At 33.6% G+C, this 144,179-nt stretch overlaps 1 protein-coding gene and 1 long non-coding RNA gene across 2 annotated transcripts; both read left to right on the forward strand.

Moving 5' to 3' along the window:
- The first annotated feature begins 9,154 nt into the window (after nucleotides 1–9,154).
- On the forward strand, nucleotides 9,155–87,385 carry LOC123654927 (lachesin-like). The gene is made up of 10 exons (XM_045590784.1): nucleotides 9,155–9,227; nucleotides 62,366–62,463; nucleotides 63,789–63,993; nucleotides 69,441–69,599; nucleotides 79,777–79,905; nucleotides 80,369–80,506; nucleotides 81,931–82,080; nucleotides 83,425–83,520; nucleotides 86,718–86,822; nucleotides 87,366–87,385. The coding sequence occupies exons 1-10, from the start codon at nucleotides 9,155–9,157 to the stop codon at nucleotides 87,383–87,385; spliced, it is 1,173 nt and encodes a 390-aa protein (XP_045446740.1).
- Nucleotides 32,658–46,534, forward strand: LOC123654848. Its single transcript, XR_006743278.1, has 3 exons — nucleotides 32,658–32,746; nucleotides 33,292–33,295; nucleotides 46,523–46,534. It is a non-coding gene; the product is annotated as an uncharacterized LOC123654848 (long non-coding RNA).
- Nucleotides 87,386–144,179: the final 56,794 nt, after the last annotated feature.

The following is a 144,179-nucleotide window of genomic DNA, read 5'->3' on the forward strand; positions in this document are numbered from 1 at the left end:
GAGTATTTATTATTATTATTATTTTTAAAAGAGAAGCTACCACCGATTCGGAATGTAGACCCTGCAGAGAAAAACCGGCAACAAACTCCGCAGTTAATTTAAAAAAAAATTACCTGTTTTTTTACAGAAAATTTGATATAATCTTATACGAAATGAAATGATATCAAAATAATATATTAACGCTGATAATAGGAATATAACTAAACATGTCAGCTTTTGGGCATGCGATGTCTAGATACAAACTATGGAAATACAAATGCTTATAATCCCCAAGGGTTCTTTTTGTGAGATAAAATATTTACAAAAAGAGAAAAAAATAATAGTAACCCTTGTCGACTATCATTTTAATACATCTTCTGGCTTCCATGACACGATAATGTAGATATGTTAGGCTTATTTATATTTTAAACATTTTTTATTTTGTCTGGATATACACTCATAAAGAAACTGAACGATTATTACTTTTTAAAGTCTTTTCGAAAAATACGTCGCTTTATTTAAAAAACCCTATCTATATAATTAATATTCTCATAATCAGTAAAACTGACAAGCAGCACATATATGTATACCATCATCATCATCACAGCAGCCTTTCGCAGTCCACTACTGGACATAGGCCTCCACAAGTTCAAGCCAAAAATGGCGTGAACTCATGTGTTTTGCCCATAGTCACCACTCTGGGCAGGCGGGTTGATGACCGCAGGGCTTGCTTTGTCGCACCGAAGAGGCTGCCCGTATTCGGCCTGTGTATTTCAAAGCCATCAGTTGGACGGTTATCCCGCCATCGGTCGGCTTTTTAAGTTCCAAGATAGTAGTGGAACTGTGTTATCCCTTAGTCGCCTCTTAGCCCCCATGAGAAGAGAGGGGGTATACGGTATATGTATATGTATGTATTCATATTATTGAGATTTATAAAAACGTAGAATTTAAAACTTTTAATATTTATTTTCTAAGTAGATATTTTTATTTAAAAAGATGATTAAAAACGGTAAGGAGCAGCTTATAAAAAATAAACCTTGAATAACCAAGCAAGTTTTAATCAACTTCGTTTTGTTCTTATAAAACTTAAATTTACAGTCACCCGACAGAAACAAAGCATCAATAAGATTAAACTAAATTGTACTTAGTAGTTTTTCGAGCGTCGTGGAGTATTACAAAGTATCTTTGCCAAGTTTGTTTAATGCGAAGCGATGGTCGAAGTTTAAACCTCAACCTAATTAGCAACAGAGACGGTCAGCTGGGCTTATAATAATTTATAATTTTAAAAAGGATTATGAACTCGTTGAGATACACTTTCTCAATGATACAAAAGGGAAAGGTTTCTGAGTAATCTTACGAGCGACCGGATTTTTCAACCGACCTCAAAAAGAGGAGAAGGTTCTCGATTCGATTATATTTTTTAAAATTCTTTTAGAGTGACAAATAAGTGTATGGTCTACTTGATGGTAATTGGTTACTGTAATCTTCGGAAACATGCGACAATAGGTCATAACAGTATGACACTCGCACCAAATCACAAGTGTGATAGTGACCTTTCCCCTGTTGCCAACACCACGTTTCCCGAGGAGCTTTGCTCCCTTACCCACTATAGAAATATAACACACTCGAAAACAGTATTAACGAGAACATCATACAGGCCAGCGTACAACCACAAACTCTCAGACCATGAAAAACTTATACAAAGCCTATAACACATTTTTCATAAGCGTGGATAAACCCTTGACCACCATTTACTGTTACCATCGCTCTATATTGTCTTAACTAGCGTTAATCAAACGTAGCTTGACATGTTTGCCATTCCTAAATTAAAAACACATTTCATTAAACATCAGACCTGAGCAGTTTAATGAAAAAAAAATCCGCCTCACCCATAAATAAGCGGTACAATACAGGACATTTCAAATGGAGCGTTCAATGAACATTAAACATTTTTACGCGTATTGTTAGACTTTTATTTATGAAACAGCGCGGCGTTGGTGTGTGAAATAATAAAACAAATTGTACGGCCTTGATGGCAATTCGGACACTACAATAGTGGCGACGTGTAAGCGCAGTCCATCATTCGACAATCGTAAACGTGATACAAGTGTAGTTGACGGTGGGTTTGAGTGATAAAAATTTTATATGCAAATTTCTTTTCCGCTAGAAATTGGATGTACAATGGCTTTTGGGTTTGGCATAGTTGGTTGCATATTTACAGCAATTTAGTTGAACTAGAGAAGCTGATCTTCCGATGTAACGCATTTTCTAAAAAGTATTTTTTCATTAAATAAAACTGAACTATAAGACCCTGAAGACTCATTATTTAAAAATCATTTGACAAATTTAACTGTAGATGAACAAAATTTTATTTAAACTAAAGTCAATGAAGCTTCTTCCAATATATCGCATTTTCCAGATAAAATGTTTACATAAAATAGTTGTGTTTGCTCGTAAGGAAAAAAATAGCTTCAATTACACCGACAACTAATACAACGTAGGTTGACGAAAACATAAAAAAAAAATTCAGTCGAATAGAGAGCCTCCTCCTTTTTTGAAGTCGGTTGGTAAATTAATGAAAGTTTTAAGCTCATTATTGAAAGTTTTAAGCGGTCTTAGAATATGTAAATGTAACGACCTCTCTGGTGTACAAACACCGACGGTATACGAGTTGAATTCCCGCTCGAGGTGGATATTTGTTCTTCTTCTTCTTAAAATGGCTTTCAATAGTGCCAAATGAGCACAGATGTGGATATTTGTATTTGTACAAATATTTCTTCCCGGTTTGGATGTCTGCCATTGTGGGTCTCCCCACTGTGCCTCGGAGTGCACGTTACGCTGTCGGTCCCGGTTGTTATCAATAATACCTGATAACCATCGTTACACATAGTTGGGAATAAATCCGACAAACCGCAGTGGAGCAGCGTAGTAGATTAAGCTCTAATCTTTCTCTTAAATCGAGAAAGATACCTATGCCCAGCAGTGGGATGTTACAGGCTGAATCAAAAATGTTACCATCTATTTACATATAATAAAAATGTAATAGTTCGCTGTCTGTACATGGAAGATATATGAGAATTATATATTATTGGGACCTTTATCAACGCAAACAGAACCCAAAACAATGATTGTTAGAAAATTTGTCTATTTATCAGTGCGTTTGTGCACCTCAGAAACGGCTTATCCGATTTAGATGTGGTTTTCACTAATATATTGGGGTAAGCTTCACTCAACATTTTGAGTTTGTTTTTATATCAATCGATCCATAAATATAAAATTTATGCCAATTTAAAGAATCGCATTGAACATATAAGTACCTAAAGCGCGGACGAAGTCACAGACACAGTTAGTCAATAATAAGAGTCGATAAGTCAGGGTTAGAATTTAACAAATACCGTTGATAGTCTTACTTTCGAAACAAATCCTTTATTTAATACGCTAAACGACCCAAAATCGTCATTTCAGAATACGTTATAGCACAAGTATACCGCGATGTGATTTACTCGCTCCTCGCCCCAGATTTATGGTAATTGTTAGAAAAGTTATGATTTAAACGGCACGCACCTCACACGAAAACATCTTTAACGATGTTTTTTTGCGACCGCAGTTGATCTCGTACTTCGTACTTTTATATGGAATATCGTGTTCTTTCAAGTGCTGATCTTGTTCGGTCTTTATCTATTCGTTTCTTATTAGTGAGGTTAGTTTTTTTTTTCTTTTTATATTTTTATTCTGATATATTTATATTTTTTTATTTTTCTTTTTTGGATCGAACTTCCTTACGGCAGGCTTGACATTTGGCTGGGCGACCGAACTGAAAAAAATGTGATACTAAAACCATAAGAAAAATATATAACGGAAGTGACGTAATATCAGTCACACGACTCTATAATATGACGTTTGTAAAACTACAATATTACTAGTAAACTTTTTTAAAATTATTTATGTAATTTTATACTGTTGACAAAAATAAATAAAGACATATGTTTTTTTATTTCACTTAATAGTTTGAATTATTATTATTATTTCTATTTTGTTTGATTTATTTTATTTTACTATATTTTTTATTTCCTAAAATACTAAATTTCTTAAATACTTTTAAGTACTTAATTAAAAACCATTCAACAAAATAAAAAAAAAAATCAAGAACTAGAAAATATATATAAAATTCAACATTTTTTTTCAAATTGTGTTGCTTCTATACTATCCGAAGGAACTTCGTTCCTACCTGGTGTCTCATGACCCACATAATTAATTTAATTTTTTCATACCATTTGAAGAACCACTCTGGTGTATTGGTGTGTGTACCACTCGGGATGGACATTTGTTTATGTACAAATATTTCTCTCCGGCTTAGATATCTGTCCTTGTGGGTCATATAAAGTGTATACAATAAGGGAATGCCAATAATAAGCTGTGTGGTTACGGCAATGAAGAATATAGCTACCCCCTCTCTTCCCGTGGGTGTCATAAGAGGGGATTAAGGGATAACACAATTCCACTACCAACTTGGAACTTAAAAAGCCGACCGATGGCGGGATAACCATCCAACTGCTGGCAATGAAATATACACGCCGTAGACGGGCAGCTGTGTGGCTACGGCACTAAAGAATTTAGCCACCCCCTCTCTTCCTGTGGGTGTCGTAAAAGGCGACTAAGGGATAACAAGGTTCCACAACCACCTTGGAACTTAAGAAGCCGACCGATGGCGGGATAACCATCCAACTGCTGGCTTTGAAATACACAGGCCGAAGACGGGCAGCAGCGTCTTCGGTGCGACAAAGCCAGTACTGCGGTCAAAACCCGCCTGCCCAGCGTGGTGACTATGGGCAAAACACATGAGTTCACGTTATTTTTGGCGTAAACTTGTGGAGGCCTATGTCCAGCAGTGGATTGTATAGGCTGTAATGATGAGACGGGCAGCAGCGTCTTCGGTGCGATAAAGCCAGCCCTGCCGTTACCAACCCGCCTGCCCATCGTGGTGACTATGGGCAAAACACATCAGTTCACACCATTTTTGGCGTGAACCAGCAGTGGACTGTGATAAGCTGAAATGATGATGACGATGATGAATAAGAAATGTCAACCGAACAGACCAAATAATTAACGAAACAAAAAGTAAACAAATATTTGCATTACTTTAAAAATATTTTTATGTCATAATCCGTCAGTTTTATTTGATACATAAAAGGTACTGAAAACCGTAATTGTTAGTTCAAATTTAATGTAATCCACGACCGCTCAATCAATTCGCAGACCTTTTCAAATAATGGTAATAGCCATTAGTACTGGATTGGAAATTATGTCCGCATTTGTCCAACCTCCCTGTTTATTTTGTATAAAATTTACCTAAATCGTTAGTTCAATTTAAAATCAGGCGCATTTCCAGTAAAACATACCCATGACCCTGCGTTGTTCCAATATTGAATTGTTAATGGCATACTTTGGTCATTACGATGTTGAGTTAGATAGTTCCTGTTATTGTTTAGTCCTACATTAATTTTCAATTTAACTTACATTCAGCGGTGTTCAGCAAAACTGAAATCTTATTACCGCCATTGTTATAGTCATTACTATGATTATAGTTTCGAATCATATTAAACAATAGAATTATTTAATTATTCAGTCAGGAGCATATAAATACATATTCAAAAGGTGAACGCAGCTTTGAAATCTATCTATACCTAATATTAATCAAGTAACAATATAGACATATCATATACATGAAAGGATCTCTATGGACCAGTGACTATCCTTACATTTAAATGTATTATTTAGTAAGCTTTAGACAAAATATGCCTATGTGATTTACCCCAAGGTGAAACAAATAGGCATAAACTCGATAAAAATCTTACCAATGTATGAAATAGATCTCCCAGTGGTAAATAAAATGACATTCCAGAACATAGATAGATCGCTACCGGTGGCTGAACAAACAGAAGTGATGGAAATCACGGGTCGTGACGGTCACATTTGAACACGAAATTGCGAGACAAACAAACCGCAAATAGCAAACGCAAGCAAGTTAATGGATAACCACTATCATTTCTGTGGGGTGGGCGAAAAATGGACATCACTTATCAATATTGTTGATAAAATAATAACTGTGGCCATCGAACAAACATATTTCCTGTTTGACGGACACAGTACCCTCAAGGTCACTTCAATTTATGGCAAATTCCAGTAATAATATAACCTTAGCAACTTGTCCTATGACAGGGATAGTTTACCAGTTGGAATGCCTTTCAAAAATTTCCAGCCACTGATTCGTAATGAGCAACCCTTTCAACTATATTCTAAACTACATACCTCTCTTACTTTAACCCGCTCTCTTGCGATTATTGAAAATATTTCATCTAATGAAATTATTTTTGCCCCCCTTTTTAGACGTTTCCTCTTTTTTTAACACATTATTTAAATTATAATAATAAGTTTATAAATTTATATGAAGTATTTTTTCCGTTATATAAGTAATTATTAAGGTTCCACGTGTATAACCTTAACTTAACGCATTCGAGCTATAGTGAATAAGGGATTATATGCCTACGTAAAAAGAATATTGCTATTAAAGAAATCTGATCTCGAACATTGCTGAATCCATTTTTGCGATAGTTAAAGGCTCAAAGATCCCCCACGCAAATGTCCGGTAAATATTTATATTTAAATTACCAAGCCGATATGACCCTTACGTGTTCGTAATTATAATTATATTGGCTTAATCTAGATAGGGAGAAAGGTTTGGTCCTAGCTATGTACACACATTAGCAGTAGCCTGAATAGTAAGCTAAATATCATCAATCACTTCTATCGTTGTACAGTCAGCAGCATTGTTAAAATTTTATCAGATATGGTCTCTAATGCTTTTGCAATAAGATTCATTACCAGTTGTCTATGTTGCATGGTGTATACAAACAGTTGCATCTCGATTTTGCCGGTTTAGAGCGTATTTGAAGTTTGACGTCGTTAACGTTACTTAATGAATTTAAGTCATGTATATTATTTGTCAGATGTAGATCCTTACATCATATATATTAACACCCTAAGGTTTAAAATATTTGCCTTCCTTTTTAGAACAAGTGATAATTATTGTAAATAAATCTATAATATAAAAATGAGTCGCTGAATGTGTTGCTAAGCGCAAAACTCGCGAACGGTTGGACCGATTTCGCTAATTCTTTTTTTAAAATATTCCTTGAAGTACGAGGATGGTTCTTACGGAGAGAAAAATTCTAAAAAAAAAAATTAAAATTTCCTGAAAAAGTCTAAAAACAACACTTTTCTATACTCCCATACAAAAGATTTGTGATAATACTTAAAAGTCAATTTGAATTTTAATACCATACGATAAAGTTTGTGTTAGACGATACGAAGTTCGCCGGGTCAGCTAGTAAATAAATAAATTATAATACTTATTTATTGCGAATTATTCACACGGGTATAGATAGCAGAGATTCATCAAACATAACAAATTGTTTCTGAACGTTATTAATGCAATGGAACTAATTAATATTTTTTAAATGTCTAATTAGTTATGATATTTTATATATTGTTTATTCTTTGAAAGCTAACTAGTTATTTGAATAATATTGTTTTATTTGTATTGTAATATTGTTAATTGTTAAATCGTACTTTACCTCATTACTAGCTGTGTCCGCGACTTCATCCGCCTGGAATTTATAATCAACAATTTCAGTTTATAGAGTTACAAAATAAATAAATTTCTAAAATAAAAGTGGCCTAAGTTACTCCGTATTCATCAGCTCTCTGCCAGTGAAAGTCCTGTCAAAATCGGTTCAGCTGTTTCAGAGATTAGCTGGAACAAACAGACAGACAGACAAAAATTGAAAAAAATTATTTTGGTATATGTACCGTGTACACACATCCATATGCATTTAGTAAAAAGCTGTAAGCGGTAGTGTAAGCTATGTGGCTAAGGCAGTAAAGAATATAGCCATTCCCTCTCTTCCGTAGGTATCTTAAGATAACACAGTAGCACTATCACCTTGAAACTTAAAAAACCCGACCGATGGCGGGATAACCATCCAACGGCTGGCTTTGAAATACACAGGTCGAAGACGGGCAGCAGCGTCTTCGGTATGACAAAGCCAGATCTGCGGTCACCAACCCGCCTGTCCACCGTGGTGACTATGAGCAACACACATGAGCTCACGTCATTTTTGGCGCGAACTTGTGGAGACCTATGTCCAGCAGTGGACTGCGATAGACTAAAGTGACGATGATGATGATGATGATGATGTATTGTTTTACTTCAAGACTTAATTTCTTCTTTTAACATTATTTAGTTTGATGAAAAGTTCACTTCACAAAAACAATACAATGATTTGAATTTTGTATTAATATCCATGAAACCGTTGAAAATACACGAATTATATTAAACAACACCAAAAAAGGGTTCTAAAGACGACTGTATTTTAATTTTTTTACCTTTAATAATGCGTATTTCATTGACGATTTACAATTTCCTGCGTTGTTGTTGTTGTTTTTTTTTTTATATCACTAGTTCGGCAAACATGCGTACGGCTCACCTGATGGTAAGAGATTACCGTAGCTTATAGACGCCTGCAACACCAGAAGCATCGCAAGCGCGTTGCCGACCCTATACCCAATCCCCCCCAGGAGCTCTGGTCACCTTACTCACCAACGGGAACACAATACTGCTTGAAAACAGTATTATTTAGCTGTGGTCTTCTGTAAGGTCGAAGTACTACCCCAGTCGGGCTGCTCCATATTTTGAGCAGGAAATTCCTGCTGTGCCCTACCTCAGTTATGTTGTATTACTTGCTTATTTAAACTGTAGCCTTTTTTTTCGTATCCGATTCACGATTCTTTTTAATTCCAAACACGTTTTTTTTTTTATTCCCTATAACTTTAATTTCTGAACGTATAATATTTCAAACAGAAACAGATCTCACTATCTCAAAGGAAACGCATACAACTTTATAGACAAGAGCGCATGCGCGGAGGATCAGCTCCTAGGAACCAAAGTTGCCTCGAACAGTTGCAAATAGGACGCGGCTGGAACATATTACCACCATCTTGATTATACGTACGCTAAACGCGGGACTCACAAACTATTTAAAATTTATTAACAATTGTTTGAATTGAATATGATTATATTAGTGACTTATTAAATGTGATACGTGAATTTGTGATGATGTGGCCATCTTTTCATGTAGTTATAACACTTTTGGGAATTTCAGTGTTGTTTCGGTGTACGGATTCAGTCGGTGAGTTTATTATTATTTATTTAATGAAAATTAAACACGAAAGAAATACACAACGTCGGAGTTTTGCTACGGAAATTAATCAGTTTCAAATTGCGGGAACTTAGTTTAAAGTTTTAAGTTGTTTTATTCAATGATTAAAATTAATTCAAGTAAATAATTATTTTAAAATATCTTTGTATACTTAACAATAAACATTTTCTTATATTTATAATGTATGGAATGATTATAAATATGGTACCGTTTATAAGCCGTGGTTTTACTAGCTTTAGTAATTATTCCCTGAGAATTTTAGGACTAAATCCGCTACCAAAGTTTCCTAGCGAGATGTTTCGCAGTTGTAACACAAAACAAAACAAAAAATATATGGATGTATCCATTGTCATATAGTTTTACGTTTTTTTATATCTGTACTTATCTATATATATATAAAAATTGGGTCTTAAAAACCCTAAAGTGAGAGTATCAAGGCACTCGCCTTATATTATGCGGGTTCCGCACAAATAAGTTTCTTTTTGTCGATTTATTCGATTCGATTTTTTTTCTCAGATACTAGGATACTAGTAGCGTGGAGGACGTTGGAATTATATTCACATTAGGATAAATGAGTGAAAAGATTTCCTCTAGAAACGACTTTTAAAGCATTTCTGTGTTCGTCTGTTGGAAATTTCTCTTTGGATGTTCATCGATATCTTTATCGAGTTTAAAAATCTTTTGTTTCAATGAACTCGTTCAAACGATGGTTCAAATCAGAATGTATGGATATAAAATTTTCAAAGAACGAGAAAATATCGTGTGCCTAAAATTTTACGATGATTTAAAAACCTGAATATAGCGGTTTAATCTACGTTTTTTCATTTTATATTTAGAATAATGCGTCGATTACGATAAACTAACTTTTTCACAAATAAATTACGCTTCAGATAAGATTACGCTTCAGCCTGTAATTTCCCACTACTGGGCATAGGCCTCTTACCCCATGTAGGAGAAGGATCAGAGCTTAATCCACCACGCTGCTCCAATGCGGGTTGGCGGATATATACCCTACTATGAGTAAGATCGCTATCAGGTGTACATGATAACAACCGGGACCGACGGCTTAACGTGCTCTCCGAGGCACGGTGGGGAGACCCACTAACACTGCACAAACACCCAGACCACGGCAAACACCTGTATAGTCAATACAAATGTTTAAAAATTATTGATTAGTATTTTATTTATTTTTTATTTGATTTTTACGTGAATACGTCTTTAAAATTGCTTTTATGCAGTTTCGTGTTGCAGCTACGTATGTATTATATCCATCTGGATAGCTAAAGGAACTAAAAAATATATTACGCTAAGTAAGTACTGTGATACAACCTGCGCGGTGGAAGGGAAGGGCTGCCATCCTGAGATTTTTTTTACGTATCGACATTCTTTCGAGTATCAGTCATCAGCTCTTATCAAAATCTACCGATAATAAAATACTAGTGTAAAATTGAGACCGTAAATATAATATAACAAGTCAAGTCATTGCAAAATGTTAAAAATATTGCACGTACAACACACAGCCGTGTCAACGACACAGCAACGTCCCATTTTGTTATTACATTATTTGTCATTACTCTACTAGTTGACTTTCATTTTTTGTTATTACTATAGTGCTATCGATCGTCTAAGGATGTTTTCCAGCTAACCTTAATTAATTAACGAAATTTATGAAATATGATCTCAAATCATTGTACAAAATATTAAAGTAAACTTTAATATTTTGTGCAATGTTTTAACTGAGGTAGGGCACAGCAGGAATTTCCTGCTTAAAATATGGAGCAGCCCGACTGGAATAGTACCTCGACCTTACAGAAGATCACAGTAAAATAATACTGTTTTCAAGCAGTATTGTGTTCCTGTTGGTGAGTAAGGTTACCAGAGCTCCTGGGGGGGATTGGGGATTGGGTCAGCAACGCGCTTGCGATGCTTCTGGTGTTGCAGGCGTCTATAAGCTACGGTAATCGCTTACCACTTACACTGTATACAGATTTTTCAATAGTTTTTGAGACACACTCCTGAATCTTTAATTCTCAAATCATTTATAGTTCTCATCGAATCTATCAACTAAGAATGCATTAGCGAGGCTTCTAACATATATTTTAAATCCTTTGTTTATGTCATTTAATAAACTAGAAAAGTCTTTAATTCAAATATTCTTATGAGACTTACAGGGACGTTAGCTGCACTTAGTTATTCAGAGGACTTTCGTCGTTATCTAAGGACTTTCGTCTACCAGTGGCATCCTTCAAACCTAATACCTCGTCCAAGTCCTTTTAAATTATTCTATTCAGCGTTTTATTTTCATATGTAGTTAATCTATCTATTTAATATGACAAGCAAGATTATAAATATTATAATTTGAGAGTTTTCTTTTATAAAATATGCAATGAATTTTCAAACGCTTTGAACTTTGACCTGGCCTTTTGAGCGGATAAGGATGTATTAAAAGTTAATGCGCATAAGAGTATGGTCGGGTTAAGTGCAATCTTAAATAATATTAGTAGTAGCGATAAAATTTCTTAAAAGGTGAAGTTATTCTGAAGAACTAGTACTAAGAATCAATTTTTATTATGTTGTTAAGCTTATTTTTTTACAATTTACGTATACAGATATATTATACATTTACAGATTACGTAATATTTCAATCAAAATTACAGAATACCTGATACAATTACAGATTACCTAATATTTAAAACACAATTACAGATTACCTAATATTTAAAGCACAATTGTAGATTACCTAATACAATTACAGATTACCTAATATTTAAAACATTTATTTAATATTAATGACAATTTTAGACATACAATAGTTTTTCTCTTAGGGATATTAAGCTTTTAGTAGATATTACTAAGTCATTAAACACGTTACATACAATTGACACGGGGTTTTTTCACATGTAACTCTTACGCTTACATGTGGAAATATCCTTCCTCGTTTATGCTGTGTGGTTACGGCACTAAGAATATAGCCACCCACTCTTTTCCCGTGGGTTTCGTAAGAGGCGACTAAGGGATAGCACAGTTCCACTACCACATTGGAACTTAATAATTGTGTTTGCTCGCAAACGAAAAAAAAACCGACTTCAATTACATCGACGAGTAAAACAACGTAGATCGACGAAAAAATAGTCTAGTAACTACGCGTTATCAAAGATTACTCAAAAAGTAGTTATCAGATCTCGATAAAATTTATATGCGACCACATGATAAACATCAGCTTTCGATTAAATAAAAAATTATCAAAATCGGTATACCCAGTAAAAAGTTATTGCGGATTTTCGAAAGTTTCCCTCGATTTCTCTGGGATCCCATCATCAGATCCTGGTTTCCTTATCATGGTACCAAACTAGGAATATCCTTTTTCCAACAAAAAAAGAATTATCAAAATCGGTACATCTAGTAGAAAGTTATGTGGTATAATACAACGTAGGTCGACGAAAAAAGCGTCAAGTAAAAACGCATTATTAGATATAACTCGAAAAGTAGTTGTTAGATCTCAAATAAATAAAAATGGGACCAATTGGCACACACCACCTTTCGATTAAAACAAAATTTGTCGAAATCGGTCCACCCGGTCAAAAGTTCTGATGTAACATACATAAAAAAAAAAAAAAAAAAAAAAAAAAAAATACAGTCGAATTGAGAACCTCCTCCTTTTTTGGAAGTCGGTTAAAAAGCCGACCGATGGCGGGATAACCATCCAACTGCTTTGAAATACACAGGCCGAAGACGGGCAGCAGCGTCTTCGATGTGACAAAGCCAGCCTTGTGGTCACCAACCCGCCTGCCCAGCGTGATAACTATGAGCAAAACACATGAGTTCACGCCATTTTTGGCGTAAACTTGTAGAGGCCTATGTTCATCAGTGGACTGCAATAGGCTGGAATGATGATGATGATTAAACACGTTACTGGACAAAGCTTTCTATTATTGCTAAGGAGAAGCCTCAATCATACTGTTTCTGTGGGATGCTTACATGTCAACTGTGCACTGTATCAATAATTATTTTCTCATAGTAGTTCTGTTTATCTAAATGGACATTTTGGAGATGAATTTAGAGGACAAAAAATATTACTACTATATCTGAAAACTAAGTGATATGACGCCGCGTTGGCGAAACTTCTTCGCAAATCTGTTCGCTTTGGGCAGTCTTGGCCATACAGATGTTTACCATGGTCTGGCTGTTTGTGCAATCCTTGTGGGTCTCCCCACCGTGCCTCGGAGAGCACGTTAAGCCGTCGGTCCCGGTTGTTATCATGTACATCCGATAGTGATCGTTACTCATAGTAGCGAATATATGAAGCTGGCAGCGGGCGCTGTTTTAGAAAAATGAATGTGGCCGTCGACAATGCGGTAAATTAACATTGTACGTGTTGTTATTCACACATGTAATGCATAGAGCACGTAGCATGAAAAAAAAAGATAGAAAAAAAAACATAGTTGTAAATAATTATCTTAATTATTAACCTACATAAATATATATGTATATATAGGTATATATATCTCTCACGGTCAGTTTTGGACTCACCATCGAATTAGAGAAAATAAGCTTTAGTTCGCAATTTGAAGCATGCAGTGTTGAAAATAATACGCCTCAACGCTTTGAAAATAAAAAAGGCATGGGCACTCAAGAGCCTATGGATGTTAAAACTTATATTAAAAAAATATATATCTGCTAAGCCGCATTGGAGCAGCGAAATTAGTGGATTAAACTCTAATCCTTCTCCTACTGTAGACCTCCTGCAGTAGGATGCTGTGAGGTGGACATGCAGAAACGAAGTGATGTTAGTTAGGATAAGATTTTGTAACAATCTGTATCAAGTAGGCAATAAGTTCTGTTCTCAAAGGCACCGGATATAAAATATCAGTATTGAGTTACTATAACATAAATGTGATTTTTTTATTGCTTATTATTTTAAATTTATTTAAATAATAAAAACATTTATCTTCATGTAATAATATTATACTTTTAAAATAAAACGTAATTTATAGTTCAAAGGTTGATAAAAGAGACTCAATTTGGCAACTTCAATCCATTTCAATATTTTTGTCGATTTTGTTAGATTTTCCCGTCTTTCTGATCGACTCGATTTTAAAGGGTAAGATTTTAGAATTAAGGGTAGCAATATTTTTTTAATTATGTATATTTAGGAGTACTTTGAAGTTCTTTAAAATTATATTGATTACATTTAAAATAAAAAATGAATCGAAGGGTGGAAACCTTATTCCAAAAGTATTTGCGTAATTGTTTTGTTGAGACAAAAAAAAGTTATGCCACAGATTACTAAATAGTTACTACGTAATTTTTTTTAGACCACACGACTGAAGTAAAACTTCCGCAAAATGCACTGCCTGCACTGTGTCTTAGATATACGACACGTAACTGACTATGAAAGAACGAGAGAAAGAAAAATGTGTGCTCGCACCTCTCTCTCTTGCTCCGTTCGCCTCGCCCGATCACACTTTTCGTAACGCTCTCGTCACACATTTACCACCTTACTCCTTAAGTCAAGCGTGCGTAAAAAAGTTTTCTTCAAAAATTAAGAACCAACAAAATAAATTCGTATTATTTATTTTTGTGTTGCCCACACATGGGAATTGGAATACGGAGGATTTGAGGATTACGGTTCTGTAAAGAACTCACTATAATAAAATTATCATATCAAAAATTTCGATCTAGCGGGTACATCGTTCCATAGCTTAATTTGCTAGAGCACCGACACGGTGAGTCGGAGATGCAGGTTCCCGCCTGGATCAGTCGATTTTTGATTAAAATAAAGTTATATATTTCTCGTAAAGAATATCTTTATAGATTACTAGCTGACCTGGCGAACTTCGTATCACCTTATTTTTTTCTGAAATATAATAATAACATAATATATCAAAATAAAATATAGCCTATCTTTTAAGTTGGATCAAACTGCACACGGTGTGCAAATTTGACTAAAATCGGTTAAGTAGTTTAGGAGTCCATTGAGGACAAACATTGTGACACGTGATTTATATATATTAAGATTTGAAATTATTCTAATCAACATACATCAAGTTAGTCCTTTGAGACTCGCGAAAACTTTAATTCAACTAGATCCTCAAATAGGTGTACCTTTCGTCTGAGGAGGTCTGAGGAGTACTCCAGTACTCAAAACACACGTCAGTTAGTGAAGGAGTTTTCAATTTACTCTAAAACTTTTACACATGGTTAACCTTTATGAGGTAAGATATAATTTAGTATATCAGTTCTCAAATTTTAATCGAGCATTAAAATTCCAATCGATTTAATTTTCAGATCGTTTTTACCGACTTCAAAAAATGAAGAGGTTACTCAATTCGACCGAATATATATATGACGGATTATTACTATTGTTTAAGTTTTTAGAAAGTGTGACGTCAGCATTGCTGACGTCACCATTATTCACGTCACTCATAATCAGCAGACAATGAAATGAAACAACTATACACTTACGATACACTCTGTTTTTTAACTTTCGTTTTATAATTATCACTTTACTTAATTTATAAATTTAACAAAAATCTTAAGTCTACCCTTAATTTAACTTTTAAACAAAAGCAACAATAATTCCAATAGCACAGTAAAATAATTCAGATAGCAATTATTTAAAAAGCACTCACCAAACTACCGTTCTCAGCAGACGTCGCGTGAAAAGTGTGTCAACAACATGGTGGCCTCCCACCATGTTGCTTCTTTACAATAGTTTTTAATTAATGGTTTTAATACGAATATTTCGTTACAGTAATTCGTGAAATAATTTTAAAAGATTATTTAAACACTTATAAACGCAAATCATTTCATAAAATTACACGTGGTTTTTATCACTCATCGTTCAAAACAATCTCCAATGAACATTCAAAAAGCAACTATTAAAAATCAACTTAAAGAATTATTAATGATTAAATTTTGAATGTATTTTGCAAATTAAAGATTTGATTTATAATTAATTTTCAACCTAACTTTGTAATTTAAAGTTAACTTTTTGAATGTTCGAAACTTCTTAGGAAGTAATAACAAATGTTGACAAACTCAATTCATAAATTATTCGATTTAGGTTTAAAAATGAAGCTTACCTATTTCATTGGTAATAACATAGGTTATAATCAATTATCATTATTAAGTAGACATAAGTAATAAACCTTAAAATCTAATATAAAAGATAATCTTGAGTGTTTTTGCGTCGACATATATATATATGTATTATGTTATACAAGTGATAACTGAGGTAGGGCACAGCAAGAAATTTTCTGCTCCTGCTGTTATAAAGCAGCCCGACTGGGGTAGTACCTCGACCTTACAGAAGGTCACAGCTAAATAATACAGCTTTCAAGCAGTGCTGTTTTCCTCTGTTGAGTAAGATAGCTCGAGCTCCTGGGGTGTATTAGGGTAAGATCGGCGACGGGTTTGGGATGCTTCTGGTGTTGCAGGCGTGTATACGCTATGGTAATTGCTTACCATCAGGTGTCGTTATCATTTTTTGCCGAAATTTTTACTGGGTGTACTGATTTTGATGATTTTTAATTTAATCGAAAGCCGATGTTTATCATGTGGTCACATTTAAATTTCATCGAGATCTGATTACAACATTTTTAGTAACCTTTGATAGTGCGTATTTACTTGACTATTTTTTCATCTACATATGTTATATTACTTGTGAATATAATTGAAGTTGGTTTTTTTCGTTTGCCTGCAAACACAATTATTAACAAATGAGAAACAATGAAAATTATTAACAATATATTTCCTTGAACACGATGTACGATTATACAATTTTTTTTCATACTATCAAAAGAGACTACATTATTCGTACAAAAATAGTTTTTTTTTTCTTGTTGCTTAAAATGATAATGTTAATTAAGAATTGAAACGATCATTTAATTTAGCTATTTACAGACGATGCCACGCGTCGCGTCTTGTCATTTGAGAATAGAAAGATTTTTTAAGCTATTTAATTTTCTTTAACTTGCTGGATTTCATGAATGATAATTATTTATTTCGATAACGAATTGTCTCTAACACAAGTCTAATCATTAAACGACAAACGTTTTCACAAATGAATAAACCTCAAGGCACACGAGTCCTTCTTAGATGATTTTTATTCATATAAAATAAAGTATTCAATATTAAAGGAATAGGAAAAGGATTTTTCAATTAAATATCGTCACCGTTGCTTGAAGTTTAACAAGAGGTATTTCTTTTTTCTTTTCTTTTTTTTATGTCATTAGGTCGGCAAACAAGCGTACGGCTCACCTGATGGTAAGCGATTACCGTAGCTTATAGACGCCTGCAACACCAGAAGCATCGCAAGCGCGTTGCCGACCCAATCCCCAATCCCCCCAGGAGCTCCGGTCACCTTACTCACCAACAGGAACACAATACTGCTTGAAAACAGTATTATTTAGCTGTGATCTTCTGTAAGGTCGAGGTACTACCCCAGTCGGGCTGCTCCATATTTCGAGCAGGAAATTCCTGCTGTGCCCTACCTCAGTTAAATACTCAGTTTTTTTGGAGTTTACCCCTTAAAAATCGATTTTCATATAAAAAAATTATTAGGAGTAAAATCTACTGAACGAATGACCTCATTACGTTTCTCGTAACGCCATCTATCGTGTATAGTCGTGTATAGTGTAAGGTGTAACGATGTTTTCTAATAACGCCATCTCGTCGTAACGTATCATCGATAGATGGCGCTATTGATTCGTTTATTTACCATTTGTTATTAATCTTTTCTTAGACTAGTAAGCCTTTTTTGTGCCTATTTAAACAGTCGATCTGAATGAGTAAACTCCCGTCGGGCGTCGTAGCTGACACACATACTTTTTTATCCTACTACAAGTTGGTTCCCTACGATTATTGCACACTCGCAGAAGGTCATCTTTTACACTTATTTTCTAAATAGGCTTTTAGGATAACTATTAAAACTTACGGATCGGTTAAAAACGGTTACGGCACTGGCTGGTTGCGCCAGCGGTCGCGTTTTTGTTCCCCGCTCATGTGTAATATTTGTATAGTTTATACAAGTATTTTTCGTGGTCTTAGCGTATGTGCTCGTATCTTTTGTGTTTTCAGACCCCTAATACAGGACTTAATTTTAATTTTATCGTATGTAACCGCAATGGCCGTTGAGTGTGAAGTTTTTTTTTTTTTTTTGAATCTCCCGATATTCCGGTCACGGTTAATTAATATTTTTTTTAACGAAATGTTCAATAACAGCAAAATTTTCAATAACATATTTACTGTACTTCACCGCCAAAGAAAACTTTTACGTACACGAAAAGATAAAATTATCATTTGAAACAAAAAATCTAAGCATTTGCGTTTTTAATGTTTAATTAACCTCGTGAGTGAGCGCCCATAAGAAACATCTACCCCCAATTTCACTCCTATAAGAAAAGGCCAAGAACAAAGACTCAAAAAGGTTTTTCTTCAACGTCATCTTGTATATAGAAGCTATATCTCCATTGTATAAGAAAAAAATGTTTCTTAAACATCTTCGTTCGTACGATTTTCAATAAATCCCCAATCTTTTGAAATGGCCAACTTTTCTAATCACAAATTACTTAACCCAAATAACTCCTATTCCTAAGAAAGTTATTTCAAACGCTTTATTACTTTCCTCTCAAATGAGTCATTAATGTTTTATGGAATTTTATAGAAGTGAATTAGAATTTGCCTTTTAAACATTTATTTTTAAATGAAATTTGAAATCACAGTCGGTTCTTAGAATTATTGTTAAATTTATTTTATTGAATGGACACTTAATTAACTAACTTTGTACTGAGCTATGGCGACCGATGGCGTGATAACCATCTAACTGCTGGGTTTGAAATACACAGGCCGAAGACGGGCAGCAGCGTTTTCGGTGCGATAAATCCAGCCTTGCGGTCACTCATCCGACTGCCTAGCGTGGTGACTATAGGCAAAACACATGAGTTCACTCCATTTTTGGCGCGAACTTGTGGAGGTCTGGAATGCGTAACGAGAGCGTTACAAAAAGTGTGAACGGGTGAAGTGAACGGAAGTCGGGGGAGATATAAGTTAGTGAAGATAGAATGACAGAGAGTTACGTTTCGTATATTACTGTAAGGGCAAAAGAGAGAGGTGCGAGCATAAAGAAGTTTTACTTCAGCCGTGTGGTCTAAAGCACACTCGTTTTTTTTCTATGCAAGAGGTATAAGAAATTATTAAAAATTATGTGTATCATTCTCAATATATATATATTTTAAAAGTGCACTTCAAATACAAAAAAAAAACTACTAATTCAGAGCTTTTGTTTGAGGATTTAAAGCAAATGTCTCTTGAGGCGAATTAAGCTTACGAGTAAATCCTTGTACATAGTAGAAGAGGAAATTAACAGTCCGTTAGTAGAAAATTCAGTGCTATTAGTAATGAAGCTTAGTGCTGAAAATTTAAATACGCAAAAAATCTATTCAGAATAAAAATTGCATACATTGTAAAATAACTACCTCTTTCATAATCAGACATATTTTAATTACTTTTGTTTTTTCATTTTGATATGCAAAAAATTTTTTTTGTGATTTTTACGCGTCACTTTTTTGTATATTTTGCTATACTAAATTTCATGTAACACAATAATTGTGTTTGCTCGCTAACCAAAAAAAGCCGACTTCAATTGCATCAACAAGTAAAGCAACATAGGTAGACGAAAAAATAGTCGAGTAAATACGCGTTATCAAAGATTACTCAAAAAGTTATAATTAGATCTCGATGAAATTTAAACGTGACCACATGATAAACATCAGTTTTCTATTAAATTAAAAATCATCAAAATCGACACACCCAGTAAAAAGGTATGCGGTATAATAAAACGTAGGTCGACGAAAAAATAGTCGAGTAAAAACGCATTATTAGATATAACTCGAAAAGTAAATCTCAATAAAATTTCAATGGGACCAAATGACACGCACCACCTTTCGATTACTTTTTTTTTATCGAAATCAGTCTACCCAGTCAAAAGTTTCGAAATAACATACATAAAAAAACAATCAATCGAATTGAGAACCTCCTCCTTTTTTGAAATTCGGTTATAAATAAAATAATAATAAAATAATTTTTAACAAAAAAAAAACCGACTTCAAAAAGGAAACTAAAAAGTGAAAAATAAATTTACTTAGTACAAAGTAATTCGTATTTTGATTTAGTTAATCAGAAATGATTAAATAAATATTTTTTAATTTTATAAATATTTTATGCGCTAACGCGTCGACATACTATGAGTAAAGTTCGCTATCAGGTGTACGTAATAACAACCGGGACTGACAGCCTAGCGTGTTCTCCGAGGCTAGGTTGGGAGAACCACAAGGATTAACAACTAGACCAAAAATAAATATTTATATAAACATAAATATCCACTCCGAGCTGGAATAGAACCCGCGACCGTCGGTGTTTAGGCGTCGCCGAAACGGCACATGCACCATTATATCAAAGCGGTCGTCAAACAGCAAAAGGTAACTGCTGTAAATTGTTGAGAAATTCCCTCGAGTGTTTATGGGCTCTATCATCAAACCTGATCCTGCGACACAGATGATCACACAGCAGGTAATTGCTATAAATCGTTGAAAAGTTTCCTTGACTATCTTTCGTCTCCATCATCAGACTTTAATGGCACTTGTAACTTATATAGGTGCAAAGTTCTCATCAATAGAAACGAATTAAGTTCAAACAGCAGGTAATTGCTATAAGTCATTGAAGAGTACCCTCGACTAACTTTTGTCTCCATCATCAGACTGTAATGGCACTTATAACTCATACAGGTGCAAAGTTCTCATCAATAGAAACGAATTAAGTTCAAAAAGCAGGTAATTGCTATAAATTGTTGAAGAGTTCCCTCGACTATCTTTCTTCTCCATCATCAGATCGACTCCAGACCTTTATTAAATAGTAGTGCTTTATAGTACTTAATGAAAACATGATTAAATTTACTAGTCACCCATACGATTTTTGAAAGTTTCCCTCGATTTCTCTGGGATCCCATCATCAGATCCTGGTTTCCTTATCATGGTACCAAACTATGAATATCTCCTTTCCAACAAAAAAAGAATTATCAAAATCGGTTCATAAACGAAGAAGTTATCTCCGAACATACATAAAAAAAAAAAATATATATATATATATACGGTCGAATTGAGTAACCTCCTTCTTTTTTTGAAGTCGGTTAAAAAAGAGTAAGAAAATTGCAGAGTAATCGGTAATATAAAAAATAACGGACAATAATAATAAAAATATTCTTTATTATCCACCTAAAAAATACAAACAAACAGAGTAATAAATAAAAACAAAATGTACAAAGGCGAACTTATCGCTGAAGAGCGAATTCTTTCAGATAATCTTTGGGCACAGTACACGATATACTCGTAGTAATCACGAATAGAAAGCATTTAATATGGAGATTCAATGCATGAAAAACAATGACGTTTAATAACTTTAATATAATTATACATAAAAAATACATACCTACAGACACCCATTCATAAATAAACAAGATAATATATTCGTTTATAAGTGTAAAATATATACTTATATAAAATATAATTATATATATTTATATTACGATAATTATAATTTGTTAAGTGATTAACAAACATACTAACAAATATTAAAATTATTAACAAATATAGAAAAAAAGTGCAACTAATATATATCCGAAACGGTATACACTCTTTACATTTTTCTATTTAGTTATTTGTGTCTAAAAATACGTTTGATAATTTACGCCCTTTCCGCCATTCCCTTATAGAATTACGATCGTGTTTCTAGAAAAGTCGATCGTTTGCTGAAGTAAGTTATCGTTCACTCCGGAAACTACATTCTAAAACCAAGAAAAGATAAAGATTATATGTTCAGAGGAAACATATCTTATATGCTTTGTAAATAATACGTACAAGTTTAATAATGCTCTACAAAAACGGGCATTATTTTTATGGATAAATTTTTGTATCCAACTAAGTCGCTAAACAAGCGTTCGGGTCATCTGATAGTAAGCTATTGACGTAGCATATAGACGCCTGCAAGACCAGGTGCATCCCAAACGCGTCATTGATCGTATCCCAATCCACCGCAGCAGCTCTGGTCACCTGAAATATCCTGCTAAAAACCTGGAGCAGCCCGACTGAGGTAGTACCCCGACCTTATAGAAGATCACAGTTAAATAATACTGCTTTCAAGCAGTGTTGTGTTCTTTTTGTTGATTAAGGTGACCAGAGCACCTGGGGAGAAAAGGGTCAGCAACGCGCTTGTGATGCTTCTGGTGTTGCAGACGTCTTTAAGCTACGGTAATTAATCGCTTACCATCGGGTGAGCCGTACGCTTGTTTGCTGATCTAGTTATATATAAAAAAATGTGCCATCTCTGAAGTTAAGTGAAGTGTCCTCAAAGTAAACTTAGAATAAGAACTGAGCCCGAACTTCAAGATAGACCGCTCATAACAAGAGCCATTGTCCTTTGTGCTACCAATTAAACTAATAAATTTAAACTTAGAACTAGTTCATATTGTTTGGTCAGTAGATTAGATAGGTATAATGGACTTTGCACAGAACAGTCGTAGTTTGCGACGTAGTTTACAGTAAAATCTACAGCGGAAACTCACACCAGTTTTTCATTTAATCGTGTTAATATTTTATGAAAATTATGTATCTAATTAGTATTACGTTTGTATGTAACAAATTTTTATTTCTATTACTCGATAGTTTAGTGAAATGGCGAATCTATTCGGTCAGGGTTTGTGATCTGGGGGTTTCCCCGCTGTGACTCAGATAGTACATAAAGCTGTCGTTCTCGATTTTTATCATAGATATAGGGGTAGGGAAATTATAGATATATTATCCGCACAACGCAAAGGGTGCTTAGTGTATTAAGCCCCGACCCTTCAAAAAGGGTATGAATGACTTCAGTCCTCGGTTATTTCTTACCCGGGTAAAAGTGTACACTATTAACTCACTACGCAAACGCAAAACTAATTGTGAAAGTCTTTAACCCATAAGTAAGGGTTAACCCATGTTAAATATTAATTACAATCCACCCGCCTCTGTTTCACACGCTCAAGGTTTTTCAGCGAGGTACTTATTTGAAATGAAATTGAAATGTTATTTAGTTATACTAAAATGACCGTAATTTTTAGTACAATTAAATACAATCAATAAAATTTTCGTATATCTGATTGTATCTTCGCCTCAATAAGTCTAAAAGTCGTTGTATTAATTTATTTTATTGACATAAGTCCTCTCCTATCTAGCTAACGTTATGTTCAAGAAGTTGCCTTAGTTATGCCATAATTTTAACCGACTTCAAAAAAGGAGGAGGTTACTCAATTCGACCGTATATATTTCTTTTTTAGTTGGAAAGTAGATAACCCAGGTGTGGTACCACGATAAGGAAATCGGGATCTGATGATGGGATCCTAGAGAAATCGAGGGGAAACCCTTGAAAATTCGCATAACTTTTAACTGGGTGTACCGATTTTGATATTTTTTAATTTAATCAAAAGCCGATGTTTATCATGTGGTCACATTAAAATTTCATCGAGATCTGATTATAACTTTTGGAGTAATCTTTGATAATACGTTTTTGCTTGACTATTTTTTCGTCTACCTACGTTGTATTACTTGTCGATGTAATTGAAGACGGGTTTTTTCGTTTGTCAGCAAACATAATTATTATTTATGATAATGTATAATAAATATGAAATAATATTTTATTTATGATATAGAATAAGAAATAGACCCGTCCTAGACGTAGACCCGTCAAAACCTAACTGATTAATATACGACGATTATGGGTTCGGTTCCCGCCCAGGATGGATATTTGTATTTGTAAAAAAAATCTTTCCGGTTTGAGTGTCCTTGGGTCCTTGTGAGTGACCCCTTCGTGCCGGAAAAAGCACGTTAAAGTGTCGGTCCCGGTTGTTGTTATAAGCACTTGATATCGACCGTTACTCGCAGTAAGGAATATATCTATATTCCCTATTGCGAGTGTTTCATTGAGCTCCGACACTCCGAGAAAGAGGCTCAGCAGTGGGATTATACATGCGAATCAAGCAATCAGTACTATCTGAAACTGTCAAACCTATTCTAACGTTCAGTCTCCATTTATTAGCTACATCATCTAAGCATTACCTAGGCTATTGCATGCATTCAGCCTGTATTTCCCCACTGTTGGTCTTAGGCCTCTTTCTCCACGTTGAAGACGACTTCATCGTGAAAAGCGGTACACGTACGAGACCGTTCTCCTTAATTCACCGTTTATCTAGGCTATAATACATATCATTGTCTCTCACCATTGTAAAACTGAAGTGATAAATGTTAACAGATTGAAAATACGAGGAACGCTTAAATCTAACTGTTGTAATCGATTTTCCTCCCAAATCTTTATACATTAATTCGGTTTATCGCCGTAGCATATCACACGTTCAAGCGTTTTTTTTTCCAGTATTCATTCTTTTGTATGTACATTTTCATATTATCTTTTGTTTAATGTATTATTTGTAACTTTTTTTTCTATTTCCTTTCCTCTATTTATTTTATTGTTTTTTTTCCTCATTTATAAATATTGTATCAGTGTTTTGCGATATCCCAAATAAATATTTTATTCGTTTAAATAGTCCATCTAGGAAAGTTGACGATAAATAATCTTATTTACTTGTGAAGCTTAAACATACTGATAATAAGAATATTATTCTATAGATATCACAGTAAGATAAATAATGTTGTCACGAATCGTCACAAATAAGATTAATTTTTCATCTTTTTAGTAATCTAAAACCTGGTTGCATATTATTCAAATTAAGTGATGATAATTATTTCAATTATCCAAAACGAAAAAAATAAAATAAATCAAGTGACACAGTATGACAACTGATTTGATTAAAAATACCTAAGAAATCATCATCATCATCATTACAGCCTATACAGTCCACTGCTGGACATAGGTCTCCACAAGTTTACGCCAAAAATAACATGAACTCATGTGTTTTGCCTATAGTCACCACGCTGGGCAGGCGGGTTGGTGACCACAGGGATGGCTTTGTCGCACCGAAGACGCTGCTGCCCGTCTTCGGCCTTGTGTATTTCAAAGCCAGCAATTTGATGATAATTCCGCCACCGGTCGGCTTTTTAAGTTCCAAGGTGGTAGCGGAACTTTGTTATCCCTTAGTCGCCTCTTACGACACCCACGGGAAGAGAGGGGGTGGCTATATTCTTTAGTACCGTAGCCACACAGTACTCGAGAAATACTATCAATAAAAACATAACAATTTTAGTAACATTAAAAATTTTACGAGGATCGTACCGATATTATATAGTAAAAATACAAAGAGGAAGATTACAGTTTATCTTACCCCTTTACGATTTTAGTGTTTGAAAATCGAACAAGCAAATTTGTGATGTCATCAAAGATTTACCTTCACAATACGGATTCGTCTCAATCCAATAAGTATATTAGATATCAAAAAAGAGTAATGAAATTTAGCAGATTTTGTCATTCATTTCAAATATACATTATCAAATGTAGATTAAATTTTCAATGGAAGCAACTGCTTCCAAGGAATAATGAGTTTCGTAATGAGATTTTAGAGAGATAATTTCATTTTGTTGTGTTTAGTATTAGAATATTATATTATCTGAATTTTAACATTAAATCAATATTTATTTCATTTTCCCGATAAATAATTATTAAATTGCTTTGAAAATATTTCGACGAATTGAAATATTTTAAATATAAAGACAAAATAAAAGTTGCAACTGGCACAATTTAAAATCATGTCGACTCTAAAGTACTCTGTCAATTAAGTTAGAAGCCCGAGCGACGTTTTTAATTCGTTGCATTCAAGCTTGAAAGAGATGATTAAAAATTAAAAAGCGAGATCAATTCTATTAATAATTTGAAATCTTGACCTTAAATATGATTACCTACCAACACCAGTGACGTAAAACCTGCTTTTTATTTGTAAAACTTGTTATTTTCTTTTTATAAATTTTAAAATTTACAATTAAAATAATTTGCGCATCCAGATCTTTTCTGAAAGCATCCGTATCCTTCGTATCTTCAATTACCGTGTACTTACATTGGAATGCTTTATATTACTGCGTTTGTGCGACCAGAGAACAAGCAATAATAGGGACATGGACAATAGCATGGTTTTGCTTTGCATTGGTTACGTTAAGAATGCCCAATATCTTTCATAGTTAGGTACAACTAATATTCTACTGAGTTATTTGATAAGAAATTCTAATCAGAAATCTTTTTAGCGCAATTATTAGCTGGAATAAATCACTTTATTATTTTTATAAATATATAAACTGCTAATTAAAAGGTCCAAAGCATATTGATTATTTCATCATTAGTACACTTTCTTTGTGCCTCATTCTCTTCATGTCATTTGTCCAAAGGTTGTCTGTTAAAAATCCCTGTCTTAGCAATAATGCCACCTTTTGTACATCTGTATTTTTGTCATTGTTTTATTCTTTCTTTGTTTATTTTTGTTTACTATACAATATAAATTGTTTAAAACATTTAAAGCTATATGCAAAATTTTAATCTTCGTAAAAGTCTTACACATATACTCATAAAATACCAAGATAACACGACAAGAAACCATAAATTTTTGAAAAGATTTCCTCCCGTTTAACGGTAAGACGATAAATTTTGAACATAAGGGCCCTTTACAAAGGTAAGACTACTCGATCAAGTAAGGGATGAGATGGGAGAACGGGCAATTAGGTATTAATTTGTTTAACGAACCGCAGGAGTGAACAATTGATGCGGTCAGGCGTAGGTAGAGAATATTGGATGCGGTTTTCAAGGATATAATTAAGGATCTGTCGAATAAAATGGCGTATCGGCAAAATGTTTTGATCACTATTTTTAGAAGGATATATTTTTCCACTTTCAAAAATTATATTTCTAAATATGTTCATATTTTGCTATTAATTGAAAAGAAATCCGAATTAATTTGAATTCATAGTCCAAAAAAAAAAACGAATGTGCTTTAGACCACACAACTCAAGTAAAACTCATTTAGCCCCATTTATATGTATGTATATATAAATTTTATTATATAAATTTGTATTGTATAAATTAAAAAATATGAGAAAGAGAGAAAGAAAATGTGTGCTCGCACCTCTCTCTTTTTCCCGATATACGAATTTCCGAATATACGAAACATAACTCTCTCTCATCCAGTTTTAAGTAACTTATATCTCCCTCCCAACTTCCATTCGACTCACCCGATCACACTTTTCATAACACTCTCGTCACGCATTCACCAGCTTACTCCTCAAGTCAAGCGTGCGTTTACTTGCTTGCGTGCGAATGTTTACTTCAAAAAGAAAATCGAACTAGCTGAGACTTTTGTAAAGTTGAATAATCTAGAGTTACCTCTCTTTATTCGTAAGATTCTTCACTGCGTTCCTGTTCATTATAGAAAGTAGAAAGAAGCATCTTCTAATTACTTTCGTTACAAGCGGATATTAGTAGTTGGAGGGTTGTCGTGTTTGTTGATATATTAAGTGACTCTAGTGACTTCATTTCTTTGTTTTATCCAGAAATTGATAGGATTGATCTAGTTCTATGCGCGTTGTCTATATAAATAGGAAGTTTGAAAGTAGCACCCGTGACGGAAAAAATGAGAAGCATTATGGTATGGGCATGTAATGAGGAGGAATGAACTTTATGTCTGTAAAATTATGCTAGGGATGAATATCGAAGGTGAAGAGCGATCGGCAGACCAAAAAAGCGATGGATGGATAGTGTGAGTGAGGATATGAGGAAGAAAGGAATAAGCGCTGAAGTGACGAATGATAGAGAGGAATTTAAGAGGAAAATATGTTGTGCTGACCCTACATAAGTGGGATAAGGGAAGGAAAATGATGATGATGTAGATAAAGAAAAACAAGATATACACTACTAACTAATGAGTTAAAGAATTGGTTACAATTTGTGAAGGAATTGGGAATCACACGATTAACGCATTCAGCCTGTACCATCCCACTGCTGGGCATAGACCTCTTTCTCTATGGAGAGGAATGCACCACGCTGCTCCACTGCAGGTTGGTGATTATGTTCGCTACTATGAGTAACGATCGCTATTAGGTATTTATGATAACAGCGGGGACCGACAGCTTAGCGTGATATCCGGGCACGGTGGGGAGACCAACAAGGACAGACATCCAAACTGGAAAGAAATATTATTACAAATTAAATATCAATCCCGAGCGGGAATCAAACCCGCAAACCGTCGGTGTTTTAGGCGACTACTGGAACCACTACACCAAAGCGTTTGTTCAATCACATGATTATAATTTGTTAAACTATACTTATATCAATGAAAATCAAGCACATGTATCAAAAAAAAAAAATCCAATTTTAGTTTTTCAAAATCAGTAATGCTATCACTTTGTTTAGATACTAATGAAAATTGTAGTTTAAATGAATTTGTATGTAGATACTAACATCTATCAAAACTTATAACATATATCGTTATATCAGACGATCTTGTGTGTGTAAATAAAAATAAATTCGAAACCGATACCCTCCTCCTGCGAAACAGTAAAAAAGTCACATTTCAACTTAATCCAGATAAATAAATTCCTCGAACGCGTTATCCTTCGCTGAGTTTAAGGAAGTAAAATGAATCTTTCAATATTGAATTCGCCATGTGTGATAAAAATTTACATCCTCGAATTATTCTTAAAGCCGTGTCCAGATACCCTATTTATTTTCTATAAGAAACGTTTACACAAATAAGATTTTGAAATGTCCCTTATGGGTCAAGAAGAAGGGACAATTTGTTCCATTGTCCACGTATTCAATAACGCTGGTCACGCGACTGTGTGATTACATCACGGTCCCTTCTTCTTTTGCCCTTATTGCTCCCAATTTTTCCTTACCCGTAACCGGTTATGATTATTGTGACTTTATTGTTTTATACATATGTGTATTTTTTTTTTGTTAATTTTATATTCTTGTATCAAATTTAGTTACACAAAGAAAATCTTACTAATTTTTTTCATAAGTAGGCTTTAGAAGATCGTCATTTTACATATTTAATATTATTAGTTTTAACTTAATTAACAGATTAATTATGGTTATTGAGAAAGTACTTTAAACCCAATGGTACTTTTTGTGATCTCAATTTGCGTTTACGCTTTCGCCTGTAATATCCTTCTGCTGGGCATAGGCCACTTTTCTCATGTAGGACAAGGATCAAAGCTTAATCCACCATGCTGCTCCAATGCGGCTTGGCAGATATATTCCCTACTATGAGAAAGAGTTGCTATCAGGTGTAAATGATAACAACCGGGACTGACGACTTAACATGACCTCCGAGACACGGTGGGGAGATCCACAAGGACTGCACAAACATCCAGACCACGGCAAACATCTGTATGGCCCAAGTATGGCCATTACAAATTTTTGTCATGTGCGGGGATCGAATCCGCAACCGCCAGCGCAACAATCACAAGCCACAAACCAGTGCATCGACCGTTGCGCCAACGCGTTGTCAATTTTCGTTCAAATGATAACAATTCAATTACTTAATCCCTTTAAATAATATATTTTTAATCAACCAATCAATGATTATTGCGCAGTCATAACTATTACTATATATACATCTTTAACTTAGATAATTTTACTAGACCTGCGTAGGTATATATTGTATTGTTAAGTAAGGTCCAATAAACGGCTGGAGAGAATTTTCGTTAAACTTAAGGATACCTAGCTTAATCCGTCACGCTATTCAATCGTAGATTGGTTTTCCTACAATGGATCGCAGGAAATGAATTGTAAGCACAAATTTAGAACTTGAGAAATTCAGTGTTTGTCTGAATTGAGCTTCAGTTTCTGTTAAAATTTATTTTGTTTTATCAATAGAATAAATTAAGTCATATTATAAAATGAAGGTATAAGTAATTACTTATAGTTTTTTTTTTAAATATAGTTTTGATAAATGTATTATTCGACAGCGTTTTAAATAAATATGAATTAATCTCTATCTTAGTTTCAGTTTGGGATTGCAATGCGATTACATGCGCATTAAGTTTGATATCCAAAACATCTGCAAGTCTACAGTGTTCAATTTTATTAATCACATGACGTTGAATGACGTTACAGAGATTAACCTTTTTAAACATTGTGCCTTCTAGTAATGACTTATTTAAATTGGCATGGGTATACTTGTTGTTATTGTTTTGTTGTTGTTGTGTTGTTGTGGTTGTGCTGTTGTTGTTGTGTTGTTGTTGTTGATTATCAATATATTTTTTTATTATTTTGCCGTAATATCGAAATCCAACAAAATTATCAGAATTGTGAATAGTTCGATAAAGAATCAAATAAAGGTACCTTTCAAAAATTAAAGGTCACCATTTATATTTATTAAAATTCTATAAAATTGAGTATAACAAGCAACCTCCTTTCAATATTTCTTGAAAAGGTCGATACAAAACGAATCATATTCATGAATATTGATGCTCATTTCGGATAAGCTAAGGAAATATTCATTCAAAAAATACAACAGTGATTTATTATGAAGTTACGTTTAATTTAGCTGCCGGATATCTTTCATTTCTTACTTCATTTATAAAGTTATAATGTTAATTTCATTGTAGCCTTCGCGAGGAAGCAAGTTGTTTTAATCAATCATCCTTCTTAATCAAGTTAGTAAACGTAAATTTTTCTGACTCATATTTTTTTTGATCTTCGCGCTAGATAAGTTAACAACCGCTTTGGTGTATTGGTGCGTGTAGTCGCCTAAAACGCCGTCGGTTTGCGGGTTCGATTCCAAAAGCAAAGCAAAGCGCTTACAATACTTGTGGTTTTGCAGGCATTTATGGCTTACAACAACCGCTTGCCATCACGTGAGTCGTGCGTTTGTTTGTCACTCTGGTTGTACAAAACTGTATATATTTAGTCCAAGTAAAAAAAAAACTCGACTATACATTAGACACTGCAGCCATCATAAATAATAATATTGCGCTTTTTTTAACGTTACAGGCGTTTTTTGCCGGCTAGGGATCCCCTCCGCAGCGCGCCTTAAGGAACTTTGGTCCAAGTATAACGTTGCTTACAAAAACAAATAATTTTAAAAACAATGTCGCACAAGCATTTATGTACATGAATAGTCTATGTTAACGTTGATATCATTATTTATGGACTGAGTAAAAGCTGGGAAATTGTGTTTATTTATTTTGTTAAATAACCACTTGATAAGGGTTTGGCAGATATAATTTTTAACTCTCTCAAAGTCTAATATTTATTTTGTAAATGTGTATTTCTTGTAATACATAAAATGTTATATCCAATAACATAAAATAACTTTTAATATCACATTTTTATTGTATTGAAGTCTGTATTATAATTTACGACAGTGCGTATCATTGTTTAGGTATTTAATTTGGTTTTTATATTTTGGATAAACGAACAATCGGTGGAAATAATATCTTTAAATTCAAGTATTTTTGAAACGAATAGTTTTGGTTGGGCGTAAGTCTCTTTCTACGTGTAGGAGAAAATTAAATAAATATATGGCGGTTCACGACTAGCTGCGCCACTGTCTTCTTTCTACTTATTTTAATAAAGTATATATTGATATGAACTTTAATTTTATACTAAAAAAGATAATTTAAGTTTAATTAATTGTCAATTATAATACAATTAAATACAGTAAATGCTTCACACTCAACGGATTTTCTCCTGAGTCGGGGGCCCGGAAACACACACAATACACAATTGCAGATACAAACGCCCAGACCACGACAAACATCCATATGATTATATACATATATCGCCTAAAAGTACTTACCATAATCTCTCTAAAATATGTATTCGTTACAGAGTTCAATAACTTGTAGATGTTTATGTATATATTTGAACAAGTTTATTCGATCTAGAGGATTATATCATAAGCACATCATAAAATTTATAAAACATTTTATGCTTATAAGGCAAATACAATGGAAATTTTATTACTTAATTGTGCAAAAATTCTATCGAAGATCTAGTTAGCAATTTTTCTTAATCTGTCACAAAGACCTGGCTTAGTGGAGGTATTATAGTCGTTTGTATTATTGCTCACACTGAAATGATAATAGGTTCGATTATTGTTGATAATAATCCAATGAAGAAAGTATAAAAATTTTATTTGATCACTAGCTGTGACCGCGACTTCGTCTGCGTGGATTGTTACAAAAAAGTTATTGTTTAGTTCGCAGAGTTATAAAATAAATACATTTCTAAAATAGAAGTAGCCAAGTTACTCCTTACTACATCAGCTACACCAGTCAGTGAAAATCCCGTCCAAATCGGTCCAGCCATTTCAGAGATTAGCCGGAATAAATAGACAGACAGACAGCCGGACAAAAATTGTAAAGAGGTATATGAACAGTGTAAACATTCAAATGAATTTAGTAAACAGCGGCTATTTTAATATTACAAACAGACACACCAATTCTATTTAGTTGTATAGAGTATAGATCAGGGGTTCCTAAACTTATTTTGTCTACTGCCCACTAAGAGAATAAATTATTTTATAGTGCCCTCTTTGAGCAATCTTTTAATGAATATTAGTTGATGTTCACAAGTTGTAGTCGAGAATCTTTATAGATTAAATGACAAATCGCCCCCCAAGCCTCCAGACAACGGCACCATTTTTTTTTCTAGGTTTCTTACCGCCCCCTTTTAGTATTGCAGCGCCCACAAGGGAGCGTTATCACCCACTTTGGGAAACACTGGTATAGAAGTATAGATGAATAATAAGTGACAATAAAATCTTTTATTTAATTTATTACAAATTAAAATTTCTCTGTTGAACTATGGATTAGCATATTTTATTATCGTTTAGATAAAAGATAATTACATATGTATCTGCATAAGGTCAATGTAATGTATATACATATGTTCATATGTGTAAGGAAGTACGTCTTCCACAGAGATACGGCAAGGCTGCAAAAATATCGTGTTGCCGCCGACTGTTAAATAACATTGGTCTCAAATGGTGATTTTATTCCTGTAGTAATGTAGCCAGAGCTCTTGGAAAGAGTCGAGGATATGGTCGACAACGAGCTGGCAATGCTACTAGTACTGCTTGCGACCATAAGGTAGGGCATTCGTATACCTTTAGGTGGACCTTACGCTTGTAATAAAAACAGAGAATCCGATAGCCTTTGGTTGATGTTAAAAAATCTAAGTGGTCGATTGTAACTTCAACGACTGTGTAATAGATCTTATTCTAAATCTTAAGCATTTAAGACTTTACAAGCATATCGAAAAAGTTGTTCGAATTCAAGAAACCAAAGGATCAAATATATATGCACTTATAGAATATTTATACAACAATGCTATATATTAAAATAACTCCTATTGATAATAAATTAACTAAACCAAAGTTAGCTTTAAATTTTGTGATTCTTAAAATAACACAAATTTTTAAGACTTTTTATAAATTTGAATTAAACTGTATTTACGGATTGTATCGCTCTCGAATACTTGTGAATATACCATTGACCTATCAAAGAGCTAGTTCAATGGAAAACTTTAAGAGACACTAAATTACGTAGATTATCACATTAATTACCCAAAACGTTATTGACACGTGATAACCCTTTGGTGATCCTCTTTCAGAAACACGTAAATCACATCTAAAATTAGATACTATCAGCAAATAAAATGGAACTGATTCGAATTTCTAATCTGACATGCTTACGCAAATGGCCATTAATTGCGTAGGACTGAATTTCGATCCACAATAGCTATTAATTCGGTAGACACGGTTCACGTATCTGATACACGATGGCTTATATTTAACTTATCAGTGGACGCTGGAACACGTACAAAGCTAGAATCGGCGCAAGTATTCAAAGGACCAATTTAATTAAAATTGTTTGGATTGCTTCGCCTTTGAAAACATTTATTTATGAAGAAATTTATCTGATCTACATACTTAAGGCATGATTTATCCTCAATATTTGATCGTGTACACAATTAAAATGTCGAGATGACGTATAAGATTCAGCCCGCAGATAATTAAAAACGTAAAAATTAATTTATTTTTTATTTTTGTTTGTATAAGCGTATCTCTGTTTCATTTATTTTTAACTTCGATATTTTTAGAAAAACATTTATGGGCTTTTCAGCTTTTACAAGATGGACTAACTTCGGCTTTAATAATACAATGTCTATTAAAATAATATTTCCTTATTTACTAATTTATATCTGATTTAATTTCTAAGTTAGTACAAAATGTACGAAGACGTTAAATTTAAAATACTTTACATGTTTCAATTTGATATAGATGATATTTTCTCTCAAGTTCCCTTAACATTTGGACCAGCAGTCGAGACTGATTGCCTGTCGTAGTAACCGGCTAACGGACCGTTCGTTCTGATGGAATTGATTGCTGCCATTTTGAAATTGATGCCTACTCAGTTCACCACTGCTTTATAATGTCACATGATTCAAAATTAATTTTGTCCGAGGAATATGATATTGATTGAAACTCCGTGTTATATTCAAAGATATATTAACTGCAAGAGAGAGTAGTGCGATCACACATTTTCTTTCTCTGTTTCTCTCATAGTCAGTTACGTTTAGCATATCTAAGACACAGTGCAGGCCTATTGTGTAAAAGTTTTATTTCAATCGTGTGGTCTAAAGCACACTAATTTTTTTTTTCGTTTTAAATCATTTACATACTAAATATTTTTTATCAGAAAATGCTTGAGTTACCATATTATATACAGGGTGTGGCGTAAATAGTGGTCCACCGTTAAGGATTCCATAAACCAGGTAATTTACTATTACATATTACAATTTTATCCATTTTTACCCAAAGGTTCCGGAAATATTTTTATTTTTTATTTTTTTACGATATTTGTACCCCTTGTTACAAATTTGGTTGTAGTTTTAACAAATACCGTTATTTTTTCATTTTGATTACTGGTAATTACCGCTGAACACTAGAGCTATCGTTAAATAACATGTTTTTAATGTAAATTTAAGGCTTTTGAAGAAAAAAATTGGTTTTACTCTACATTAAACCCAAATTTTTAACATATCATGCTAATTCAAGAGCGATTTTTGTAAAAAAAATGTACTAAGCTGTCAGTGCCCATTCATTTAAAAATATGCCTACTAAATACCAATTTCAAAATGGTATCACAATAGCAGATCCTTTTGTTTAACAGAAAGATATCCAATTTTAATTGAAGAAAGGAAGATTTTCATTAAAATACATTTTAAAATTTAGTTGCGTTAATACTTATGATTTTTGTAAAAAAGTAACTACACTGTCAGTGCCTATTCATTTTAAAATATTCCTACTAAACACAGATTTTAAAACGATTTGCCATCCCATTAATAAAAAAAATTATTGCAATTTAAATTGAAAAAGACTTAAAATAAAAATAAAAAATTACTACTGTTACAGAGTGATCTTGACCTAACTTGTAAATCAGAACAAGGCATTAAAAAAAACAAGTCATACTGTCATCGTTTATTATTATTCTTTGACATGATTACAAACACTGTAAAAATTACACCAAATGCTCAAAATGGCCCCCATTCGCAGCTATACATGCTCTGCAACGTCGAATATACAGTGTTTGTAATCATGTCAAAGAATAATAATAAACGATGACAGTATGACTTGTTTTTAACCGACTTCCAAAAAAGGGGGAGGTTCTCAATTCGACTGTATTTTTTTTATGTATGTTACATCAGAACTTTTGACCGTGTGGACCGATTTCGAGAATTTTTTTTAAATCGAAAGGTGGTGTGTGTCAATTGGGCCCATTTAAATTTATTTGAGATCTAACAACTACTTTTCGAGCTATATCTAATAATGCGTTTTTACTTGACGCTTTTTTCGTCGACCTACGGTGTATTATACCGCATAACTTTCTACTGGATGTACCGATTTTGATAATTATTTTTTTGTTGGAAAGGGGATATCCCTAGTTTGGTACCATGATAAGAAAACTAGGATCTGATGATAGGATCCCAGAGAAATCAAGGGAAACTCGAAAATCCGTAATAACTTTTTACTGGGGGTACCGATTTTGATAATTTTTAATTTAATCGAAAGCTAATGTTTATCATGTGGTCATGTATCATATAAATTTTATTGAGATCTGATAACTACTTTTTGAGTAATCTTTGATAACGCATAGTTACTTGACTATTTTTTTGTCGATCTACGTTGTATTACTCGTCGATGTAATTGAAGTCGGTTTTTTTTTCGTTTGTGAGCAAATACAATTATTTTTTAATGCCTAGGTCGAGATCACTCTGTAACAGTAGTATTTTTTTTTTTTTAAGTCTTTTTCAATTTAAATTGCAATAATTTTTTTTATTAATGGGATGGCAAATCGTTTTAAAATCTGTGTTTAGTAGGAATATTTTAAAATGAATAGGCACTGACAGTGTAGTTACTTTTTTACAAAAATCATAAGTATTAACGCAACTAAATTTTAAAATGTATTTTAATGAAAATCTTCCTTTCTTCAATTAAAATTGGATATCTTTCTGTTAAACAAAAGGATCTGCTATTGTGATACCATTTTGAAATTGGTATTTAGTAGGCATATTTTTAAATGAATGGGCACTGACAGCTTAGTACATTTTTTTTACAAAAATCGCTCTTGAATTAGCATGATATGTTAAAAATTTGGGTTTAATGTAGAGTAAAACCAATTTTTTTCTTCAAAAGCCTTAAATTTACATTAAAAACATGTTATTTAACGATAGCTCTAGTGTTCAGCGGTAATTACCAGTAATCAAAATGAAAAAATAACGGTATTTGTTAAAACTACAACCAAATTTGTAACAAGGGGTACAAATATCGTAAAAAAATAAAAAATAAAAATATTTCCGGAACCTTTGGGTAAAAATGGATAAAATTGTAATATGTAATAGTAAATTACCTGGTTTATGGAATCCTTAACGGTGGACCACTATTTACGCCACACCCTGTATTTAACGAACCAACTGTTATTTGGGAGCCCTTATTGCTGAAATAATAAACTTAGATCACGAAGATATCTTATTAAGAAGTCAAGGATGGCTGCAGCTGTGGTTCTTGGGGGCTTAAGAAAAACAAAACTTGGAGATTTAAAGATGTATACTTATGATTTATATACAGCTCAGAAGATGACCCTTTAAGATCGGAGAAATACTAATTATGTAAACATAAAAAATATACGAATGAAATATTGATCAAATCTTCGATATCTCCACCGACTTTTTAGAAAAGAATAATAAAGTCAAAAATAACGTATTCGTAACAAAATATATGTAAGGATGATTGAAATTTAAAATATAAATTATAAATAAGAATTTAAAATTTTAAAAAGCGTCATTAAAAGTTACGTATGTTTTTTTTTTATGTCACTAGTTCGGCAAACAAGCGTACGGCTCACCTGATGGTAAGCGATTACCGTAGCTTATAGACGCCTGCAGCACCAGAAGCATCGCAAGCGCGTTGCCGACCCAATCCCCAATCCCCCCAGGAGCTCTGGTCACCTTACTCACCAACAGGAACACAATACTGCTTGAAAACAGTATTATTTTGCTGTGATCTTCTGTAAATCTTACCGATTTCCCATAAGCGATCTATAAGACTCTATAAATAAGATACTGAGTGGGAAAAGGATATATATGTATAGTACAGCTGATACTAAATGTGCATAAAACAGCGAGTATTTATTATGGTAGTACTAAAACAAAAAGAAGATTAAACATTGTAAATGAAACACGTATTGCTAAAATTAAATTTGCTTGTCAACAAAACGCTAAAAAATCGACTCATGTATAAAAGAAAAAAATAAACAATTTGTTAAAAACATATTCTTTAAATTCTTACAAACTTAGAAAATTACTTAACTTAATGGCTTACAAAACTAAATTATGAAGAGACTGAGGCTTTACTGGAAGTAATTACCTAAAAATATACTAAACACAACACTCACAAACATATACACACACGCACTCAAACACAATCATACACACACACGTGCACACACAGAAATATACATAAATAAACTCTTCTTTGTCTCTTGTAATTGAATTAATACAGACAGAATAGAGATACAGATAATCATCATTACAGCCTGTACAATCCACTGTTGGACATAGGCCTCCACAAGTTTACGCCAAGAATAACGTGTACTCATGTGTTTTGCCCATAGTCACCACGCTGAGCAGGCGGGTTGGTGACCGCAGGGCTGGCTTTGTCGCACCGAAGACGCTGCTGCCCGTCTTCGGCCTGTGTATTTCAAAGCTAGCAGTTGGATGGTTATCCCGCCATCGGTCGGCTTTTTAAGTTCCAAGGTGGTAGCGGAACTATGTTATCCCTTAGTCGCCTCTTACGACACCCACGGGAAGAGAGGGGGTGGCTATATTCTTTAGTACCGTAGCCACACAGTACAGAATTATGATAATGCTAAGTTTTAATTTTATAAGTATGAATATGGAAGAGCGGGACATCCTTTACAAGTAAAACACCTACCTACTTAAAAGGATGCCCCAACAATGGTTTCATATTATGTAAACGTTTTTCCAAATAAATATATATATTTTTTTAAATATAAATAAAAATTAAAATATTAAAATTAAAACACTAAGTTCCATTTTTTTTTACTCCATAAACTTTACTTCTCCAAAACTCAAGGAATGTCTTGGTGAAACGGACAATTTTTTACACAAATACACCTATTTGTCATCCGTCAGTCCCAGAGGGTTTGCCCACTGACTTCATCCAGAGGATGAAGTCAGTGGCCAAATAAACACCCGCAATATTTATCAAAAAACTCGCCCATTGTTACAGTACAAGAAACATTCCTAAAGTCGAGAGCCATTTACGAAATCACACAATAATAATATGGTTTTATTTACATTCACAGTAGCTTAAATTGAAAACAATAAAAGTTGTTCTGAAAACTTACTACATAAGTGGTAAGTTTTCCAATAAAATGCTGAATGTAGCAGTAAAAACCTGTAAGTAAATATATAAGAATGCAACTATTGCCAGGCAAGAAATTATTTTTAACTGTCTAAAAGACAAATTAATAAAATGGTCAAAATTGTTCTTTCGATATACTTTAAACATAAGGTAAATAAATAACTGCTGAAGACGGCCAGCAGCAGCTTCAGTGCGACAAAGCCAGCTCTGCGGTCACCAACCCGACTGCCTAGCGTGGTGACTATGGGCAAAACGCCATTTTTGGTGCGAACTAGTGGAAGCCTATGTCCAGCAGTGGATTGTATTAGGCTGAAGTGATGAAGTTATGAAATAAATAACGGTTCAGAAGTGATTTTTCTATGATAATAAAAATATATATGTCAGATGGAGGTAGATCTTTCTCGCTCATCGTCTCTGAGTACTCGGTCTACTGTAGGCTTCAGTGGTCAATATAGGCACAAGTAAACACAATTTATGATATCAACAATTTCTTATAACACAGGAATCAGTTAGCAGAGAGGTATTGTATAGTTATCTTGGTAGAAAGGTACGCATCACGGAACGCGGATAGTTATTAGTTAACGGGGCGGAGACAAACTTCTTAGCATTCGATGGATTCACCGTGCGGGTGTCGAGTCCATCGTGTGGTAGAGGAAGTAACTCAAAGCAGTGCCTAGGACTTGCAACCCAGCTGTAGGTTTAAGGAGGCCCTCTTTAAGATGCGCATCAACGCTCACCTTCACTGCTTGAGTTGTCATTATTAAAAGAGTCTAAGTTAAGCTACTAGCAGGATACAACAAGTATACCGTGCCGAGCCAGAGCCAAGACTGTCTTAGCCGCGATTACTTTTGACGTTTTATACACGTCAGAATAACTCGAGTAACATAATGAGTGAGGGTAGGTGACTATTGAACGATGTGCTAGGTAGCGTGCTCGGTCCATCTGTTGTTTATAAATTCCTTGCTAATTGCGTACGACAGTGCAAGTGCCGACATTTATTAATTTTAATTTATAATAAAAAAAAATATATATATATATATATATATCAATTATTATGGTAAGATGGAAATTCTTACTCTTACCTTTGAAAATAAGTAGCATTAAAACAGTAGGTCTATAAATGAAATATTATTGAAGATACCCACGCATTTTTCTTATAAACGTCAAGTAAATATACAAGACAGTGTCTTCAGAATTTCAGAGTATAAACCTATAGAATTTTCAGAATATTATTAGCTCTCTTAAAAACTTTATCGTGTATTCGTTACGAATCAGGGTTTTACAAATCAAAAAGTTGAAACAAATTGCACGCTTAATTAACTACCGAGTAACCCGACCACTACTGATGGAGGGTTATAACTGAATTAAAAATATAGCCCACAAAACCCTCGAGTTAGTCCCGTTACTTTTGTTCAAAGATAAAAACTCTAGAGACATGAAATTATTCTCCGTGATGCCTTGTATTTTTTTCGCTCAACCCAAATGGGCCTCAATCAAATAGTCCAAACCGACCCTTTCCCTGTTCTCTAAATAACCAGACATTTGGCGGTTTATGGAAAAAAATTCGTCGTCTTTCGAATGTTGAACAGTGTTTGGGACGTGACGATTTGAATCGAACTATTACGATTCCAAAGAACATCCGCCGTTTGAATCGGAATTCCTGTAGGGATTTAGCAATTTTCACGTTGACGACTTCGTAGCCTATGTTTGAACATTTTATTGCATATATTTACATTACTATTTGTTTTATCAAATGTCAATTTCCTATTCTATTTGCTTTAATGGACAACTTTATTTTTACAAAAGGTCCGTGCACAAACTTTTATTTTTCCATTAAAATAAAGCTTTCATCTCGTGAGACTTTGGGAGTTTTACAGAAGTTTTATTATCGAAATATATTTGTTTTTATTTCTATTCACTTAGAAAACATTTTATTAAAATTAACTTTGGGAAAAAAATAGTTGTTTGAATATTTTTTTTTCTCCTTAATATTTTTACACTTCTAATCTAACCTCTGCTACTGTATCCTGTCCAAAGCTTGGAGCATTATTCTTGTTTTAGCAACCAGATTGCCTTATCATGAATCTTTTTTTCTTATTTTACCATATAAGTTTGTATTTAGAAGTTAAATGTCGAATAAATAGGTACATAAAGAAATAGAACATCACATTTCGTAACATGTGATTTATCCATTGAATGAGAATTGTTAAGAAGTTCACAAGTAAATTTGCGTTCTGTAGTGCAATGAGTCGGAATAAAACGCGAAGGACGGCGTTACGAGTCCTGACACGGTCGCTTATCGCTAATGTTTCTACGCGAATGCTTACAGATCTTCGTAGGCATATTCACTGAATAACATTTTATTTTTATTAAGCCTTTTGTTACATTATTTTGTTAAGTATATTCTCCTGTGAATCTCTGTGTTTATTTTTCAAAAGCTATAAAAATAATAGAAGTTAAATCATATAATTCTAATATAATATAAACATTTTTATATCATGTGTTTTAATTACCATGTATTTATATTTATCTAGTTATGTATCCGTTATAATTTTATATGGGAAAAATAAAATAGGTAATAAAGCTTTAAAATTATCTCATATTTCATCCCCCATATCTTCTCAACGGGGGTCTCGCTTCTTCCATATTCTTCCAATATATTAGCCGTTCATTTTCTAATAAATGTGTTGTTCTATTGAAAGATTCTAGATCTATCGGCCTTGCCCACAAACCAAGTATTCCGAATACGCATGTACAGACGTAAAGTATTTTTATTGTGACAAGATGTAATAAATATTTAAATACTATCGTACATAAAAAAATACAATCGAATTTAGACACTCTTTCTTTTTTTTTGAAGTCAGTGACTACACTAAACTACACTTTAAACTTTAATACAACATTTAAGTGTTACAAATAACAAAAGTATATATTAATTCGTCATAAAGTAATAAAAACTGTGAAAACCTTATATTTTCTGAAAACGCTACATTGTTACAATGTACAAAATACGACTGCATGACTACATCACGTTTCAGGAATATAGCAACAACTCGGCTTTAGGGGCTCAAGACTGGAACATAAATACGATAAAATGCAGCAAAGACGCTCTGGAACAATTTCAAGTACTTCTAAAGCGTGCCGCGTTGGTCTTGAACAGCTATCTTTATAGTAATTTAGTTTTTGATTAAACTGTGTACAGTTGGTTGACTTTTATATACTCAAACCGATGTCTGTTAAAATAACTTTAAAAGCAGAGCGTCAAATTTTATGAAGATCGCGCGATCTTAAAAAAATGAGGATACTAGATTTTAGCAAACTTATTATACACGTATTAAGTTACCTCGTATACTAGTATTTTGTTATACTTGATGTTTCCCGCTAAAATTTCCAACTATTTACCAATATAATATACGTTTAAACAATATTTTCAGCAAAATCTCATGCACCATAAGACGTGACAGCGAAAGATAGGTAAGTAATATAAATGAAGATACTCATAAATAGGCAGGAACGTAAGTTCTTATCTCATCGAGATTAAGACTGTATCTTTAAACGTTGCAAAATGTGGAGACGGATTGTAATCTCTTTGCTAAAGCGACATTATTTCTGAAACTAATAGACTACGAGTCCATTATGGTAATTTATACTTAAATAACGAATATTTACAGCGATGCTCGGTTCACTAATTGAGATTTAATTTTAAGGGCGTTGATGAATATTTATGTTTCTAAATTCGTGAAAGATGAGCCAAGATAGTGGATAAAAACTTATTTCCAAATTATTATTCAGCCTGTTACATCCCACTACTAGGCATAGGCCTCTTTCTTCACGTAGGAGAAGGATCGAAGCTTATTCCACCATGCTACTCCACTGCGGGTTGGCGGTCTCTTTATCTACTCTTAACTTAATTAATTTTAAAAACATCCATTTTGATTGCTAGTTTAGACGTAGGATTAGTAAGATTCGAAATGCAAATTTCCACACATCTAAAAACAATATTAAGCTCTTCTTCCTAATCTCTGCGTTTAGCTCCGATCCGAGTACACTCCACAAAAGCGTGGTATAAATTTTCTCCATGTTTGATTAATATTAATGAGAAATACCTTAGATAAATTACTTCAGTTTATAGGAATGCGGAAGTTGCCATGTTGATTAAATTAAAGGTAATCATAATAAGGAATTTATACTGATTTTATAAGGACGCGTTGGTGCAGTGTTCATAGCACTGGCTGTTGCGCTGGTGGTCGCGGGTGCGATTCCCGCTCACGACAGACATTTGTATCGGCCATATAGATGTTTGTCGTGGTCTGGGCGCTGTGCTTGTGTGTTGGGTGAGTTTCCGGGCCCCCGATACAGGAGAAAATCTTACTGAGGATCGTTGAGTGTGAAGTGTTTATTAATTATTTATTTATTTTTTATTATTTATTTAAAGCTGAAGACTTTTTTTTGTTTGTTAAGCGCACTAGTTTTAGGGATTACTGGCTCAATTTAAAAAATTCTTTTTGTATCGGATAGTCCATTTCTTGAGGAAGGCTATAGGCTATAATATTATAACAACGCTAGTGAAACCACGCGGCACAGCTAGTTAAAAAAAATAAGCGCCTCACAGTCTACGGAACCCAGTAGGATGAAAATCTTTTGTGTAGAGTCCGGACACACTTAACATAACCATAAACACCGAGACCTCGATAAATATTTGTATGGACTGTATAAATATTTCTCATAAGTGGATATCGAATTCGAGACCAATAGAGTATTACAACACGATATATACAAACAACCTAACCCGTTGCTACGATTACAGCGCCAAAGCTTAGTGGAAAAAATATTAGTATTATGTATTTTTATATATTACAATGATGGCATAGAAATGGTCTTAGGAGCTTTTGCTACCTTAAATTTCACAGGCACACCACATAAGAGTATTGAAGTATTGCTGTGATCTTGTGTAAGGCTGAGGTAATACTCACAAATATTGAACATGATACATCCTGCTATGCCCTACCTAGTAAAAAAGTATAAGTTACTTATCCGCTTTTATTACACAACAAATACTAATCAGAGCACCGGTAGCCCAAAAATCCAATAAAAATTCCGAATACGAGGAATCAAAGTACATAGAAAATTGGTCTAAAAAATCAGCCACGTACAAACGTTTGGTCACGTACGTCAGCTAACGTTACATTCGTAAAATTCTCACTCTAACTGAATTGAAATAACTAGTTGCCGGTACGTGGATGCGTGGAGTTCGAAACAACGGTAAAATAGAATAGAAAAATTTGTTTCCTGGAAAAATACAGCTGCCTCATGGATAGTAGCGGAGTTAGGCCTGAAATTTTTATGTGATGAATTTGTTTCTAGGTAAGCTTAACGGTATTGGTAACATTTTATTATGGTTGAGTGTAAACTCTTAACTAAAAGTATCGAAACAAAGTGTGTGTGTGTGTGTGTGTGTGTCAGCTCCAACACAACTGTAGTTAAAAAGATTAATACCATATCACATGGTAAAGAAACGATTGAAATAAGGTCTAATTGAGACGAATCAAATAAGTTATTAGGAAACGTCGTAACGCCATCTATCGGAACCCTATTCGATGCCGATAGATGGCGTTAACAAAAACCTAACGAGGTCATTCATTCAATAGGTTTTACTACTCATATTTTTTCATACCGGGGGCCTTTTATGAAAATCGATTTATAAGGAGTAAAATCCAAAAAGAACAAAAGTTTCACAATCAAACTCACGCTCACGCAGACACAAACTGAAAAAAATTAAAATTTTTAAAAAATAAAAAAAATAAATAAAAATAAAAAAATAAAATTTTTATGACACATAGAATCGAAAATCGCACGAAAAATGACTAAGCTAAAAATTGAAATGTTAAAAATAAGCTTTGATTTTTTACATTCAATAAATTTACCTTGACGCATGGTAAATGGGGTGATAATAAAAAAAACCCTCTTTTAAAAGAATTTCATACATGTTTCACCGTCGACTGCGGGTAACAAGCTGTGAAATCGGGCCTGAATGCACGCCCACTTGACCGGCTTACTTACTGGCAATGAAGCCGGTGATTAAATTTTGGTTTTACGATTTTGAAAACATTCAAAATTAATTTGAAATTAAATAGAAAATGAATTTTAATTTTCGCTTGTTCGATGTATTCGCTTGTTCTTTTTGATTAATGGGATCAAAATGGTTTTAGAAAATTTTGTGAATATGATTTAAATATAGCCTTCAAAAGTGTGATTAAAAATCTTTTGATGCTACGGTAATCGTTTATCAGCAGGTGAGCCGTACGCTTGTTTAGCGACCCAGTTGTATACAAAAAAGTAATAGATACATAATTTTTTTTTCGTTAATTTTTAATATTTGTCTAATTAGCCATTAATGTTTAAAGTTGGCACCGCTTAGTATTCGATGTTAATGTTCACCGGTTCAATTGATTTTGTGCAGTGGTAAAAAATATGGTCAGATAATCATCATGTTTCTAAAAAATATGCAAAAGTTAAAAAAAAATAATATTGCCGAAAAGAAGTTCTCTTTGACTAAAGTACTATTGTAAATTGAAAATGAATTTAATATTTTATAAAAAATTGACCAAAAAACGTGTGTTGTAATTGGTACGGAATACCCTTTCATATTCACACAAACGAGTCAGTTTTTGCAACACGTACGCGTAATTGGTTAAATTTGGTGAACCAGACAAACCGAAGGCTCCGCTCAAACTGTCAAAGGACTTGATGAATGCGTCCGCTTTAATTAATCGAACTTTATGGAGACAATTCACGCTACACCTAATGATGACGAGGTTTTTGAAGATAACGTTTCGAGTTCTGTGTGGAAAAGTTTGAAAAATTTACCTTACTAAAGAATCTATAAAATAGTAATATTATAAAGCTAAAGTTTTAAAAAAAAAAAAGCGCCACACTCAACGGCTCGGTGATTTTCTCCTGTGTCGGGGGTCCGGAAACACAATACACAAGCACAACGCCCAGACCACGATAAACATCTAAATGGGCATTACAAATGTCTGTCGTGAGCGGCGATTGAAACCGCAACCGCGCAATAGCTGCGACCGCTGTGCCAACGTATCGTCGAAAAAAAAACGTATCGTATCTTTTGTATGTTTGAACGCGCTAATGTCAGGAAATCTAGTTCGAAATGGAAAAGTTATTTTTGGTTGCGTCGCTCATTTATCGAGTAACGCTAAAGGTTATAAAATATTTTAGTGGATATATTTTTGCCTCAAACTACGCGGGTGGAACCACGCGGCACAGCTAGTATTTGATAATTCGACTTATACTCTTTAACCGACTCCTAAAAAAGGAAGAGGTTCTCAATTCATGAATTTTAGTGTATTTTTTTTTTTAATGTATGATACTCAGAACATTTGATTTCGATGATGGACAGATTTCGATGATTTTTGTTTTAATCGAAAGGTGGTGTGTGTCATGTGGTCCCATTTAAATTTAACTGCGACATATCAAGTAATTTTTCAGTTAGATAATTTATAAATAAGAATTTCTAAAGATGTCATTATGAGACTGTTATTCTCGCAGAAATATCAAAATTATACTCTACATGTATTTGTATTATATATATTAATTCAGCCTGTAACAACCCACTGCTGGCCTAAAATAAGCCTCTTTCTCCGTGTAGAAGAAGAATAATAATATTTATTTATATAAAAAAGTATTATATACAAAATGTAGATTTTTAATATTACTGCGCATTATCTGTAAGACGATTAATTTAAATGAAATCTTGATTTTTATGAGAAATCACAATAGTGATCGAGCGGTGCAGTCAGAATAGACTGAAGCACTTTATTTATTTAAATTCCGTATTGTACAGTAAATACACTAATACAAGTGTGTACAAAAGACTGGCCTAATCCCAATGCTTTTGCTACCAGCCAACCTTAGTTGTGTTTGGTACTTTTGGTTTCAGAGCGTTTTGAAAAACAATTTATAATAATTAACTATCTTAATTTAATTAAAAAAAAATTGAAGACATGTCAAGACATGACATTGAAGACATGATTTGGAGGCTTTAATATCTCTAACTTAACTATTACAGTCTCGGCCCAGCGGATGTCGGGGGGGGACGGGACAGGCGACAGACGCTGACTTTGCGTCTCTTACTTATTCTACGAATCTTATTTTATATATCTTATTTTATGTATCTTATTCTATGTATCTTAATGATGATGATGGACAAATCGTAATTATAACTATGTGTACAATAAAAAAATAATAATATGACATTACATATCATAACATCATACTAATAATATAATGTAATTTAATAAAATAATACAATATAACGTTACATAATATAATGAATTATTATAATCTTATTTCACAATTAATATCAAGCAGAAGTTAATTTTAATAAATGTTTTAAAATAAAGTAATCTCATTTTAATATATATAAAGCAAGGGAGAATAAAACAAAGTTGATAACAAAGTTTTTAGTTATGAAATTTCGGAGTTTAAAAAAAGCAAAAGCAGACATATTCTTTGAAACTTTCAAGTTGCCCGGAAATTCTTTGATGATTTCTTTAATAAATCTGCAGCACGAAGAGTTATTATGCAGAGAATATTTTATTAGATTTATATTGTTTGTATACTAACTACGTCTTGTGATTTCACTTGATTCGTTTCGTATTCCGTAGATTAGCGATATGGAAATAGAAAAAGTCGGTCTTATTCAAGATTTCCAGATATTATACGCATGTCGATCATAATCACAGTAGGTTCACCTTGCTTAGCTATTCTTTCCTAAGTCAGTCCCCCCCTCTCTCCTAAAGTTGGCATACAGGACCACACACAGCTGTGTGACTCTGTTACTACGTATTTTCAATGATCTGCTATTATAAATATCCATGCGTTTGTTGTTCAATTATGATGCTGAACATCACAGCAAAATAACACAGTTCCCAAGCAGTGTTGTGATCCTGTTGTGAGTTAGATCATCAGAGCTTCTGGGGGGAGGATATCCTACCCCCAGGTCGACAACACATTTGCGATGTTTTTGATACTGCAGGCGTCTTAAGCTAATCGCTTACCAGTAGGCGAGCCGTACGCTTGTTTGCCGACCTAGTCGAAAAAATGTTTACTAAAAAACTTCAAAGCTGAGTAACCATTTATCTTCAATATGTATGAGGTGTTGAGTTAAACTCGCCACTTTTATGCGTGTTAGCAAAGCTTGGTACCAATGTGTATTTTTTTGTTGTTGTAATTACTGTGTATATAATTTCACTTCCAAATTGAGCAGTGCTACCAGTGAACTAGCGATCCATAGGTTAGGGTTAACGATATCTATCTAACAATAATTGTGTTTGCTCGCAAACGAAAAAAAACCGACTTAAATTACATCGACGAGTAATACAACGTAGATCGACAAAAAAATAGTCAAGTAACTACGCGTTATCAAAGATTACTCAAAAAGCAGTTATCAGATCTCAATAAAATTTATATGTGACCACATGACAAACATCAGCTTTCGATTGAATTAAAAATTATTAAAATCGGTACACCCAGTAAAAAGTTATTGTGGATTTTCAAGAGTTTCCTCGATTTCTCTGGGATCCCATCATCAGATCCTAGTTTCCTTATCATGGTACTAAACTAGAGATATCTTCTTTCCAACAAAAAAAGAATTATCAAAATCGGTACACCCAATAAAAAGTTATTGCGGATTTTCAAGAGTTTCCCTCGATTTCTCTGAGATCCCTTTATCAGATCCTGGTTTTCTTATCATGGTACTAAACTAAGGATATCTCCTTTCTAACAAAAAAAGAATTATCAAAATCAGTACATCCAGTAGAAAGTTATGCGGTATAAACGTAGGTCGACGAAAAAAGCGTCAAGTAAAAACGCATTATTAGATATAACTTGAAAAGTAGTTGTTAGATCTCAAATAAATTTAAATGGGACCAATTGACACACACCACCTTTCGATTAAAAAAACTTGTCGAAATCGGTCCACACGGTCAAAAGTTCTGATGTAACATACATAAAAAAAATACAGTCGAATTGAAAACCTCGTCCTTTTTAGGAAGTCGGTTAAAAATATATAAAATTGAAATTAGCTCTTTATTTATCTTTAATCTATCTATCGTAACTAAATTCAAGTTTACGTGATTTGTTAATTCCAACCTTAGGTAAACAAAATAATATAGCAAAATAACAAATTTAGCTTAATAAATAAAAATGTAGTAAGCCATGAATAATAGTGAAGAATACAAGATGAAATAAGGTCTAATAAATTAGTCTACATAATGTGTGGAAAATATTAAACAGCACACAAGATCAGCCAGCATTAATATCATACACACGAAGACAGGTTATATATAGCCGGCATAAGCCTTAGAAAATTTTACTAACTCCACTCAGTTATGAAATATTACAGCAAATATATTCCAACGCTGATGACGTATGGTCTCATTACCGGAGCTGATGTTTCTACGTAATTATTATAAGGAAAGAGAGACAATAAGAGTTTCACGTTAAACCTTTTAGGGCATTGTTCAAAGCGCTCTCGAGTGCTCTACGTAAGTAACCCTTTATTTAAGTGAAGCGAACTGAGAGTCCCTTAGTGTCATCACTCTAAATTATATCAAGGAAACTACATGTGAGTATTGTTTCGTGAAATAAAACTATAGATTTGTTAATATGTACGTGAATTATTTTTTGGGTCCCATCATCACTTTTATTTTTAGCCGACTTCCAAAAAAGGAGGAGGTTCTCAATTCCAATGCATTTTTTTTTATTTATGTTACCTCAGAACTTTTGACTGGGTGGACCGATTTCGATGTTTTTTAATCGAAAGGTGGTGCGTGTCAAATTTAATTGAGATCTGAAAAGTACTTTTAGAGTTATATCGTACGTATACGTATTTACTTGACTATTTTTTCGTCGACCAACGTTGTATTATAACTTTATAGCGTATAACTTTTCACTGAGTGTACAGATTTTTATGATCCTTCGCTTCAGCCTGTAATATCCCACTACTGGGCATAGGCCTCTTTCCCCATGTAGGAGAAGGATCAGAGCTTAATCTAGCAAGCTTGATAAATGATTCTTATTTTAATCGAAAGCAGATACTTGTCATGTAGTATCGTTTTAATTTGATTGAGATATAATTACTTATTGAGGAATCTTTGATAACGCGTATTTACTTGACTGTTTTTTCGAGTACCAACGTTGTATTACTTATTAATTTAAGTCGGTTTTTTCCATTTGCGAGCAAACACAATTAATGTTTTAATATTTGCAGAAGTAGTGAATAATGTAGTTATAGGATATAATTAATATAGTCTGCTTCTAGCGGGAATCAAAGTTAAATCACCCGTGTTAAGGTCATAACCACATGAGATCGAAGTATGAACACCATTCCAACCTTCACATTGCATCCACCTTTTTAACCGACTTCCAAAAAAGGAGGAGGTTCTCAATTCGACTGTATTTTTTTTATGTATGTTACATCAGAACTTTTGACTGGGTGGACCGATTTCGACAAATTTTCTTTTAATCGAAAGGTGGCGTGTGCCAATTGGTCCCATTTAAATTTATTTGAGATCTAACACCTACTTTTCGAGCTATATCTAATAATGCGTTTTTACTTGACGCTTTTTTCGTCGACCTACGTTGTATTATACTGCATAACTTTCTACTGGATGTACCGATTTTGATAATTCTTTTTTTGTTGGAAAGAAGATATCCCAAGCTTAGTACCAAGATAAGAAAACCAAGATCTGATGATGGGATCCTAGAGAAATCGAGGGAAATTCTTGAAAATCCGCAATAACTTTTTACTGGGTGTACCGATTTTGATAATTCTTTTTTTGTTGGAAAGAAAATATCCCTAGTTTAGTACCATGATAAGGAAACCAGCATCTGATGATGGGATCTCAGAGAAATCGAGGGAACTTCTTGAAAATCCGTTATAACTTTTTATTAGGTGTATCGATTTTAATGATTTTTAATTTAATCGAAAGCCGATGATTATCATGTAGTCACATTTAAATTTCATCGAGATCTGATAACTACTTTTTGAGTAAACTTTGATAACGCGTAGTTACTTGAATATTTTTTTGTCGATCTATGTTGTATTACTCGTCGATGTAATTGAAGTCGGTTTTTTTTTCGTTTGCGAGCAAACACAATTATTTTGTATGCTAACGATATAATTCGTACCTTTATTATTTAAACTTCTTTAATTAAATAAATGTCCCGAATTCGACAGTGATTTCATATATATTAGGTATATTTGAATTCCCGTTAAAATTTAATTACCATTAGGCGTTATTTGCTTTTCTAACGCAATAACGGACCAATTATGTTATTTATTTCATAAGTCTATTACTATGGATTAATATTTGTATACGTTTTATATTAACAGACTGTGAATTAATAACTGATTAATTAATTATATGAATTATTATAATTTTATGAGTATATTTTCCTTCAAATATTCTTAAATTATTAATACTTTAAATTACACCCGATGCTACTGAAATTTTTAACTATATTTATAAATATAACTAGTTTTATCACCTATATTTTTTTTGTTGACCAAGGGGAATTCTGCCATACCTCTAGCCTGAGGGAGCTGGAAGGTATGTCAGAATCACACCGACTAAAACCCCTAGGGTGTTCCTTCTTTTTGCCTAGGGCGGGATCATGTAAACCCTATGCACTTCCGCGATGCTATCGGCGTTTACCCAAACTAGGACTCATCGCAATAAACAACTCCGCAACTCCAACGCCGATCCAGCGTTACGGTGGCTGAAACGGCAGGTAGGACCAGCGTTGCCAACCGCACCTTCCACGACAAATCGGGAGTGACTTCAAATCTTGTCCGTGCAGGAGCAATGATGTCAATGCATCCATCCGCAACCTGACGTCACTGCAGAATGTGACCTCTGCATTTCAAGATACTCCAGTGCCGCCCATGGCCCTAATTAAAGCTACCACTCAATTTGGTTGTGTATTTACATTAAAAAAAAAAAAAACTATTACGAAAATTCTTCCACTTATGCATTAAATAAAAAAAATACACACACGGTCGTCTCTTTCTACGGTAAGCAATTTAATGATGGGTGTTATAGGTAACAGCCAGCTGGTATAACAGAATATTTTTTTTTAATAAATATACATGGAAATTATACAAACATTACACCCGCAATCAGGCGGGATCTCCAACCAACAACCTCACAACCCTCGGATCAGAAAGCACTACAAACTGCGCCAACGGACTAGGCATTTAAGTGACCATTAAAAAACGAATAAAACATGTGAACCATATTTTACAAAAGCCAACAGTTAATTATACGCCAGTCACGCTTAATTAATAAAACGTTTTCAAATTAATTTGCCATTTAATATTATTATCAAATTATATCAAAACAGTAGCAGTGACAAATTACTGCTGCGACAATTCTAAGCGATAATAATGATAATTGTTTTGGTCAGTAAATAATTCAACAATTTTCGAAATCAATTTCGATGATTCCAAGCATTTCACTCAGATTTATTAAGTAGTTTTTGAGCTATCCCTAAAAATATTTAAGGAAGAAGAATGAAAGAGAAGTAAGAAAGAAAACGTAAAGGACTAGAGTTTAAATTCAATTTTTTTTCCTATTGTTCTATACTTTGTGATGTAATTTTTTCTACTCTACTAAAACTATCTAGTAAGCGAAATTAGTTATAATTACACGTATTTAAAGATTTATTTTCGTTCTCGTGCAATCCGCATCCCCCGAGTGTAATCGGTTATTTGTTCCGGCGTAGAGAGGTAACGTATTGCACTCCAGCGGCTGAAACTGCAAAATTATTACATCGTTCATTTGACTGACGATTCACAACTAATTAGTGATGTACGTGCAACGGATGACAATTCAGTACGTCACTTATTATTGATGGTTGCTTTTATCGAAATTGATTTTTCATTTTATCGCTTAATACGCGAATTGGTGAGTCAATTTAATATCATGTAAAGAATACTTTATTGCAAATGTTGCAACGGTGTATTATTGCCAATGACGATCAATAGTAGGCATCAATAATTTAAGCAAGAAGAATGAAAGAGGAGTAAGAAAGCAAACATAAATGACTAGAGATAGACCTGAAATTCTTTTCTTTTAAGTTTTAAAACTTGTAAATAAAATATTTATAAACATACTAGCTGACCCCGCAAACGTTATTTTGCCATATTATATGTTACTAGCAAACGTTGTTTTGCCATATTATATATTATGAAAATTTAGGGTTGTATGTATTTTTTGATGCTAAATCATAGTAAAATAAAAATAAAATAAATTATCGAAATATATTAAAAAAAATTAGGGGTGGACTACCCTTAACATTTAGGGGGATGAAAAATAGATGTTAATCAATTCTCAGACCTCAATATGCACACAAAATTTCATGAGAATCGGTCAAGCCGTTTCGGAGGAGTTTAACTACAAACACCGCGACACGAGAATTTTATATATTAGATAAATATCATAAATTTGTATTGTAATGTACATCATCATACTCATTCATACATAAACATTTGACGTAATAAAATGATCAACTTCAAGTTGCTTTATACATCAAAATCCTTTTACTTTACCTTGTCGAGTACTCACGTATATACTAAAGTATCTCGTGCGCGAAATATAATCCTTCAAAGTCCGCTAGACCGTGTGATGCCCGACAATCATTAGTATTACATTTTTGTACTCGACAACAAACTCTAGTACCTACATAAATACAATACAGATACAGATCTGATTACAAGTTTTGGAGTAATCTTTGATAGTGTGTATTTACTTGACTATTTCTTCGTCTACCTACGTTGTATTACTTGTCGATGTAATGGAAGTCGTTTTTTTTTTCGTTTGCTAGCAAACACAATTATATACAATGTAATGATTAAGAGATTCAAAAAAACTTTTAAGCTTTAGTATATTTAATTGGTACAGACAAAAGAAACAAATATTGGTCATAATTTTTTTAATTAATAATAATAATATTTTTTTTTTTTTTTATGTCACTAGGTCGGCAAACAAGCGTACGGCTCACCTGATGGTAAGCGATTACCGTAGCTTATAGACACCTGCAACACCAGAAGCATCGCAAGCGCGTTGCCGACCAATCCCCAATCCCCCCAGGAGCTCTGGTCACCTTACTCACCAACAGGAACACAATACTGCTTGAAAACAGTATTATTTTGCTGTGATCTTCTGTAAGGTCGAGGTACTACCCCAGTCGGGCTGCTCCATATTTTAAGCAGGAAATTTCTGCTGTGCCCTACCTCAGTGAAAATATATATCTATCTAATATATCTAGAAAGGTATAAAAAAACTAAGCAATAAATTTGTATTTTAAAAGACACCAAAAAAGTTTCTACCGAAGCATCAGTTTATAATTTTTAATATGAAATGTTGGACGGAAGGGCGTAAACTGAAAAATGTTCCCGTTCTTCTATGACTATAACTCTCTGATACTAAACCATAAATCTTAAGATATAAGGGCGATGTTTGCAACGTTTTAGTAACGTTTCTTCGAGCTATCCGTCTGTCTGGGGAGCGATTGTCGTTTCGCGCTCCTCACAAAATGTTCGCATCTTGAAAATATGGTTGGGTTACTCTTGGGAGGTTTCGGGTACATTTGAAAAATGGTATATCATTCTAAGGGTTCTCGAGGTCGATTTGCTTAGGCAAGTTTCGGTAATTGAGAGTTAGTGTATACCTTGAATGTTTACCTAAGCTCTTATTTTCCTGTTCCTCAGTATTTTATTCTAACACCCTTGACAGTATTTTCTATATTTACATCTATCTTTTTATAACATATTTCAATTTTTAATATTACTTAGTGCTACATGTGCTATGTGTGTGTATGTATATAAGTGGTCGCCCAGGGGTCGAGATTCGACCGTAATTAATGTAAATTATAAGTTTGAACATTATTAGGCTTCTGTTGTCAACGACTATACTTCTATAATAATAATCATAAACAAAATAGTATAGATGCGTGTGTGTATCAAACACATGATAGTGTGTGTAATGTTGTTTTTAGTTCATTTAATGTATATTTTAAGCATAATTAAAAGTATAAATATTAATATTCTGACTATAAGTGTACGAAATTTCATACTATACGTAATTTGGTGTAGAGTTTTTGCTTCACGTATTAATATATAATATTATTATAGTGTTTTATTATTATTTAATTTACTTATATGTAGGTTGAAGTACCTAAATTTGCACTACCAAAGTTTAGTAAGTTATTTATTTTAAATTAATTGAATTAATTTCTCTTTAAATCAAACTTTAAAATTGTTCTCAGACAATCGCAAAATCATTTGTGGGATTTCATTATACATGCAAAAAATCATAACCCAGAAAGTAGACGTTTACTTTGCGCAGTCGGAAACTTGGAGTTAAAATAGCAATAAGACCGCCTTTGCGCGCTTAACTTGTGTATGTTCTGTATTTTTTTTATTTTTTATTATTTACTGTAAGTGTAGTACTGCAATAAAGTTTTTTTGTCTATGTATCTTCTCGATGAAGGTTCATTTGTAATATTGCAATTACTTTGCAAATAATCTCTTGTTGGTAACACCCTTTTACGATTGAACAATTTATTGGGCATTCCATTGGAGCAGAAGCGAGAAAAATAAATCATGACTTAAAAATTTTTCGATATAAATTATCTCTTACCATTTTTCGGAGTTCGGTCGGAGAACAAAGTTGGCCAATATTTTACAAACGTACGTCGTTGGGCGTGTTTATTCGCGTTATGTTTAAAGTTCGTATTATTCAGTTATCGTTAGTATTAAGTAAACATTTGCCGTTAAATTCTGCGCATGTGTCATTCGAATATTAATTCTACGTTATGTAATAACAATTCATATCAAACACAAAGGCTGATATTTGATGATATTTGTTAGCGCTGTATGAGCGGGAAATTCGAATGGTTTTTTGCATATCCGAATTGATGAATAACTAGTTTTGATTATGATTTTAATTGGATTCATCCGCGTTTTAGGTTGCATATTGCTTGTGTTATATTAAATTCAATTTCCTTCTTTGATTTCACACACTGTATTTAAGTTCCCTCTCTAAATATTCCCTCCAATAAATAATAGCTTTGATCTTTAATTTTTATCTTGCCAAGTAACAGAGTAGGTGGTGTTTTCTCGTGTCTACAGCATGATACATAAGACATACATGACTTTATGACGTTATGACGTAGATTTCTCCTACTTGTTTTAATACTTAATCACTCCTATTTTCCATTCAATTTGTTTTTGAAGTAAAACTACGCACGCTTGACGTGGGGAGTAAGCTGGTGAATGCGTGACGATACCGTTACGAAAAGTGTGATCGAGTTTAGCGAACGGAAGTTGAGAGGGAGATCTAAGTTAGACTTAAGATTAAAAAAGTTTTGCTTCGCCATTAAAGAAGTTTTACTTCAGTCGTGTGGTCTAAGACTCACTTTTGTTCTTTAGATTTTTCGCTATCATTTATTAATCTCTAGTAGCAAATCTCATCTTTCTCTTTCTCTTTTTAACCGACTTCCAAAAAAGGAGGAGGTTCTCAAGTCGACTGTATTTTTTTTATGTATGTTACATCAGAACTTTTGACCGTGTGGACCGATTTCGACAATATTTTTTAATCGAAAGGTGGTGTGTGTCAATTGGTCCCATTTAAATTTATTTGAGATCTAACAACTACTTTTCGAGTTATATCTAATAATGCGTTTTTACTTGACGCTTTTTTCGTCGACCTACGTTGTATTATACCGCATAACTTTCTACTGGATGTACCGATTTTGATAATTCTTTTTTTGTTGGAAAGAAGATATCCCTAGTTTAGTACCATGATAAGAAAATCAGGATCTGATGATGGCATCCCAGAGAAATCGGGGGAAACTCTTGAAAACCCGCAATAACTTTTTACTGGGTGTACCGATTTTGATAGTTCTTTTTTTGTTGGAAAGAAGATATCCTTAGTTTAGTACCATGATAAGGAAACCTGGATTTGGTGATGGGACCCCAAAGAAATCGAGGGAAACTCTTGAAAATCCGCAATAACTTTTTACTGGGTGTACCGATTGTAATAATTTTTAATTTAATCGAAAGCTGATGTTTGTCATGTGGTAACATATAAATTTTATTGAGATCTAATAACTACTTTTTGAGTAATCTTTGATAACGCGTAGTTACTTGACTATTTTTTCGTCGATCGACGTTGTATTACTCGTCGATGTAATTGAAGTCTGTTTTTTTTTCGTTTGCGAGCAAACACAATTATTTTGTGTCATAATCCAAATTAACCCTACAAATTTCGAGGGATGTCTCAGTATAACAGTTTCTCGTCCTAGCGTTGTAGTGGCATGACACTTAGCAACTGCATTATTATATCGTAATGCAACAAATTTAGTTAAAGTTAGACATATCTTCTTGTTCCTTTGCTTATTACATTACGCCACTGAAATGATAATTTTCTAGCTTTAACAAATGACAGCACAAGCTAACCTATTAATGACGTAAATGTATTATTTAATAGCCGTGGCTGTGACTTAGTCCACGTTTTGGGTATTTACATGTACAAGGTGATTTTTTTGATTGGCATAACTTTTATATTTAGGCACCGATTGACATGTTACAAACACTAATTGTTAAGTGAAGCTTATCACAATAGATTAGTGAAAATTGCATCTAAATCGGATAAACCGTTTTTGAGATTAGCGTGCACAAACGCACGTACAAATAGACTAAAAAAAAAACACAAAAATTTTAACAATCATTGTTTTGGGTGCTACTTGCAATGATAAACGTCTCAATAATATTTTTTCTCATATATATTCACTGTACAGGCAATCCGTTACATTTTTATTATATGTATCGATCGAATTCAAAAATAGAAGAAGGTTCAAATGTGTACTATGCGTTTTGCAAAAAGTGGTTGTTATCATAAATTTTATCTAATTATATTCTTAGCTGAATGTTTTAAATTAGTACAAAGTAGATTTTTTAATGAAATTAAGGGAAAAATTAATGCATATTATTTTTGTGCTACCCACACATTACAGAACACACACATACATACACACACACACACACACACACACACACACACACACACACACACTCGAACGGTCGATTTTTGATATGATATTATAATAATAATAATAATAATAATAATCTTTATTTCTTCAAACGTTAGTACATTATATTAACACATATTACATCAGTTATATTTAGTCACAGGAAGAACAGTATGTCTCTGGTCCCCACACTAGGATTCCCTGTGTCGTGGGGTCCAGTCCCTTCCATTAGCTTAATACGATTCCGTTAGTTTAACAAAAACAATGCATTTAAAGTTTATAATTTAAAAAATAAAATAAAAATAAAAAGATTAAAGTTTATTTGATTGGAACATACAAGAACTAAGGCAACAAATGGTGAGTGTGTGTTTGTGTGTGTGTATGTGTGTGTGTGTGTGTTGTGTGTGTGCGCGCGCGCGCGCGTGTGTGTGTGTGTGTGTGTAAGTACGTGTGTACATCAATGTCATTGTGTATAATAATAAATAATATATTTATACACTGTTTTTTATACCCCGACGTCTAAAGTAGTAGTGCTGATGATTGGTGATGTATGCCTGTCTGCAAGTGAGCGTGAGTGAGTGCGCGTGCGTGTGCTTGCGTGCGTACTGCATCAGTATGTCGCCTCTGCCAGCCCTACGACTAACGTCTTGGGATCGAGTTAACTCACTGAACAGAGGGGACAAGATACGATTCATTAACATAGATTATATATACATACATATACATACATACCCATGCACACATATATATATACATAGATAATAGGTTTGCGTGCACATGATATTAAATATCTCTGTTCATTAAGGTCTCTGTATGGTCATAGCTTTTTGGTAGTAGCCATTTTTGAATGGTGGTTTTGAGATTGGACGATGTCAGGTTTAATATAGTGTTATTATGCTTAAAGAACTTATTGTATAGAAAGGGTCCCATAAAAGTAAAAGATTGACGAGCAAAAGACGAACGAGCTCTCGGTAGGTCCCATTTAAGAGTTCTGCCTGAGGCTCGGGCTATAGTCTTCGCAACTTTATGAAAGCGGACAAGCACCGATGATATGTAAATCTGTCTCACGCGGAGAATGTTACACTCCAAGAACAATGCGTTTGTGGAATAGCGCCATGGTTTGTTAAAGGCTGTTTTTAAAATGGCTCGCTGAGCGCGTTCTAGAGGGAGAAGATATGTCTTTTTGGATGCTCCCCAGGCAATGACACAATAATTTAAGATAGATTTACATAAACTGAAATACACGGCTCGAATTAAGCTTGGATCTGCTATGAACTTAATCCTTCTAAATATATGTACTAGCTTCCTTATGCGTTTCGTTACTGCATCAATGTGTAATTTCCACGACAGATGTTCGTGTATCAGTATACCCAAGTATTTTATAGACGAAACTTGTTGGATAGAGGGGCATTGACACTGCAATGAATTTGGGTGTTTTACACATTCAGATGAGTGGAGCCTAAGGTTCAAAACTTTATTAGGGGCAGTTCTCTTAGATATACTTAAAGCTATGAGTTTTGTTTTGCTTGCATTGAGACTCAATAAGTTATTCCTCAACCAGCTGGCTACAGTACTCAATCCCCCCTCAGCGACATCAACGATCTCCGCCCATGTCTTAGCGTGGAAAATTATGGCAGTATCATCTGCGAAAGTAAAAATCCTAGCCTGTGGCAATTCAAGTGAGCAGAGCTCATTAATGTAAATTAAGAAGAGAGTAGGACCCAAAACACTGCCTTGGGGCACGCCGTAAGCAGTCTCGGCATAGCCACTCATGAGTTCACCAATTCGTACTCGCTGTTTCCGTTCACTTAGGTAAGATTGAAACCATTGCAATGTTAAACCTCTAACTCCCAACAATTCTAATTTTTTTAATAGTATAGGCCGCGACACAGTGTCAAAGGCTTTCGCTATGTCTAAAAAGACGCCAACACATTTTTGTCTATCATTAATTTTATCCGTTACAAAATCAACAAGGCCCGTAACAGCATCCTCTGTGGACCGAGCAGAGCGAAATCCGTATTGGTTAGGACTTAAAAGGTTATTTTTTTCTAAATATTTAAGTAGTCTTACATTTACTACCTTTTCAATTATTTTAGCCACCGCACTCAATAATGATATTGGTCTATAGTTAGCCGGTTCTAGTGCATCACCCGTCTTAAAAATAGGTATTACCTCTGCAATTTTCAAATTATCTGGGACTATTCCTGATGACATACTAAGATTACACAAATAAGTTAGAGGCGATGCAATCAAATATTTGTTAATCTTAAGTATTTCATTACTTATATTATCATGTCCTACAGCTTGACTGGATTTTAATGAATTTATGAGTACGGCAACTTCATTCTCATCCGTTGGTTGAAAAAACAATGAATGTGCTGGTGAATTGGAATAACTAAGCTTTATATTGTTACTCAAGTCAGCTTCCATCACATTCAATCCATCCAAAATTGTCTTTGCCAAACGATCACCAACAGTGGTGAAATAATTGTTCACCGCATCCAAAGATTCAATAGTATTAGCCTTTAGTTTTAGTAACTGATTAGTTTTATTTTCACTTTTGTTTAGACCACAGATTGATTTTAGATTACTCCATGTTTGTTTAATGTTATTTTTACTTTCTGCTAAAAGTTTGTATTCATATTTGTTTTTTTCTTCTTGTACTAAGTTAACACACATATTTCTGTAGTTCTTATACTTTTTTTGTAAATCTACATTGTTCGGATTTTTCCTTGCCTCAACGTGTAATTTGTCCCGTGTTCTAATTGATTTTAAGAGACCTGGGGTGATCCATTTTTTTACAATGATTTTGGATCTGCAAAAATGTAAAGTAGATTTGTTTTTCTCAATCAGGCTATTTAGTTTTGAAATAAAATAATGCGTTGCTTCCGTTACATCAGTTAAGTAATAAAGTTCCGACCAGTCAAATTTATTTAGGTCGTCATGTAAGCCATCATAATTTATCTTAGTTACAGTTGTTTTTAATTTTTCCTTATAAATATTAGAACCAAGGCTACACAATACACTGCTATGATCTGTAAGATCTGAATGACAGACAATAGTGGTTGAAGGTAGACAAGATTTAATCATACAATGGTCCAAGCAATTTTGACCTCTTGTTGGTATACTGTGTCCGGGTATATATCCGTAATGGGCCAATAAGCTGAGATACTCTTCTGCTCGTTTATCGGTTGTGCTTTCTTTGATATCAATGTTAATATCACCCATTAAGACGCAATGTTGGTTTTTACATTTTGTAATAATTCCCTCTAATGAATCTAAAAAACCAGTTATGTTATGCAAAGATGGTGATCGATAAATCGTTATAATTGTATAACAATCAACATCTAATCGCAAACAGTTATAAAACAGTACAGTATATTAAAAACTGTTTACAAAAAAAACTGTTTAAACTGTTACAGTATATTAAAAACTGTTTACGTTTAACGCAGTCCTACAAGGATGAAACATTGAGTCTGTATGACGAAAACATACGATATATACCTACGCTTAGATTACGTCTTACCATTTATGCGTATTTCTATTTATTAACCTATACAATTTTTATCACGATTGCATGTTACCAATAATAAAATGATGCCTGACGGTAAACTGTGCGGAAGTCAAAGTTGCATCTAGGAATGTTTCTTGCACATTTGTCGTATTTCAAGTGGTTATCTACTCATTCTTAAAACCAATCCTTTTGAAACCAAAAAATCTAAGCATCAAAAGTTTTACAAACGTATTTATGAGTACACAGTGAATTTCCTCTGCCTTTCCTCTCCTCATGTACGTCCTAAGGTTGGCTGGTAGAGAATGCTTCTAGCATTAAGCCCGCCTTTTGTACAATTCTTTGATGTATTGTGCAATAAAGTATTAATAAATAAATAAATAAATTTTCAGTAGCAATTCGACTGGATACTGGTGGTGTATTCGTTATGGCCAGTAACGATATATTTTATTTGAAAACTATACATTACGGCTTATGTTTTCATATATGTTTCTTTTGTTTCAGATCTACCTCGATTTGTGGGTCCAGGATCAAACGTGACTGTCGCTGTGGGCAGAGATGCGGCGCTTACATGCAGAGTTGATAATTTACAGACATTTAAGGTAAAAATATTATGTAATTGTGACTGCTCGCAAACGAAAGAAAACGACTTCAATTACATCGACAAGTAATACAACGTAAGTAAACGAAAAAGAATAACAAACGCACTAGTCGTCACCAGATTTTCGAGGGTTCTCCTCGATTCCTCTGGGATTTCATCATCAGATCCTGGATCAGACGCTTGGGGTATCGCCTTTCCAACAATTTTTTTTATCAAAATCGGTTCATAAACGACGAAGTTATCCACGACGATACATAAAATTCGTGAATTTTGAAGTCGGTTAAAAATTTATCTCAATCAAGAAGCTTATTAATAATATCGTCAGCAAAAAATTTCAAATAAACAAATACAATTTAATAGAAGATGGCTCTGTTGGACAAAATTTTTAAAAAAAATTACAGTGGATAAAAAAATAAATCTTAAATTGAAGAGCTTATTCTAGAGATATCAAAACTTTCTATCTTTTACTTATTTAACATCCATAGTTTTGACCGAGACGTTTCTGTCTGAAAGAATATTAAAATATCACCTTTAAAAGAAATTTAGCTTTGAAATTTATTTATAGCATGAATTATAGCTGAATGTTAAAAAAAGAGTTACAACAACATTCCATACATAATTCAAACGAGATAAATTGTAAATAATTTCTTGTCATATATTTTTTACACATTTGCGTGTCAAAGCTGTAGCTGTTTGCGTAAATTGTTGTTTTACTTTCTCGCAAAGACAGTAAAACAACAATTTACGAACGTAGAAAAATTGTGAATTATTTTTATTATTTCTATAACTTCTGGTAATTAACTTTTGTTTCATATTATTTGGAACTAACGAAGCGCATTATTTTTTTTCCTCTCCATTAGCTGACTTTGATCTATTCAATTAATGAGATCCTTTTTCGTAAAGACCTACTTAAATTTTAATTTGATACAAGCTCTAGATAGTTCATTGGATATGTATCAGCGTTTTATTTTAAAGCTATTTTATGAACACGTGTAATGAAATAAGAAATTTATATTGTTTTTATTAACAAACTAGCGACCCGCCCCGGCTTCGCACGGGTGCAATACTGATACTATCTAAAACAAAAGATACGTTAGAAACCTCTAAAATTACCAGTCTTTCTCTACCATATTAGGCGTGGATTATACATATAAAGCTTTTTCTTGAATCACTCTACCATTTCAAAAAAACCGCATCAAAATCCGTTGCATAGTTTTAAAGATCTAAGCATACGTATGGACAGACAGCTGGAAGTGACTTTGTTTTATACTATGTTAAGATAGTTAAACATTGCCTAAGTGTACTAATTACTTAATTATCTAACAGGTGGCGTGGTTACGAGTAGACACGCAGACAATTCTGACAATAGCGGGTCACGTGATCACGAAGAATCATCGAATCAGCGTCCAGCATGGTGACGGAGCGTGGACGCTTGGCCTACGTGACGTCAGCGCGTCCGACGGTGGACGTTACATGTGTCAAGTGAACACAGAGCCTATGATGAGTCAAACTCATTTGTTGCAAGTTGTCGGTGAGTTAATAATATTTAGTTACAAAATCAACACGGCGTATTGATTAGCCATACTACATGTATTCATCATTCATCGGTCTCGATTATATGTATACATGATCAGGATACATGCTTGAGCATTTTCATAATGGCGAAAACCAACATATCATTAGGCGTACCTGCCAAACACGTAGTGCGTCTGAAGTTGTATTAAAAGTACCGAGTTAGAATAATCTCTATGGCAAACAACTACTACAATATCAAATACCAAAATTAATAAACGATGATATTTCTTGTCGTTAATAAAAATAAACATTAAATAATATCGTTCAATGTAAATCACCCCGTGTGTATATTCAAGCTACTGCGACTTCATTATTTTGTGATTGATTGATTTGTAAAACTGGGAGGGTAGTTGTGTAAAAATGTTCATCGTATTGTTACTGTTAACTGTTAAGCCATAGCGTGCATTTCATAAAGGCAGAAAGGCACTGCCTACCTTGGCATGTTACTAAAAATGATATATAAAACATGAACATTACATATTTTTGAAAAAGAAATAAACCATAATTCAATTTAAATCCGCTTCAATTTGAAAAACCCGCCGTCATATATGCGATATCAGCGCTTCGCGCGAATCGGCGACCTTTTATGAAACTTCTACCTACAATCGCTAACAAATGTTAGAAATGACAGTGGGACATTATATAATCATACAATTTTATAATGTCGCGCGTCATATGGAATATAATTATATGGACAAAGTATTGGGCTTTTAGCAGTGGTCGGTTTAACAATGACAGGAGGCACAGCCTAAGAATAACCTGTCAAATCAAATTGTCTTAAATTCGATAAAATATGATAATTTTTAAGTGAAGAAGCTACTGTTCAATTATTGTGCGGCTAAAGTTGCTACTCCATGAGTGGCGTACAAGTGTTTAGTGTGATAACTTATTCAATGTAGTTAAAAGTGTGTATTTTGAATGAATAACTATAGTTTCAAAGTGCGAAATAAGTGTTTCGTTGAGTGTTTTTAGTCGTGTTCTACACATGCTAAGAAAAGCCGGACAAATCAATAAGCATGGTATATATAGTTAAATTTATTTTATTAACCGACTGCAAAAAAGGAGGAGGTTACTCAATTCGACCGTATAGATATATACATATATATATGTATGTATGTACGGTAACTATGAACGAATCGTCTCGCCAGAAAACTCGACGAATTCCAACCACCAGAGCAGGCTGGGTTTCGAAATGGCTACAGCACCGTGGACCACATCCATACTGTTCGGCAGATTATCCAAAAGACGGAAGAATATAATCAACCGCTGTGTATGGCATTTGTGGACTACGAGAAAGCCTTCGACTCTGTCGAGACCTGGGCTGTCCTGGACTCTCTGCAGAGATGTCATGTCGACTGGCGATATATCGAGGTACTAAAATCTATGTACGACGCGGCGACGATGACCGTTCATGTCAATGACCAAAGAACTAGACCTATTTCCCTCCGGCGTGGGGTAAGACAGGGGGATGTAATATCACCGAAACTGTTTACCACTGCGCTAGAGGATGTTTTTAAGACCTTGGATTGGGGGGAACGAGGCATCAACGTCAACGGTGAATTCATCTCTCACCTTCGTTTCGCCGACGATATTGTCATCTTTGCGGAGACGCTGGATGAGTTAGGCCAAATGCTGGCCGGCCTAAACGAGTCCTCCCGACGTGTCGGTCTCTGTATGAACTTGGATAAGACGAAAGTTATGTTTAACAACCAAGTCATACCGATACCGGTATCGGTCGATGGTACCCTTCTCGAAGTTGTTCAGGATTATATTTACCTAGGCCATACTATCCAACTAGGCCGCAACAACTTCGAGAAGGAGGCCGATAGGAGGATTCGGTTGGGCTGGGCGGCGTTTGGCAGACTCCGTCGAGTCTTCACTTCGAAGATTCCGCAATGCTTGAAGACAAAAGTTTTCGAGCAATGCGTCCTGCCTGTGTTAACATACGGAGCCGAGACGTGGACACTGACGAAGGGACTGGTCCACAAGTTTAAAGTCGCTCAACGTGCAATGGAACGGGCTATGCTTGGGGTCTCTCTCAAAGACAGGATTAGAAATGAGACTATCCGCGAGAGAACGAAAGTAACCGACATAGCCCACAGAATTAGCAAGTTGAAGTGGCAGTGGGCTGGTCATCTGTGTCGCAGGACCGATGGCCGTTGGAGTAGACGGGTCCTAGAGTGGAGACCGCGACTTGGCAAACGCAGTGTGGGACGTCCTCCGGCCCGCTGGACCGACGATCTACGTAAGATTGCCGGTGTAGGCTGGATGAGGATTGCGGAAGACCGGGATGTGTGGCGCGAACTTGGGGAGGCCTATGTCCAGCAGTGGACTGCGATAGGCTGGAGTGAGTACGGTAACTTCGTCGTTTGTGAACCGATTTTGAAAATTCTTTATTGTTGGAAAGGTGACATCCTTAGTGTGGTACCATGATAAGGAAACCAGGATCTGATAATGGGATCCCAGAGAAATCGAGGGAAGTCCTCGAAAATCCGCACAACTTTTTACTGGGTGTACCGATTTTGATGATTTTTAATTTAATCGAAAGCCGATGTTTACGTAGTTACATATAAATTTCATCGAGATCTGATTACAACTTTTGGAGTAATCTTTGATAATGCGTATTCACTTGATTATTTTTTCGTTTATCTACGTTGTATTACTTGTCGATATAATTGAAATCGGTCTTTTTCGTTTGCCAGCAAACACAATTATAAATATAGAAATTATAAAGGTGTTCAATTCAGGTCTCCTAGTGGGTTTATATATACCCAACTGTTAGTGCTACAGTTTGACCGGACTGAAGCAGGGTTAATGATGGAATTTGGTACGCTATTAACATTTTTTAAAATATTCGAGAAATCTCAGCTTTGGATCGAATTAATATCTCTTGAATTTAATAATATGCCTATACAATTATATAATTTTATAATTTTGATATACACTATATAAATTTATTTTTTGGAAAAACATATAAATTGTTCGTACATTCTTTATACGCCAATACCATAGAAAAGAAAATTATAATGTAGTAATAATAATTAGTAGTGATAACTACGAAGAATTCATCAAGATAAATATGGATTCTTTACACTCGCATCTCAATAAAAGAATCACATACACAATATTTAATAGAAAAAACAATCCCTAACTCCAACTCTGAACTTATGATACCGATGATAAACATTCAAGGAACTAGTCCCTCGGAAGATATTACGAAGGACGGGGAAACGGGAATCTAAAATAAACTTAGGGAAACTTACCAACTATTCTTAGTTTACTTTATCAAAGACGGAATGTCTTTTACTCACTTCGAATGTGGAAACGTCACCGTATTTTTCGATTGGTTCTGAATTTTTTGTTCCGGTGCGAGATTCGAAGCTTATTTATGCATTCAGTTTTGAATTATTTAATTTAGATCGTTTTGGAATTTGATACAATGGATTTATTTATATTAAATTTGAATGTTTCCTTGAGTTATTGCAGCAGTCATAGTAGGTCACAGAAACTTCAAAATCCATATCACGAGGATTTCAGTTATAGACTTAAGTTCTAGAGTATATTTGGGAGTTGTTGAATATTTTATTCATGCTTAAACGTAAGCCAAGCTAGTGTTGTAATAGACTAGTTCGCTTAAACCGAATATAAAAATCATCATATCAAAAATTTCGATCTAGCGGGTACATCGTTCCAGCTTAATTGGCTAGAGCGCCGACACGGTCAGTCGGAGACATGGGTTCGATCCCCGCTGGAGCGGTCAATTTTTGATATGATATTCAAAAATGTTTGTAATAGACTATTTATTTGTTTCTTTACTATTGACAAAAGTTAAAATTAATAAATCTAATAAGTTTCCCTAGAAAATCACTCAGGAGTTGTGTCACTACGAATATCACTCCACTTCTCGTGAATGCCACCTCGGGTAAAATCACGATATACCTACGTGCAGTTCAAAATAAATCCAATTTTCACACTCTCTTTAGACATTTAAACTATGTAGTTCATCTGACAATAAATTACTGACTAATTAATCATAGAGTTACGAAATTGATAGTTTGATACATTTTTTTTTTTAATTAACTATACATTTGATTAAACAATATTTATCATCATCATTACAGCCTATACAGTCCACTGCTGGACATAGGCCTCCACAAGTTTACGCCAAAAATAACGTGAACTCATGTGTGTTGCTTATAGTCACCACGCTGGGCAGGCGGGTTGGTGACCGCAGATCTGGCTTTGTCGCACCGAAGACGCTGCTGCCCGTCTTCGGCCTGTGTATTTCAAAGCCAGCAGTTGGATGGTTATCCCGCCACCGGTCGGCATATTTATCATAATAGAAGTTAATAAAATAAACTGCTACAAATACAGAAAGTATACTAATATAAATATTACACGTTCCAAAACTTACCGCCTACTAAGAATTACTTTCTAAATTAGCGTGCTATTTTAAGTAACAAGAAAAATAAAACCCTCATTAATTTTACAGATATTTATATAAGATTTAAAAGTTGAATATTTCCTCCAAATAATCCAGAAAGAAAAAGATAAATCGTCCCCAGAAACAGCTAAAACGAATGGGCGTGAAAATGCCGAGGGTCATTTTTCATGAAAATCATTGAATGAGAACACAATGGCTAGTAAATTATAGTATAATAATGAAAGACGATCGATTTCTTTCAATTACTTTCAATTTTGTCTTTTACTTGCCAAAAGACTTTTATTTTCTTTTAATTTAAGTAATAGATAAATGTCGGTGCTGTGCTGAAATTCAATAATTGCGATTAAGCGATTGTTTCTTAATTGGTAACAATAGATATAATGATGTTGTAAAGCGTTTTAAAAACCGAGGTTTATTTTTGTTTATTATCAAATTGAAATAGGCGTTAATTTTGTCTGTATGTATATTCTTAAAAACATTCTCGCTGATCCTTAACTACTTAAAATCATGTCAACTAAACTGAAGATTAAATATTTAAAATCTAATCTTCAATTATTACGAAGCTAAAAGTACCTGTTTAAAATTTTGACTTTGATTTAGATCGCGATTTGTGAGAGAGTATTGTCGAGTACTCTGTCGTCAGTATCGTCTGGCGTGGTTTAAAAATCTTGGATATATATTTTTTATTTTTTACACAAGACAGCTTAACGTGCTCTACGAGGCACTGTGGGAAAACCCACGAGGATGGACAACCAGATTGAAAACCAATATTTTTATAAACACAAATATCCACCCCGAGCGGGAATCGAACACGCAACCGGTGGTATTTAGGCGTCTACACGGCACGCGCGCCATTACAACGGAGCAGTTGTCCAATGTCAATAAATAATTATATCAAATATATTTATTATTGAATTTATCAATGTGAATTGCAAGACAACGTTATTATTTTGTTACAGTTCCGCCTGATGTGGACGACGAGGCGAGTAGCGGTGAAGTTCTAGTAAAGGAAGGTGAAAACGCCGCGCTGCGTTGCGTCGCGTCGGGAGTCCCTCCGCCGAACGTGACGTGGAGGCGGGAGGACTCGAGGCACTTTAAGATTGACAATCAAACTCTCGGTGAGTTTTCTATTCTTCCATTTTATTTCGAAGCGATATTTCCTGTTTGATGTATTTGTGTATGTGTATGTGTGGATTTTTATCTGTGTGTTAACAGGTTTTGACAAGAAACAGTGATACGACAAGGTCAGAAATAAAAGCACTCACTGTAGTTTTAAATTTAATCTATTCATATTATTATTTTATTTATATTTTTATTTAATTAATTTATATATTATTTATTTTATTTTTTTATTTTATTAATGTTAATCTTTTATTTCATAATGATAATTGAGAGATCAAAATTAAATCTACACTGTACGCATTTACATTTCTTACTGTTAAATATAAAATTTTAATCTTCTGAAATAAAATGAAATGTCGTCTCCAATTTCACGGTTATTCTGTTCTAAATACTAAAGTTCAACAACAAAACAACAAACTTCGGTACAAATTTTCAGTTATCCTATTTCACCTTTTTTGGAGGTTGAAATTTTTTTCCGGATATATCTTGTTTCAATAATTAGACTCTGTGGTTTTATGAAACATCAAGAACTGCGAGACTTATATAAAATATTATTGTCATCTGCAAACGTTAATATTAAGACATGTCTCATAGGAAGAGAATTAACTAAAAACCAACAATAAGTATTATTCTGCTGTGTGGTTACGGCAGTAAAGAATATAGCCACTCCCTCTCTTCCCGTGGGTGTTGTAAGGGGCGACTAAGGGATAGCACAGTTCCACTACTACCTTGGAACTTAAAAAGCCGACCGGTGGCGGGATAACCGTCCAACTGCTAGTTTTGAAATAGACAGGCCGAAGACGGGTAGCAGCGTATTCGGTGCGACAAAGCCAGCCCTGCGGTCACCAACCCGCCTGCCCAGCGTGACTATGGACAATACACATGAGTTCACGCCATTTTTGGTGCAAACTTGTGGAGGCCTATGTCCAGCAGTAAACTGTGATAAGCTGAAATGATGATGATGATGATGATGATGATGATGATGATGATGAACTTTAATTTGAGCAAAACCAACTGAAAATTCTTGTATAAAACATAGATACGGTTTCTCTCATCCCTCAACGTTATTTTAATCTCAGTACGTTCAGAACATTAATAACACGTGAGAGGTTTAAGCGGGGATCTCAAACAATCGACGTTACATTTTTATACGAATCAAAAGACTTATTACTATATTGAATATGTACGTAAAAAAAATCTATAGAAAAATCCATTAAGTTGAAAAGAATAATCTTTTTATATCCCACGAAGATTGAAGGGTAATCCGACAAGCGCTCCATTACAATTCGGGATAAGCATTACGGTATGATGCTTATTCAGAATATAAAAAAAAATCGTTTGTTTCGATATATCTTCTTGTTATGAAATAATAAAAATCGTGTTACTTTTATTATTATTTTTTTTAAATAAAACTTCTTCATGCACACTTGATTTGAGAAGTAAACAGGTGACGACGTGACGAGCGTGACGAGAGCTTTACAAAAAGTGTGATCGGGCGAGGCGAACGGAGTAAGAGAGAGAGGTCGAATAGACATTATCTTTCTCTCTTTCTGTCATATCCAATTACGTTTCTTATATCTAAGACACAAGTATATGTCTGAGGCACACTCGATTTTTTTCGCCCGCATTCTCTTTGTAGTGATCATTTCTGATAACTAATGTCTTGGAAGTAATCGATACACAAAAAGGTTGATGTATAGATGTTTGTATATAAACTCTAAAAGTTTATATTTTTTAACAGTAAGATAAGAATACATACATACATGCTGTGTGGCTACGGCACTAAAGAATTTAGCCACCCCCTCTCTTCCCGTGGGTGTCGTAAGAGGCGACTAAGGGATAACAAGGTTCCACAACCACCTTGGAACTTAAGAAGCCGACCGATGGCGGGATAACCATCCAACTGCTGGCTTTGAAATACACAGGCCGAAGACGGGCAGCAGCGTCTTCGGTGCGACAAAGCCAGTACTGCGGTCACCAACCCGCCCCCACCCCCAGCGTGGTGACTATGGGCAAAACACATGAGTTCACGTTATTTTTGGCGTAAACTTGTGGAGGCCTATGTCCCGCAGTGGACTGTATAGGCTGTAATGATGAAGAAGACATACATAGAGATATCTCTATTTATCCGACTCCCAAAATTCTATGTTTTGAGATCTATAACTATAAAAACATAGCTTGATCTCTGGGACAGCTGTCAGTAAAATCGCGCCTATGAAGTTCAGAATTTAACAGTGCAGACAATCGTACCAGTCAATGTCATACTTTATGGGCATGCTGAGCTAATTAATGATGAGCGATTAATCATCGTGACCACAGACTATAAACTATCGATATTTTGTATAAAACTTAATTCAAAATTAATTTATCATTTAATTGAAAAAAATAACATTATTGAATATTAAAAAAAAAATAACATTATTTACAATAGTGAGTAAATAAAATCTAAATTCTAACCTACTCGTAATATTCCTTCCGACAACCTTTGGAAACTTTGGACTCCTTTGGAATAAATAAATGTATGTTTTAAAATATTTGTTTCATTTTATTAAGTACCCATTATAATTATGACATCGATAAGTAAAAAACGCCGAAAATTACTATCGATATTTTTTTCTGTATCATAACAACCCTAGGAATGTCAGTTTAACAAATGTCGCAGAGATCAAGCTATGTTTTATAAGGTTTAATATTTAGAAATACATATACATAATTATTTAGTTAAAGGTTTTACCTGTAACCTTATCGTCTACATCAAAGGTCTACATCAAATCTCTCAATCTAGGTAGTTACTCAAAAGTTAAAATGATACAACATTTCTAAAATAAAACTAAAAGAAAAAGTCATTGTTTCTGGGATTTAAATTCATTTTTATAACAGAACTTGAAATCGGATAAAAATAAAGTGAAAGGCATTTGAAAAAAAATGTATTAGAGAAATATAATTGTAGTGTTTTTTTTTTTAGTTCTTAGGAATACGAAGTCTTGGTCTAAGGTATGAAGTGGTGTATCAAAAATTACGAAGTCGATAAATGAGATTAGTTATATTCTGTTAAAGCATAATATGAATTTATACATCTTATGTATTAACCAACTCATTCCAAAAGGCTGGATGAATGATTTATCATTGTCGAGAGAACTGCCGAAGCTATACCGAGAGTAAGGTTGTTTTATTACATAAACTTCCACTAAGGAAACATTTATATTATCATAAATTCTAATCCTATGGGATATCCCATAACAGGAGAAACCCCCGGTATTTTTAGTCATTAAATTTTTAATTGCTTTGAAATAAATAATTGTTTATTTCAGCATTCCTATTAATAACAATATTATGTATATTCACAATAATGTTGATTGTTTTAATATAAATAGTAGTAATCGCCGTATAAACACGAAAATGAATAACAAAATTGTACCGCCAAGCTTCCGACTGCGCAAAGTAAACGTCTCCTTTCTGTGTTATGAGTATACGAATGTATATAAAATCCAACAAACAATTTTTCAATTGTCACAACATAAATTTAATTATAATAATAATAATAATAATATTCTTTATTGATCACCATTAAAAGATACAAACAAAAGTAGTATAATTAGAGGAATATAAAGTTTTCACTAAAAATAAATTAATAAATAAAGCGTATTATTCGGTGCAGAATAAGGATATGTGGACTTAGTGGCGCTATATTTCATGCAAGATATTATTAATTTTATGCTAAAACACAGTTTATATATTTTTTGTAACGGGGAAATGCTGCCAGCATTTTGGCACAATTCCACGCGGACATGATTTGTACCAAAACTATGTGTAAATATTTAGTTCTTAAGTTGTGAATTGTAAATATGTATAATGTTTAATTAAAATTTATTCATTAAATATATATATTTTTAATAGAGTAACTGCGGAGTTTCTCGAAGATTCTTCTCTGCAGAATCTACATTTCGAATCAGTGGAAGTTTCACTGTTAAAAACTAATATCACTTTAAAAAATTTATTTTTATAGCGACGCTTCGAAATAGCTTTTGAAACATATTTGAATGAAGTTGTTTTTGATTTTAATATACAAAATAATTATCATAGAATTATTTACGTCTAAGATACTCGTCTGAGATATTTCGTGTTTGCAGGCAAACGAAAAAAAAAAGACCGACTTCAATTATATCGACAAGTAATACAACAACAACGTAGGTAGACGAAAAAATAATCAAGTAAATACGTATTATCAAAGATTACTCCAAAAGCTGTAATCAGATCTCGATGAAATTTAAATGTGACCACATGATAAACATCGGCTTTCGATTAAATTAAAAATCATTAAAATCGGTACACCCAGTAAAAAGTTATGCAGATTTTCGAGAGTTTCCCTCGATTTCCCTGCGATCCCTACATCCGATCTTGGTTTCCTTATCATGGTACTACACCGGGGTTATCTCCTTTCCAACAAAAAAATAATTATCAAAATCGGTTCATAAACGACGAAGTTATCCCCAAACATACATAATATATATATGGTCGAATTGAGTAACCTCCTCCTTTTTTTGAAATCGGTTAAAACAAGATAAGTTATTAATTTCTTCTACAACAACCTAAGCATGTGAGCTATGTCTAGCTTTTACCATTCAATCATAACGTCTAATCCTAAAATGCCATCTCGCTTACGTTTAACGTTTTATCAATTTAGTTTTGTCAACCATTTTAGAACATTCATCACAGTAAAACGTAACAAAAACACAATATACTTTAAAACTAGAAGTTAAATCCGTCATGTAGTGATAAAAAATATAGCACACAATGCAGTTTCGAGCGCTGAATAAATTCATACTAAAACACCGCACGGAATTAAGCTTTGATAATGAAACGTATTACATAATGTTGTGTAAAAGTAGATACAGCGTTGAACAGTTTTATCCATAAACTTTACTTGGATATCCTAGTTATCTGTTCCGTGGTATGGGTAATATATAATAGCTCCTATGTGGTGTTATTAAAGTCGTTATTGGTATAGCTATTTGTTTTACAGATAAATATAATGTGATACTCAACAAAAACACATATTGTATAGGTAGAATAAGTGGTTAGTGCCCGACAAAAGAAACTTTCTCCCTGTGGCTGCAAATTCAATGTAAACTCATCTAATTTGCATCCCGGCATATACTTTACAGATTGTCACTTTTAAGAGTTTTCCACGTTTTCAATGTTTGAAATTTTCAACTTAACCCCGTGTATGGTGCGATATTATTTGTTTCTCTAGAGATAGAGACTATTTAAGTACTTTCTGAAAGTTTTTCTATAGTTATTATACATATATTTTTAGAAGTCTCGTATTTTTGAATCCACTGAGTTTTAATATCATTCAGATCGGATTACCGAATTTCATTACTTCATCTACGGTAATTAAATTTTATACTAAGAATAATTTGAGTGATAAAATTCGCTTCAATAACATTACCAAGTGTAAGTAATATTACCAAATCTTTCCAACGATTACGATTTTCTCGTCGAACACCAAACAACAAACTCGTAGCGAATTTCTCAAACAGTTTACTTTGAATGTTTGGAAGTAATTCTTACTTTGACAAGTATTCCTTCTGGGTTATATTTTTAGTAACAAATCATTACCGTGACGAATGAATTTCATTTGACATCAATCTATACAAATAAATAAAATTGGAGTGTCTGTTTTTAATATTAAAATAACCGCTTTTTGCTAAATGGATGTGCCAAAATAACATTATTTACAATTTTTGTGTCTGTCTCTCTGTCAGTTTGTTTGTTCCAGCTAATTTTTGAAATGGCTGGACCGATTTTGATTGGACTTTCACTGGCATATAGCTAATAGTAAGGAGTAACTTAGGCTACTTTTAGTTTAGAAATTTATTTATTTTATAACTCTTAGAACTGAACAATAACTTTTTTGTTAAATTCCACGCGGACGAAGACACAGCTAGTCAATAATAAAACAAGTAAACGGTTATCATTTGCAATTCATAAGGTTTGAAATAATTGAATTGATTAATTCTAAACGATCTAATATATGTATCTATTAGCTCTAGTTTAGGGCATAATTAGTTCAACTATGATCAATAGTAACTAGTACTAAAGGCACAAATATCAATGCAGGTGAAGCCCCGAGCATTGATAACGTAGTTAGTGACAAATTCATAATAACTGTAATCAATTAAATTAAAATGCAAAAAGACCATTATGAATTATATTTACAATATATCTAAAATCATTTCATGTTTAATTATTTCGAAACATTTATGCAACAATTTTTTGTATTAAAATAAATGTTTGCTCGCATACGAAAAAAAAAAAATCGTCTAGAAATACAACGTAAGTATACGAAAAATAGTCAAATAAGTAGGCGTGATTATAGTGATATAACTAGAAAATACTTTTTAGATCTCAATTTAATTTAAATGGGATCACAATGTGATAACAAACATCATCTTTGTATTAAAAAAAGATCCATCGTAATCAGTTCTTCCAGTAAAAAGTTCGCAGGTAACATACATTAAAAATACAGTCGAATTGACATCGTCCTTCTTTTTAGGCAGTCAGTTCATAAGTATAATATATTTTTAGTATTCATATATTTTCACATTTTTTAAATTATTTTTTTTCCAAATTTTACAAATTTAGATGTCATTCACTCACTTCACTTCACTTCAGCCTATCGCAGTCCACTGCTGGACATAGGCCTCCCCAAGTTCGCGCCACACATCCCGGTCTTCCGCAATCCTCATCCAGCCTACACCTCGAATCTCGCACCGGAACAAAAAATTCAGAACCAATCGAAAAATACGGTGACGTTTCCACATTCGAAGTGAGTAAAAGACATTCCGTCTTTGATAAAGTAAACTAAGAATAGTTGGTAAGTTTCCCTAAGTTTATTTTAGATTCCCGTTTCCCCGTCCTTCGTAATATCTTCCGAGGGACTAGTTCCTTGAATGTTTATCATCGGTATCATAAGTTCAGAGTTGGAGTTAGGGATTGTTTTTTCTATTAAATATTGTGTATGTGATTCTTTTATTGAGATGCGAGTGTAAAGAATCCATATTTATCTTGATGAATTCTTCGTAGTTATCACTACTAATTATTATTACTACATTATAATTTTCTTTTCTATGGTATTGGCGTATAAAGAATGTACGAACAATTTATATGTTTTTCCAAAAAATAAATTTATATAGTGTATATCAAAATTATAAAATTATATAATTGTATAGGCATATTATTAAATTCAAGAGATATTAATTCGATCCAAAGCTGAGATTTCTCGAATATTTTAAAAAATGTTAATAGCGTACCAAATTCCATCATTAACCCTGCTTCAGTCCGGTCAAACTGTAGCACTAACAGTTGGGTATATATAAACCCACTAGGAGACCTGAATTGAACACCTTTATAATTTCTATATTTATAATTGTGTTTGCTGGCAAACGAAAAAGACCGATTTCAATTATATCGACAAGTAATACAACGTAGATAAACGAAAAAATAATCAAGTGAATACGCATTATCAAAGATTACTCCAAAAGTTGTAATCAGATCTCGATGAAATTTATATGTAACTACGTAAACATCGGCTTTCGATTAAATTAAAAATCATCAAAATCGGTACACCCAGTAAAAAGTTGTGCGGATTTTCGAGGACTTCCCTCGATTTCTCTGGGATCCCATTATCAGATCCTGGTTTCCTTATCATGGTACCACACTAAGGATGTCACCTTTCCAACAATAAAGAATTTTCAAAATCGGTTCACAAACGACGAAGTTACCGTACTCACTCCAGCCTATCGCAGTCCACTGCTGGACATAGGCCTCCCCAAGTTCGCGCCACACATCCCGGTCTTCCGCAATCCTCATCCAGCCTACACCGGCAATCTTACGTAGATCGTCGGTCCAGCGGGCCGGAGGACGTCCCACACTGCGTTTGCCAAGTCGCGGTCTCCACTCTAGGACCCGTCTACTCCAACGGCCATCGGTCCTGCGACACAGATGACCAGCCCACTGCCACTTCAACTTGCTAATTCTGTGGGCTATGTCGGTTACTTTCGTTCTCTCGCGGATAGTCTCATTTCTAATCCTGTCTTTGAGAGAGACCCCAAGCATAGCCCGTTCCATTGCACGTTGAGCGACTTTAAACTTGTGGACCAGTCCCTTCGTCAGTGTCCACGTCTCGGCTCCGTATGTTAACACAGGCAGGACGCATTGCTCGAAAACTTTTGTCTTCAAGCATTGCGGAATCTTCGAAGTGAAGACTCGACGGAGTCTGCCAAACGCCGCCCAGCCCAACCGAATCCTCCTATCGGCCTCCTTCTCGAAGTTGTTGCGGCCTAGTTGGATAGTATGGCCTAGGTAAATATAATCCTGAACAACTTCGAGAAGGGTACCATCGACCGATACCGGTATCGGTATGACTTGGTTGTTAAACATAACTTTCGTCTTATCCAAGTTCATACAGAGACCGACACGTCGGGAGGACTCGTTTAGGCCGGCCAGCATTTGGCCTAACTCATCCAGCGTCTCCGCAAAGATGACAATATCGTCGGCGAAACGAAGGTGAGAGATGAATTCACCGTTGACGTTGATGCCCCGTTCCCCCCAATCCAAGGTCTTAAAAACATCCTCTAGCGCAGTGGTAAACAGTTTCGGTGATATTACATCCCCCTGTCTTACCCCGCGCCGGAGGGAAATAGGTCTTGTTCTTTGGTCATTGACATGAACGGTCATCGTCGCCGCGTCGTACATAGATTTTAGTACCTCGATATATCGCCAGTCGATATGACATCTCTGCAGAGAGTCCAGGACAGCCCAGGTCTCGACGGAGTCGAAGGCTTTCTCGTAGTCCACAAATGCCATACACAGCGGTTGATTATATTCTTCCGTCTTTTGGATAATCTGCCGAACAGTATGGATGTGGTCCACGGTGCTGTAGCCATTTCGAAACCCAGCCTGCTCTGGTGGTTGGAATTCGTCGAGTCTTCTGGCGAGACGATTCGTAACAACCCTCGAAAACAGCTTATAGACGTGGCTCAGAAGTGAGATCGGTCTGTAATTCTTTAACAGAGACTTATCGCCTCTCTTAAAGAACAGTACCACCACACTCCTGGACCACGCCTCCGGCGTGGTACCTCGGTGGATGACGGCGTTAAATAGTCTTGCCAAGGCTTTCAGGACAGGTCGCCCTGCGGCTTTAAGGAGTTCAGTGGTAACTCCGTCATCCCTCCATCGTCATCATCATGTCATTATCAATTTGTATATTTCAGGTATCATTATAAAATTATAAAAACGTTTTTTAACCGACTTCAAAAAAGGAGGAGGTTACTCAATTCGACCGTCTCACCTACTATCTGGTGGGCCGTACGCTTTGTTTGCTAAACTGGTCATATAAAAGAAATAAATGATGCTACGGCGTATAGCTCTGCAAAAGAGGCCATAAATGCCTAAATTGATAAAATTGCAAAAGAAATCTAGTTTATTATATATATCTCACCAATTAGTTTCTATATTTCTACATAACATAAAATAAACCAGAAAGTGAAAAAGAAAAGTGAGGATATACTATTCATATTGAGTGGTCAGGTTTTTTCGTGCCGATGAGTACTTGAGTGACGTTAAAACGGTACCAGAATATAATTGAGGAAAATATTTCTTCGTTCCCCTAATGGTTGCAGATACATTAGACTTTTTCTACCGTTCTTTGCGTTTCGTCATTCCCCTCGAGTTAATGCTCTGAGAAACTTTTTTTTTGTAAAAGTAAAAAGTGAAGTGATCGCTTACTTACATTGATCTATATAGATCAATGCTTACTTATCAACGAAATACCATTTTACTTACTTTCGAAGATATTTTTGACAGTATAGTATAAATTGTCACAATTTTAGTTATGTGTTAGCAAAACATAGGTATTTCGGATAATTTATAGCAACCATGGTCAAGGAAGGACTAAAGGAGGAAGATAAAATCTGAAAAAAAAAATTCATTATAATAAGTTAAATTCGCGTAAACATTAGAAAACAATATTGTCTTCAAAATTAGTAAAAGATGTCACAAAAACTTATTTAGATAAAAAAAGTTATGATACATTATTATATATAAAAAATATTCCAAAAATAATGAAATCAACCCTTTCCACAATATTTACATACGATTTTGTTACAGTTTCGAAATTCAGCGGTGAATGGCTGAATCTTACTGAAATTGAAAGAGTGACGTCAGGCGCTTATCTCTGTATAGCAACGAATGGAGTCCCACCCTCAGTGAGCAAGAGGATACAGATAAACGTCATGTGTGAGTCCAATCAATTGCTGCATCGCAAAATTAAATAGCGTGGCTTAACCCTGTTCAATATTGGTGAAAATGAAATGGCTACTGACTAGTTCAAATTGCATGATCTGCTGTTTCGAATATGTTGGATGACTAGACCAAAGTTAGACTAACACCAGTATTTGATGAGCTGTTTAAGATCGACATTTAATTTTAATGAAATTTGTGAGAATCAACCATCTATATTATTTTAAGTTTTTAATAATTCTATCATAAATTTACAAATAGTAAAATAAGTATTGAAGTAGTTTTATTAATTCCAGATAAAAACGCCGCTTTCGTTGTTGATATACTCTAAAAAAGCCTTTTATCATTTCCAAATTTCCAAACGGTTAAAAAATTGGTTCTTATACTGCTACAGAAGAAAAAGCATTATAAATATTCCGCTGCATATCTTGTAAATAATTATTTTTATATTCTGATACAGTTGCACCGACGGTTTGGGCTGGACGAGTAGCGATCCGAGCGTTAGCTGGCACCGCTGTCACTCTAACTTGCACTGCTGAAGCTTATCCTGTACCACAAGTTTACTGGATATTGAATAGCGAACAAAAACTTGTTAACGGTGAGTTGTTTCACTTTAGATTATTTCTTGACTGTTAAACAATTTTGTAAAACTATAATTTGCTCGATTTTGCTTTATTATAAAATTCCTGTAAATTAGGTGAACTGTTATAAATAAGAAAGCAGTGTCTTAGCAAGCAGTGCTTTATTTGGTAGATAATCCCAAAACCTTTCCAAAATCTCACAGAAACTAAAAGTGATAAATTCATCTACGAGTGTCTGTAATAGTTCAATAAATATTTCGTAACATTCACTAATAATTTGATGTAAAAGAAAACGACCTCCCAACGCTAAAATTATCACCAGGAGTATTCATAACTTCTCAACTATCTCAGATAAGTGTGTGCAATAAATAACGTTTAAAAGAACATCTTCAAGCATTATTTTGACAAAATATCCGGAATATTTTAAAATGTCTCCCGGTGGATAATCACTGCTCTCATCTATCATCACTCGTTGTCATGTCTAAGTGTTGGCCAGTCGCCAAAATGTCCAGGAGTGCTTCGTGTAGTTGATGATTGATTTCGTTGCTCAGAGCCAAATCGTTATTTATACATTTCAGTACCAAATCTTTATTTGTATATAATTCACCGAATACCAGCCAAATATTCTTGCGAAATAAAATTTCCGCTAAGCAATAGAGTATTATTTTAATGCTTATTTACCTGTAATGACATATTAGTTACAATTTAGAGCAATTTAAGTAGGACCACTTAAGTTTCCTAATTGGTGTGTCTCGTACACTTAACCTTAGGAGTGTTCTGTACAACAATGAGTGGTTAAGTGTTCGTTCAGTAGACAAAGGTAAAACAAAAACGCATTTTCAGCTGTATGTTGTTCCTATTGTTGAGCTTGCAATTTTTTTAAAATATTTGGACAAAATCATAAAAACGGAATAAACAAAATACTTATTTACTTGTATGATCATATTTTATTTCAACCCTTTGTCCTTCATTGATAGGAACTAAATTATTATAGTAATACTTCTTCCCATTAAGTCTTAAACTTTTTTGATTATTACAATACAATAATTATACTTTGAAAAGTAATCAATATTATTTGAAAATATGTTATAATAATATATTATCCTAATTAAAACCTTATTATTTTAGTTTAAAAAACTTTACCTAATTTACTAATTATTTTTTAATTATTTCTTAGTGCATTCAGCCTGTAACATCCCACTGCTGGGCATAGGCCTCTTTTTTCCATGTAGGAGAAGGATCGGAGCTTAATCCACCACGCTGCTCTAATAAAGATGGGTGGATATGTTCCCTACTATGAATAACGATCGCTATCAAGTATTAACGATAACAACCGGGACCGACGCCTTACCGTGCTCTCAGGCGAGGTAGAGATAGCACATGGATAGACATCGATATGCATTTTTCTTAGTACCGATATTTAAATATATTTATTTTTCAGGATCGAAATACAGAATAGATAAGCTCTCTAGAGGTTACCGGCACACTCTGACGCTACAGGTGAACGAGATGTCGAGAGAAGACGCCGGGGCGTATCGGTGCCACGTCGAAAATAATTTAGGAAAGGCTCAAGCGGAATTGTTCTTACACAGTGAGATTATTAATTTAAATTTACACTTGTAAAAAAGTTGACAATCTAAATTAAAGAGTTAACGTGTTAATTGTTGCAACAAGAGGGCTGGTGTTTTTTGCCCAGAGAATCGGCATAGCGATTCAACGCGAAAAAGCTGTCAGCATTTTTGGCTCCATTCCACGCGGATATGATTTGTGCCATAACTATCTATAATATTTCATTAAAAAAGTATAAAAATAAAAATAAAATAAAAAACATTATAACATTTGGCAAGTAAATGCGACGTAGATAGTACGTAATTATTAATATTTTTAATCATACAAATTTAAACAAGACCACATGAAAAGCATCAGCTTTTTATTAAAAAACAATAATTAAAATTGGTACATCAAATAAAAAGTTATAAACATAAAAAATACATTTGAATTGAGAGCTCATCTTTTTTTAAAGTCTGTTAAGTCTACAAAGGCTTTTAAAATATTACTTGACAAGAATTATAAATACATTTTTCAATTTTGTGACTGAGCAAATTCTGGTCAGCGGTTGTAAGTAATTTTTAGCAGCTATTAAAGTCCTTGTAAAATAGATAATAACTGTATTTTAATAGAATTCGCTATAATGTATAAAGTTTTATAGAAATGAGTGGATCTAAAGTAATTATTTTATAGTACCAATTTTACTGACAATATCTGATATAATTATGTTTTTTCAACGACTTCAAAAAAGGAGGAGGTTACTCAGTTCGACCGTATATATATATATATACATACATATACGTAAAAAGTTTCAAACTTTATTTATTTATTTTTAAATATAAAATACACACTATTGTCTGCACCTAATAGAGGAATATCTCAGTTATACGTACAATCGTTCTTATTAACTTATATATCTTTGGCGACCCGTTGGCGCAACGGTTAACTGGCTGTTGCACCAGCGGTTCTCACGACAGACATTTATATCGACCAAATCGATGTTAGTTGTGGTCTGGGCGTTGTGTTTGTGTATTATGTGTGTTTCCGGACCCCCGACACAGGAGATAATCCCACTGGGGGATCTGTTCAGTGTGTATCGTTTATTATTAATTCTTAATTCTTATTATTTCTTAATTCTTATTAATTCTTAATTCTTATTAATTCTTAATTCTTATTAATTCTTAGTTCTTATTAATTCTTAATTAATTAATTAATTTTTTGTATACAAATAAATATATATATTAAATTTAGATTCGGAGTTGGATTATAATCCACAACCCTCCTGAAAGCCGCACAAACTTAAACTCAGTACACAAACTCAGTTAAAACGGTTTAAAGAGTATAATTCAAATTTATTTCAGGGAATATATTGTGACTTATTTTTCAGTGTTAACAACAACAACAACGACGACGACGACGACAACAACGACAACAACAACAACAACGACAACAACACCGCCTCCGACAACCACATTGCTACCGTGTAAGTGATATTCAATTGTAATTATTAAACACTAGCTGTTCCCACGAATTCGCCACACACACACACACACACTGTACACACACACACACACATGAAATATTATGTATCAGATAAATATTCCATGGCTTTTTTTTATTAAATTATTCATCTTAAATATAAGATTATTAAGTTGACAAAGTTTTACATTATTTCAGAATATAATTTTTATGTACGTTTAATTTTTAACGTTAAAGCTTTTTATTTATTTATCCTTGATCGTTTTTTCTTCTTGTTTATCTAATGAAAGATGAAAACTTTATTAATTACGGATAAGTTTTACTTTAATTAATACTCTATAGACTATTTGATTATTTCACGATTGAGACTATAACAGGAAAATTATTAATTGTCACTTTTATAAATAATGAAGAAAGACACTGACGCATCTTTCTTTACGTCGATTATATTTACGCAGTAATTTCATTATAGCGTGAGTGCAACCGTAAGGCGCTTCAAGGTAATATATGTCCCCTACTCACATCAGCATATCGCAGTCCGCTGCTGGCCTCCTCAACGTAGGCCTTCCCAAGTTCTAAACAAAATCCTGGTTTTCCGCAATCCTCATTCAGCCTCTACCGGCAATCTTACGTAGAGCAGATTAAAGCATGCAGGACGCATTGCTTGAAGACTTTTTCCTTGAGGCATTGTGGAACCTTCGAGAAGAATCGACAAAGCCAACCAAATCCTCTTATTGGCCTACTAACACGAGTGAAATCACAGATCACAGCCTAGTTATTTAATAAAAGACGAAAATTGTACTTTACTTTTTTTCTGCGTGTTTGAAGCGACGAAATTAAAAAAGAAACGGAAAAGTCATCGAAAATTCCACCTTTAAAAGAAATCAAGAACGAAAAAAATAAACGCAATCTTTTTCAACATTTCTCGCATCACTTCCAGAATCAGTACGTATCGTTCTAAATGAAATTCATTAACCGACATTTAGTATTTCATTTTCGTTTAAACAGAAAACATAAATCGTGACCCGGCGGGATGAGGAAAACATGTTTATCGTCCCTTGGGTGGAAGATCTTTAACTGATAGATAGAATTACCTTTTGGATACTCATTGCAACTTATATCTTTCTTTTAAATTCCCTTAAAATTTTCCAAGACGTTGAATAAAAGTAATAGAGTACTGGAATATTTTTAATGAAACTTGTTTTATATTTATTAAAAAAAATCCAGAAAATGTACTTGGTCAAAATATACAATAATCTATACTATTATTATGACCCTAAAAGTTTGTTTTTTGTTTGTTCGTTTGTTTGTTTAACCGCGCTTATCTAAGGAACTACTTCGAACGTTATACGTTCGAACGTTCGAATTGAAAAAATAATTTTGTGCTGGATAGCCTATTTACTGAGGCAGGCTATAAGGCTATTTTTTCCTGAAATCAATGCGCGTAAAACCGCGAAGCACAGCTAGGGTATAATACAGTTAAAAATAACTAAAAACCTTCTTTTGGCCAAAATATTTCTTAAAAATATCTGGTCTACGTATAAGATGATATAGGAATATTTTGGTAAACGCCTTTTGCTATCAATTTGGTTAATCTTCGTACGTAGTTTTCTGAGCACAAAAATATACCATTTAAAGTTATTATATTCCTTATTCAGGAACCTGACAATATTTCTTAGATCTTGGCAAAGCTTTGAAAATAACTGTTCACGTAACTAATTATAACTAAAAGTGTCCATTGGATTACCAAAGCGACATAATTTTATAAAATATATCAAATAAATAAAGACGATTTATTAATAGCAAATATTACAAAGTTTTTACGTGTTATGAATATATTTCTTACCAATTCGCAGTAGAATTTGCTTATCGTATCCGTATTAACATCACGTATAACTAACGTGACGTACTTATAAATTTACGACCAGAATAGCTTGTAAACACTCACTTGAATACAATTTAAATGAAAACAGGAATAACTTAAGACAAGCGTTATAGTAAGTATACAAAGTCTGGAAAACTAAAATTTTAAAATGATAGGGATGTGTGCTTTCGACTTTTATAACGTTTATAGAACACGTGAAAACACATATGAACGGATATTATATACTTTCAAGAAGTGATGCATTAAGCGCTGACCTACTTGCTCGGGAGCAGAACCGCTGGCAAAGAACGTCAGTTTAACGTCGAAAGAGCCAAAATGACATGTAATAGATTTACGACCAACGTTCAAGGAGCGTGTAAATATGATCTTGTTTTGAAAGTGATAAATAGGGTAAAATCTTTGCGTGGGGTACGTCATTGATCTGACGTCATACTAACCCTAAAACCCGAACACTGAAATGTCTCACCAATTTTAGTTGCTAGTTCATAAGCCGTTATCAAATATATGTTATATACGAGTACATGTACTGTATTCGCTAAAGATATATAAAGATAGTTTTAAAAGATTCGATTTTTTAATTAGGTTTTTGTTAAATTGTCTGCTATATTATAATTTAATAAGTGAAGATAAAATAGGCCAGAATCGATAAATAGGTAGTTTATAAAATATTTAAATTTTTCTAAATGCTATAATTCTTGACCAAAGCCATTTTTCCAATAATGGGGAAGAACACGAAGGTTTATAAACAGCCTGTAATATCCCACTATAGGGCAGTAGTTAAACTTTATTGGGGAAAGAGGCCTACCTCTTGGGGAAGGATCAGAGCTTAACCCACCACGCTGCTCCAATGCGGGTTGGTGGATATATTCTCTACTATGAGTAACGATCGTTATCAGGTGTACACGATAACAACCGCAACCGACGGCTTAACGTGCTCTACGAGGCACGGTGGGGAGATCTATAAGGGCTGCACAAACATCCAGACCATGGAAAACACCTGTATGGCCAATACAAATGTTTGTCATGTGCGGGGATCGAACCCGCAACCGCCAGCGTAACAGAACACAAAGGTTTATACATCACGAATTAGACTGACGAATAAATGTGACTCCTAATTCGTCCCGTACGAAAAATGCTTCACGACATTTCCTCCGATTCTCAACTGAAAATGTAAATAAAAGAAACTTTAGATAGATTCTCTAGAACATCACTCGTTATACTCTCTTTAATTAAGTTTCTATTCCACAGTTGTGGTTGTTTCCGCTAGAGCATCGCATAATTACGAAATGAGAAATTAGCTTGTTATTTTTCTGCAGATGTAGAGGAGAGACATTTGGAGCAGCTACATCGAGGTGTTATGGAAGATCCAGCACTCGAGAATTCCTACATCGTCTTTAGTCAACATCAAAAGCAAAATCTTGGTAAGACGATAAACCATTACGTATTAGTTATACAACCCTCATTTAAATTCTTAGAAATTTACATAGGAGGTTACTCAGGGATTTGGATACTTGAGATCCGATACAAGGATCCTTCTTATAAGATACACGTGTATATACTATCCATGTATTTTATTAGCACCTTGGGCGCAAGACCCGAGCACTTAATGCTTTTGAAACTTTGATGCAAGTTCCGATATAATTTCCAAATTAGGGTATTTCTAAAATTTAACATTACAGGTGACTTAACACATAAATTAACGTTTAACAAATTCATAAATTATTAATCTCATTAGACGAAAACTTTCCTTTTAATATAAAACCGCGAAAGGATCATAAAATTCAAACTGAAGTAAAACTTGCCTCATTATCACTGAATTATAGACCGACCTTTTTAATGTCGTTTCGGTCTTTTGTTTCTGCGTACATGTCTCGACCCTCGTTAACTTAAAATCTAAATATGCATGAAGTGTATAATTTAAAATGTGACTTAACAATATTTGATTAATTGACCCTAATAAATAGAAATGGTGACGACAATGTGACCGGAGCTGAGGGGCCCGGGCGAGTCCCCGTGGGGCGAAGGCTGGCCTCTCCCTGACACGGCCCCCATCCACCTCCCCTGGCTGTGTATCATAACTGTCGTTGTGTTACTCGCGTGACCTCACTGGCTGACATAAGACGCATTAACTAAGAACTCGTTATAATAAAGTTATGACTTGAAGTGTTACGTTCGCTGCTGCTTTGAAGATTTTTGTATGTGGAAAAGAATTTTTTTTTACTACGAAGTAGGGTTACCAAATTTTCTATCATATTATGGATATTTGCATACTTTACTTAATCGATAATCGCTGTTTTTTTTTATTATAGGTAACAAATAATGTATGTATTATATAGCATATTGATAATTGTGTAAGGTACGATGTTAAAGATAATCGCTATAAATAAATTTGCACGAAATAGCCATATCATATAACAATCACGCCAAAAAATAATGTACACCTGTCGATTACATAGTGAAAACTTTTTGTATTGAACGCTTTGTAATAAAATTATTTGAGGTTGAAGTTTGAGTTCAAATAATCTTGAAAATATTGTATGAATCGATCTATTTTATTTTCTACATTCTAAGCCATTAAATTTCGGATAACTAATTATCTTTATTACATTCTAATATCTATAAATTATCTGGTTATAAAAGTTTTGGAGATTCGTGACATATTTTCTTACAGAATTAATTATTGCTCCTGCAATGCAATGGTGTTCGGTCAGGTGATAATTTTTCTTGGACTCTTCAAATAATACTTTGTGATTTTGTTTCCTAATGTTTACGCGAATTTTACTCGTTGTAATGAAATAACTTTTTCGGGTTTTATCGTGGTTTATTAAGTTCTTTAGATGCCCGGCGTTTCAGATACTTTACAGCAACCATGGTCACGGGAAAACTCAGTTCTCTAAACTAATAAACCGCGATAAAATCTGTAAAAAAAAGATATGTTTCAATGCTATTTCATTCCAAAAGTAATGTTTAATTAATGTAAATATGTGATATAAAATTATTTCATATAAAATTGGGTAAAATTTTTCTAAATTTATTGAAAATTTAAATTTGCTTTTTTAATATTATTTCTAATTTAAGTTTTAGGTACGTATGAAAAATAACATTCTCAGCCAAAACTGTTGTAATATTAGGCTGTGTAGGAGTGAGACTAGTATTGTTTATTGAATTTTTAATTTGATAAAACGAATGAAACGTGTACGGAACTGATGTTAAAATTACTAAGGCGTTAGTGTACTTTAAGATTAATTTATATTTATTTACTTCGCTATGTGTAACTTCTAGGTTAATATAAAAATAACTAATGTATCTGTTTACGTTGTGAGAAATAAATTTTTGGAAATAAAAGATGTTTTTGTTTTACATAACTATATATATAACTATAATATAACTATACAACATGATGGCGGGTCACCAACCCGCCTGCCCAGTCTGTTTGTAATATTAAAATAACAGCTTCTTACTAAACGTATACGGATGTATCAAAATCAAAATCAAAAACAGCTTTATTCAAATAGGCTCCAAGAGCACTTTCGAATCGTCATTTTAAAAATTAAAACATTAAAAATAAATTATTATATTTGTAGAAGTAAAGCTGCCACCGATTCGGAATGTAGATTCTGCAGAGAAGATCGGCAAGAAACTCCGCAGTTACTCTTTTGAAAAATAATATATAAACTGTGGTTTAGTACAGTTAGTGATATGTATGTGTTAGTTAGTAATATGTTGCATAAAATACAGCGTCACTAAGTCCACACATCTTTATCAAACTCAAAATATGTATGTGGAAAAGAATTTTTTTTTACTACGAAGTAGGGTTACCAAATTTTCCATCATATTAAAATCGATAATCGCTGTTTTTTTTTTATTATACGTAACAAATAATGTATGTATTATATAGCATATTGATAATTATGTAAGGTATGACGTTAAAGATAATCGCTGTAAATAAATTTGCACGAAATAGCCATATCATATAACAATCACGCCGGAAAAATAATGTACACCTGTCGATTACATAGCGAGAACTTTTTGTATTGAACGTTAATAAAAAATAAATAAACTTCGTAATATTTTCGTATATAACGTTAATAAACTTCGCAAAATTTCCAGTGTCGCTTTACCAGCCTTCCTATCTTCTGTCCATAGTTCAACAAATCTCATAAGTAAAATTTTAAGGGCATCCCCTTCAAACTTTGAGATTGCTGGCTTGGAAGAAGCTAGAAACGCTTTCTTAATTGCATGCTCAGGTCAAAATTTTCCAGTTACTCCAAATTCACAGAGGAGCTGGGATGACATAAACTGCAAATTGACTTATGACAATCTTTTAAGCTGTAGTACAGGTTCGGCGCGTGCTAGACTTTTGGCCGTGGGTACGCACGAGGCCGGCTACTGGCTTCACGCGTACCCTTCGCCAAATACAGGAACATTTCTTGAGCCTGACACGCTCCGAATCGCAACCTGTCTACGGCTTGGGGTTCCGGTCTGCGCTCCTCATAAATGTCCCTGTAGCAGTGATGTCGACAAGCTAGGACATCACGGTCTGTCATGCCTAAAAAGTGCAGGCCGCTTCTCGAGACATGCCGCACTTAACGATATCATACGCCGGTCCCATGCCACCGTCAACCTGCCAAGTCTACTTGAGCCGACTGGTATTGCAAGAGACGATGGCAAGAGACCGGACGGCATGAGTTTGATTCCATGGAAGATGGGCCGGGTGCTGGTACGGGATGCAACCTGTTCAGACACGCTGGTCCCTTCCCATCTACATGGAACCAACAACAGAGCTGGTGCGGCTTGTGAAGCGGCTGAAAAAACAAAAGCAGACAAATACAGGGGTCTAGGCTCCGAATATGATTTTGTCCCATTCGGTGTCGAGACCCTTGGGGACCCCTGGGTGGGGTCCTAGCGCTACAAGACTTTTTAAGGAAATAGCAAAAAGGTTATTCGACGTCACAGGAGACCGAAGAGCTGGCAGCTACTTCGGACAAAGAATTAGTCTAGCTATTCAAAGGGGGAACGCTGCCAGTATCTTCGGAACCTTGCCTAAAGGGACTCCATTTAAAAATATTTTTTAGTTATAATGTATATGTATATATACTTAAGGTTTTTTTTTAGTTTAATATAATTTATCTTATTATTATTATAAAAATTTTAATTTTATTATTTGATAATTATGTAACAATAGAAGTACGTTGTTACTTATAAATGTCTATCTATATGGGTTAAATGACATCTAATAATTTCGATTATCAATAAATCGGACTGTAAAAACATTCCGAAAAAAAATAAATATGTATTTATGTAGACATCACATATGGTTTCTTCCTCGCTTGCTATAAAGGAGTTACGCGGACAATGTCACGGGCACAGCTAGTTTGTAAAATAAAGTTTGAAAAGCATATTTGAATATCATATCAAAAATTGACCGCTCCAGCGGGGTTTGAACCCGCGTCTCCCGCGTCGCCGACTGGCCGTGTTGACCGACACGGTCAGTCGGAGACGCGGGTTCGAACCCAAAATAAAAATCGTAGATATTTGAAAAGTATTTTAGCAGCAGTAGTCTACTACTTGAACTAAGTAGTTTTTTGATTTTTATTCGTCTCATTTTTTCACATTTTTCAGTTCTGTTGTGTGAGTGTCATTTATGAAAAGTTTAATTTATTTTTAAATTTTTAAATTATACAGCTTTCAAATAAAACTTTAATTTATTTTTAAATATATACGTAACATTTTCGGGCGGTTTTGTAACATACTCGTTTGTATAGTTGGGACACGGAAAATTCTCTCTTCGGGCATTTTCGTCGAAATTTGGAAGCGTTCACAGTGCTATTACTACGTACTATAAATTGGTAATTTAAACTTACTCCACAGTAAATATATGTAAAATAATTGAGACTATAATTATAATAAAATTAATTAAACTTATATTGAATTAAAACAAGGTTTCGGTAGAATATTTTGCAGCAAATATAATAATAATAATATCCACTTTCTTGTTTTCGTTTTTTAACCGACTTCAAAAAAAGGAGGAGGTTACTCAATTCGACCGTATATATATATATATATATATATATATATATATATATATATATCGAACATACATAAATATATATATATATATATTTATGTATGTTCGGGGATAACTCCGTCGTTTATGTACCGATTTTGATAAGTCTTTTTTGTTGGAAAGGAGATATCCCTAGTTTGGTACCATGATAAGGAAACCAGGATCTGATGATGGGATCCCAGAGAAATCGATGGTAACCCTCAAAAATCTGCATAACTTTTTACTGGGTGTACTGATTTTGATGATTTTTAATTCAATCGAAAGCCGATGTTTATCATGTGGTCACATTCAAATTCATCGAGATCTAATCATAACTTTTGGAGTAATCTTTGATAATGCGTATTTACTTGACTATTTTTTCGTCCACCTACGTTGTATTACTTGTCGATATAATTGGTTTTTCTTCGTTTGTCTGCAAACACATTTATAAAGCGATATCTTAAATTTTGAAATAATCCTATTATTAATATATCAGACAGCTATACGTACAAATAAGTCCACAGTTCACGGCTTACACTATCACTTCGTATTCAGTCTGTGTTATTACTTTCTCAGAATCTCGAATGCAAAACCACTGAGTGTACATTTGTTGAAACAGACTTCACATTTGCATTGATTAAATTATAAATTAAACGTATTAAATAATAATGGATAACTAAGTTATTGTTCGTAGCTTGAATACCCGAGACTAGTACTAGCCTTTGTTATGCCCTAGATATATACTGCCGTACTGCCGGAAAAAAAATGAACGCACAATAAATTGTTAACATATAAATCTAAAAAATTTACTTCAAAGTTTTGTTTTAATTTTTAATGTCTAGTATTATAATATTATTATAGGTTAAATAAAAAAATCTAGTGATTTATTTATTTTATTCATCTAATGATATGTTCAAGTAAATTTTAGTTAATTATTGCCAAGAATATTTTAACCGAAAAAAATAGGAATTTAACCTAATTCTTATTTTAAAATAAATAAATATCATTTAACATACACACACGTTCGTCTGTTCCTATGGTAAGCAACTTAATGCTTGTGTTAAACGTAACAGCCGACTGTTATAACCGTATTTTATTATAAACATACATAGAAATAATACATATATAAGTATAAAAATACAAATATTATATTACACCCAGACTCAGGCGGGAATCGAACCCGCAACCCGCGGCACAGAAAGCTGGGCCACTACAAACTGCGCCAACGGGCTAGTCAATAAAAATAATTATTGTTACTGTTTTTTACAACAGATTTTGATGGTAAGAAGATTCAAATACTAATATATATATATATATGACCTTTTCTAGAGCGGAGGTCTTTGACCAAACTTTGCCCCACATGCGTCATTAACAGGCTGATTAAGTTCAGTTTCATTCAATTTTACTTACAGTACGACACGGATGATGCGATTTTGTTTATTATTTTCAATTTTTATTTTTATTTTTGTGCCTATCATAAACGAAATACATTATTTAAAACCATAACACAGAATAAGCAGTTAATTTCATCAACACTTGAAGGAAACTCCTGAAAAGTTATCAAGTTATTACGCAGTAAAGATTCGCTTATCGTCACTTGTCTTTATAGAACTCGAAAGATAAAGCGAGTGTACGTTACTTCAAAAATATAAAATTAGTTTTAACTCATAAACAGAAGATTATTTTTAATGCTTTCTCATTGATAAATAGTCAAAGTAATTAGTGATCGTCTTGGCGTTAATTATGGGTTTTAAAGATACCATTGCATCATTTAGTGTACTTAACTAAATGTACTTTTATTATTAAACTAGCTGACTAGGCCGATGGAGATCATATCTTATTGTTAGAATATTCTTAATTACTTTTTAGTTCGTTTAATTTCAAGTCTTATTATATTAATAATAAAAATTTTATTCAATTGTAAGATAATTTAGAGACATTCAGTGGTAAAACCACCCGATGTGTTTTAAAACGTAATGTCGGAAATAAATTATAAGGGTCGGCGTTTTACTGGCTTAAAAACCATAACAATTATATATTTCATACAAATGGATCGCGTTCTGTTCATTTGTATTGATACATGTATTTTTCTTTTAAATATAAAAATTGTTTTTTAAGCACGTACATATTGAACAATGTAGGTGAAATAAGTGAAAAAGAATATGCTTTTGCAGTCTTATCGAAAAGTACTAATTACTTTAAGATAATCTGGAGTTGTAGATAAAATAAAATTTAAAAAAGGAACAGTCCATATGAAAAATATGCATAATGTTGTATCAAATTATTTGTAATAGATACACGTTAAGCGTACATATATTTATAAGATATATATTTAAGGCGTTTTAAATTATTTGAATGCTAATTTTGAAAAGTTGGAAACAATCCGGCTCGATTAGGACCAAAATTTTTTTTTCACGACGTTGATGCTAGCGCCCTCGATTCATCGTTATGCGTTGTCCTTTGGTGGCTTTGTCCTTTCCCTGAGGCGGTACAGGATATAATAGGAAAAGACAGAATAGAAAAAGAGAGAAAGATATGAGAAATTTATGGGTTTCGAATAATAGAAAAAAAAATTTTGTGCTACCTACAAAGTGTAATTTTATATTTCGTGGCCTGTAGTATACGGTTGATCATGTAAGTTTTAATTAAAGTAACAAATAAATAAATAACTCTTAGGTTCACAAAAGCTACATAATTTTTAAATTAACATGGTTATTTTCATTTCATTCTACCGCAGCCAACGTACGAGAAAGGAGGTAGTCCGGTCCGGAGGTAGTGGACACTTCTAATGCCGTCAAAATCTACCCGCAAACTTCAGTCACGTTAACAAAACATTCGTAGATAATGTCGAAATATCGAGCTCCGCGAAATAAAAATAAAAAAGTGTTAAATAACGTTCCTGTTTTAAATAATTTTAGCAATATAACTTATCTTGAATATTCTAAAAACTTTAATCCATATTATTCTAAGCCAATCAATGGTTAAATGTTAATTAATTCATCCTCTTTAATGTTTTGAATACTCAACAGTATGTGTCAGGCCTTAGTGCTCCTTCGTATCACAACAAGAAACGCCTAGTAACGCTGCTGTAATAACATAACTTGAGGACGGCGCCATCTGTTGAGATAATAAAGATGATTTCGGTTAATTAAGCTTAGAATTCGGGGTTGTTATATTTTGATCATATAAAACTTACTTTATATAACAAAAACTTTACCAAGTAATATAATTATACGGTAATAAGTCAGTCTGTATCGTCCCACTGCTGGGCAAAGACCTTGCCTTTGTGTAAGATTTGTTTTTGAATTAAAAATTCTTTACGCGTGCTTGATTTGGGGGGTAAGCTGGTGAATGTGTGACGAGAGCGTTACGAAAGGTGTGATCAGGTGAGGTGAACGGAAGTTGAGAGGGAGATATAAGTTAGTGAAGATATGAAGTAAGAGAGTTGCGTTTCATATATTACTGTAGGGGCAAGAGAGAGCGGTGCGAGCACACATTTTCTTTCTCTCTTTCTGGGAGCTAAAGAGGTTTTACTTCAGTCGTGTGGTCTAAAGCATACTCGCTATTTTTTTTTTTTGTATTTATTTGGACTTTTATAGGAATGTTGAAACTTTGGTAAGTTTCAACATTCCTTTTAAACCTGTCACCACGCTGTACTGCTAATAGGCGAATAATTTTATCACCACAAAATGATTGTAATTTCGTGTCTATAATAGCAATCTTGACCAACAATTGATCTACCCTCCAAAGCTCGTTGGAGAGAACTGCAAGGTATACTTGATGTAATATAACCTAGACAAAAAACAAACATTTGTCACCGCTTAACCAGAACTGACAAAAATTTACATTCCTCTTATGAACCCGTGAATCCAAAATCTAACAGTGTGATTCGGTCTGTTCTTTAAGAAAGAGAAGTGGCCATTTTTCAGCGTGCAATTCATAAGGTGTTACTGTAGTTGATTCTTCTCAAAGACATGCTCGTTATTTTGAAGCCTAGGGCTAGGTCAATTACTAAGTGTCTACGTTTTGTCCATTCGTCTGTCCGTTAGTACTTTTTAAAACCTTACGTTTATAATTCTTGTTATCTTATTATATATATATCTACAAGATACATGTTTAAACTGAAAAAAAAACTATGATATGTTATAAGGTATAACGATTATAAAACATAAAACGTTTCTCATTTTTATGTCAAATACTTTTGAAACGAAACAATATGAAAAATTTTCGAAGGTTCTATTTCTTACGAAATACGAGTTCAGAAAATTTATAAGTGAAAAACTTATGTGGAGTCGAAACAGTACTTGGAACGTCAGATAATTTATTTTACTGATTTACATGTATATTACGAATAAATACAACACCCCTCGTTTTATCATCCAAGTACTATTTTGATACTTTCAGATTGGATAACGCTAAGTCTATTGAGCTCGGCCAGTCTACTGGGCTAATCAACATGTTGATTACCTCAATAGACTGGTCGTGTAATTTAAAACAGTGTAGTGCTGTGTGTATTTTGTACCGACATCTAAAAAGGAGGAGGTTACTCAATTCTAACATATATTAAAACATATACAATAACATATATTATAACATATCTATAATCTATAATCTATAATCTATAATAATATATATAAAAGCGAAAGGTCACTCACTCATCACGAAATCTCAGAAAATATAACACTTACAAACTTGAAATTTGGCAGGTGGGCTCCTTATAGGATGTAGACATCCGCTAAGAACGGATTTTACGAAACTCGACCCCTAAGGGGGTAAAACGGGGGTTGCAAGTTTGTATGAAAGTCCTATATTTTTGAAGTAAGAGACTTGAAATTTAAAATGTATACTCTATAGATGATGAGAAGGTATCCGAATAATGTTTCTTTAGAACTTAACTCCCTTTTAGGGTTAAAACGGGGGATGATATTTTGACTCACTCATCACGAAATCTCCGAAACTGTAACACCTATAAACTTGAAATTTGGCAAGTAGGCTCCTTATAGGACGTAGACATTTGCTAAGAACGGATTTCACGAAACTCAACCCCTAAGGGGGTAAAACGGGGGTTGCAAGTTTGTATGAAAGTCCTATGTTTTTGAAGTAAGAGGATTGAAATTTAAATTGTATGCTCTATAGATGATGAGAAGGTGTCCAAATAATGTATCTTTAGAAATCAACTCCCTTTTGGGGTTAAAACAGGGGATGGTACATTGACTCATTGATCACGAAATCTCCGAAACTATAACAGCTACAAATTTGACATTTGATAGGTAGGTTCCTTATAGAGCGTAAACATCCGCTAAGAACAAATTTTACGAAACTCGACCGCTAAGAGGATAAAACGGGGGTTGAAAGTTTGTACGAAAGTCCTATATTTTTGAAGTAAGAGACTTGGAATTTAAAATGTATGCTCTATAGATGATGAGAAGGTGTCCAAATAATGTATCTTTAGAAATCAACTCTCTTTTGGGGTTAAAACGGGGGATGGTAGGTTGACTCACTCATCACGAAATCTCCAAAACTATGACACCTACAAACTTGGAATTTGGCAAGTAAGTTCCTTATAGGTCGTAGACATCCGTTAAGAACGGATTTTACGAAATTCGACCCCTAAGGGGGTAAAACGGTGGTTAGAAGTTTGTATGAAAGTCCTATATTTTTGAAGTAAGAGACTTGAAATTTAAAATGTATGCTCTATAAATGATGAGAAGGTATCCAAATAATGTATCTTTAGAAATCAACTCCCTTTTGGGGTTAAAACGGGGGATGGTAGGTTGACTCACTCATCACGAAACCTCCGAAACTATAACAGCTACAAACTTGAAATTTAACAGGTAGGTTCCTTATAGGGCGTAGACATCCGCTAAGAACTGATTTTATGAAAATCGACCCCTAAGGGGATAAAGCGGGGGTCGGAAGTTTGTGTGAAAGTCTTATGTTTTTAAAGTAAGAGACTTGAAATTTAAAATATATGCTCTAGAGATGGTGAGGAGGTGTCCAAATAATACATCGTAATCTATATATATATATTAAAGAGAAAGTTCACTAACTCACTCATCACGAGAACTCAAAAACCGTTGGATGGTCTATCCATCCAGGTTGGACAAAGATAAAATTTGGCGGGGAGGTAGATTATAGTTAGCAGACGTTTGTTAAAAACGGATTTTACGATATTCCACTACTAAGGGGGTTTAATTGGGGTTGATAGTTTGTATGAAACATATACAGCCTAATAATAAAACTAAAAATGTGGTGTATAGAGAGGTTTTATAAAAATAACTATTAAATTATACTAAATTGTGCCTTTTAAAAAGTTACTCAGTTTGATAATCATTTCACGTGACTGAAATAAAAAAATAATTTGCGTTAAACATCTTAATAGTAATGCATATCTTCATAACCACGCGGACGTAGTCGCGGGCAACAGTTAGTGTAGTATAAAACAAAGTCCCCAAAAGTGTATGTAATCGATTCGCTCAAAATCTACGGAACGGATTTTCATGCGGTTTCACCATTGGAGAGAGGGCTCCAACATTGGCAAGAGGAAGGTTTACGGAACGGCTACGCCGATTCTGATGAGTTTCACTGGAAGTTTGCCGGGAAAACTTTGTGACACACTAATTTCAACGCGGGCGAAGCCGCGGGCACTGCTAGTATTATATATATATATATATATATATATATATATATATGTTCGGGGATAAATTCGTCGTTTATTAACCGATTTTGATCATTCTTTTTTGTTGGAAAGGAGATATCTCAACTGGTACTTTGATAAGGATAACAGGATCTGGTGATGGAATCCCAGAGAAATCAAGGGAAACCCTCAAAAATCGTATTACTACACTAGTGCGTTTGTTAATTTTTTTTGTCTACTTACGCTGTATTACTTATCTAGCTAGTCGATATAATTGAAGTCGGTTTTTTTTTTTTGTTTGCGAACAAACACAATTATCATAGAAGACATGACAGGTCTTAAACGTACATATAAAGAAATAATTAAGTGATCTCAACAATCCCGATAGGACGTGAATTGTCAATCGATGATTCAGAAACACAGATAACACACATACAAATGCCGTGACCATGATTTACATATGTATGGTCCATACAAACATTTATCACGGACGGAGATCAATCGCTAAAGCCAGATTTGATGTTATTATTGCGTCCATGCATAATTAAATATAAAAGAAACTCAACTAATAACTCCATAATTTATTGTTGTTTAAGAAACAAACAGACAGATATTGCATTTGTTTTATTAACATTTATTATTATAATTATTGCTCCACTAATCAGTATTATCATTAAAATTTTAATACAAAGTACAAACAAGTATAATGTTTACCATTCAATTTCAAAAAGGTTATGATAGCGACCCTAATAACAATCGTAACTCATAGTAGGGAAAATATCCGCGAACCCTTTATTATTAAGTTGACCCTACTCCTACTTGGGCAAAAAAGCCTATGCCCAGCAGTGGGATGCTACACGCTGAATTAAGTGCAATATTATAAATTAACATATTCCAAGACTTTTAGAAAGAAGAATTTTTAGAAGTTTAGTTAAATATGACGCAGTAAAGTTTCAAAGTTGTGCTTTTTTTCATAAAAATATTAAAATATCTTTGGATCTTTTATGCGAGGGTCTGCTGGTTGTAATTATCTTAGCTTAGCTTGACATAATAATTCTAGGGAGCGGTTTAGTTGCAGCGTTTTGATGTTATTCAAAAATTTTATTATTTTATTTGTAACCGAAAACTCGTTAATTTGATATTTTATTAAATCAGGATAAAATAATACAAGTAAATCAGTTCTAATGAAATAAGTTCTGGTATAATTTAAATAGTATTAAGAAAAGAAAAAAATAATTAGTATTTTCAACGTTATCTGTCAAATAACAAATGTCAATGAAGTGAAATTGTTTTAAATATAGAATTCTTTTAAAGGAGTAAGTACAAAAAGTTGAACAGTTTGTTTAGTTGAACGCGATAAACTTAATTATTACCGATTTGAATTGAAAAAAAAAGATTTCGGTATTAGTCGGTCAATTGGGCTAAATAACATTACGCTAAGACCAATAATAATGAATAATTATCAATAAAAAAACGAGTGTGCTTTAGACCACACGACTGAAGTTAAAGTTTTAGCAATAGGCCTGCACTGTGTCTTAGATATACGAAACGTAACTGGCTATGAGAGAAAGAGAGAAAGAAAATGTGTGGTCGGGCCTTTCTGTCTTGCACCAGTCGCCTGGCCCAATCACATCTGACGCAACGCTCTCGTCACGCATTCGACAGCTTACTCCTCAAGTCAAACGTGCGTAAAAAAGCTTTACTTCAAAAATGATACAAATTCGAGGTTGGCCTGAAGCAGTACAAACCCATTAAAAATATATTGAAGCTGATTTGTAACAATAAGAAAAGTATTGAAGAAAAATTTCTCTACGCACGCTTGACTTGTGGAGTACGGTGGTGAATACTTGAAGAAAGGGTTACGAAAAGTGTGATCGGGCGAGGCGGACGGAAGTTGAGAGGGAGGTATAAGTTAGATGAAGCTGAAGAAGTTATACTTCAGTCCTGTGGTCTAAATCATGCTCGTTTTCATTTATTTTAATTATATTTCATTCAACTATAGTCGTTTTCCGCTGTTACTGTGACCCTACAAGGTAACGAGCACACGCGGCGCGGCTGTGAGGTCGTACTCTGTTCTTCTTTACGCGACTCCCTCTTGCATGCAAGACACGATTTCAGGATTTACGGAATTGCTTTTGCAATGTAAACATTTTGTATGTTATGTTCATATCGTAGTTACATAAGGACGTTATATGGTTAAAAATATTTTGAAGATTATCTTTTTTATTTAACTGACTTCAAATAAGTTAAAAGTAAAGTTAAAAATATTAAAATAAACTATTCCTTTTTTTGTTTAGTTTTTAAAAAGAACTTTAAATTCATAAAATGAATTAAATATTATTTAAGATAATTTCACTTTATATAAAATAATATTAACGCTTAATATCAATTCGACTTTTTTAACATAATTCAAAAAAGTTATGTACTGTGTATGTTATTTATTATTACTTATTACTTACTAAGTGCATGTTACTTTTGTACTTTGAATTTTATGTAATAGCATTTATGTAAATAGGTTATATACTTATAATAATATATATATGTTGTTTCTGTTGCGAACTCAACTTACGCGGTAACTATTATTTCGTCTCCTGTGTAAATCTGTAATTGGTTTTCGAATTGTATATGTCTGTATTCTAATTAGGTATGAAATAACTGTAAATTCGCTTTAAAATAAATAAATAAAAATAAAATAAACAATATGTTTAAATAGGGAAAATATTTTTCGTAACTATTTAGCTGTTCTATTACGCGAAAGTGTGTTGACAGATTATTGACAAAACTGACTGAGTAAAAATATTGTGAAATCTAAACGGGAATGGTAAAAAAATATTATATTATCTTTCCTCGGATACGTCATAAAATCTTTAAACTACGCAACGAAGTCACACACCTAACCGTTCTAAAACTTGATAATTTTGTTTGTTCGAATAACAAAAAAAACGACTTCAATTCAAATTTTAAAGTATAGTACAATAAAGGTTAGAAATAACTCAAAAAGTACTCGTCAGATTGCTCAAATTTAAATGGTACCACGCGAAAGGTACCAGCTTTCTACAACAAGGATTATCAAAATCGGTACACCTAGTAAAAAGTTATGAGTTACACATAAAAGTATTTCAATTGAGTTGAGAACCCCCTCCTTGTTATAAGTCAATAAAAAATTAGCGAAAAATGGTAATTAATCCTGTTTCTCAAAATAACTTGAACAGTCTGTAAAATGTTTCAAGAACGATCACGTATCACAACAACTCACTCAACGACTCAGACGAAAACCCGCGCCATTGACAAACATTTCAGAATACAATTTCTTTGATAATTAAAGTAATTTGTCTGGAGTTCTAAACAAGGAAGTGAACTTAAGGCTAAGGTGAAAAGCTTTTAATTAGCTACTTTATATATATTATTATAAGTTACGTTTTGATAATTGTTGAGTTTACGAGGTTTTGTTTACAAGACTAGAGCGGTAACAGCATAGCGACAGATGTTAATTTAGGTAATTCTTATTTTAACTTTTTTTTCTTAATTATTTTAAAAATTAAAATTCTTATTTAAAGTCTTATATAATTTGTAGTATACATATTAATGTAGATTTTTTAAAAAATATAACTGTGTCGGCAAACAAGCGTAAGGATAATCTGATAGTAAGCGATTACCGTAGCTTATATACGTCTGCAACACCAGAAGCATCGCAAGCGCGTTGCCGACCCTAATCCCAATTCCTCCAGGAGCTCTAGTCACCTCACTCACCAACAGGAACACAACACTGCTTGAAAACAGTATTATTTAGCTGTGATCTTCTGTAAGGTCGTAAAAATATATATATTTTGAGCATGAAACTTCCTGCTGTGCTTTACCTCGACATGTTTATTTAGTAACAATTTATCTTGCGTTGTTTTTTCCAGAAAAATTATTATTTATCACTGCATAAAAATAATTTTTAGACGACAAAAATTTTAAGTAATTCAATCTTTATTAATGTTAATAAAAATTTATAACTCCAGTTGATTTCGAAATTAGTTCGAAGTCAATGAACAAAATTTATTATCATCGTTCGGGTTGCTTATAATAAATTGTTTTCATTAATCACGTCGCGTTTCAGCTGGTTAATTTATATGACAGGCTACAGCGCTACAGCGCTACAATTTACAAACATACTAAACTGTAATTGACATTAAAAAATGTAACCTAGGCTTCAAATGAATATACAATACTCATACATAGTATTTTAGTATTTACTAGCTGCCCGGACAGACTTCGTGTTCTATCAAACATTAATAGTAAAAAGTATTATTTTTTTTTGTATTAAAACCTTCCGTAAATTTTAAGGGACAGTAAAATAAATAAGCCAAATTGGTCAAGCCGTTCTCGAGTTATGCGCAACATTCGTTTTTATTTAAATAAGAAATTTGCTTTAATATCGCTTTAAGCTCTTAATCATTACAGCCTATACAGTCCACTGCTGGACATAGGCCTCCACGAGTTTACGCCAAAAATAACGTGAACTAATGTGTTTTGCCCATAGTCACCACGCTGGGCAGGCGGATTGGTGACCGCAGTACTGGTTTTGTCGCACCGAAGACGCTGATGCCCGTCTTCGGCCTGTGTATTTCAAAGCCAACAATTAGATGGTTATCCCGCCACCGGTCGGCTTTTTAAGTTCCAAGGTGGTAGCGGAACTGTGTTATCCCTTAGTTGCCTCTTACGACACCCACCGGAAGAGAAGGGGTGGCTTTATTCTTTAGTACCGTATATTTTTTGCTAATTTTAATCACAAAAAAAAACAGTAGTCATTTCATGATAAATTAAAGTAAATTAGATTATATGTGTTATAATGTGTTATAAAACGTTGTGGCGTAACAGGAAAGACAAAACGCTGAAGTATAACAGGAAATAGATCCAAAGCCTTCTTTCATGAATGTGTTTTAAATTCTGATCTGTAGGAAGATAAATATTTTTAACCTTTTTTATTTCATGTTACTAATATCACAGGTTTTGTTATTATTATCATTTTGATTAGATAAATAATAAAATATCACGTTATTATAAAAAGGAGAAATAGTCTTGTTTATAAAACTAATATACACAACGAGTAAAAACCGGTAGAATAGTCTAGAACGACGGCAGCCTTTACGTCACACTGATAAGTAAAACTCTCTTCTCCTATGAACGAAAAGGTGTTAAACCAACCACGCTGCTCCACTGCGAGTATATACTATTGAGCGAATATGCTATAATACATTGTAGTTTATACAAACGGTTGCCTAAACGAGTTGAATCCAATTTTTATTCGTCCACCCGCAAAGTATTTTACTGTATGAGTTTCCTTAGTATTTCATATTTTAATGTCCATAATATAATAGATGAAATTACAGTATTCGAACTACATAGGAAATGTGTTATTTTAGATTTAAAAACGTTTCTATGTATGTCCTCCTGGCGTAATATTTTTACTAATGGCTAATAAAAGTTTAAACATTTATTACCCGACTGCCAAGGAAGGGTTATGTTTTTCGCGCGTATCTTGTATGTATGTATATTTGTATGTAATATTCTTTACTACCTCATATTTCCAGAACCACTGAACGGATTTACATAATTGAGGTGTCGTTAGGTTCGTCTTAGCTGCCCAAGTGTTCTTAAATAGGCGACATTAAAAAAAAAATCAAACATGGCGGCTGCGCGAAGCCATTGTAGTTAATGAAAAAAAAATTTTTTTCTCGAATACTACAATATGGGTAAAAAATTGAAGGGCACAATACAAGGATTTTAAAAAGGTATATCATGATTATTATTACCGCAATACTAATAAAGAATATAATATTAAAGTTTAAAAAATGTGGACTTTGCTCTTTCCCACGCCTATGCCATGCCAAACTCGCCTCCTAGGCGACGATCAACTTCGGCGTGTAGCCTTTCTAATAAAATACAATGGTTAAAAAAACACAATTAAAATTACAAATAAAAATTAATAAAATAATGTCACACCAATTTACAATTACATTAATAAAATCAATAACAAATACATAATACCAAATACAAACAAATAATTTTCATAATAATTTTATTATATTAAAACTAATAGTTGTTGACCTAAGCAGTCACCTATTTGCTAAAGGTCAGGCTTACGTTGCTTTGAGCAGAGTGAGATCTTTCTCCGGGCTTGCTATCAGTTCTCTTGACCCTAAAAAATTACTTAATCAACCACATGATGTAAACTGTTTTAATGAATTGAACCGATTACGTAATTTGTCTGACTAAAAAGACATAAATAAAATAATAATTAAAAACAAAACAAAAAACCCGCCTGCGTGAAGAACAACTAATAGAAAATCAACTGAAAAAGCTGGAACAAGATAAAAATTCAATATGCACACAAAGTCAGCGAAATAAATAGAAACAATATCAAACATTTTGTGCTGTACATTTAAAATATATTAATACGGTAGTCCTTCGAAACTTTATGCAACGTCGTAGATAATATGCAGTCGGAGGCATGAAATTGAAGGATAAGTCAAATCATTCTCTCTTTGTGCATGCCATGGAAAGTTTATACAAGTTAAATAACTCTAATAATTATTTATTAATTGGAGATTTTAATCTTTCGTGCGTAGCATGGAATTATTGCGGTCCCAGTTACTTAAAATTTTCTACTACTGAAGTGCAAAATTCGAGTATTGATCTAATTGAGAGTCTAATGTTTTTGGACATGTTGCTACATGTTATTAAAGAACTATGCGGGAAATACTTTGGACCTAGCCTTTTCTAATCGGCCTTTGAAAGTGACGGAATGTACATATCCCCTTTCAAATATGGATAAGGTTCACCCACCCTTTACGATTGATATTTTGGACCTGAATATAACACCACTCGTTGAATCCACGGAACCTAGACGTAATTATAGAAAAGGCAACTATGATAGCTTAAACAAATATCTTAGCGAATTGCATTGGGAAACTATACTGAATTCAAACACAATAGACAGTATGCTCGATAACTTTTACTTCTGTATAAACGAATCTATTTCTAAATATATACCATTTTCAAAGCGAAATGGCACTAAACGTAAATATCCTGTCTGGTATAGCTCAGCGTTGATAAATATAATTAAGGAAAAATCAAAAGCACATAAGCTATGGAAAAAATTTAATAACTATCATGATTACAATGAGTTCTGTATGCTGCGTCATAGACAAAAGGAAGTACAACGTTTATGTTATGATAGATATATTTATAACATACAAAACTCTATAAAAGAAAATTCAAAAGCATTTTGGTCATACATGAAATCTATTCGTGGTAGCTCTAATTATCCAAAAATAATGACTTACAATAATAGAAAATATGTGGATGGACAATCTATTTGTGAGGCTTTCGGGGTGTTTTTGGCACTGGTTCAGTCACAAATTTTGCTTTAAGTGATGAAGAACATACGCCTGCGTTGGACTCGATTTCAAAGCTTCACATTGATAAAAACACAGTAGAAAAGTCGTTATTACAATAAGATATTAACAAAGGAGCAGGCAGCGATGGTATACCTTCACTGTTTTGGCGTAAATGTGCTAAACAGCTATCAGCCCCAATTACTTTTATATTTAATAAATCTCTAAAAGAAGGCGTATTTCCCAGTGTTTGGAAAAAAGCACATATAGTTCCTGTTCACAAAAAAGGCTCTAAGGTAGAAAACAAGAATTACAGAGGTATATCCATACTAAATACAATAGGTAAAATATTCGGAAAATGTGTATATGATGCTATATATCCCGTCATCGTTAAAGGCATACCTAATAACCAACATGGATTTCTTAAAGGACGTTCGACGATCACCAATCTTACATGTTTTTCGGAATTTGTACTATCTAATATGGAGAAGGGCGGTCAAGTGGATGTTATCTACACCGATTTTGAGAAGGCTTTCAACCGTGTGGATCACGAGATACTTCTATACAAACTACAGAGGTTGGGAATACATGGGGATTTGCTAAGGTGGATAAAATCCTATCTTACTAATCGTTCACAGGCAGTCGTAGTAGGTGGTTTCAAATCTAACTTCACTAAAATACCTACAGGTGTCCCTCAGGGATCGCATTTGGGACCTCTATTGTATAACTCCTACCTATTTGACATATCGGCCTGCTTAAGGCATTCCAAAAATCTGATGTATGCCGGCGATAAAAAAGTATACATAAAAATAAAAAGTCTAAAAGATTGCTATTGTTTGCAATCGGATTTGAATTCACTTTATGCCTACTATGCACATAATAAGATAAATGTCAACATTGAAAAATGCCAGTGCATAACGTTCACACGTAAATTGAATCCTATAAATTTCTTCTATCATTTTGATGGTAAAATAATTGATCGTACTAACTACATAAGGGACCTTGGTGTGTATTTTGATAGTAAAATGACATACTCGCTTCACAACTCAATAATCACGCAAAAAGCTTTAAAAAATCTAGGATTCGTTCTGCGCGCATGTAGGCCTTTTGATGACATGAATGCGATTGTAACTGTTTATATCTCGTATGTACGAAGTGTTCTCGAGTATGCGTGTCCTATCTGGTCCCCACAATATAAAATTTATGTTGATCGTCTTGAAAGGGTCCAAAAAAATTTATCAAACACATTCTGTACCGAAGTCGACAACCTTCCCTATCTTATTCTGAGAATTGTCACCTAAATAATCTTCTAACACTGGAGGAACGTCGCAAAATGCTTAGTCTTTCTTTATTGTATGACATTATCCACGGCCGCGTGGATTGTCCCGAGCTTGTAGGAGCAATATCATATTGTGCACCCAAGCGTCGTACCCGACATACACCACTCCTATATGTGACCAAATGTAGTACCAATTACTCAGCCAATTCTGTTCTGTCTAGACTGCCGCGTCTGTTTAATGAGATGTGTAAGGACATGGATATTTTCGTAAACTCGAAATCTCAATTAAAAAAAAGTTTAATAAAAATTTTAAAAGAGTAAATTAGAATCTCATAAGCAATCATTATAAACGAAATAAATGTAATAGCTACATACAAGTTATAAGTCTGCATGTAGATGTTGTTGTGTTTGTTATATACTACAAAGTTTTATTATCTATACAGATGAATAAAATTGCAATGTCTGTTGGTAATTATATATAAAAATTATGTTACATTGGCTATTTGTATACGTTTGGACTCACTGTACTTATTCTACGTCTTGTTGTAAGTCTGTGATGCTTAGTGTGATGGGTCATGTATCTTTTATGTTACTATCAATTATGTGGCTATCCTATTAACTTAATTTTGTTTTGTTTTTCAAGTCATTTTAATATCGGCTCTTAATACAGCCCTTTTGTAACAGTACTAAGATGTATAGATAGGAAAACCTATTACTGGCCTTATTATTATTATTATTATTATGTTAAATGTCATATATATACGAATTGTAACGCTGTTGGTTTTCGAATAAAATAAAATAAAAATAAAAATAAAATAAAATATCGATACCTTTGGGTAGAAAGGTCGTATAAACCATTTTGGCCAAATTGAGTTATATATACCATTTTTCTCAGATTTTTTTTCTCTATCGATCTGTATATACGAAATGCAGAAATTCGCACAAAAATGGTTAATACGACCCAGAAATTTTCGATCATAGTCTCTAAAAAAAGGTAAATTTTCAATGTAAAAGCCGAATGTTTTTTTTTTTGTAGTTTTGTTATGATGTAATGACCATAATTTATATTAACTCAGGGCGTAAAAATAGTCGTTAATTGTAAATGGCTTATACGCCCTAACTTTACCAGGGCACACTTACATGCCTGTGGACTCTGTTCATGCAACTATCGAACGTGAAGTTAAAAAAAATTACTGTCTGGAGTCCAACACAATGGCCATCATACATTGAGGCTGCAAGAAAAAATCCTAGGCCTTATAATGTTAATGTAATGGAGTATTCTGATTTTCTCAATTGGAATGAAATAACTGCTGCGACATTTACAAATGAAACTTCTAAAACACTGAAAATGCGAAACATCCGAATCATTACGTTGAAGAAAAAGAGTCCAAATGAAATGTACGTTAAATACTCAATGAAAGAAGAGACGTCACCTGATAAAGTAATATTATTTAAAAAATCTGGCAATAAAGAAAAATCTAAAGGTAGAGGTAAAGGAAGATCGAAAAGCCGTGCGATACTACCCGAACAAGGTGTAAGCAATGATACACATGAAAAGGTAATGACTATGTCCCCAACTGCACTTTACAAAAACAAATTGCAAATATCAGACGTAAAATATAAGGATTTAAAACGTCTATGTGATAATGGAATTATACCAAAAAGGTACCACCATGATTATTTTAACTTACCCCATGGAAATTTGGCTGACTCTCTTACGCTGACCGACGAAGAAGACGAGGAAGAGCTAATTGAATAATACATTTATTATTATAAAAGAATAATAACTTTTCGTATTTACGTAATTTCACATTTCATTCGTTAGCAAAATAATTATTATTCAGTAAAAAAAACAAGACTGTTAAATAATTGTATTCTTTGTCACCTAAATTTATTTTTTGAAAATGTGTTTGTCAATTCATAATTTATTTTAAAATATTTTATAATAATAATTAAAATAATTTATAGTAACAATTCATAAGTTATTTTAAACTAATTATGAATACAAATTTATATAATAAATAAGTTACTTTTTAGTACATAAGTTGGTCACGTTTAGTGCTTGATCGTTTTTTTAATTATTTTTATTAATTGTAATTTAATAAATTACTTAGTAAGTAAGCCTTAGAACAAAGGCTTAATACAATAATTTATTGAATTACAGTTAATTATGTACAAAAATTTAAAAAAAAACTATCAAGTCATAATTTTATAAATGATTAAAATGCCTGATTACTTTAATTTAGAAGAAGTTTGAATATTTTTTGTTTTTTTATGGCTAAGTAGATTTTTTTATTTCACTTTTCAGTGTGTTGTTATAATTGTTTTTTTAATTTGAAAATGTTAAACCTGTTAGATATGTTGTACCATTATTGAATTAATAGTAAATGTTGCTTAGAAGGTATTATAATACCTAATAAATGTTGATTTCGTATTTCAGGTAGTTTTATTTTATTTGAATCGACCATTATTGGGTATTAGAATAATAATAATTGAGTTATTACTAATTCTGGGAGTAACATGATTGTTTATTAGTCAGAATTCAATTGATCTATGATTATAAATGGTTTTTAATACAAAAAAAAACTACATCTATGGGTTTTTACGACAGTAAATGTGACCATAAGCTTAGCAAAAATAGATATACGACCTATATAGTTTTTTTTTAAGTACATTTTCATGGGGTGTATTAACCAAGAATTGATTTTTTCTTAGACGTAAATCCAAGCTAACTTTGAAACTATAGAAGATAGATAGGTTTTGATGACTTAACCGTTTTCATTCGAGAATTGTAAGAACCTTTCTCATATATCATTTTTTTATAAGTTCAAAAACAAAAAAAGTATGAATTTTTATGTAAAAAAAAATCGTTTTTCTGCTCTCCTGAAAAGTCGGGTTTTGGTTTATACGACCTTTCTACCCAAAGGTATCGATATGTTAACGGTTAAAACACAAAACAAGCTTTACTTAGCTGTTGTTGTACATTTTAGACTAATTTTACCAAAATAGTATTGAAGTATTCAAGCCATAATTACAACACAAAACACATAATAACAACACAATTTAAACAAAAGGAAATAATTAATTATTAGTATGATGATTTTATATTCGGTTCTAAGCGACCGCTATAGAATCATCATATCAAAAACTTCGACCTAGCGGTACATTGTTCCAAAGCTTAATTGGCAAAAACAACGACACGGTGAGTCGGAGATACAGATTTGATTCCCGCTGCAACTGATTTTTGATTTGATATTAAAAAATGTTTAGAATTCCCTAATGTGTGGGTAAATCAAAAATTAATAATAATTCATTATTTTGACAGTATTAAGTAATACAGCAGATAAGTTAATACCAGAGTAAAATAAACGATTTTTTTTTTTCAGAAATATTACTAAAGCAAATAATCTTAATCGAAATAAAGTGTCACATAAAAATGATTATTGTATTTTTTACTAACGATTGCAATAAACATCAGTGTTCCTCTACTATATTATGCATGTATTACACATACAAACCTTCCTCAGAAATCACTCTATTTACTAAAGAAAACCGCATCAAAATCCGTTGCGTAGTTTCAATGATCTAAAAATACAGACAGCGGGAAGCGACTTTGTTTTTACTATCTAATGATAAAAAAAAAAATATCGTTATACTTATAAAGAAAAAACATTCAACCAAGTTTTACGGTATTTTTATAACAGCAAAAAAAGTTAAAATATTTTCATCCCACGGTTTGTTAAAAGCATAACAACTGGTAACAGTCGACCACACCAAGCTCTGGCTAAACACAAAACCGACGAAGCCAACTCCGTATATTACAGTGGTTATATGGCGAGTTGGCAACGAAATGGCGATTTCACCCACATGTTTTTTTTTTCAAGATTTGTGGTTTTCGACCGAACTAGATGACTTTTTAGTTAAAAATACTCGATTTGTTTCGAGCATATAAATAGACTAAGATTAATAGTAAATATTTGTATATTCCTTTTTTGTTTTAACCTTATACATATAAGTTATTTACATATTTCTTAGACTTTTAAATAATTTCGATAATTTTTTTTTACCCGACTGCAAATGAAGGCTTATGGTTTTCACGCGTATCTTGTATGTATGTATGTAATATTCTTTATAACTTCATATCTGCAGAACCGCTGAACGAATTTATATAGTTGAGGTATCTTTAGATTTATCTTAGCAGCCCAAGTGTTCTTAGATTGGTGAAGTTAAAAAAAATCAAATATGGCGGCTGAGCCAAGCCATTGTAGTTAATGAAAAATATATCTTTGTCTTCAAATAATACAATATGGGTATCGAATCAAAATCAAAAATTAATACTTGTTTTGTATGTAGATCCGATGGTTACTTTTCAAAGTAATCTTTAATAACGCGTATTTGCTTGACTATTTTTTCGTCTACTTACGTTGTATTACCTGTCAATGTAATTTATTTTGTTAACAAACACAATTATTATATGAATATTACTCAGAATACATAAATATATATTATCGTATATATACTTTTATAGTTATAGTATATAACGTTTATATACTTTTTCCTATATAATATATTTATTTAAGTTATGCATTGGTTTCTTCATATGATAAAAAATGATATTGTTATATATATTTGCTATACACGCTTTTAATATATACCTTACATTTTTTATGGTTTTATAAAATAATAAACTATAATACAGTTTTTCTATCCAGGATTGAAATTCAAGATTCTGTTAAATATTGTTACCTGACATGACTAATTTTTTTTTTTTGTATTGAGACAAGACTATATTAAAATTTCGTAAACGTATTTTGTAACGCCTACCTTAAAATAGAAAACATTAAAAATAAAAATTGCATGTTTTTAGAATAAAAAAGGACATGGGTTCATAAGCCCGTGGATGTATATCACTTATAAAAAAAAAAAAAAAATCGTAAAAAAAGATAATGTCTAAAACTCGTACTATTGGATAGGACTTTTTTCTTCAACATTGTTTGTTACTGCCTATAGCAGGGGTGTCAAACTCAATTTTGCAAAGGACATTAAATTTAGAATGTCCAGGTGGGACAGATTCAAATAAAATAAATGTATTTTGCGCAATTTTAACATCCCTAGTCAAGCTGTGTTACATTGCTCGGAATACACACGTATAGATAAAATACAATGTAATGAAAACATTTACGACAAATTAATTTCTAATATTTACGCAAATTTCACTCATTATAATAAAACAATTTTTTATTAAGTGTTTTATATGACCGACGTTTCGAATACTTTACAGCAACCATGGTCATGGGAGGACACGGAAACTTAATAAACCTCGATAAAATCCGAAAAAAATTGTTTCCTTAAAAAAACTTAATTGATTTCATTATAAAATAAATATCAAAACATTCACTAAACCTTAAAGTAAAACATACAACGAAGAACTAAACAAGACGTAGATTTTTGCTACACGGTGTCGTAGAGCACGTAGCATTTGCTACGCCTGGTCTACGATCCGTAGCTGAATTAGCTGGTTGAATTGTACGAAATGACTTTATGCCAGACAGTTTGTTTATTTGTAATTACGTTAATTATTATTCCTCCTCAACAGACATAGTAGTCATAACTTGCTGTTTTATAGCCAGTAGCTTTTTTTGATGAACGAGCTCAAGACTAACGAACAAGCTCCATCCCCCTATAATTAACTAGCCCTTTGGCGCAGTTTTGACGGAGTGAATTGGTACCAACGGGAATCCGTTGGTAACAATGCACTGATGCAGTGCTAATCCCCCAGATAACGATAATAAGTATAGCTACTTGATCAACACATGATATATGTGATTGTACAAATGATACAATATTGTGTACTTTTTTAGAATGTGTAACTATTGTATTCTTTTCTAAATATTCGAATGATAATATATCTAATATTGTAAGTTTAAAACGTTCAAACTTATTCTTAATGGGACTGACATTTTCAGTCTTTAAAAAGTTCCAAAATGAAAATAAAAAAGTGGTTATAAACACAGATACACACACACACGCGCGCGCGCACGCACGCACATAATTTATTTTGAATTTAACTGTGGTTTCAAATTGATTTGTTCAGTACAAATGACTCATGTTCGCATGTGGTTGGTGACAGAGTGTGGTCGGTTTGGCTAAGCTTGAATATGTTGTACGGGACATTTAATTATGCCTCGGTGTATTATCTACAAATAGAGCAGTATAAATTACAATTTCAGCCAATTTATATTAAAATGGATGGAGCTATTCTATTTGAGTTCTGATCATATTTCATAGATTTCTTAACTTGGTATAAAAGTAGAAATTAATAAAAGAATTATTGTCCATTTACTGCTTTTCTTAGATTATATTTTTATCCAAAAGATTTTATATCAATATTTAATTAAAAACATTTCCTTTTTATTTTTTAATCAATTTGCTATTTAAACATACACTTACTAAAACTATAGCTAATAATATACAATAATATTCATTGTTAGTTATATTTTTAAGTGATTTTTTAATTATGAACTACAATGGGTACAGCAGGAAATATCCTTCGAAAAGCCTGACGAGAAGCCTGACTGGGGAAGTACGTCTACAGTCCTCTACAGTCTCCTAGTACCTTACAGAAAATCACAGCTAAATAATACTGCTTTCAAGCAGGTTTATGTTTCTCTGGTGAGTAAAATGCTCAGAGCTCCTGAGGGTGGCGATTGGGGGTAGGGTCGACAATGCGCTTATAAAGCTTCTGGTGTTGCAGCGTCTATAGGCTACGGTAATCGCTTTTCGATTACTATCAATTGAACCGTACGCTTCTTTGCCGACTTAGTTGTAAATTTAAAAAAAATGTCATAAAGGTAAAGGTAAGAAGTTAACAGAGCAAATCTTAAGCTGAAGAAGACACTTCAGTATTACCTTTGCTATCCACTTATAGCATTCAAATATGTGTTAAAAGTTTTTATGTTCGAGTTTCTTGGAATCGCTTTTTCACACATCACCTCTCAAGAGACGTGTATCTAGGGCGTATTACGAATATTTGCGTAATGTTCTTAACATCTCAATAATGTCAAATGTACTCTCAATTGTTTATATATATATATATATATGACTAGCCCGATGGTGCAGTTTGTAGTGACCTTGTGTGTGCTTTCTGCTTCGAGGGTTGTAGGTTCGATTCCCACCCTGAGTCGATATTTATTTATATATTTATATATGTTTTATTTATAATTATGTTTATCGAAAAAAAAAATGTAGCTATATACCAGTCGGCTGTTACCTATAACACAAGCATTAAGTTGCTTACCTTAGGAACACACGACCGTGTGTGTATTGTGTAGATAAAAAAAAAATAGTAATTGTTTATATTGTCCAAAAGTATTTCTTGAATTACATGTACGTTTTTTTAAAGTAATAATTACATTTAAGGTTGGCAGCATTGGTTTTGTTGCTATTTTTTATGTAATTTTACTGTCTCTTTCGTTTCAGTTTGCAACGCATTAATGAAAATTAAAAAATAAAACATTATTTTATTAAAAATACTTATCCTCATTTTAAATAACACCAGTACTTTAAAGTAGATACTTGTAAAAATAAAATATATTTTAGTTATAATTTAAAATTGAATAAGAGATTGAGTGAAATATAAACATAATGATAATTTTCTTAGGTATTATACTTAAAAAATACAGTAGTATTGAGAGCCTCGTCCTTTTTTGATGCCGGTTAATAAAAAGAATTTGTTTGTAAGCAATGAAATGAACTTGTTATACCAGATCGATACCTCGTGGTCGATTAGAAATATACATTAATATGGGCATAAAACATCAAGCTATGTCATATAAAAGTGGAACCGTTGGCATAAATGCAAAGCGGGCAAAACCTCAAAGCATGGCTTATCAGTGATAAAACAACTCATTAATTCCGAACGCGACCTACTACATTATGTGTGATAACAACGATCTGACGTGTTGGTCACGTGACAACAATGTTGATTTTGCGTTGAAAAAAAAACAATAAAAAAATTTCCGACAATGAATTTAAAAGAGATAATTTTCGTTTACCGCTGCGCTACGTAACACTTCGTCAGCTACATTATATATACTGGTTTTACATACAAACTAGCTGTGCCCGCGACTTCGTCCGCGTGGAATTCAACAAAAAAGCTATTATTCACTTCGCAGAGTTATAATTTAAATAAATTTCTAAAATAAAAGTAGCCTAAGTGACTTCTTACTACATCAGCTATCTGCTCGTCAAAGTCCCGTCAAAATCGGTCCATCCGTTTCAGAGATTAGCCGGAACAAACAGATAGACAGACAAAAAATGTAAATGTTATTTTGGCATATGCACCGTGTTTACATCCATATGCATTTAGTAAAAAGCAGTTAGTTTAATATTACAAACAGAAACTACAATTTTATTTATTCGTAAGTATATATATTAACAAGACATTATGAGGACGCGTTAGCGCAACCGTCACAGCTCTGGCTTACAGCTGTTAAGCTGGAGGTTGCGGGTCCTATCCCCCCCCGCTCATGGCATACATTTGTATTTGTGTTTCTGTATTGTGTGTGTTTCCGGACCCTTGATACTATAGTAAATCTTAGTGGGGGCCGTTGGGTGTCAGTCGTTTTTATAATTTGTGAATTTTTAACTTTTGTCAGCATGTCCATGCCATGGATAAAAATTTAGTCAAGTGCTAGTCGGACGCCCAAGCTGTCTCCACATTTACCAACGCGAATTTGAGATTATATTATCTAAAGCAGCTAAATAAAGGTTTTGATTTAAACTTAATTCCAAGTTAACAATGTAGTTACTTTATTGATGAAAAAATAACTTATGACAAAGATGGACCACAAGTTGAGTATAGCAGGTCTAATGCAATATACGTATATTCTCTAAATATTTAATCAGCCTTTCATCATCTCCTCATTTGTTTAAAGTCGGTTTATAAGCAGTCTAAACCAAACAGCGCTGCAACATTACATCTTAGCACGTAAAGGAAATTAACGAAACACCTCTATAAATTCAAAAGGAAGTAAAACGGATCGACCGCCATCTAAACACGTATTAAACTGAGTTTAAAATCTTTCGAAACACTCTATATATCCCTAAATGGAACTTTTCCGGCCCCTTTAGACATTTTGTGTCACATACTCATTGCCGACCGTTTCAATCGAAACGTACATTGTACATTACGTGCTTAATATAAAAAGGATTAAGATGATGTCTATATTAATACAGCAATGTATACAAAAACAAGATAGAGTAAAGTTAACCGTACATATAAATGGTTTTACGACAGACAAACTAAGCGGGTATTTTAAAATAAACGACATCATTTCACGGCTTCTATGCGGTGAGGTTTATTATTACAAGGAATTTAGTTAGATTCGTACTTGTGTAAAGTTTGGGAAGATTTAATCGTTGAGTGAAATGCGTTCAGGAGATTTGCACATTGTGCCAATTGTTTGAGTGTTGAGGTGAGGAGGTAAGTAAGAAATTTGTTGGATTAGTTTTGACGATTTTGTCGTATTTCTTTCAAGACACATTTGTTATAGACTTATAACGTATTATTATTTAATACAGGTTTTTCAAGTAATTTGTTTAGTTGTAAATAACTAATAATTTTCTCACTATCATTATTTCTCACAAGAAGATAATAATTGTGTTTGCTCGCAAACGAAAAAAAAACCGACTTCAATTACATCGACGAGTAATTCAACGTAGATCGACGAAAAAATAGTCAAGTAACGGCGCGTTATCAAAGATTACTCGAAAAGTAGTTATCGGATCTCAATAAAATTTATATGTGACCACATGACAAACATCAGCTTTCGATCAAATTAAAAATTATTAAAATCGGTACACCCAGTAAAAAGTTATTGCGGATTTTCAAGAAGTTCCCTCGATTTCTCTGGGATCCCATCCCCAGATCCTGGTTTTCTTATCATGGTACTAAACTAGAGATATCTTCTTTCTAACAAAAAAAGAATTATCAAAATCGGTACATCCAGTAGAAAGTTATGCGGTATAATACAACGTAGGTCGACGAAAAAAGCGTCAAGTAAAAACGCATTATTAGATATAACTCGAAAAGTAGTTGTTAGATCTCAAATAAATTTAAATGGGACCAATTGGCACACACCACCTTTCGATTAAAACAAAATTTGTCGAAATCGGTCTACCCGGTGAAAAGTTCTGAAGATACATAAAAAAAAACAAAAAAAAAAAATACAGTCGAATTGAGAACCTCCTCCTTTTTTGGAAGTCGGTTAAAAAGTAAAGATCTTACCTAAAATAGACAAGTTTTTTTTTTAAGTCATTTAATAAAGTCACTGTGTTTTATCATCGTATCCATCCACATTTTTTATCATCTCTGTAAAAAGTCACAATTTACTGATAAACTTACAGTGATTTTTTTTAGGACAGTACATTTTCGTTATTGTATTGTATTGTCCCAGGACTGGACAAAGATCGCTGAAATATCCTCACAATATCAATCCATTAAAATGACCTATCGTTTTATAGTTTCTACTAAAAAGAAGTTTTAAAGGTAACATTAAATAAAATAAAGAAAAACATTTTAATGTCCAATTTAACATGAGAACTTACTTTTCTAATATAAAAGAAAAATAAAAATGAAAAATATTCAAGTTGTCAATCCAATGAACATTATTGCAAAAAAAACCGTTTTCCGTGACAGACGAATTTGAAAAAGCTGTGTGAATTCTTTAACTTTTAGTTTCAACTATACGCAATCTAACACGGTTATAATTTCTTAATTATAACCGTGTTAGATACCTACCTAACCTACCTACTTAATGAGGCATACCGTTATATATTTGTTCACGCACACGAAATTGAGTATCGATATTAGTCTAATTTTCAATAATAATAATAAATACACGCTTCACTCTCAGCTGCTCCCAGTAGGATTATCTCCTGTGTCGGGGGTCTTGAAACACACACAATACACAAGCACAAACGCACAAACCACTACAAACATCTGTATGGTCAATACAAATATCTGTGACCGGCAGCGCAAGATCCATTTAGCTATAATACCTCTATTTTTCAATACCAACCCAATTTTCTAATTAACTGAACTTACTATAACATCTGTAAATACTGTATACCCTAAAGCACGTTTAATAATAAATGTTTTTACATCATACTTTATAAAGAAAAAATTTCTTAGAATTAAATTTCCAATTAGTCGTGGTAAAATTTTTAAAAGGTATATTCGTAAGAAACCAACTCAAGCACCTTAATCGATTCCCAAGAAAAAAAGTTTAACTAATGACCTTCTATTTCGTTAATAAAACGTTTCGTTATAATCCTGTCTTCACTCAATACAAGATAGCTCATTCAATTCCACTCCTATGAAACTCCGCTCTTCAGAAAATTCATTTCACAAATATTACGGCTTAACAACCGCTCTGGTGTACTGGTGCGTGACGTCTAAAACACCGTTGGTTGCGGTTTCGAATTCCGCTCAGGATAGACGTTTGTATTTGTACCAATATTTATTTCCGGTTTGGATGTCTGTTCTTCTGGGTCTCCCCATCATGCCTCTGTGAGCACGTAAAGCCAATGACCACGGTTGTTTTAAAAATACCAGCTAGCTATCGATACTCATAGTAGGGAACATATCCGCCAACCCGCATTGGAGCAGCGTGGTGGATTAAGCTCTGATCCTTCTCCTACATGAGGAAAAAGGCCTATGCCCAGTAGTGGGATATTACAGGCTGAAGCATAAATCCCATTGAGACAACTTTAATAATTAAACGAACTCAGATATTTGCTTACGTAAAACAACTCCAAATGCAAAGGGTACTAAATATTAATAGTTCGTTTTGACGAACCGAGGGGAGTAAGGATCGCTCAACAGCGTAGGCAAACAGTGCGGTTATTAAATCCCGCGCCGTTCATTGAGAGTGTCTACAAGGTTAGCACATATTATATGTGTGCGGGAATACGAAAATATTGTCCTCGGGAAGGATTTCAGTCAAATGATGAAATTCAAAATTTCTTTGACCCAGATTGACACAGGTTTGTGGGTTCTGATCCTTTTATTCGGTTTTCTCTCCTTCTATTTTCACCATTTAGTTTTGAGATAGGACTCAGTAGGTGATATACTGCTTAAAATTGCAAGTAGCCTAACTGGGGAAGTACCTTAATCGTACAGAAAATCACAGATAATTAACACCTTCCTGTAGTATTGTATTTCTACGGTGAGAAGGATCGCCAGAGCTCCTGAGGAGGGACAGGAGTAGGGTTGACGATAATAGTATATTTATATAGTCCACTACTGTGTTTGCTGACTTAGACGTACAAAAAAAGAGTGTGCTTACGTGAACGTAACTCTCTCTCTGTCTATCTTCACTAACCTATATCTCCCTCTCAACTTCCGTTCGCCTCGCCCAATCATACTTCTCGTAACGCCCTTGTCACGCGTTCACCGGCTTACTCCCAAGTCAAGCGTGTTACTTCAAAAATGTTTCGACAAACTATAATCAAAATTTGCTACTAAACTTTATTTACCTTTCCTCGCTATCCGCTACCGCCTCACAACAGCATCATCCTAATATTCTTACGTGCAACGAAGCGATAGATTTGGCTTTTGAGGTAATTATTAACCATGACGGCTCTAGTAATCAATCACTCTCTGTTCTAGTGGATAATTTTAATCAGTTGACAAAAAAATTGTTTGTTCAAGATTTTCCTTTATTGTATAATAAATGACTCAGACTTGATTCAGAGAACTAGGGTTACAGCTAAATGTCAATTATCTAAAAATGGACTGAATACATCCATGCACACCGAGGGATAATGTTACCAAGAAGAATGGAAAGAGCTATGAGTGAAAGCTATAAGATATTTTATAACAAATTGGTTACCATAACCTATAAAAAATATTATAATTGCAGACGTCTACGAGTATAATCAATTAAATGAAATGAAATGAAAACAATATATACGAGTATTTCTTTAATTAATTAATTTTAATTAAAAGTTAAGCTACGTGGTGGTAGCGTTCGGGGTGTACATTCTGCAAAGAAGAATCGTCAAGAAACTCCACACTTAATATATACATATAATTATATATTTATATAAAATTAGTCATATCTTATATAATATACAGTGTTACAAAATCCGGACATCCTTATCATTATTATAATATTATAATCTTAACCCAAATAATAGGCTTTAGCTCATATTCTTTTTAACCGTCTTTAAAATAAGGAGGAGGTACTTAATTTGACTGTATTTTATGTATGTTACCTTAGAACTTTTTACTGAATATAACAATTTTGATGATTCTTATTCTAATCGAAAGTTATTACTTGTCGTGTCGTCCCATTCAAATTCGATCTAGGTCTGATGACTACTTTGGAGTAATCTTTGATAACGTGCATTTACTTTACTATTTTTTTCGTCTACCTACGTTTTGTTACTTATCGATAAAACTGAAGTCATTTTTTTTTTTCGTTTTCGGAGCAAGCACACTTATTTTAATACTAAACAACATTATCAATCAAAGCAGCATGCATCAATGTGTTGATGCTTCGAAATATTTAAACATGGTATGATCAATATACAGAAACGTACCTAACACTATTTATTTGCTAGCAGCACTATTAAAAATATAGTGGACGGCCTGCATGACCGAGCTTGGCTAGGTATATTTTTTTGGAAATAGTATTTAAATACGAATTACATAGTAATGAAATATAAATAATATTTTTCGATCTTACCGACATAATTATAAAAAACATGAACTGGTTATTTAATTAAAAATTTGCGAGTGCAATTATAAAAAAAGGGAAAAAAGTAATTGGACTGGAGACATCTGGATTCCAAACGGAATCTTCTGTTTTCAGGAGCGCAATTGCGCATCTGAACTATTATAACCTTGTGAGATGGTAGCGATATTTACCTTTGTATTCTAATGATATTGTAGCAGTTTTTTACTGACTGAAAACGCGGATAGAACGACATTTTCTTACAATGAATCCTAGCTAGATCGATTTATCGCCCTGAAACAACCTGTATACTAAATTTCATGGTAATTATTGGAGCCGTTTCCGAGATTCAGATTATATATTTATAAATCTGTAAGTCCTGCTGTGTCTGTTCCTCGATAACATTTTTCAATATAATTTTATTTTTTGGACTATATAAAATTCAAGTTAATTTACAAAATAAAGTTTTTTTTTCAATTTATGGGGTGTTACAGTATTCAAGTAACTACAATTAGCTATTGTCATAAATAAACATAGTTTAAAATTGTAAAATTAAAATCAGAATACCATTTTGCGCAAAGATTATTGGCAATTATTACAAAAACAAAATTAAAAGCCGTCGGTCCCGGTTGTTATCATGCACACCTGATAGCGATCGTTACTCATAGTAGGGAATATATCCGCCAACCCGCATTGGAGCAGCGTGGTGGATTAAGCTGTGATCCTTCTCCTACATGGGGAAAGAGGCTTATGCCCAGTAGTGGGATATTACAGGCTGAAGCGTAAACGTAAGTATAAAACTTGTTGATATAACGAAGATCTCATTAATTCATAAGAAAAGTTCTGAACAATGTAATATGATAAAGTGGCCATTTCTAACACATACAAAGTTTTACCGATTCTTCAAAGTTTGTATGAGCTCAAGTGAAAACATTTGCGAGTTTTATCCTAACGCCTCGCACTCCCCTCGGGAGTAAAAGCGCAAGTAATGCTTATAATGCGATACCTATTCTGATAAATTGAAGATGCTATACACTCACGACGCAATTGTCTTTTGAAAAGTCTTAGAATCAAATTTTATGAAATTTATACATTTTTGAATATCATATCAAAAATTGACCGCTTCGAACCTGGTTCGACCGGGTTCAAGCCCGCGTCTCCGACTGACCGTATCGGCGCTCTAGCCAATTAAGCTATGGAACGATGTACCCGCTAGATCGAAATTTTTGATATTTTGATATTTTTATTCGGTTTAAGCGAACCGTGGCGCCGTCTATAGTATATGAAAATAGAATGAATAGTGTATGAAATTTCATTAACACATCTTCACCACGTAGCTTTGTTTGTAGTTTTGATTGAGAAAAGTAGATCGTATGTAAAATTTGACCTGTTTTGTAAAACTGACTTATGACTTGTTGAGTTTGCTCCTAGGGGGGGGGGGGCTATTGGGTCAATAACGCGCTTGCGATGTTTCTGGTTTTGTAATTTTTGTTATTGTAGAGTTAAAATTTGGCCCAAGTAATAACTAGCTCGCTTGCTTTTACTTTAGATTTTTTTTTTCTTATACAGTTGATATGCGTAAATTATTTTTCAAAGATTGTCTGAAAGAGATCGCTCTTTAAGCGATAAGACCGCCTTTGTAAATCTTTAATTTTTTTTTGTTTCTTTTAATGGTGTACAATAAAGAGTATTATTATTATTAATAATATTATTATTATTTATGAAAAATTACATACATTTCCACCAGTACTTATTTATTCAATCAACAAGCCATATTTAATAAGAAATCACAAAATAAAATGCGTAATAAAAAAAAATCTTAAGTGTGCGTATATTCTCCAAATAAGGAAAGTTTGTATTACATCCTGTAAACAATATTCAACGTTTATTATTTCCTTGGCAACGTTACAGAGAAAACCTTTTTGAACGAGCCAAGTAATAAAAACATTTATAATTATGAAAAAAGGATTGCCTCTGGCTATTTGGAGCCAATATTAATAATAAATAAAATATTGTAAATAATTCTATACAAAATATTTTATTGCGATTCCACTTTAACGATATCATTTATAAGATAGATGATGTAGAAAATCTCAATGAAAATGTAATAAAGCCACGCAGATATAACGAAATGTGTTGACGGATCCATACTGTTGAGGCTAGGCGTATATTACGATTAGTGGCTATCGGCATTGGAAATAGATGATTTTTATAACCGGTCTCTTTCTTTCATTAACCTTCCTATACTCGCGCATTGGTCTCACAGACCGACGAATCAATAATTCGTTTTTATTTAAAAAAAAATACAATCACCGAAACCTTGCTTGTAGCTTATTAATTTGTTGTTTGATATTGATTAGTGTGGTGCAAGCGATGGAATCGAATGTATGCGTGTCTCTTTATTGAGTATATGGGTCTATGAGACCGACACGAGTATAGCTGTTACTATTTTAGGTAAATTACTAATTTATTATTTTAAAATATTAATTTATTTTTGCAGTGTCTTATAGTCATAGACAGTAATAAGTAACATTATTTGTGAACCATTATCATTCAGATTTTGAGGGCTAAGTACACTGAGCAGGTGAACGGTGATTCATCAGACGAATTTGATTAGGTCTCGCACACAACTGTAAACTACCATGGCGGCAGAGATACAACAACCAAGTGGAACAAAAAAGTCCATCTTCTACTGTTAGAACAAGGTCACAAAACAATTTATAAGAAGTTCCTTATTATAAAATATTAATTCCAAGTCCTATTCGAGGTATAAAAAAAAAAATATTCGAGTACGCATTTTTATTACGATTGTTTATCGATAAAAATAAAAATAGAAAATTACTTTACAAAATTATCTTAAGGCCTCATTTTACTTACAATGACATAAAAATATATTTATTTATTTGTTTATTTATTTATTCTTAATGTACACCGAAATACAGACACATACAAAGAAAGACACAATAGAAGATGTACAAAGGCGATCTTATCGCCAAATAGCGATCTCTTCCAGATAACCTTTGGGTACAGGACACGATACAGTAGCAGCGGTTAAGGTGTGCACAAATTAAGGAGTAAAGATCAATTATAAATAGGTAAAAACTACGATATGATAAACTTACATAAGTATTAAAAAAAAGAAAAGAAAAAAACATATAAATAAGTAAATATTTTAGTATATAATGTAAAACACATATATACATACATACATACATACATACATACATACATACATACATACATACATACATACATACATACATACATACATACATATATATTAATTATCAATTGATATAATAATAATAGCAAACTGCAATAATAATAACAGTCATCACGTAGACTATAAATTAGACACTTTATGTGTATAGCCATCATACATGGACTATACATAAAAATCTTACGCTTTTTTAACGTTACAGACGTATTTGCCAGCTAGGGTGCCCCTCCGCAACACCCCATAAGGAACTTCGTTCCAATATTAAAATATTATATTCATTCACCAAATATTATTAATACGAAGGGGGCGTTGATACGATAGACAAAATTTGCGAGACCTATAACTGCGCTAGAGGAACTAATCGATTACATCTCGTTCTGAGACAACGTGCGTGAGTATATGTGTAATGTGGTCCTCCCGTGAACATTGTCGCTATAAAGTATCTGAAAGGTCGGGCATCTAAAAAACTTAAGAAGCCGCGATAAAATCCGAAAAGGTTGTTTCATTATGATGAAAAAAATTCGCGTGAAAATTAAAAAAAACAATATGTGTAATGTTTTTCCGCGCGAGTATTAGAAGTTAATTTAATTTTACTATAAAATAAAGATGTAAAAAAAGTATATATCTTTGTCGAAGTATTGTATTAGATTTTCACGAATTTTATTTAAAAAAAATCTAATGTCAATGATGTTAAAATACTGTAAAGAAAATCCAGAAATTACATTTCACCAGATGGAGTCCACATAAACATGTGCTTACGTTTGAGCAGATTGGTGGATGAAGCTTTGATCCCTCAAAGCAGAGTAAGTCTGAGCCAAACTGTGAGATATTTGTATGTTTACGTACCGTAGCAGCTTATCAGTACAATTAAACTTAGCTTATTTTATATTCCTTACTTACCCTTAATACTTGGCATGAAAACCTTTACAGAACAGTAAGTTCTCATTTCAAAACATAATTTTTTAACAAAAAATTATGAAAATAAAGTAAATTTGAGTTTCCTCAAAAGATATTATAACATTATTTCTCGGAATAATATTTTCTTATCTAAATATAATAATTACACTTAAACAATTTCAAACTAACCGTAAATTCGTTTCAAACCCGCAGTGCTTAAGGATTGCGTCTTTTGTTTCACTACTTACTTTAACACAGTGTCTGTTCTGACGTCTCGTTAATAGAATAACGCGCTTGTGCAAATTAAAACGGGCGTAGTGTACTTGGTATTTCTTGTTATAAATATTTACTAGACCAAAAAGTTGTTTTTACTAGTCCTACTTACTGTTATGGGTGTTGAAGGTTCGATGTCAGTCAACTGTTACCTATAACACAAGCATTAAGTTAAACCTTAGGAACAGACAAACATGTGTGTATGTTAAACACATTTTTTTATTAGTTTAATGTTTATAGTTTTAAAATGTATTTCTTAATAATAAAGATAATATAATATTTAAGAGATTATTAATAAGAGAAAGTTGTTTAAGAATACATTTCAGCGCTTAATTTTCGTTTAAATCAGTGTATTTTTTTAAATAACTCGGCGTCAATTAAATATATTTAATCTTTTTTTATAATTATTATTGATGAACGTAATACGGATCTTATTAAAGTCCGATATCAACAATCTATAAAATAATTTACGTCAATTCAAATTAAGTACTAAATTTAAATTCAAGAACTCATTAATCTGGATATTACAAATTCACAGATTGCTCTTAGCTAAGTCTATCAATGTGTCCTCGATGTAATGGATGCAAATTAAAACAGTACAATTATGCGCGGGATAATATTGAATTATTTTCAGGAAGCTCGCTTTTGTCCTGCGACGGAACACACGTTGTAATAAAACACACGAAAAGCTATATTTTTTTTTATTATCTCTATTTTACTGGCAGGAAAGTAAGATAAGTTTAAAAAAAGAATTATTTAATGAAAACCTCAAAGTTAAACATTTTAAGGCTTTCTTTAACCATGAATACCTAATGTAGAAATCACAGTAAATTCTATGTTTTGATCTTAATCTCCAAATAAAAAAACAAAATCCTTAATATTTAAGTAAAGCTTGCATGCTCTATGGATACTACAGAATATGTGCATTTAGCTGTCTAATACTTACTAAAGTATTTTAAATATTATACCAGCATATAACTCCAGTATCATCTATATCTATTTGTCATGTCTACTCTATAAAATTATTTGACAACTAGCAAACAATCAGCAAGCAATCCATTCATACATTTCGTAATACGATATTCAATTGAATAGCAACGACGTCGCAGTTGAGTGGTCGGGCGATGACAGCGCAATTACTACATGTTACGACTATATATTAATACAGGTGACATTTGAAGCAAAAGTAGTTAAGGATATACATACGTGGCTAAAATACCCGAGTAGAAAAAAGGTCAGGCTCAACCAGATCATGTATCTGGACCGGATCAGGATAGAATAAGGCATGCATGATCCGGCAAGCTCTATCAAGACCAGGTCCGGTCCAGACAAGGATAGCCTGATATAAAATATAATCAAGTATGGTAAGGCATAGTGGATCAGGACCAGGTCCGGTCCAGACAAGGATAGCCTGATGTAAAATATAATCAAGTATGGTAAGGCATACTGGATCAGGACCAGGTCCGGACCAGACAAGGCTAGCCTGATGTAAAATCTTACCAAGTATGGTAAGGCATACTGGATCAGGACCTGGTCCAGTCCAGATCAGGATGGCCTGAAAGAAATGACGCGAACTGAGCCTGAATCGCGCTATTAATGTTTTTAAGCGCACTTAGTATATATACAGTTATAAGGACAATCTAGCAGGGAGTCCATTTCTACACAGTGGAGCAATCGTAAGTAATAGGAAATAGTAGTTAGTAGTTAATCATTAGAAGTTAATAAATAAAATTTAATTAATAATAATAATTAATTAATAACATAAAAATAAATTAAAATAATTAATATTTAAAGTAAAAACATAAATAAATAATACATTGGAAAAAATAAACGGAAATAAATATTATAATAATTATGTTAATACATATTTATATCAATTCGCTTTTTTTTTTGTTAAACAATTTTTTCAAAAATATACATTCGTGTTTTTTAAAAGGACCGAACCGAACCCGCTGATCAGGATGAGATGAGATTTCCTGATCAGGTCCAGATCAGGAAATCTCATCTCATCCTGATCAGGTCCAGACCAATCATCTGCGTTACATGCCTTATCTAGTCCTGATCAGGCATGCCTGGTCCGGTCCTTCTAAGGAAGACGAAAAAATTTCTACTCGGGTAACTCCCGTATATTGTGACGTCTCAGATTTCAATGGCGTCGTACAATTTTAGGCTGAAGGTACAAGGTCTGAATTGATTAATATCTTGTTTCAAAATCGTGAAGTTAGTTTTTATTGCAAATGATTGTCGACGTCCTTTTTGAACGATATTTTAATATAAATCAAATTAATAAATTTTATCTGTATTTTAAAAAAAGTAGGAAGGTCTGAATCTTATATACAAAATTCTCGTAGTTAGTTAAGTATTTATGATTGATTTCGACAAATTCTTTTCTTTTTAACCGACTTCAAAAAAAGAAGGAGGATACTCAATTCGACCGTATATATATATATATATATGTTCGTGGATAACTCCGTAATTCTTTTTTGTTGGAAAGGAGATATCCCTCGTTTGATACCATGATAAGGAAACCAGGATCTGATGATGGGATCCCAGAGAAATCGAGGGAAACTCTCGAAAATACTTCGTAATAATCTCGACATAACTTTTTACTTGGTGAACCGATGTTAATGATTTTTAATTTAATCGAAAGCCGATGTTTATCATGTGGTCACATTTAAATTTCATCGAGATCTGATTACAACTTTTGGGGTAATCTTTAATAATGCGTATTTACTACTATTTTTTCATGTATCTACGTTGTATTACTTGTCGATATAATTGAAGTCGGTTTTTCTTCGTTTGCCTGCAAACACAATTATATTATTCAAATTGATTTCTTTTAACAAAATTTTCAATCACTTTATAATAGCAATCAATTAATTTATATATACTAATAGCTTTTAAAATAAATAAATTGCTACCGAATTTTAGTATAAGATAAAAAAAGATCGGATTTGTTTAGAAAAAAAAAATGTAGCGTAAAATGTACAAAACATTTCACGAAATATTAGGTTCGCCCTTTTATCAAGCAAAACATAATATACCCTTGGGCTTGACTGCGACATGGTTCTTAATTAGTCTATATTTGGCTTTGGTTGGAACCTTTGTTTTTGTTCGTTCCCGACAGACTGGTCAAGAGATATAAAATAATCAGTTACCATGCTATGGAATTATTCAGTGATTTTTTTTTAACTTGTATCATTCAAAATAATTCGTATCTTATGCCATTCATTCTACTGTAGCATTTTATGTATATACATGTTGTCCTCAAATCATCGCGAGTGAATATGCGGGACACAGCTAGTATTGTATAAAATAAGATAAATCTCAAGTTGAAACCAAATATAAACCTGTAACATACGTTGTGTTTGTTCTTCTCATATTGTAAACAAGGCAAGATCAGGCAGAGAGTAGTGACTTTTAAGTTCATTGTATCAAAAGTCGTATAAACACACACTAACCGAACTCAAAATGGAGTTTTTATTCTACTGTAGAGCTTAGTTCCATTTGACTGGAGATTGTATTGAATAATTTTCAACAAATATAAATGAATTCGATTCTCGTTATATACGTCTCGTAAAATATTACGATTTTTTTTTCTTTTGGTTTGTTTAGAATTCATTTTTAAAAATATATCGGATGAAAATTCAAAGAAAAACTAACAAAACCCTGAAGTAATTTTATAAGCTGAAAAGAGTTTTTAATACGTTCCTAGGCGTCGGTTTTTTTTTTCTATTTTTTATGATTTAGAGTATAAGAGTATACAGGCTCAAAACTTTATAGTAGACAAAAACTAACAGAGTATAAAACTATACAGAATTATTGTGTATATTTATAATATTTTTATATAACAGTCATATAATAAGAAATATCCTGCTCAAAAGCTGGAGCATCGATACTCGACCTTACAGAAGATCACAGCTAAATAGCACTCACTACTTTCAAGCAGTGATGTGTTCCTATGGTGAGTGAGGTGACCAAAGCTTCTGGGTGGATTGGGGGTAAGGTCGGCAACGCGCTTGCAATGCTTCTGGTGTTGTCAGGCGTCTACAAGCTACGGTAATCGCTTACCATCAGGTAAGCCGGACGCTGTTTTGCTGACTTTTTTTTTAATGACTAGGTTCCTACAATTGTATATTTGCTCGAACTGTAAGTAACCATATGAATGAATATCTACCGTAAAATTTACCGTAGCACTTATAAATAAAATATTATTTAGAATATAGTATTAATGCAATAAATATTTAATTTAAAAAATTGTAATTTTACAAAAATAAGAATTCAAAGTCAAACAAAAAGGATAGTATCACAAAGTTCATCATCTAACAATGCTTCTTTGCGTATAATAGAGTATCACAACCGACTCTCTACAAAAACAGCGCGTCATCATCATCAATCTTAAAATGGTACTGCGTTATTTAACCTAAATAAGGATCCTTTTCCACGACCTTTCTAATGTAGTAGATGAAAGTTACATTCAAGGCTGTGATAGCACTGTCGATTCCTAATTACAGTCGGATTTATGTATGTAAAACCAATTTCTATTCGTGATTCTAGTCAGTATTCATATCTTTAAAATTATTAAATTAATAATATTAATATATATTTTGCTGAGTGGCTACGGTAGTAAAGAATATAAGCCATCCCGTCTCTTGTCATGGTTGTCATAAGAGGCGTCTATGGGATAACACAGTTCCACCACCACCTTGGAACTTAAAAAGCCGACCGATGGCGAGATAGCCATCCAACTGCTGGCTTTAAAATAAACAGACCGAAGACGGGCAGCAGCATCTTCGGTGCGACAAAGCCAGCCCTGCGGTCACCAGCCCTGCGGTCACCAACCCGCCTGCCCAGCGTGGTGACTATGGGCAACACACATGAGTTTGCGCCATTTTTTGGCGCGAACTTGTGGAGGCCTATGTCCAGCAGTGAACTGCGATAGGCTGAAATGATTATGATTAATATATAATTATAATAATATAATTTATAATACTATTAATATATAATTGTAATAATATAATTTATAATACTATTATTCAATAAAAGTATTCGATTGCATGCACGAACATACCCAAAAACGTAATATCACGTTGAATACAAATAAAATGAACATCATATTGCTTATTACAAACCAAATATAAAAGAGAGGCGAAAAGAAAAGGATTTCGTGCGATAAAATATAAATAAATATTGGAATAAACGGAAACCCGTGTAATTGTGTTTGTTTTTTTTTTTCTCGTCTTCAAATTGCAGAATTGCGACGTCAGAGGTTAAGGGGAAGGTATTTTAATCAAGGTTTTAGGGATCTTTACGAGACTTTTAGCCTAAGACCTTTAGTGTCGGCGTATATTATACATTTAGTGGTACGAGTGTTTTCTATAAACTATTGTTGAATATACAGTTCGGATGAAAGAGAAAAAAATGTGATGATATTATTTTTATTTATATGTGTATTAAGTAAGTATGCCGTGTGGTGTTGGCCGAGTAGAACAGCCCTTTCTTCCCGTGAGGGCCGTAAAAGGCGACCGAGGCATAAACCTTGCCCAAAATCATAAGGGTCCTGGAGAAGGAAAACTTCATTTGAAACCCGGAATGGGGTATCCGTCAAGCATTCGTGGCATAGCTCTAAAATGCGAAAGACTCCTGCAGCCGAACTGGCTCCAAACGTATCGACTCGTCGTTCCCGTGGGCCTAGCCAGCGAGGTCGAGAGGGTGGCGCAGATCTTAGGCAACTCTGCGTTTTCGAGACAGTGACACTGTCTAAATCGTCTACAATAGACGGAATAAGGCCAATGATGATTAAATAAGTACAAATCGTATGTTTCTATTGATATACTGCTGCTGCTGCTGTGCTGTGTGGTTACGGCACTAAAGAATTTAGCCACCCCCTCTCTTCCCGTGGGTGTCGTAAGAGGCGACTAAGGGATAACAAGGTTCCACAACCACCTTGGAACTTAAGAAGCCGACCGATGGCGGGATTACCATCCAACTGCTGGCTTTGAAATACACAGGCCGAAGACGGGCAGCAGCGTCTTCGGTGCGACAAAGCCAGTACTGCGGTCACCAACCCGCCTGCCCAGCGTGGTGACTATGGGCAAAACACATGAGTTCACGTTATTTTTGGCGTAAACTTGTGGAGACCTGTGTCCAGCAGTGGACTGTATAGGCTGTAATGATATTGATATACTAGCTGAGCTCGCGACTTCGTCCGCGTGGAATACTGACACCTGTTACCTGTTACCTTTTCATCGTGATTGATTTAATTGGCATAACTTTTTATTTATGAATCGATTGACATAAAATAAACTTGTTAAGCTAAACTTGCCCCAAAATATATGAAAAAACCACATCTAAATTGGATAAGCCGTTTCTGAGATTAGCGTGCATCATTACGTGCAATTATTGTTTTGGGTGCTATTTGCGTTGATAAAGGTCCCAATTTTTTTTCATATATCTTAAATCTACAGACAGCAACCCGTTACATTTTTATTATATGTATTGACAACTAGGTTGGTAAAAAAGCACAGGCTCACTTGTTCGAACCATGATGAATATCTGTAATCTATGAATATTTGTCATGAGAAGAAATCGAACCCACGACTGTCGTGCCCTAAGTTAGTCCCGTGCTCGCTGTGCCAATGCGTTATCAAAACAGTAAAAGTTATTATTTTATTTATTTTCTTTTTATTGTTGAAGTCGAAAGCTGTCCAAGATTGTTACGATCGGATATAACTTAGCAACGTTACTGGACTTTCCTTTCATACTAATATGATTATATCATAAAGTAAGAAATAATATTATTATACGTTACAAAAAATACAGTCCACTTATATTTAACCACCATCCGGTCCATTTTGTTTTGAAAGATGTTGGGCCTCTGAGTGTATAAATAAGTAAAAATATATATTATGTAACACCGGCTTCTATATTTTTTTTATGAAGTACTTAAGACTTTTAACTGAGGTAGGGCACAGCAGGAATTTCCTGCTCAAAATACGGAGCAGCCCGACTGGGGTAGTACCTCGACCTTACAGAAGATCACAGCAAAATAATACTGTTTTCAAGCAGTATTGTGTTCCTGTTGGTGAGTAAGGTGACCAGAGCTCCTGGGGGGATTGGGGATTGGGTCGGCAACGCGCTTGCGATGCTTCTGGTGTTGCAGGTGTCTATAGGCTACGGTAATCGCTTACCATCAGGTGAGCCGTAAGCTTGTTTGCCGACCTAGTGACATATAAAAAAAAAAAAAAAACTTTTTTACGCACGCTTGACTTGGAGAATAAGCTGGTAAATACGAGACGAGAGAGTTACGAAAAGCGTGATCGCGAGGTGAACGGAAGTTGAGAGGGAGATATGATAGTGAAGACAGAAATAGAGAGAGTTATGTTGCGCTGGCGGTTGCGGGTTCGATCCCCGCACATGACAAACCTTTGTATTGGTCATACAGGTGTTTGCCGTGGTCTGGGTGTTTGTGCAGTCCTAGTGGGTTTCCCCACCGTGCCCAGGAGAGCACGTTAAGCCGTCGTTCCCGGTTGTTATCATGTACACCTGATAGCGATCGTTACTCATTAGTAGGGAATATATCCGCCAACCCGCATTAGAGCAGCGTGGTGGATTAAGCTCTGATCTTCTCCTACATGGAGAAAAAGGTCTATGCCCAGTAGTGGGATATTACAGGCTGAAGCGACGTTTCGTAAGTTTTACTTCAGTCGTGTAGTCTAAAGCACTCTAGTTTTTATCAAATATTACACGCAGAGAAATGTTTTATGAATGACATTCTTGTAATGTGGTCAAGGATTTGATTACTTAATCATGCGTATAGGAACTTTAAAAATATCGTCAATAAATGCATTCAAAACAAACACTCACGTTTTCATAAAATTGAAAACTAAGTTATTGTTTTTTTTTTGCTTGTAACTATCCGCCAACCCGCAGTGGAGCAGAGTGGTGGATTACGCTTAAGATTCTACATGGAGCAAGAGGCATGCCCAACTGTGGGATATTACAGGCTGAATGCAACACACGGATTTGAACATCAGGATACTTCAGTTAAGCCAATCCAGGTGGATTTGAAATAACACTTTTCACTCTTTTTAACCGACTTCAAAAAAGGAGGCGGTTGTTCAATTCGACAGCATATATATATATATATATATATATATATATATATATATATATATATATATATATGTGTGTATGTTCGGGGATAATTTCGTCGCTTATGAAACGATTTTGATAAGTCTTCTTTTATTGGAAAAGAAATATCCCAAGTGTGGTACCATGATAAGGAAACCAGGACCTGATGATGAAATCCCAGAGAAATCGAGGGAAACCCTCGAAAATCGTAGTGACGACTAGTGCGTTTGTAAATTATTTTCGTTTATTTACGTTGTATTACTTGTCGATGTAGTTGAAATCGGTTTTTTTTTCGTTTGCGAGCAAACACAATTAAACTCTTTGTAAAACGTTTAACACTGAATGTATATGTGTTTCATTCTACAATGTCGGCGTACCTCCACTGTTTGTAAAGGATAAAAAACACATGTTATGTTCTATAATCTCTCTTGTTTGCTCCAACGCCTAAACAAATATTTTGTATATTCATACAATAGCTACGGACCGCATTGTTAAGAGTAACTTTCAATATTTTTTATTAATAATGTGTTTGTTGATTCATAATTGTATGTTATGTTGTAGTGTCTAAACGATTACTGCGTTGGTGTTGTGTTTCTGTGTGAATGAGGTGGCTGGAGCTCCTGTGGGGGTCGGGGTGGGGGGAAAAGGGTCGGTTACAATATTGTGTAAATTTTTATATATTGGTCCTTGTAATATATTTGACAACTCCTTACGTGTGTCACTTAGAAAAAAAATATTTTTTTTCAATATTTTAAATACGTGTATCTCGTTTGGGTAAATCCTTTGAGGGAAATCTCCCCACTTTGTCTCGAAGAAAACGATATACCGATGTAAATTTACATTATATCACACACATAATCAGGCGAGGAATAAACCCTTAACCCTCACAATAGAAAGTAGTATCACAGCAAACTGTGCCACTGGGCTAATCTGTCAGCAGTCATTATCTTGGATAGGGAAATTATCCTCAAACTGACTGTAAAGCAACATGACTCCATCACTTCTCCAATGTGAAGAATAAACTCGACCGTGGGACGTTACCAGACTAATTCAGTTCAATTCAGTAATATATTGTTTTGCGTTTTGTGGAGTCGATATTTCGGAACATTGGCCTTATTAGTTATATAAGTAATATAGTAGCTTAGGAAAAGATAAGTTTACAATGTCGTGTTGTCATTACGCTGTCAACTTTTTAAATCGAAATTAACAAAATGAAATGTATGCTTCACACTCATTGACTCCCATAAACATCGCCCTGTGGTCAAGATTCGTAAATACACAAACCGAATGCTCGGACCACGACAAATAAAAGTGTGGACTTTACAAATGTTTGTCATAACCGAAACTGCCACAATTGCCATAACAGTCCATTTGGGGTCTGCTGAGCAAATACTACAGGAATTATTTTATGCGTAAATTCTTGTTTTTTTTCTGTTTTGGGATGCTTGTTTCTTCTTTTTGCCAAATTTAACTGAGTTAGAGTTAGCAGGACATATTTGCTCAAAATCTGGAGACAGTACCTCAACCTTATGGAAGATCATATCTAAATAATACTTCAAGCACTGCTTTGTGTTCCTGAGATGAGTGAGGTGACAAGAGCTTCTGGGGATTGGGGCTACCCCCGGTCGGCAACAATCTTGCGATACCTCTGTTGTTGCAGGCGTCTATAGGCTAAGTTAATCGCTTACCATCAGTTGAGCCGTACGCTTGTTTGCCGACTTAGTTATATAAAAAAAACTCTGCCGAGTTCTAGGATAACGTCTTCTTTCATTTCACCCAGTCGAGCGTTAATCGTTTGCTAGACCTACATATATACAAACATTTTTATTGAACCAACTATTGTCGGACTATTATTCCCTGGCGTTAAGATGTTTAAACGCTTCAGCCTCTTTCCCCATGTAGGAGAAGGATCAGAGCTTAATCCACCACGCTGCTGCAATGCGGGTTGGCAGATATATTTCCTACTATGAGTAACGATCGCTATCAGGTGTACATGATAACAACCGGGACCAACGGCTTAACGTACTCTCCGAGGCACAGCGGGGAGACCCACAAGGATTGCACAAACACCCAGACCACGGCAAACACCTGTATGGCCAATACAAATGTTTGTCATGTGCGGGTATCGAACCCGCAACCGCCAGCGCAACAGGTAGATACAATCCATGGCTGTAACCGTTGCGCCAACGCGGCGTCAGAGGCGTTAAGATGTTTATAGATGCTTTAATTTTTTTATTTATATGAAGAGTATGACTCGCTGCAGAAATCGAAAGTAGTCTTTCAATGTTTTAAAAGAAAACATTTTAAAATCATTTCTTTATCAAGCGTCTTCTAAAATGATGACGTTATAATGGGTATTTACGTGAAGCGTTCTTTGGTATAAAGCGTCGTAATGGAAAACAAAATGAGGGCGCTATTATTGTTTTAATAGAATTATATTTTATTATTTTTATCATTGCCGATTGATCACAACGTGTGGTAATCACATAAGTTTTTTAACTTTCCAGGCAATTTTACGACTTCAAAAATACATCTTTTGTAACTTCCTCATAAAATTTAAAGAAGTATTTAAGCAATAATGAGCTATCACGGCCATTTCATGACCATTCATCACTCTCACGAAATGAAAAAAATCGCGTAGTCTTAAGGGCGATGAAAATAATGTAAAAAGAAATGAAACGAGCACTAACGTTTGATTTATATTCAAGGGGAATTTATATTGCCCTTGATTAAAGTCTTTAAAACCCTTCGGAATTTACTTCATGGCGTAATAAAATGTCAGCTAGGCTTTGTATGAAAAAAAAAGAAACCAGGTTCTGTCCTCATTTTTGCCGCCCGTTTCATGTGGCGAGGATTCCTTTTAACAACAAAAACAAACTTTACATTGTTATAAAGTTACCCGTCGTGCAGTGTTACCCGCGTTTCTAGTTACTACTGTCACCTCTTATTTGAAAAGATGAGAAAGTAGGTTTTATAATGTGGTGTAATTTTAAGTCTGATTAGATATCCTGAGATTGTGTGATACTTAAAAATTTTGCTTAAACTAATTTAATTTGTAGTCATTCTGCTTTCTACTCCGGGTATTGTCAGTTCGATTCCTATCCAGAGTCTGAACGTATTATGTGTTTTTATATTAGATTTATTGGAAAAAATAACGTAGCTATATTAGTTATCTTGCTACACATAACACAAACATTAAGTTGCTTAATTTAGTAACAGACGATGTGTATGTTAAAATATGTATTTCTTAGTTTATTATAAGTTATAAACGCTTAAAAATCGTAGCACTTACCAAAGGCTAAAGGTTAACACATACCTACATTTAATTGGAAGAGATTTGATCATTTACCGCTAGTTATCCGGAAAAGGGATGGGTTCTCAGGGGTTAAACTTGCAAATGTACTGGTGTTGTCTCGTCAACGAAATGTTCTTAAGGTCTCATCCAGATGAAGGCGATGCAGACAAGTTATGGATAACGGTATGCAGTAAGTTAAATGGATAACGGTGTAAATATTTGTTACCTGTCTCAAAGAATACTCTAGTGCCGCTTACTGTCGACACACTTATTTAATTTCTAGCTCAGGAAATTGCGATTCAAATTTATTGCACAACATAATTACCTTATATTAGTTACATTTATTTTATATAAAATTTATATATTTATAAATAAATAAATAAATTTTAACGATTTCATGACAAATATTTATATTATAAAAAAAAAAAATCCACGCCACGTACTTATTATGTATTATTAGTCATTGGAAACTGTTCTGGTGATGATTTTCCAAATGTGTGCTATTTTTTTATAAAAATTATTATATACTGTTTGTTTCCATTAAAAATTAAATAAATAAAATAAATAAATAAATTATGTGGTATTTTATTTTTTTATAAAAAAAGGAGCATCGACTTCAAACATCAAAATAGTAACATCAAAAAGTCGAGTTTGAATATACATTATGACGATCGAAAAAATATTGCTATAAAAAGTAAAAACGAAGATAAACGGGACAAGATGAAGTTACATTTAATCAGGTAATTTGGAAGCTTCTAATTCTACGTGAAAAACGACCGCGTTATCAGGACTGTGATTTTATTCCCCTAGATATGTATAGGATTTGGTTCTTTATAACAAATAGTTTAATAATTACGTTAATAATGATTAATAGTAATTGGTTTATTCAACTATTTATCTTATCATCGTACGAGTATTATAAGTTTTACAACACTGTTTATAATAAGTCAACCATTTAGCTGTGTAGCTACGGCACTAAAGAATTTAGCCACCCCCTCTCTTCCCGTGGGTGTCGTAAGAGGCGACTAAGGGATAACAAGGTTCCACAACCACCTTGGAACTTAAGAAGCCGACCGATGGCGGGACAACCATCCAACTGCTGGCTTTGAAATACACAGGCCGAAGACGGGCAGCAGCGTCTTAGGTGCGACAAAGCCAGTACTGCGGTCACCAACCCGCCTGCCCAGCGTGGTGACTATGGGCACATGAGTTCACGTTATTTTTGGCGTAAACTTGTGGAGGCCTATGTCCAGCAGTGGACTGTATAGGCTGTAATGATGATGATGAACCATTTAGCTAGGATAGGATACTAATAAAATAATAGAGTAGAACATTTGGAAGAGTTTGGCGTTGTCCTTCAAATCAAAAAATTTCAAAAAATTAGATTTTGACTCTGAAGTTATGTTTAGAAGGTTCAAAAAGAGGCGAACACACCCAGACGACGACAAATATCTATATGGCCAATGAAAGTGTTTCATCTACGGTGATCGAACCCGCGACCGCCAGCGAAATAGTCATTGCTGTGACCGCTGCGCCAGCACGTCGACGAAGTTAATATCACATATAATAATAATATCATAGCCATCTAAAACTGTGCTAAGCACACGAAATTTCCGTCAGAAAATCTCACGTTCAAGCAGCTTTATTTAATACTAAATCATAATATTACTCTAACGAGAATAACGGGGATCTTACTGAAGTAGGCAGGTGTTAGACAAATATGGCATCTATGTCAAGTGCGTTAAGGGCTACGAGCGACTTCGTGAGGGACTCTGTGACATACATGATCGAAAGTCGTGTGCCGCAATACATTGTACGCTGTTAATTATATTGTGGGAGTTAAGCCGCGTTCACATCTGTTTATTGAAGTGAAACTTATTAATCGTTGTGATTCGAAATTCGATGATACGGAAATGTGTGATGATAAAGAAACAAACATAATTGTAACTGAGAGAATGAGTTACAATACTGTTACTGCTCAAAACGTGTAGTCTTATTAAACATAATGATGACCTCATTAATTTCATGTATGTAAATGTTCCTATGGAGTGGCGTAGTCCTTATGGACTAAAACTCCTTAAATAAAGAAAAATATATATAAGGATTTTATTATATTGTACCTTTGTTTGCCCTATTAGTAGTACAAAAGTTACTAGTTTACTGACGTAGGGCACAGCAGGAATTTCCTGCTCAAAATATGGAGCAGCCCGACTGGGGTAGTACCTCGACCTTACAGAAGACCACAGCTAAATAATACTGTTTTCAAGCAGTATTATGTTCCTGTTGGTGTTTAAGGTGACCAGAGCTCCTGGGGGGATTGGGGATTGCGTCGGCAACGCGCTTGCGATGCTTCTGGTGTTGCAGGCGTCTATAAGCTACGGTAATCTCTTACCATCAGGTGAGCCGTACGTTTGTTTGCCGAACTAGTGATATATAAAAAAAAAAACAGTAATTAGATACATCAGTATCTTTCATAATAAACAAGAAAGTCAGAATCGATCACTTTGTCTTGAACCATATTATTGTACTTCAGGATAAAACGAAATCTGTGATGGTAATTATGGAACAAAGATGAAAGGCAACATGAAATAAATGGGACACGAAGTGTCATTATTATCATCACGGGTCGCTGTGTCTCGTCTCACTTCGACCTGTTATATAAATGAACACTTTTCTCACTTCGAACGCGGAAATAATAAAGTATAGGACGAAAGCTTTATCCCGATTTCTCCTTATGTATACATTTAATAAAACGGTAGGAAAGTCAAAACTGTACATTGAATATTTTTTTAAAGAATACTTGGGTTGTGATCTACAATCGATACCAAAATCAAAAATATAGTTTTTAGAATTTTTGTCTGTTTGTCTGTTTTTCTGTCTGTCTTGTTTCTACATGGATTTACTTCAAATTTGGCACGAATATTATTAAGAAGTCGGGTCAACATATAGGCTACATATTACCTACCGGGAACGACCAGTGAACCTTTATTTCCTCAACGCATTCTGTAACAACGTGTAATCTAACGACTCATATTTGAATGTTGTTATTATGTTAATAACCATGCTATAAGCTAGCTTCATACTATAAATAAAGGCATTCTGTAGTATATTTAGTATCAGCATTGCACCCGTGCGAAGCCGGGGCGGGTCGCTAGTAATATATATATTATCAAGATAAACAATTAAGTCTTTTAACATAATTAAATGATAGACATTGCTGGATAAAGCTCTTTAATCTGCTTACTTGTTATTGAAACATCAATTTTGAAATCAAAAGGACGCTATCGTTGATCAAATTTCTGAATAAATTTTACACAAGAACTATCCTTATACCTATCTCTTGATATAACCTATCTACGAGAATAACCCTGTAACATTATATGATAGAGTAGGGTAAAAATGTAACGCAAATATTCTTATCATGCTACTAATTTAATTCGCCCTATCAGCAAGTAATGTTAATTTGATATTGAAATGGAATTTGAATAAACCTTGCGTAGTTTAGTTGATTATAAAATTAAAACCAAACCTCGTATTCTTCTATTACAATTGTTTCAAAATAGGAAACAAAGTTAAATATAATCGATCACCTGATAGAATACTAATTTTATAGCAGTACTTTTTTTTATTGCATTAATTTGTATCTTTTTTAATCGACTTAAGGAAAGGAAACGTTTCTCGATTCGACTGTTCTAATTTGTTTTACCTAATGGCTTTTGTGAATTTAATTTGTTCGGGAAAAAACGAGCAATTTCTGTATTGTCACAAATAATATTATGTGCATTATACTACACATATCGATTTAAATCGAAGTTGTTTCTTTTTTAACCGACTTTCAAAAAAGGAGGAGGTTCTCAATTCGATTGTATTTTTGTGTATGTTACCTCAGAAGTTTTAACTGGGTGGACCGATTTCGATGATTTTTTTAAACGAAAGATGGTGCTAACCTCGTAGTCCCATTTAAATTTGATTGAGATCTGATGACTACTTTTTGAGTAATCTTTGATAACGCGGTTTTACTTGACTATTTTGTATCATACGTTGTCAATGCATTACTTGCTGATGTAATTGAAGTCGGTTTTTTTCCTTTGCGAGCAAACACAGTTACCTTAACAATAATTATTTATTCAATAATATCTAAAAAAAAAACCAGTATAACTACGCTTTACATAGAGCTCGCTGTGACCACTTAATTTTCCGCACTAAAGCTTCACACCTGAGAAACTGGAATATTTAACAGACACGCGTGGCGGATGCTGCGGTGACGTTTGCGATTAATCTGTGACGTAATAAGTACCCACAAACGTACAGCCACCGGAAACAAGAATAACACACTCACAGTTGTAAACAAACATATACTTATGTTTACAAACTCTTAAACAGGTCATAGTCTTAAATAGGCCATATTGTTATAATTCCATATCATAGATTATTAAGGCTTCTCTCAAGCTGACCTTGAAGTAAGTTTAAGTAAGAGTTGTTGTGCATATTATATTTTTAAATTAAATAGATAGACTAAAGGCATTCTTGGGCTATTTTCGTGTCATTTTTTTTAAGTCGGAAAACAAGCGTATCCCTCAACTGATGGTAAGCGATTTCCGTAGCTTATAGATGGCAGCAACATCATAAGCATCGCAAGCGCGTTGTCGACCTTACCCCAATCCCCTGGAGCTCTGGTCACTTTACTTACAACAGGAACACAACACTGCTTGAAAACAATTTTATTAAGCTGTGGTCTTCTATAAGGTCGAGGTACTGAAGTTCAACTTAAGGGCTCGTATGAAAAACGCGATACTTAAAACTTATTCTAAAACTATAAATGAGAATGTGTTATAGATCGACATTAAAATAAAAGTGACATTGTAAACTACACCTCCCATGTCATTAAAGAAGAAATAAATCAAGAAGAAAAAAGTGTGTGTGTCAGCTCCGACGCACGACTGGAGTTAACTCCTTCAGATCGACGGTCTAAATAGGCACAAAAAGGCTTACTAGTCTAAGAAAAATATTGATGCTATATCAAATGGTAAATAAACGAATCAAATAACGTTACGAGAAACGTAACTAGGTAATTCGTTCAGTAGATTTCACTCCTCATATTTTTTTTAATACCAAGTGCTTTTTATGAAATTCGATTCTTAATAATAATAATATAATAATTATAATAATAAAGACGTTTATTCACCAAGTATAAAAAAAAACAAAAGATTTCTTAGTCTAATTTACAGAGATTTTATAAAAAAATGCTGGCGAAAAGGTCGTAGACTCAGCTTATAGCTGCTTTTCAGTCCGCACCTTTACAAATGCTGCTAGGGAGTTAACTCCAAAAACTAATCAACGCTGATATCTACCGACTGTAACATACATATAGATTTATAAAGCTATGAAATCTCAAAGCACTAACGGAGGTTGTCTGAGAAGTTTCTTTTGTAACATCAAAAGTTTCAATAGGTTTTCTTTGTTTTCGAGAGTTGCATTTCGTGCTACTTTATTGGCAATACGCCAAGGTCATTGAAGAACACACTTCTCATGAGTTGTACTACAAACTAAGAAATTTAGGAGCATTATACTTTTGTATATAAATGTAATTAATAAATTTGGGAAGCGTTGCTCTAGTTGTAAGAAATTCAATTGAATGTAAAAAAAGCTTCGTTTTAATAAAGACGTTATATGACCATGTAGGCTACCTAGTATTTATTATTTATTTATTTTTTATAGAAAAGAGGGCAAACGGGCAGTTGCCTCACTTGGTGGTAAGTGACAACAAGATCCACAGACACCCGCTACATCAGAGGATTAGAAGGCGCGTTGCCTTATGTATAATGTAACGCACATATGATAATTATTAGTGTATAATTTATCATTATCATCATTACAGCCTATACAGTCCACTGCTGGACATAGGCCTCCACAAGTTTACGCCAAAAATAACGTGAACTCATGTGTTTTGCCCATAGTCACCACGCTGGGCAGGCGGGTTGGTGACCGCAGTACTGGCTTTGTCGCACCGAAGACGCTGCTGCCCGTCTTCGGCCTGAGCAATTGGATGGTTATCCCGCCACCGGTCGGCTTTTTAAGTTCCAGGGTGGTAGCGGAACTGTGTTATCCCTTAGTCACCTCTTACGACACCCACGGGAAGAGAGGGGGTGGCTATATTCTTTAGTACCGTAGCCACACAGTACATATAATTTATAAAATGTTATAATATATCGCTTCAGCCTGTAATTCCTATATGGGGAAAGAGGCCTGTCCCCAGCAGTGGGATATTACAGGTTGAAGCGAATCTTTTTCTGAAAATTAAAATAATTTATAAACGTTATACCAACATTTGAAATTATAGTTTTACTTTACAACATACATTTACATACAATGTGACTGATTGCAAGAATTTAGTTATATATTCTAATGGAAGGACTGGCTCGCTCCATTTGTTATTTGATTGAAATCGTTTCCTTTGCCTAATAACATTTCAGGAATGTAATGGGGATGTGTGCTTAAATTGATATAACCTTTTTAGGATCGAATTTTCAGATTTTCTTTTTGTACTTGAACTTCGTGTAATTTAAAGACTTAATTACAAAAATTTATTTTTGATGATCAAATTAGCTTTCTGAAGCATTATAATTAGTACTATAAGAATAAAATATTATAATGTAATCCGTCATATTAAATGAAAAATAAGTATTGTTTTATTATTATTATTATTTACAGCCATTGATATTGCCTGTTGCGCTGGCGGTTGCGGGTTCGATCCCCGCACATGACAAACATTTTTATTGGCCGTAAAGGTGTTTGCCGTGATCTGGGTGTTTGTGCAGTCCTTGTGGGTCTGCCTACCGTGCCTCGGAGAGCACGTTAAACCGTCGGTCCCGGTTGTTATCATGTACACCTGATAGTGATCGTTACTCATAGTAGGGAATATATCCGCCAACCAGCATTGGAGCAGAGTGGTGTATTAAGCCCTGATCCTTCTCCAGCAAACCAGTGCTGAGACCGTTGCGAAGAAAAAGATAATTTACTTAAATAAAAAACATTTATAATTATGCTTTTATGCACGAAACAAGAAATTTTGTCTATATATTTATTTTAAATTTCTAAAATTATTGATCTGATTTTGTTAGAATAATTATTGGTATTGGAAAATTATAAAAGATCACCACGTACACACACACATACACACACACACACACACACACACACACACACAGAGACACACACACGCGCCCGCGTAAAAACAAACACGCGCACGCGCACGCACACGGACACAATTATAATCAACCTTATTAACACCGCTAATAAAACAAACTAACTATATTTAACAATATAAATATATAAAAGATGTTTCTATTGAAGACAGAAATAAAAAAATATATAAATACAATATCAAATCGCAAGTAACAATTTTAGCCTTACAAAAATAAATCCCGACGAGAAACAAGGGAAGTATCAACACAATAAAATACAAGTCGGATTGGAAATGACAAAAGGATTTACTGAAGACCTGAGGTGTGATTCCATTATATTACGTCGCGACTCACCTGCACGGATCGCCAAGTGGCTCACGAAATGAAGGATAAAGGCAATGGAAGATTTAATATATATGTGAATGAAATAATACTGATTTTTAACCGTTTTCCAAAAATGAGGTTCTTAATTTAACTATATTTTTGTGTCTGTTGTGTTTACTGGATATACGGATTTTATGGTTTTTTAATCAAATGAAATTAAATTTAAACGGGACCATGTAACAAGCACTAGCTTTCGATTTAAAAAAAAATCATCGAAATCGGTCTACCCAGTAAGACGTTTAGAGGACGTAGATACAAGAGAACACTCATCAAAAAGGAAACATATATTCAATAAAATAATAAAAT

Source organism: Melitaea cinxia, chromosome 7 (genome assembly GCF_905220565.1).
Source record: "Melitaea cinxia chromosome 7, ilMelCinx1.1, whole genome shotgun sequence".
NCBI classification, from domain to species: domain Eukaryota; kingdom Metazoa; phylum Arthropoda; class Insecta; order Lepidoptera; family Nymphalidae; genus Melitaea; species Melitaea cinxia.

Coding starts and splice junctions, on each gene's coding strand:
- LOC123654927 (XM_045590784.1), top strand. CDS start 9,155: ATGTGGCCATCTTTTCATGTAGTTATAACACTTTTGGGAATTTCAGTG. Junction 63,994..69,440: donor TCATTTGTTGCAAGTTGTCG/GTGAGTTAATAA, acceptor ATTTTGTTACAG/TTCCGCCTGATGTGGACGAC. Junction 86,823..87,365: donor ACATCAAAAGCAAAATCTTG/GTAAGACGATAA, acceptor CCTAATAAATAG/AAATGGTGACGACAATGTGA.